General features: G+C 38.7%; 2 protein-coding genes across 3 annotated transcripts; both read left to right on the forward strand.

The window, feature by feature from the left end:
- The first annotated feature begins 30,084 nt into the window (after positions 1 to 30,084).
- LOC124123187 lies at positions 30,085 to 53,142 on the forward strand. The gene is made up of 9 exons (XM_048395716.1): positions 30,085 to 30,482; positions 30,874 to 32,074; positions 36,796 to 36,873; positions 37,173 to 37,250; positions 41,013 to 41,733; positions 42,795 to 42,913; positions 48,551 to 48,814; positions 49,139 to 49,196; positions 50,464 to 53,142. Exons 2-9 carry the CDS (start codon positions 31,963 to 31,965, stop codon positions 50,804 to 50,806), a joined length of 1,773 nt encoding a protein of 590 aa, XP_048251673.1. The 5' UTR covers positions 30,085 to 30,482; positions 30,874 to 31,962; the 3' UTR covers positions 50,807 to 53,142.
- A 15,394-nt stretch (positions 53,143 to 68,536) lies between these two features.
- On the forward strand, positions 68,537 to 117,835 carry LOC124123188. Of its 2 annotated transcripts, none has more exons than XM_048395717.1 (9): positions 68,537 to 68,641; positions 74,647 to 74,717; positions 75,077 to 76,280; positions 97,838 to 97,915; positions 99,066 to 99,786; positions 103,882 to 104,000; positions 105,242 to 105,505; positions 106,439 to 106,496; positions 116,635 to 117,835. In XM_048395717.1, the coding sequence occupies exons 3-9, from the start codon at positions 76,169 to 76,171 to the stop codon at positions 117,593 to 117,595; spliced, it is 2,313 nt and encodes a 770-aa protein (XP_048251674.1). In that variant the 5' UTR covers positions 68,537 to 68,641; positions 74,647 to 74,717; positions 75,077 to 76,168; the 3' UTR covers positions 117,596 to 117,835. The 2 variants fall into 2 exon arrangements, with proteins under 2 accessions (XP_048251674.1, XP_046342432.2); XM_046486476.2 differs by having other exon boundaries at positions 68,547 to 68,641; positions 74,654 to 74,717.
- The last annotated feature ends 10,444 nt before the right edge of the window (positions 117,836 to 128,279 follow it).

Consider the following 128,279-nt stretch of genomic DNA (forward strand, 5'->3'; position numbering starts at 1 on the left):
TGAGCACGTTACTACGAGAACAATCTATGAGTACATACTACGAGTACAATCTATGAGGACATACTACAAGTACAATCTATGAGCACGTTACTACGAGAACAATCTATAAGTACATACTACAAGTACAATCTGTGAGTACATACTACAAGTACAATCTATGAGTACATACTACGAGTACAATCTATGAGTACATACTACAAGTACAATCTATGAGTACATACTACAAGTACAATCTATGAGTACATACTACGAGTACAATCTATGAGGACATACTACAAGTACAATCTATGAGCACGTTACTACGAGAACAATCTATGAGTACATACTACAAGTACAATCTATGAGTACATACTACAAGTACAATCTACGAGTACATACTACAAGTACAATTTATGAGTACATACTACGAGTACAATCTATGAGTACATACTACAAGTACAATCTATGAGTACATACTACAAGTACAATCTACGAGTACATACTACAAGTACAATCTATGAGTACATACTACAAGTACAATCTATGAGTACATACTACAAGAACAATCTATGAGTACATACTACGAGTACAATCTATGAGTACATACTACGAGTACAATCTATGAGTACATACTACAAGGACAATCTATGAGTACAGTACATACTACAAGTATAATCTATGAGTACATACTACGAGTACAATCTATGAGCACGTTTCTACGAGAACAATCTATGAGTACATACTACGAGTACAATCTATGAGTACATACTACAAGTACAATCTATGAGTACATACTACGAGTACAATCTATGAGCACGTTACTACGAGAACAATCTATGAGTACATACTACGAGTACAATCTATGAGGACATACTACAAGTACAATCTATGAGCACGTTACTACGAGAACAATCTATGAGTACATACTACAAGTACAATCTATGAGTACATACTACAAGTACAATCTATGAGTACATACTACAAGTACAATCTATGAGTACATACTACAAGTACAATATATGAGTACATACTACAAGTACAATCTATGAGTACATACTACGAGTACAATCTATGAGTACATACTACAAGTACAATCTATGAGCACGTTACTACGAGAACAATCTATGAGTACATACTACAATTACAATCTATGAGTACATACTACGAGTACAATCTATGAGTACATACTACAAGAACAATCTATGAGTACATACTACGAGTACAATCTATGAGTACATACTACAAGAACAATCTATGAGTACAGTACATACTACAAGTACAATCTATGAGTACATACTACGAGTACAATCTATGAGCACGGATCTACGAGAACAATCTATGAGTACATACTACGAGTACAATCTATGAGTACATACTACAAGTAGAATCTATGAGTACATACTACGAGTACAATCTATGAGCACGTTACTACGAGAACAATCTATGAGTACATACTACGAGTACAATCTATGAGGACATACTACAAGTACAATCTATGAGCACGTTACTACGAGAACAATCTATGAGTACATACTACAAGTACAATCTATGAGTACATACTACGAGTACAATCTATGAGTACATACTACAAGTACAATCTATGAGTACATACTACAAGTACAATATATGAGTACATACTACAAGTACAATCTATGAGTACATACTACGAGTACAATCTATGAGGACATACTACAAGTACAATCTATGAGCACGTTACTACGAGAACAATCTATGAGTACATACTACAAGTACAATCTATGAGTACATACTACGAGTACAATGTATGAGTACATACTACAAGTACAATCTATGAGTACATACTACAAGTACAATCTATGAGTACATACTACGAGTACAATCTATGAGTACATACTACAAGTACAATCTATGAGTACATACTACAAGTACAATCTATGAGTACATACTACGAGTACAATCTATGAGTACATACTACAATTACAATATATGAGTACATACTACAAGTACAATCTATGAGTACATACTACGAGTACAATCTATGAGTACATACTACAATTACAATCTATGAGTACATACTACAAGTACAATCTATGAGCACGTTACTACGAGAACAATCTATGAGTACATACTACAAGTACAATCTATGAGTACATACTACGAGTACAATGTATGAGTACATACTACGAGTACAATCTATAAGTACATACTACGAGTACAATCTATGAGTACATACTACAAGTACAATCTATGAGTACATACTACAAGTACAATCTATGAGTACATACTACGAGTACAATCTATGAGTACATACTACAAGTACAATCTATGAGGACGTTACTACGAGACCAATCTATGAGTACATACTACAAGTACAATCTATGAGTACATACTACGAGTACAATCTATGAGCACGTTACTACGAGAACAATCTATGAGTACATACTACAAGTACAATCTAGTAATACATAATACGAGTACAATCTATGAGTACATACTACAACTTCAATCTATGAGTACATACTACAAGTACAATCTATGAGTACATACTACAAGTACAATCTATGAGTACATACTACAAGTACATTCTATGAGTACATACTACAAGTACAATCTATGAGTCCATACTACGAGTACAATCTATGAGCACGTTACTACGAGAACAATATATTAGTACATACTACGAGTACAATCTATTTGTACATACTACGAGTACAATCTATGAGCACGTTACTACGAGAACAATCTATGAGTACATACTACAAGTACAATCTATTAGTACATACTACGAGTACAATCTATGAGTACATACTACAAGTACAATCTATGAGTACATACTACAAGTACAATCTATGAGTACATACTACAAGTACAATCTATGAGTACATACTACAAGTACAATCTATGAGTACATACTACGAGTACAATCTACGAGTACATACTACGAGTACAATCTATGAGTACATACTACAAGAACAATCTATGAGCACGTTACTACGAGAACAATCTATGAGTACATACTACAAGTATAATCTATTAATACATACTACGAGTACAATCTATGATTACATACTACAAGTACAATCTATGAGTACATACTACAAGTACAATCTATGAGTACATACTACAAGTACAATCTACGAGTACATACTACAAGTACAATCTATGAGTACATACTACTAGTACAATCTATGAGTACATACTACGAGTACAATCTATGAACACGTTACTACGAGAACAATCTATTAGTACATACTACGAGTACAATCTATTAGTACATACTACGAGTACAATCTATGAGCACGTTACTACGAGAACAATCTATGAGTACATACTACATGTACAATCTATTAGTACATACTACAAGTACAATCTATGAGTACATACTACGAGTACAATCTATGAGCACGTTTCTACGAGAACAATCTATGAGTACATACTACGAGTACAATCTATGAGTACATACTACAAGTACAATCTATGAGTACATACTACGAGTACAATCTATGAGCACGTTACTACGAGAACAATCTATGAGTACATACTACGAGTACAATCTATGAGGACATACTACAAGTACAATCTATGAGCACGTTACTACGAGAACAATCTATGAGTACATACTACAAGTACAATCTATGAGTACATACTACAAGTACAATCTATGAGTACATACTACGAGTACAATCTATGAGTACATACTACAAGTACAATCTATGAGTACATACTACAAGTACAATCTATGAGTACATACTACAAGTACAATCTATGAGTTCATACTACGAGTACAATCTATGAGGACATACTAGAAGTACAATCTATGAGTACGTTACTACGAGAACAATCTATGAGTACATACTACAAGTACAATCTATGAGTACATACTACGAGTACAAACTATGAGTACATACTACGAGTACAATCTATGAGTACATACTACAAGTACAATCTATGAGTACATACTACAAGTACAATCTACGAGTACATACTACAAGTACAATCTATGAGTACATACTACAAGTACAATCTATGAGTACATACTACGAGTACAATCTATGAGCACATACTACGAGAACAATCTATGAGTACATACTACAAGTACAATCTATTAATACAATTTACGAGTACAATCTACGAGTACATACTACAAGTACAATCTATGAGTACATACTACAAGTACAATCTATGAGTACATACTACGAGTACAATATACGAGTACATACTACGAGTACAATCTATGAGTACATACTACAAGAACAATCTATGAGTAAAGTACATACTACAAATACAATCTATGAGTACATACTACGAGTACAATCTATGAGTACATACTACGAGTACAATCTATGAGCACGTTACTACGAGAACAATCTATGAGTACATACTACGAGTACAATCTATTAGTACATACTACGAGTACAATCTATGAGCACGTTACTACGAGAACAATCTATGAGTACATACTACAAGTACAATCTATTAGTACATACTACGAGTACAATCTATGAGTACATACTACAAGTACAATCTATGAGTACATACTACAAGTACAATCTACGAGTACATACTACAAGTACAATCTATGAGTACATACTACGAGTACAATATACGAGTACATACTACGAGTAAAATCTATGAGTACATACTACAAGAACAATCTATGAGTAAAGTACATACTACAAATACAATCTATGAGTACATACTACGAGTACAATCTATGAGTACATACTACGAGTACAATCTATGAGCACGTTACTACGAGAACAATCTATGAGTACATACTACGAGTACAATCTATTAGTACATACTACGAGTACAATCTATGAGCACGTTACTACGAGAACAATCTATGAGTACATACTACAAGTACAATCTATTAGTACATACTACGAGTACAATCTATGAGTACATACTACAAGTACAATCTATGAGTACATACTACAAGTACAATCTACGAGTACATACTACAAGTACAATCTATGAGTACATACTACAAGTACAATCTATGAGTACATACTACGAGCACAATCTACGAGTACATACTACGAGTACAATCTATGAGTACATACTACAAGAACAATCTATGAGTACATACTACGAGTACAATCTATGAGGACATACTACAAGTACAATCTATGAGCTCGTTACTACGAGAACAATCTATGAGTACATACTACAAGTACAATCTATGAGTACATACTACAAGTACAATCTATGAGTACATACTACGAGTACAATCTATGAGCACGTTTCTACGAGAACAATCTATGAGTACATACTACGAGTACAATCTATGAGTACATACTACAAGTACAATATATGAGTACATACTACGAGTACAATCTATGAGCACGTTACTACGAGAACAATCTATGAGTACATACTACGAGTACAATCGATGAGGACATACTACAAGTACAATCTATGAGCACGTTACTACGAGAACAATCTATGAGTACATACTACAAGTACAATCTATGAGTACACACTACAAGTACAATCTATGAGTACATACTACGAGTACAATCTATGAGTACATACTACAAGTACAATCTATGAGTACATACTACAAGTACAATCTATGAGTACATACTACAAGTACAATCTATGAGTACATACTACGAGTACAATCTATGAGGACATACTAGAAGTACAATCTATGAGCACGTTAGTACGAGAACAATCTATGAGTACATACTACAAGTACAATCTATGAGTACATACTACAAGTACAAACTATGAGTACATACTACGAGTAGAATCTATGAGTACATACTACAAGTACAATCTATGAGTACATACTACAAGTACAATCTACGAGTAGATACTACAAGTACAATCTATAAGTACATACTACGAGTACAATCTATGAGTACATACTACAAGTACAATGTATGAGTACATACTACAAGTACAATATATGAGCACGTTACTACGAGACCAATCTATGAGTACATACTACAAGTACAATCTATGAGTACATACTACGAGTACAATCTATGAGCACATACTACGAGAACAATCTATGAGTACATACTACAAGTACAATCTATTAATACATACTACGAGTACAATCTATGAGTACATACTACACGTACAATCTATGAGTACATACTACAAGTACAATCTATGAGTACATACTACAAGTACAATCTACGAGCACATACTACAAGTACAATCTATGAGTACATACTACAAGTCCAATCTATGAGTACATACTACGAGTACAATCTACGAGTACATACTACGAGTACAATCTATGAGTACATACTACAAGAACAATCTATGAGTAAAGTACATACTACAAGTACAATCTATGAGTACATACTACGAGTACAATCTATGAGTACATACTACAAGAACAATCTATGAGTACATACTACAAGAACAATCTATGAGTACATACTACGAGTACAATCTACGAGTACATACTACGAGTACAATCTATGAGTACATACTACAAGTACAATCTTTGAGTACATACTACAAGTACAATCTATGAGTACATACTACGAGTACAATCTATGAGCACGTTACTACGAGAACAATCTATGAGTACATACTACGAGTACAATCTACGAGTACATACTACAAGTACAATCTATGAGTACATACTACAAGTACAATCTATGAGTTCATACTACAAGCACAATCTATAAGTACATACTACGAGTACAATCTATGAGTGAGTGAGTGAGTGAGTTATGGTTTATAGTCACATCGGCAATATTTCAGCCATATCGTGACTAAATCAAGTTATATAGTCATGAAACACAAAACTGAACTATAAAACCTGTCGACAAAGGACAGTACAATTACTAGAGTATCACAGATTGTAGTTAAAACTAGTTTGAGGGGATATAAAAGAACAATGGTATAATTCAACAACACAATATAAAAACGGGTTATAGATCGCCAGCAACCAAAGTTAGGCCACCACACTAGGGACCGAGGGGACTTACGATGCTTTTGCTACCTGCACGGCTCCCCAGCAGGATTTACACCATCCCTTCAGTCGCTGGCGATTGTAGGCAATATTAACCACCAATTAAAATGAACAAATATACTACGATTAAAATGTGATAGCTATAAATTTACTGTGAAAGAAACGGAACTTATGTATCCTCTCCGGGGGACAATAATTTTACTGTACTTTAACCCCCTTCAAGGATACCGCCACAAACAATCTCAGTTGCTAATTTAAACTACCAATTTTAAAACATTCATATGTTATGACACGTATCAATCAAAATTTTTCAATCAACTCAATTTCCTTTAAAAAACCAATAATTAAACGAGAATCAATACTATTAAAAAGATCCTTTATGGATGATGATTTGAAATATTTATCCCTTGTGATGGAAAAATCAATACAATCAAGCAGGACATGCTTGACTGTGATTCTCTCATCACAAGGGATACAAAATGGAGGATCTTCACCTTTTAACAAAAATTCGTGTGTGTATCTTGTATGGCCAATACGACATCGTCGTAAAATGACCTCTTCAAATCTGGACTGACAGCCCAAGTAGGTGTAACCGATATTTGGTTTAATTTCATGTAATTTATTGATACCTACTTGAGTGTCCCACTTCTGCTGCATTTGATCTCTGATGTAACATCTAATAACAGGTTTGATATCGCTGTATGGGATCAGAAGTGGTGTCACAGATTTGTTGAGTGCTGCTTTTGCAGCAGCATCGGCCATTGTGTTCCCAGTGATTCCTACATGGCTGGGTAACCAACAAAAGACGATGTCATAGTGGCCAGTAGCAAGTTCATTATACAATTCAATAATTTGGATTAAAAGTGGATGCTTACATGATATATTTTTAATAGCCTGAAGACACGAGAGAGAGTCTGAAAATAATACAAATTGCGTATGCTTAGATTGTTTACCAATATATTTTAGAGCTGTTAAAATGGCATGGGATTCGGCTGTGAAAATGGAACTATGATCCAGAAGTCGTGAAGACATAGTCCTGGATCCAATGACAGTGGCGCTGGCAACCGCGTCACCATCCTTGGATCCATCAGTGAATATAGTTTTGTAAGATTCATATTTGGCCCGCAACTGATTAAATTCTTGTTGGTAGATTAGCTGGTTTGTTTCGGATTTCTTAAGTTGAGTCAATGACAGGTCAACCTCTGGCTGTACCAACTGCCATGGTGGAGAAGACAAAAGCTGAGTGGGAGCTATATTTTTAAGATCGATATTAGCAGCAGAAATAGCAGTTGTGATGCGCAGACCGAGTGGAGGAATAAGGGATGGCTTTTTAAGGTATATATCCTCATAGAGAGGATGAAAAACGCAATCAAATGCAGGATTTGTGTGATTTGAAGAAAGCTTTGTAAGATATTGTAATGAGAGTTTTATCCGACGTTGATGAAGTGAAGGCTCATCAGCCTCCACATACAGACTTTCGATAGGGGAGGTTCTGAAAGCTCCAAGGCAAAGCCTCAGGCCTTGATGATGAATACTGTCTAATATTTTTAAATTACTTTTACAGGCTCCACCATAGATGATGGAGCCATAGTCCAGTTTAGAGCGGATAAGTGCTCTGTACAGTTGGAGGAGGGTTTTCTGATCCCCTCCCCACTTTGAATTTGAAACGACTTTCAGAAGGTCAAGGGCCTTCAGGCATTTATTTTTCAAATATTTTATGTGTGGTAAAAAGGTCAGATGTTGGTCAAAAATAATGCCCAAGAACTTGGCTTCTTTGACAACTTTAATAGGAGTGCTATCCAAAACTAGTTCTGGGTCATTATGTGATTTGTATTTTCTACAAAAGTGTATACAATTCGTTTTTGATTTTGAAAATTTAAAACCATTTTCTAATGACCATTTATGGATTTTGTTTAGACATAACTGTAATTGTCTTTCAATAGTACGCATATTTTGACCACGACATGAAATGTTAAAATCATCCACGAATAGAGATCCATCGATGGAATCAGTTAAAACCTTAGATAGGCTGTTTATTTTAATACTGAACAATGTGACAGACAGAATACTGCCTTGTGGGACACCCTGATCCTGACTGTAATGATCAGACAGGGTGGAACCCACACGAACTTGAAATTGCCTGTCTGATAAAAATTTGGAGATAAATTGAGGCAAACGGCCTCGCAACCCAAAATCATGTAAATCTTTTAAAATTCCTTGTTTCCATGTAGTGTCGTATGCTTTTTCTAAATCGAAAAAGATAGACACTGCATGCTGCTTGTTTATAATAGCATTCTTAACGAATGACTCCAATCTAACCAAATGGTCAACAGTACTTCGATTTTTCCGAAATCCACACTGAATATTAGTAATTAAATTATGAGATTCCAAGTACCATGTTAATCTATTGTTGACCATGCGTTCCATGGTTTTGCAAACGCAGCTGGTCAATGAAATAGGTCTATAATTTGAGGGATCAGTATGATCCCGTCCTGGTTTTGGTATGGGAACCACTATGGCATCACGCCACGAAGACGGAAAGTTGCCAGATGTCCATATTTCATCAAATAATAATAGAAGGGTTACTAAGCATGATTCTGGTAAGTGTTTTAAGAGTTGATAATGTATGTTATCAGCTCCTGTGGCAGTATCATGAGCTTGCCCAAGGGCAGTATGAAGCTCATGAAGAGAAAAGATTTCATTATAATCTTCCCCATTATCTGATTTAAAATTAATAGTTTTCTTCTCTTGCTGTTTTTTATATTTTTGAAATTGAGGTACATAGTTAGAAGAGGAAGAATGTTTAGCCAAGGTTTCACCAAGTTTATTCGCAATATCGGAAGTATTTGTCAATAATTCATTCCCAATTTTAAGATGGCGAATGTTAGATTTAGAACCCTTACCTTTGATTCGTTGGATCATGTTCCATACTTTTGACATTGGCGTACGTGAGTTTATATTTGAAACGTAACTCTGCCAAGACTGGCGTTTATTTTGTTTAAACGTTCGCCGAGCTTTAGCATTTAAAATTTTAAATTGATTTAAATTATGAACCATAGGATGGCGACGGAAAAAATTCTCTGCCTTTTTCCGAGCCTTCCGAGCTTGTTTGCAGGTGGAATTAAACCATGGTTTACGTATGTGTGGAATTGTAGAGGACTTAGGGATACATGTATCAGCTATTTTGTTTAGTTCATCAGAGAACAGTTGTACAGGATCAGGGACATCGGTAAACAGGTCAGGTTTTAACTTGTTGGACGAAAGTATTTCAAACAAAGTCCAGTTGGCTTTGGTGAAGTTCCATCTTGACGATGGAGGAACATCAGATGGAAGAACAGGTTTGAGAATTGTTGGAAAATGGTCACTTCCACACAGGTCGTCATGGACTGACCATTCAAACTCATTCAATAGATCAGAATCCACAATTGACAAATCCAGGGAAGAGTATGTACCTGTACCAGGATGTAAATAAGTGTCAGAATTATCATTAAAAAGACATAAATTGTTGTTGGAAATAAAATCTTCCAGGACTTTACCTTTATTGTTAGAATGTGAACTCCCCCATAGAGGGTTGTGTCCATTCAAATCACCCATAATGATGCAAGGCTTAGGTAGCTGGTCATAGAGGGCCTGGAGATCAACAAGCTTAAGAGATGAATTCGGAGGGACATAGATAGAGCACAAAGTAAACACAATGTGCAAGGTCACACGGACAGCAATAGCTTGTAGTGGAGTAATCAGTGAAACAGGGCTGTGGATCACTCCCTGCTTCACTAAGATTGAAGACCCACCAGTGGCTTTTGGCCCTGGAGGAGAAAATAAATGATATGAAGCATATTGTCTGATGTCAAGTTGATCTGTATCCTTAAAATAGGTCTCCTGTAAACAAAATGCTGACGGTTGAAAATCCTGTATCAATAACTGTAAGTCATTAAAATTATTCTTTAGTCCTCTACAATTCCACTGAAGAAGAGTATTTGAGCTGTTCATGGTGGCTCAATGGGAGATCGTGAGCCGGACAGGGGTCCACTCCCCTGGACTGGGAGTGAAGGACTGACCTCCATCTGCAAAGGTTCAAACTGATTATGAACCTCCACAGGTAGAGTAGAAGGCACCTCCAAATGCTGGAGGGCCCTGGCCTTTTTTTTCAATTGCTTCTTTTTTTTTTCAGACATGTGGGCTTCGCCCTGTACTGATTCACTGACAATTTCCGGATCAGACGACTGATCTACTGAAGGCTCTGGTGAAATAACGTCTGTCTGTGAGGCTGACGTGGAGATATTGGGCAGAGGAGGAACAAACTGGGTATGGTCATCCAGGATACGCTGTTCATCTACCCAAGATATCGAAGTTTGACATGATGTCGATGACATGGTAGGTCTGGCAACAAGTGCTGGGGAGGAAACTGCAGCTGAGTACGTAACAGTTGAAATATTTGGAGCAGGAACCAACTTTTTTGCTTCAAAGTAAGATATGTTGTTTGTGTGTTTTATTTTCTGAATTTTAGTTTCACGTTCATATCTAGGACAGGACTTGGATGAGGCCAAGTGTTCTCCGTTGCAGTTAGCACACTTGATGGTATTGGTGCACTCAGAGCCCTCGTGAGCTCCACCACAACGGGAACACGCCGTGTTGTTACGGCAAAACTTGGCCCCATGACCAAACTGTTGACATTTGAAGCATCGGAGTGGATTTGGTACGTATACCTCCACTCCGATGTTGAAGTATCCAGCTTTTAAACTCTGAGGAATAGAAGAAAGAGCAAATGTAAATAGGTACGTATTCAGTTTGATAATAGTACCATCATCTTTCTTTTTGGTGAATCGCTTCACAGCAGTAACACCCTGAGTTTGCAGCTCAGCTGCAATTTCCTCCTCACTCATGTCATGAAGGCAGCGAGCCCTGTCTCTGACAATGCCTCTGCAGGAGTTCAGTGTCTTGTGCACTGAGACAACAACTGGTGTATTCACAAACTGTGTTAATGTCAAGAGATTGTCAGATTGTTGTCTCCGTGCACATTCCACTAACAGTGAACCGCTTCGGAGACGTGTTACGTATTTTACCTCTCCACAGACACCTTTAATGCCTAAGGAGATAGCAAATGGGTTTAGTTTCAAAGGAGTGTCATCAGAAGATTAAATCACAACGAACCGTGGCCACGAGTCAACAATTTCAGACGAGCCGTCATCGGATGATAAAGACTCAACATGTCTACGCTTATTCTTTGATGAACCAGAGAGAAGGGAAAGAGCCATGGTAAAAGTAAAGGTTTCGACATCTCTGCTACCCACCCGCCATGGAGTGTCAACAAGGACGATGGTGCAGTGGAAGCCCGCCTGCACCACCAGGGCTACAGGGATGTTATACTCCAGCAAAAAGAAACTTGAATAGCTATGGAATCTGAAAGAAGAAATGCCAGGCTGGTTCGCCCATGACACCTTTCTGGAGAAACACAGAATTCAGAGGTTTATAATGCCAGATTGGCCCATGAGCCACCGCCTTCTGGCATAGGACTCTAGGCAAAATTGAAATTCACATAATCATGGTTATAAAATATTCTGATCAAACATAGTTGAATATATGTCAAAATGTGGAAGTATTCCATGCTCAGGGCATGGCGTGACCAGCCGATTGATAGAATCGGGCCCATTCTACCACCCGTCTAGGTGAAGTAAGGGTCAAAGTGGTGTGTTGGGCAAAGGAACACTGTTCCTGGCTCCATTGCCCTCAACCACCAGAATCCCGTCCTCCACCGACACAGGGGCGCAACCCACGGCAAACAGGTTGCCCAATACGGTCGCCTTTTACGACCAGCAATGGGGTGCTGTGGACAAATTCTACCCCGAGTCCACACGGGGGGAAGAGCTATTAGCGTTACCCAGCACTCACCACGAGGAGGTTGCTCTTCACGAGTGCCTACAATCTATGAGTACATACTACAAGTACAATCTATGAGTACATACTACAAGTACAATCTACGAGTACATACTACAAGTACAATCTATGAGTACATACTACAAGTACAATCTATGAGTACATACTACAAGAACAATCTATGAGTACATACTACGAGTACAATCTACGAGTACATACTACGAGTACAATCTATGAGTACATACTACAAGAACAATCTATGAGTAAAGTACATACTACAAGTACAATCTATGAGTACATACTACGAGTACAATCTACGAGTACATACTACGAGTACAATCTATGAGTACATACTACAAGAACAATCTATGAGTACATACTACGAGTACAATCTATGAGTACATACTACAAGTACAATCTATGAGTACATACTACGAGAACAATCTATTAATACATACTACGAGTACAATCTATGAGTACATACTACAAGTACAAACTATGAGTACATACTCCGAGTACAATCTATGAGTACATACTACAAGTACAATCTATGAGTACATACTACGAGTACAATCTACGAGTACATACTACAAGTACAATCTATGAGTACATACTACGAGTACAATCTATGAGTACATACTACAAGTACAATCTATGAGTACATACTACAAGTACAATCTACGAGTACATACTACGAGTACAATCTATGAGTACATACTACGAGTACAATCTATGAGTACATACTACAAGTACAATCTATGAGTACATACTACGAGTACAATCTATGAGTACATACTACAAGTACAATCTATGAGCACGTTACTACGAGACAAATCTATGAGTACATACTACAAGTACAATCTATGAGTACATACTACGAGTACAATCTATGAGCACGTTACTACGAGTACAATCTATGAGTACATACTACAAGTACAATCTATGAGTACATACTACAAGTACAATCTACGAGTACATACTACAAGTACAATCTATGAGTACATACTACGAGTACAATCTATGAGTACATACTACAAGTACAATCTATGAGTACATACTACGAGTACAATCTATGAGTACATACTACAAGTACAATCTATGAGCACGTTACTGCGAGACCAATCTATGAGTACATACTACAAGTACAATCTATGAGTACATACTACGAGTACAATCTATGAGCACATACTACGAGAACAATCTATGAGTACATACTACAAGTACAATCTATTAATACATACTACGAGTACAATCTATGAGTACATACTACAAGTACAATCTATGAGTACATACTACAAGTACAATCTATGAGTACATACTACAAGTACAATCTACGAGTACATACTACAAGTACAATCTATGAGTACATACTACGAGTACAATCTATGAGTACATACTACGAGTACAATCTACGAGTACATACTACGAGTACAATCTATGAGTACATACTACAAGAACAATCTATGAGTAAAGTACATACTACAAGTACAATCTATGAGTACATACTACGAGTACAATCTATGAGTACATACTACAAGAACAATCTATGAGTACATACTACAAGAACAATCTATGAGTACATACTACGAGTACAATCTACGAGTACATACTACGAGTACAATCTACGAGTACATACTACGAGTACAATCAATGAGTACATACTACAAGTACAATCTTTGAGTACATACTACAAGTACAATCTATGAGTACATACTACGAGTACAATCTATGAGCACGTTACTACGAGAACAATCTATGAGTACATACTACGAGTACAATCTACGAGTACATACTACAAGTACAATCTATGAGTACATACTACAAGTACAATCTATGAGTTCATACTACAAGTACAATCTATAAGTACATACTACGAGTACAATCTATGAGTACATACTACAAGTACAATCTATGAGTACATACTACAAGTACAATCTACGAGTACATACTACAAGTACAATCTATGAGTACATACTACAAGTACAATCTATGAGTACATACTACAAGTACAATCTATGAGTACATACTACGAGTACAATCTACGAGTACATACTACGAGTACAATCTATGAGTACATACTACAAGAACAATCTATGAGTAAAGTACATACTACAAGTACAATCTATGAGTACATACTACGAGTACAATCTACGAGTACATACTACGAGTACAATCTATGAGTACATACTACAAGAACAATCTATGAGTACATACTACGAGTACAATCTATGAGTACATACTACAAGTACAATCTATGAGTACATACTACGAGAACAATCTATTAGTACATACTACGAGTACAATCTATGAGTACATACTACAAGTACAATCTATGAGTACATACTACGAGTACAATCTATGAGTACATACTACAAGTACAATCTATGAGTACATATTACAAGTACAATCTATGAGTACATACTACGAGTACAATCTACGAGTACATACTACAAGTACAATCTATGAGTACATACTACGAGTACAATCTATGAGTACATACTACAAGTACAATCTATGAGTACATACTACAAGTACAATCTACGAGTACATACTACGAGTACAATCTATGAGTACATACTACAAGTACAATCTATGAGTACATACTACAAGTACAATCTATGAGTACATACTACGAGTACAATCTATGAGTACATACTACAAGTACAATCTATGAGCACGTTACTACGAGACAAATCTATGAGTACATACTACAAGTACAATCTATGAGTACATACTACGAGTACAATCTATGAGCACGTTACTACGAGAACAATCTATGAGTACATACTACAAGTACAATCTATTAATACATACTACGAGTACAATCTATGAGTACATACTATAAGTACAATCTATGAGTACATACTACGAGTACAATCTATGAGTACATACTACAAGTACAATCTATGAGCACCTTACTACGAGACCAATCTATGAGTACATACTACAAGTACAATCTATGAGCACGTTACTACGAGACCAATCTATGAGTACATACTACAAGTACAATCTATGAGTACATACTACAAGTACAATCTATGAGCACATACTACGAGAACAATCTATGAGTACATACTACAAGTACAATCTATTAATACATACTACAAGTACAATCTATGAGTACATACTACAAGTACAATCTATGAGTACATACTACAAGTACAATCTATGAGTACATACTACAAGTACAATCTATGAGTACATACTACGAGTACAATCTACGAGTACATACTACGAGTACAATCTATGAGTACATACTACAAGAACAATCTATGAGTAAAGTACATACTACAAGTACAATCTATGAGTACATACTACGAGTACAATCTATGAGTACATACTACAAGAACAATCTATGAGTACATACTACAATAACAATCTATGAGTACATACTACGAGTACAATCTACGAGTACATACTACGAGTACAATCTATGAGTACATACTACAAGTGCAATCTTTGAGTACATACTACAAGTACAATCTATGAGTACATACTACGAGTACAATCTATGAGCACGTTACTACGAGAACAATCTATGAGTACATACTACGAGTACAATCTACGAGTACATACTACAAGTACAATCTATGAGTACATACTACAAGTACAATCTATGAGTTCATACTACAAGTACAATCTATAAGTACATACTACGAGTACAATCTATGAGTACATACTACAAGTACAATCTATGAGTACATACTACAAGTACAATCTACGAGTACATACTACAAGTACAATCTATGAGTACATACTACAAGTACAATCTATGAGTACATACTACAAGAACAATCTATGAGTACATACTACGAGTACAATCTACGAGTACATACTACGAGTACAATCTATGAGTACATACTACAAGAACAATCTATGAGTAAAGTACATACTACAAGTACAATCTATGAGTACATACTACGAGTACAATCTACGAGTACATACTACGAGTACAATCTATGAGTACATACTACAAGAACAATCTATGAGTACATACTACGAGTACAATCTATGAGTACATACTACAAGTACAATCTATGAGTACATACTACGAGAACAATCTATTAGTACATACTACGAGTACAATCTACGAGTACATACTACAAGTACAATCTATGAGTACATACTACGAGTACAATCTATGAGTACATACTACAAGTACAATCTATGAGTACATACTACGAGTACAATCTACGAGTACATACTACAAGTACAATCTATGAGTACATACTACGAGTACAATCTATGAGTACATACTACAAGTACAATCTACGAGTACATACTACAAGTACAATCTATGAGTACATACTACGAGTACAATCTATGAGTACATACTACAAGTACAATCTATGAGTACATACTACGAGTACAATCTATGAGTACATACTACAAGTACAATCTATGAGCACGTTACTACGAGACAAATCTATGAGTACATACTACAAGTACAATCTATGAGTACATACTACGAGTACAATCTATGAGCACGTTACTACGAGAACAATCTATGAGTACATACTACAAGTACAATCTATGAGTACATACTACAAGTACAATCTATGAGTACATACTACGAGTAAGATCTACGAGTACATACTACAAGTACAATCTATGAGTACATACTACAAGTACAATCTACGAGTACATACTACAAGTACAATCTATGAGTACATACTACAAGTACAATCTATGAGTACATACTACGAATACAATGTATGAGCACGTTACTACGAGAACAATCTATGAGTACATACTAGAAGTACAATCTATGAGTACATACTACGAGTACAATCTATGAGTTCATACTACGAGTACAATCTATGAGTACATACTACGAGTACAATCTATGAGTACATACTACGAGTACAATCTATGAGTACATACTACGAGAACAATCTATTAGTACATACTACGAGTACAATCTACGAGTACATACTACAAGTACAATCTATGAGTACATACTACGAGTACAATCTATGAGTACATACTACAAGTACAATCTATGAGTACATACTACGAGTACAATCTACGAGTACATACTACAAGTACAATCTATGAGTACATACTACGAGTACAATCTATGAGTACATACTACAAGTACAATCTACGAGTACATACTACAAGTACAATCTATGAGTACATACTACGAGTACAATCTATGAGTACATACTACAAGTACAATCTATGAGTACATACTACGAGTACAATCTATGAGTACATACTACAAGTACAATCTATGAGCACGTTACTACGAGACAAATCTATGAGTACATACTACAAGTACAATCTATGAGTACATACTACGAGTACAATCTATGAGCACGTTACTACGAGAACAATCTATGAGTACATACTACAAGTACAATCTATGAGTACATACTACAAGTACAATCTATGAGTACATACTACGAGTAAGATCTACGAGTACATACTACAAGTACAATCTATGAGTACATACTACAAGTACAATCTACGAGTACATACTACAAGTACAATCTATGAGTACATACTACAAGTACAATCTATGAGTACATACTACGAATACAATGTATGAGCACGTTACTACGAGAACAATCTATGAGTACATACTACAAGTACAATCTATGAGTACATACTACGAATACAATGTATGAGCACGTTACTACGAGAACAATCTATTAGTACATACTACGAGTACAATCTATGAGTACATACTACAAGTACAATCTATGAGTACATACTACAAGAACAATCTATGAGTACATACTACGAGTACAATCTATGAGTACATACTACGAGTACAATCTATGAGTACATACTACAAGAACAATCTATGAGTACATACTACGAGTACAATCTATGAGTACATACTACAAGTACAATCTATGAGTACATACTACAAGTACAATCTATGAGTACATACTACGAGTACAATCTATGAGTACATACTACAAGTACAATCTATGAGTACATACTACGAGTACAATGTATGAGCACGTTACTACGAGAATAATCTATAAGTACATACTACGAGTACAATCTACGAGTACATACTACAAGTACAATCTATGAGTACATACTACAAGTACAACCTATGAGTTCATACTACAAGTACGATCTATAAGTACATACTACGAGTACAATCTATGAGTACATACTACAAGTACAATCTATGAGTACATACTACGAGTACAATCTACGAGTACATACTACAAGTACAATCTATGAGTACATACTACACGTACAATCTATGAGTACATACTACAAGAACAATCTATGAGTACATACTACGAGTACAATCTACGAGTACATACTACGAGTAAAATCTATGAGTACATACTACAAGAACAATCTATGAGTAAAGTACATACTACAAGTACAATCTATGAGTACATACTACGAGTACAATCTACGAGTACATACTACAAGTACAATCTATGAGTACATACTACAAGTACAATCTATGAGTTCATACTACAAGTACAATCTATAAGTACATACTACGAGTACAATCTATGAGTACATACTAGAAGTACAATCTATGAGTACATACTACGAGTACAATCTATGAGTTCATACTACGAGTACAATCTATGAGTACATACTACGAGTACAATCTATGAGTACATACTACGAGTACAATCTATGAGTACATCGTACAAGTACAATCTACGAGTACACACTACGAGTACAATCTACGAGTATATACTACGAGTACAATCTATGAGTACATACTACAAGTACAATATATGAGTACATACTACAAGTACAATCTATGAGTACATACTACGAGTACAATCTATGAGTACGTACTACGAGAACAATCTACGAGTACATACTGCGAGTACAATCTATCAGTACATACGAGTACATTCTATGAACACATAACTACGAGAACATACTACGAGTACAATCTATGATAACATACTACAAGTACAATATATGAGTACATACTACCAGTACAATCTATAAGTACATACTACGAGTACAATCTATGAGTACATACTACAAGTACAATCTATGAGTACATACTACGAGTACAATCTATGAGTACATACTACGAGTACAATCTATGAGACATACTACAAGTACAATATATGAGTACATGCTACAAGAACAATCTATGAGTACATACCACGAGTACAATCTATGAGTAAATACTACAATTACAATCTATGAGCACGTTACTACGAGAACAATCTATGAGCACGTTACTACGAGAACAATCTATGAGAACATACTACGAGTACAATCTATGAGTACATACTACAAGTACAATCTATGAGTACATACCACGAGAACAATCTATGAGAACATACTACGAGTAAATCTGCGAGTACATACTACGAGTACAATCTATGAGTAGATACTACGAGTTCATTCTATGAGCATATACTACGAGTAAATCTGCGAGTACATACTGCTAGTACAATCTATCAGTACATACGAGTACATTCTATGAACACATAACTACGAGAACATACTACGAGTACAATCTATGACTACATACTACGAGTACAATCTATGATTTAAGTGGTTGTTTGTTTTTTTGTTTAACGCCGCACTCAGCAATATTCCAGCTGTATGACGGCGGTCTGTAAATAATCGAGTCTGAACCAGACAATCCAGTGATTAATATCATGAGCATCGATCCACGCAATTGGGATCGATGACATGCATCAACCAAGTCAGCGAGCCTTTTACGACAAGCATAGTTGGCTTTTACGGCAAGCATGGGTTGCTGAAGACCTATTCTACCCCGGATCTTCACGGGTCTGTTCGTGAGCGCAATTTGTGTGATGTCTAACGAGTCAGTGACGCCTCGCCCAATATGTGTCTGCTCACCTAATATGACCCCATACACGGCAACTTAAGACACCATAACTAATATCCCTCACCACGAAGTTGGGCGTAGGATATGGGAACGGAGTTTGTCCGTCTATCCGTCTTTTCTCAGAGTGATTGCTCCATGCTTTTCAACTTACTGCATAGTATCTGTAGTTGGGACAACTTTTCTCAGAAACTACTGACGTTACATGCATGAAAGTTTGCTTGATTATCTAAGAGATAGTTATCAAGACTGTATCGGGAATTGGTCCCATAATTTATTTTTTCTACAGTTACATCCCTGGCTACATGTGTTTTAGATTTTGTGCATTCACAGTTTGCAATGGGGACAAGCTTTCTCAGAACCTACTTAAGCTTATCTAAGAGATACTTATCAAATCTGAGTTCGAGAATTGGTTGGTGCCATAAATTATTTTTGTCCGGATAAGGAGCCTTTTATTGTACTAATTTCACATTTAATCATTTCTTCTGATGACATAAGCGACCCTAGTGCCTTTCTCTTCTTAAGGCTTCACAGGACTCTTTTTTGTAGTTTATATTCACTACTATATGAACAAACACAATTCTAATGTTCCCCATGGCGGGGAATAGTGATAACGCTGTTTTCTTGTTTAATGATGAAACACAACAAGTTAGACTTTTCAATTTTTGCAAAACGTTTAAGGATTACCCATTGCTCAATTCATGTAAGTGTTTATCACCATGATTGCGCTTTACTTTACATTATGCGACACACCCACTGATCTCAATACGACCTGCCCCTTGAGACGTGGTTTAAAGCATTCGCTTGTTACGCCTGAGACCCGCCATCGATTCCGCACATAGGTGCAATATCCCATTTCTTTCTTTTTTCCCCAACATGATATTGCTGGAATGATGCGAAAAATCAAACTCACTTATTCAATTCTGGAGGTAAGATACCCTGAACGCTAGGTTTCGAAATGTGTTCAACCTACATATTATTCTTATCTCACAGCGAAGCAATGTCTCCCAAAAAAACCTCTCTCACACACACCTGCCCACAGCCTTTAATACCCCGTTATAAAATCCCATTTTACTTTCAAGGAGCGGCAATGGAAAAAACTTTACCTTGACTAAGTGATATTACCGTTGCACACGTGACCTAACTCGCCTTACCTAACAACCAGATAACATTACGCAATCAAACCCCCCCCCCCGATCTCAAAATATGTGTCCCTAGCTGCACACCAGACCACGGAGACGGATCTCCAAGGTAAGAAACATATTAGTTAGTTTATAATAACTGTCCTGAGTAGACTATGTCCTGAGACGACTATGTCCTGAGACGACTATGTCCTGAGACGACTTTGTCCTGAGACGACTATGTCCTGAGACGACAATGTCCTGAGACGACTTTGTCCTGAGACGACTATGTCCTGAGACGACTTTGTCCTGAGACGACTATGTCCTGAGACGACTATGTCCTGAGACGACTTTGTCCTGAGACGACTATGTCCTGAGACGACTATGTCCTGAGACGACTTTGTCCTGACACGACTATGTCCTGAGACGACTATGTCCTGAGACGACTTTGTCCTGAGACGACTATGTCCTGAGACGACTATGTCCTGAGACGACTTTGTCCTGAGACGACTATGTCCTGAGACGACTATGTCCTGAGACGACTATGTCCTGAGACGACTTTGTCCTGAGACGACTATGTCCTGAGACGACTTTGTCCTGAGGCGACTATGTCCTGAGACGACTATGTCCTGAGTAGACTTTGTCTTGAGTAGAATATGTCCTGAGTACACTATGTCCTGAGTAGACTATATCCTGAGACGACTATGTCCTGAGTAGACTATGTCCTGAGACGACTATGTCCTGAGTAGACTATGTCCTGAGTAGACTATATCCTGAGACGACTATGTCCTGAGTAGACTATGTCCTGAGTAGACTATGTCCTGAGTAGACTATGTCCTGAGTAGACTATATCCTGAGTAGACTATGTCCTGAGACGACTATGTCCTGAGTAGACTATGTCCTAAGTAGACTATGTCCTGAGTAGACTATTTCCTGGGTATACTATGTCCTGAGGCGACTATGTCCTGAGTAGACTATGTCCTGAGTAGACTATGTCCTGAGTAGACTATGACCTGAGACGACTATATCCTGAGACGACTATGTCCTGAGTAGACTATGTCCTGAGACGAGTATGTCCTGAGTAGACTATGTCCTGAGACGACTATGTCCTGAGTAGACTATGACCTGAGACGACTATGTCCTTAGACGACTATGTCCTGAGTGGACTATGTCCTAAGTAGACTATGTCCTGAGACGAGTATGTCCTGAGTAGACTATGTCCTGAGTACACTATGTCCTAAGTAGACTTTGTCCTGAGTAGACTATATCCTGAGACGACTATGTCCTGAGTAGACTATGTCCTGAGACGAGTATGTCCTGAGTAGACTATGTCCTGAGACGACTATGTCCTTAGTAGACTATGTCCTGAGTAGACTATGTCCTGAGTAGACTATATCCTGAGTAGACTATGTCCTGAGACGACTATGTCCTGAGACGACTATGTCCTAAGTAGACTATGTCCTGAGTAGACTATGACCTGAGACGACTATGTCCTGAGACGACTATGTCCTGAGTAGACTATGTCCTAAGTAGACTATGTCCTGAGTAGACTATGTCCTGAGTAGACTTTGTCTTGAGTAAACTATGTCCTGAGTAGACTTTGTCTTGAGTAGATCATGTCCTGAGTAGACTTTGTCTTGAGTAGAACATGTCCTGAGACGACTATGTCCTGAGTAGACTATGTCCTGAGACGACTATGTCCTGAGTAGACTATGTCCTGAGTAGACTATGTCCTGAGTAGAATATGTCCTGAGTAGACTATATCCTGAGTAGACTATTTCCTGGGTATACTATGTCCTGAGACGACTATGTCCTGAGTAGACTATGTCCTGAGTAGACTTTGACCTGAGACGACTATGTCCTGTGACGACTATGTCCTGAGTAGACTATGTCCTGAGTAGACTATGTCCTAAGTAGACTATGGCCTGAGTAGACAATGTCCTGAGTAGACTATGTCCTAAGTAGACTATGTCCTGAGTAGACTATGTCCTGAGTAGACAATGTCCTAAGTAGACTATGTCCTGAGTAGACTATGTCCTGAGTAGACATGTCCTGAGTAGACTTTGTCCTGAGTAGACTATGCCTTGAGTAGACTATGTCCTGAGACGACTATGTCCTGAGACGACTTTGTCCTGAGACGACTATGTCCTGAGACGACTATGTCCTGAGACGACTATGTCCTGAGACGACTATGTCCTGAGACGACTATGTCCTGAGACGACTTTGTCCTGAGACGACTATGTCCTGAGACGACTATGTCCTGAGACGACTATGTCCTGAGTAGACTTTGTCTTGAGTAAACTATGTCCTGAGTAGACTTTGTCTTGAGTAGATCATGTCCTGAGTAGACTTTGTCTTGAGTAGAACATGTCCTGAGACGACTATGTCCTGAGTAGACTATGTCCTGAGACGACTATGTCCTGAGTAGACTATGTCCTGAGTAGACTATGTCCTGAGTAGAATATGTCCTGAGTAGACTATATCCTGAGTAGACTATGTCCTGAGACGACTATGTCCTGAGACGACTATGTCCTGAGACGACTATGTCCTGAGTAGACTTTGTCTTGAGTAAACTATGTCCTGAGTAGACTTTGTCTTGAGTAGACTATGTCCTGAGTAGACTTTGTCTTGAGTAGACCATGTCCTGAGACGACTATGTCCTGAGTAGACTATGTCCTGAGACGACTATGTCCTGAGTAGACTATGTCCTGAGTAGACTATTTCCTGGGTATACTATGTCCTGAGACGACTATGTCCTGAGTAGACTATGTCCTGAGTAGACTATGACCTGAGATGACTATGTCCTGAGACGACTATGTCCTGAGTAGACTATGTCCTGAGTAGACTATGTCCTGAGACGAGTATGTCCTGAGTAGACTATGTCCTGAGACGTCTATGTCCTGAGTAGACTATGTCCTGAGTAGACTATGTCCTGAGTAGACTATGTCCTGAGTAGACTATATCCTGAGTAGACTATGTCCTGAGACGACTATGTCCTGAGTGGACTATGTCCTAAGTAGACTATGTCCTGAGTAGACTATGACCTGAGACGACTATGTCCTTAGACGACTATGTCCTGAGTGGACTATGTCCTAAGTAGACTTTGTCCTGAGTAGACTATTTCCTGAGTAGACTATGTCCTGAGTACACTATGTCCTAAGTAGACTTTGTCCTGAGTAGACTATATCCTGAGACGACTATGTCCTGAGTAGACTATGTCCTGAGACGAGTATGTCCTGAGTAGACTATGTCCTGAGACGACTATGTCCTGAGTAGACTATGTCCTGAGTAGACTATGTCCTGAGTAGACTATATCCTGAGTAGACTATGTCCTGAGACGACTATGTCCTGAGTAGACTATGTCCTAAGTAGACTATGTCCTGAGTAGACTATTTCCTGGGTATACTATGTCCTGAGGCGACTATGTCCTGAGTAGACTATGTCCTGAGTAGACTATGTCCTGAGTAGACTATGACCTGAGACGACTATGTCCTGAGAGGACTATGTCCTGAGTAGACTATGTCCTGAGTAGACTATGTCCTGAGTAGACTATGTCCTGAGTAGACTATATCCTGAGTAGACTATGTCCGGAGACGACTATGTCCTGAGTAGACTATGTCCTAAGTAGACTATGTCCTGAGTAGACTATCTCCTGGGTATACTATGTCCTGAGACGACTATGTCCTGAGTAGACTATGTCCTGAGTAGACTTTGACCTGAGACGACTATGTCCTGAGACGACTATGTCCTGAGTAGACTATGTCCTGAGTAGACTATGTCCTGAGTAGACTATGTCCTGAGTAGACTATGGCCTAAGTAGACTATGGCCTGAGTAGACAATGTCCTGAGTAGACTATGTCCTAAGTAGACTATGTCCTGAGTAGACTATGTCCTGAGTAGACAATGTCCTAAGTAGACTATGTCCTGAGTAGACTATGTCCTGAGTAGACATGTCCTGAGTAGACTTTGTCCTAAGTAGACTATGCCTTGAGTAGACTATGTCCTGAGACGACTATGTCCTGAGACGACTTTGTCCTGAGACGACTATGTCCTGAGACGACTATGTCCTGAGACGACTATGTCCTGAGACGACTTTGTCCTGAGACGACTATGTCCTGAGACGACTATGTCCTGAGACGACTATGTCCTGAGACGACTATGTCCTGAGTAGACTTTGTCTTGAGTAAACTATGTCCTGAGTAGACTATGTCCTGAGACGACTATGTCCTGAGTAGACTATGTCCTAAGTAGACTATGTCCTGAGTAGACTTTGTCTTGAGTAGAACATGTCCTGAGACGACTATGTCCTAAGTAGACAATGTCCTGAGACGACTATGTCCTGAGTAGACTATGTCCTGAGTAGGCTATGTCCTGAGTAGACTATGTCCAAAGTAGATTATATCCTTAGACGACTATGTCCTGAGAAGACAATGTCCTGAGTAGACTATATCCTGAGTAGACTATGTCCTGAGACGACTATGTCCTGAGTAGAATATGTCCTAGGTAGACTATGTCCTGAGTAGACTATGTCCTGAGTAGACTATGACCTGAGTAGACTATGTCCTGAGTAGACTATATCCTGAGTAGACTATGTCCTGAGACGACTATGTCCTGAGACGACTATGTCCTGAGACGACTATGTCCTGAGTAGACTTTGTCTTGAGTAAACTATGTCCTGAGTAGACTTTGTCTTGAGTAGACTATGTCCTTAGTAGACTTTGTCTTGAGTAGAACATGTCCTGAGACGACTATGTCCTGAGTAGACTATGTCCTGAGACGACTATGTCCTGAGTAGACTATGTCCTGAGTAGGCTATATCCTGAGTAGACTATGTCCTGAGACGACTATGTCCTGAGTAGACTATGTCCTAAGTAGACTATGTCCTGAGTAGACGATGTCCTGAGTAGACTATTTCCTGGGTATACTATGTCCTGAGTAGACTATGTCCTGAGAAGACTATGACCTGAGACGACTATGTCCTGAGACGACTATGTCCTGAGTAGACTATGTCCTGAGTAGACTATGTCCTGAGTAGACTATGTCCTGAGTGTACTATATCCTGAGTAGACTATGTCCTGAGACGACTATGTCCTGAGTGGACTATGTCCTAAGTAGACTATGTCCTGAGTAGACTATGTCCTGAGTAGACTATTTCCTGGGTATACTATGTCCTGAGGCGACTATGTCCTGAGTAGACTATGTCCTGAGTAGACTATGTCCTGAGTAGACTATGACCTGAGACGACTATGTCCTGAGACGACTATGTCCTGAGTAGACTATGTCCTGAGACGACTATGTCCTGAGTAGAGTATGTCCTAAGTAGACTATTTCCTTGTTATACTATGTCCTTGGTATACTATGTCCTGAGACGACTATGTCCTGAGTAGACTATGACCTGAGACGACTATGTCCTGAGACGACTATGTCCTGAGTAGACAATGTCCTGAGTAGACTATGTCCTAAGTAGACTATGGCCTGAGTAGACAATGTCCTGAGTAGACTATGTCCTAAGTAGACTATGTCCTGAGTAGACTATGTCCTGAGTAGACAATGTCCTAAGTAGACTATGTCCTGAGTAGACTATGTCCTGAGTAGACATGTCCTGAGTAGACTTTGTCCTGAGTAGACTATTCCTTGAGTAGACTATGTCCTGAGTAGACTATGTCCTGAGTAGACTTTGTCCTGAGTAGACTATGCCCTGAGTAGACTATGTCCTTAGTAGACTATGTCCTGAGTAGACTTTGTCCTGAGACGACAAGTCCTGAGTAAATTTTGTCCTGAGTAGACTATGTCCTGAGACGACAAGTCCTGAGACGACTATGTCCTGAATAGACTATGTCCTGAGTAGACTATGTCCTGAGTAGGCTATGTCGACAATGGAAGTTTTTTTCATTTTAGATCGAACAGAAAGAGCTTTAAATAGATTTGGCTGGGTCAAACATGAAATATTCGGACTACAAACTTTATTCAGTTATAAAAGCTACACAAAATGTGAATACGAAAATATATATACACTTTGAAGAAAGGGTAGCACCCCCAGACATTTTTCATCTTTCAACAACTATTTAAACAAGTGCTGGAATGAAACAACTGACAAAATGGGCTCGGATCAACGTATGTGATCTGTACATTTATAACGTCAACGCTAGAGAAAACCCAGTCCTTACTAGTTGTCAAGCCACCGAAAAAGATTCGAACAACACTCTGACAAAAGGAAACTGGCACCAGCTGAGATTGAATTTCAATCACGATATTTTAGCACAATCACCGGTGATGTTTTGACCCTAAAACTATATCCCTATAATGTATGAAGCTGCTGCGGTCACAACACGATTTCAGGGGGCTATTTTGGGATACAATTTCATTTTGAGTCCCTACATGGCACCTCCAGTCCAAAGTTCTTTAGCGAGGAAACCCTTCCGTGCCAAGATGATGGCAACCATCCTGCATCTCAGTCCTCCAGTCAGACGTCGGATCTGCTGAAGGGGCAACTACAACCCGTTTTGGGGGACAGTTTGTTTTCCCAATTCACGCAGATTCTATACAGTGAGTGAGTTAGGTTTAACGCCGCTTTTAACATTATTCCAGTTATATCACGGCGTGTCAGCTTAATGTGGGAGGAAAGCCTGAAGTGATGCAGGTCTCAGACGTTTACCACTTCGGTGAAACCCACGAGCTGACAGACATAAGCTGAGAAACATCATCGGGTCGAACCGGGATTTGAACCCACAATCATAGGTTTTTGGCGTGCCCAAGGGACGCAACTCTGCGCAGCGAATCGCGGCACCTTAGACGACTGGGCCACCCGTGCCGCTACAGCCCCCCCCCCCCCCCCCCCCCCCCCACCCACACACACACACACACACACCCCCCCCACACACACACACCCCCACCCCCACCCCCACACCCCCAAAACAAGTGTCTGCATGAACTTTGTCCTTACACTGCAGATCAAGTTTTATAGCTATTTTTACCCATGGGATACACGCTTGACTGAAAATCAATGGTAAAGTAAACATGACCTAGATAAAGAGAAACGTTATCTCTGTACGAGTAAATAGCTATGCACTGCTCAATACATTTTTTCCTATAACATTCTTGATTGTGATATATGATCATGTTCGGTTTTTCAAGCTAGGAACAAGTTTGTTTGTTTTTTAACGTGGTTGTAAATCAATCCTAAATTAGGTTATCGTGCCAGTGAAAGGATGGGTGCAGTGAGATACATTCTTGTGTGAGCAGAATATCAGAACAGTATAGTGAGTGTGTGAGTACTGCCTTGTGCCGCCTTTAGCAAAAACTCCAGCAATATCACGGCGGGGGACACCAAGTGTGGGCTTCAAACATTGTACCCATTCTGGGAATCGAACTCAGGTCTTCGTCGTGACGATCGACGCTTTAACCACTAGACTACCCCACCTCCCCTCTGAGCATTATAGGACAACAGGGAAGAAGTTTGTTCGTTTGTTGTTTAACGCCGCACTCAGCAATATTCCAACCATATGACGGCGGTCTACAAATAAACGAATCTGGACCAGACAATCCAGTTATTGACATTACAAGCATCGATTGGAATACGATGACATGTATAAACCAAGTCAGCGAGCCTTACCAGCGGATGTAATTCAACACAGACGTCAAGTAGAAAATACATTAATAGACCGATGGCATTAAGGCGAAACCAAGCTAAATTGAACTCACATAGCATGTGTATGTCTTAACGGGCGAATATTTTTAACAATCAATGAGTCAATTTGTAAAACTTTATTATTTCATCATTTTATTATATGACTGAAAATGTCATTTATTTCACAAACTTACTGAAATATTTGACACATTTGTGATTTTGTGCACAAATTTGTATAGAAATATTGAACTTTCTTTGAGTTTTGCTCCAGCAAAAACATATACCCCTGCAGATAACGTTAACGACTAGATTGTAGGTGGCCTCTAGCGTAGATGGTAAAACAGTGAATGGGAGCCTGGATACTCGCATATTATATCAGTATCTTTACACGGCATCTGCATGTGTGTTTTATATAACAAACATACAAATCAATAATGGCCGCTAAACGGATTTAATCTTGACATACATTAAGAAACTTACAATGTTGCTACATAATGCCAACTTTCAATAGTTTCTTTACAGAACCTTTTAAGAAATGATTTATAAGTAAACGTAATGAGAACAAAATGATCAAACGGAGACTCCGATATGGTACGCTATGTAAGTAAAATGCTACCTTGAATACAACATGGCCGCGACGCCAAGTTATATGCAACCAGAAAACAATGAAGTTTATGCCATCAAAACTTCATTTAACTTTTACCATTACTATTGAGAACCTTACAAGATATGATCTTAAAAGTAAAATATTTTCGAGAAAAGTCTACCAGAGGTAAGAATGAATATTGTCTCATCCAGAATAAAGTACAAAGATGCGAAACAGCAGATACATGTGAACTTTGGCAGCAATAGGACGAGCATTGATGTTCGAATTATCTTCCCATCACCACTGGACCCATACTCGTGTTCATGGGTTTCATCACTTCAGGCTTTCCTACCACATCAAACTGACACGACGTGGTATAACAGGAATGCCGTTCAAAGCTGCGTTAAACCCATTGTAACTATTCAGTAATGACGGATATAACTCTGTAGGATTCAACTACGTTGTGTCACACTAAATCAGTCATACCTTATCTTTTCAGGGTGTAATACCATGACGACTGAATACAACGAAAATATGGCAGAGTATGGCACAAGGGATTGATAGTAAGTATTATCATATATAACTTTACTTCATTAAATATCAAAGATATCTAGGGTACATTAACAGTATAAGTGACAGTTTTCAAGTAAAATCACAGTTGTCACATTGTAAATAAAATACACCACTATACCCTTGTTACATGAACACATAACCATAACAGTGAATATAATAAATTTCTGTGGAATCTAATTGGAACCAGTTCTGTCGTGGTCTTGTAAATTTCCCTGTTTCTGCTAATGTAAGTCAGTGTAAAGATTGACATTGCATGCTTAGATGTTGAAAATAAAATAAAAAATGCACATTACGTGAGACATACATGTTGCTTCTGTAAAAGATAACCTTGTGAGGGTAAAATGCAAATCATTTGTTGATCCCATCTTTATTTCAAAACAGGTTGCTGTGACTGTGAAGAGGTAGCAACAGCCTTCTCCCCTTGTCGTAATGGAGCCTATTTGTTCTTGATACACCTGGATGTTTATCTTTTTTCTTCTAAGGTGAAACATAACAAGGAAAAACAGAGAAAGTTGAAAGAAATTGAGAAGAAGGTATCAGCATTACGAAATACGTCAGGTGGAGAGATCCTTGTTCATCTGTGTGGTCAAGACACAGGAGACAGGTACCTTGGGCACTTTGACAACTTCACAGATTCCTGCCTAAAGAATTTAATCCCTGACGGAAAACTGTTTACTGATGTTTATAAACGTCAATGGTTGTGTGATGTTATTTCCAGTTTTGAAGATCACCCTGTACTTCTCCTCAGTGTAGAAAAATCAAAGTTTGTAACTACAGTACATTTCTACACAAAAGTCCCATCGGATTGTATGATTGAAAATGCTTCGACCAATGTGATTGTCTCACTCCTGTCTAGAAAGGTGAACCCAGCAGAGACAGAACCAACACTAAGAGGAATTGACAACTGTACACAGCAACTACATGAAAACAGAAACATTGAACTTAAAAGTGTGTTTTTGAAGAAGGATCGAACATTTCGTGATATTTCCTCATTTGTTGATTACATCTGGACAGATCTGAGATTCAGAGAAAATTTATGTTCCATGTCAAAACTTGAGAGTGGGGGTTCTTTCTTCGTGGGAATAAATGAAAGCAATGGAGGGCGGACATACGAATCCAGGCAAATATATCCCAATGGTTTTCCCTGCCCCTGGAGTGTTGAGGAGTTCCAAACGTCTTTGGAAGTGAAATTACAGTGTGACGCATCCTATCAAAGTCCAGACGGAACTCTGACTCCAGTCCCTGCTAGCATCATAGAGGTCGCACTGTACAACTCTCCTGTGCAGGAAAATGCTAAAGTTTTAGAAATTGCAGTCGGGTACTCTGCGGGTATTATATTCTATAATAAAAAGGGGCCTGAAACTTACACTATTGACAATAAGGGACAAATACGTAGATTGGAGCATTGTGAATGGTTGGAGAGAATAAAGGCCTTTACTGTTGGTGCTACACAGTAGCAGTGATTTGAACATGTCTAGCCACAGAAGTGATGAATCTTTAGTTTCATACCCTTCGTCTTTCTCTGACCAAGAATTCCATGCTTTTGGAAGGGTTTCATTGGATTATACTTGTCCTGCTGGAGGTAAGACTGATTGGCTTTGTTGTAGCGATATTTACCATATATAAGTGTATAATTAGAATAGGTCTTCAACCCATGATTGCCGTAAAAGGTCACCATTCTTGTCGCCAAAGGCGCCAACGGGACCGGGTGGTCAGGCTCGCTGACTTGGTTGATGGATGTCATCGATCCCAATTACGTAGATTGATGCTCATGATATCATTTACTGGATTGTCTGGTCCAGACTCGATTATTTACAGACCGCCACCATATACGAGGGGTATATTTCCCCTGACCCACTTCCGATGGACCTAGTGGAATGAAACTTGACATAGTCTCCACACAGGAACCACCAAGAGTTACACACTTCTCCCATCGTTTTATGCAACTATGGAGACCTCGCTTGTAAAAGCCCTCATTTTGCGTCTCAAACCAGGACTTCGCTTCAGAAATCAGTGTTTCATCATCTGTGAACCGTTTTCCCTTCAAAAATGACTTCATAGTTGGAAAGAGGTGGAAGTCAGATGGTGCAGTGAGCAACCTGGGAATCCATCGTGCAGACACATTATGCATGTTCAAATTGTCATGGATGATTTTTTTCACAGACCCTACACTGATCTTGACATCTTGTGCTAAATGGCGAACAGTTATATGTCGGTCTGCCAAAATGGCGGTCTCCACTTGATGTATAGTGTCCTAATCAATGGCTGAATGGGGGCGACCAGGAATGGCAGCTGTTTCCACAGATGTCCGACCACACTTGAACTGGCGATGCCAGTGTTCAACAACGTCATATGATGAGGCATCTTCCCCATAAGTTGCTGTCATTTCATCAAAAGTTTCTTTTGGTGTGCGACCTTTCAAATATAAAAACCTAATCACTGCTCGGTATTCTTCTGGCTCCATTGTCACACCCAACTCGACCATAACACCTGTAAAAGTGGTAAGATTAATAGTTCGGTGCTGCAAATTCAGACATAACCCATAGATACATGTATCATTACACATGTGAACTTTCAACCAAATATGATAACATTAAGTGGTTCAGGGGAAATCTTTAATGAACACCCCTCGTAGGTTGAATATAGCTGAGTGGGGCGTTAAACAACAATCAAACGAAAACGAAGCAAACGATTAATAATAGCTTGGGAGATTTATTTGTATATAGATCGATCTATTGACGTAAAGGGGCCACCAGCCCGTTATACATGTAGAGGACAGTACCAATTATGAAAGAGCACAGAATATTAATTAGTATAGCATGTAACACACATTATTCTGTTGATATTGATTAAATTATACATGACTGACAGTATTGGCATTTCCTTCAAATACATCAGATTTTCTCCTAAAAAACATTTGAAGCTCTGCATGGCTGGGAGATGTGCAATAGTACACTACTCAACGTTTTCTAAAGATCAAGTTTTGATAATCCAAAAATAGATTGAGATATCCTGGTACACAATGATTGGGTAAACCCAATGCCACCTCAATTTCATGATGAACGGACAGAGGTATACTTCAATCGGCATATTTCATAAGTGTAGGCCATCGGCCCATGGTTACATTTGTATTACAATGGACGTGATGTACACAGATCTTATTGTTCTGACAAAAGGAAGTGGCATAGTTCGATAGATAATAATAACTAGACGTTTAGTTAATTTTCAATCATGTGTAGACATAATTATATATTATTTTTTTGTTTCATTGTTTTTGGTAAGTGATCCACCCATAACTTGTTATAACCGGGGCAAACTAACAAAAAATGATACTCGTCCTCCAAATACCCAGCATTACAAACACAACATTGTCTTCTGCAACATGGGATATTAGCGTATCTCCCAGTTTCAGCACATAGCTAATGCGAAAAACATCTAAACCTAGCAAGCCCTACTCTCAATTTATTGACGGTCACACATCTAAGATGACATATACACTGGTGTTGCCAAACCCCAAGCTGAACAATAAAGATTTACATTTTGTCACCCACTCGATATTACCATAGCTTTCTGCCTGAAGCATCATATAATGATAACATTTCTTTGGAATGCGACAATCGAACAATAACTTTATCAAATAACCAATAACTCTTCTGTATGCATTAAGATATAATGGATAACGCACAAATTCGACTCGAACCATGTTGTTGGGTGTTGACACCTAGAAAGCGCGTGCATGCCAATGTATATATAGTTTTTATTTCATCATTCTTTTGGGACTTTTTACATATTAAATATTTTAAAATACAAGTCATGTCGAAGAGGATGTAATTTTGTCAATGACTTTAAAATTCCAAACATTGCTTTTTCCCCCTTAAAACCATCATTAGAAAAATGAGAGAGTGAGTGAGTTAATGCTTTACGTCACATCGGCAATATTTCAGCCATATCGTGACGACATTAGAAAAATGACTAGACCAGGACATGCTTCTAGTACAAGATAAGCACTCAAACTTCAGACCTTTCTAGTACCAAATCTCTTTTCTTGACAGGGGCGGTCGGGTAGCCTAGTGGTTAAAGCGTTCGCTCGTCACGCAGAAGACCCGGGTTCGATTCCCGACATGGGTACAATGTGTGAAGCCCTTTTCTGGTGTCCCCCGCCGTCATATTGCTGGAATATTGCTAAAAGCGGCGTAAAACCATACTCACTCACTCACTTTTCTTGACAACACTTAATCTTTCTTAAAAACAGAAGTATACAGTCATTGACGATGTGCTCGAAGTGCACCCAGTTGTAAAAGGTGACCGAATTAGGCAAAGTGTTTGCCATGGGTTGCACCCCTATGTCGTAAGAGGGATTCTGGTAGTTGAGGGCACTGGTTCCAGGTACATGGTTTCTTTGCCCAACACGCTACTTTAACCCTACCTTCACCTTCACGGGTTGTACAATGGGCCCGGTTCTTTAAATCTGCTGGTCACCCCATGCCCTGTGTATGAAACCCGTTCTTATCGAAAATGGGGGGCACGGGTGGCCCAGTCGTCTGAGGCACCTCAATTCGCTGTGCAGAGTTGCGTCCCTTGGGCACACCAGAAACCTATGATTGTGGGTTCGAATCCCGGTTCGCCCCGATTATGTTTCTTGGTTTGTCAGCACCATACCCGTGCTCGTGGATTTCACCGAAGTGGTAAACGTCTGAGACCTGCACGAAATTAAACCAAGTATCGGTTATACCTTTTGGGTTGTCAGTCCAGATTTGAAGAAGTCATTATGCGACGATGTCGTATTGACCCAATAGATATACGTATGAATATTTATTGAAAGGTGAGGATCATGTCCTGCTTAACTGTGTTGATTCTGTTGAGTGTAAAAACACTCAAGGGCCTTTTTAGTAATGTTAATTCTCATTTAAAAGAAATAGAACTTATTAAGAAATTGTTGACTAAGTGTATTATTTTATAAGTTGGTTGTTTTAATTTATAACTAAGATTGTTAGTGGTTGTTCCCTCATGGGAGGTTAAAGTAGCGTAACATTATTGTCCCACCTTAAGAAGGTATGTAACTTCCACATCATGCGAAACATTTTTATGCATGCTAAACGAAATATATTCGTCATTTTAATCTTTGGCTTAACTGTTAAACTATCGCCAGGGACTAAAGGGATGACATAAATCCTTCCGGGGTCCATGCAGGAGTCCCCATGGTTCCTAGTATAGTTATCTCCCGCTATTTACTGATGGTCTCTGGCCCATTCTTATATTTTGTTAACTAATACTTTCTGCTTTTACATGTATTCAACTAGTCTTAAATGGAATCTGTGATAGTCTAGTTATTGTACTGTTCATCGGCGACAGGTTTTCTACTTCGTCCAAATATATATATTATTGATGTATAACTTTTCATCACGATATTACTGAAATATTGCAGATGAGACGTTAGAAATAATTCACTCCCTCGATCTTGGAATAATGTACATTCTTCCTACTTTTTTATCTAATAAAAGTATTTCTGTAAATTGTAATGTTAATATGTCTGGAAAGAAAGTTATAGTCAAGCTTATTATTATTCAATGAAGCTCTGGTTTAGAATAATTATGTATCTCACCAATCCACGCTTGGTAATCAATATGTAAATATCTCTGTTTAAAGAGAGATATACATTCTTATTTCCAACATTTTGTTGCTTTATCAAACTCATACCTAGAAAGTTGTGGTTTCATATTTGCAGCACAACAGACTTTCTTTCATTCTGCTCTGTGATGCTGGAAATTACATGAATGCATCAAGATAGGTATTACTTCCTGAGACATCAGTCTTATGCCCAAACTTGACTATCCGAACTAGACTGTAATTTCTGGGTTCCATCTTAGCGCCACCAGTGGCTATTACGAATTATGACCCTTTGGTGTCCCCCGACCCCACCCCTACTGACCAATCAGATTCTATCTCTCATATTGTTAGTTTGTTTGTTTGTTGTTTAACCCCACATAATATTCAGCTATTGGACGACGATCAGTAAATAATCGAGGCTGCACAAGCCAATCATGTGATTGACAACATGAGCATCGATCCACGCAATTGGGATCGATGAAATGCTTTGACCACGTCCTACTCCTGGACTGTTCCACTACTAAATTGTTGTTTTAACCAAGTGGAATGATTTTGGCATGTAGTTGTTTAGGACAACCCTACCTACATGAAAAAAATCAGCTGTGTGTGAAAACAGTAATACAGTCAACCCTTTTGTTAGTTCTAGGTCAAAATATTACATTTAGATCTATATTTGACAAGTTAACCTTATTTCAGATTCCGACAACAATGTGGAAGTGCGTAGACCAACTTCATTTAACCGAATCGGGACAATACAAGAAGAGGCATCTACAGGTATGCAATGCATTTCATCAACGTGTTAAATGCGACTTTTGACCAATTTCTTCTGCATGTCACCTTTGATCTTTTATGAAGAATATTAGAAATCTAAATTATTCTATATAAATTCATTATCTATCCCACATATTATCATATTGACCCTACTAATGTTTATAAATGTGACTGTAATTGGTATGTTTTAGTTCAATTATTCACTGGCCAGAACTCTTCTCGTATATTTTGTTAGCAGCCTACCGGAAAAGGTGATGACTAGTTTGTAAATATGTTTGATATATATTGTGTTCTTATTTCAGATACTGAAACGGCAACTGATGCGCATCTGTCTACCACATTCACCAGTAGCTTATTTCAGAAGGACACATATGACACAGGTATGTTGACGTAAGGAATGATAGCATGAAACCTCAACGCCAGTTAATAACCAGTCTCGACCAAATGATGGAACAGATTCCACGTAAAAGGCAAAACAGAAGATCGCAAACTCTTATTTTGGAAAAATATGTTTACCATATAGGTTTCAAAATTGAAGACAACCATGTATTTTACCTCTAATGCTGGTTCATCATTCATAATTTCATAAGTCTGGTTTGCATTTCAAAAGGATTATTTCGTGTCGCCTGTGTATCAACTAAAAATATGATCAGAACTAAAATGTTTCAATATAGTTCTGTTCCCATGGCCACCATGGCAGCTGTATCGAAAATGATCTTTGTTGCCTATGTGATAAGTAATTGGAATACGTTACGTATCGATTCCCAAATTGAAACAGTATGTTAATCCAGAAATCTGTACTTACAGAAAACTAAGTCTGAAACCAACAAACAACCAACAAAATGATATATAAATCAACAAATGTATTACTAAATTACCTAGGTATACAAATAAATACAAATTACTGCATAGCACTTACAATGGCAGTAAAAAATGTTGTGGTAGTACAATTTTCAATGGTAATATACTGAGTCAAATAAAAAACCTCACATTTTTAAAAGTAATCCCATATATGATATACAACGGACAAATGTATCAGCGAAGGTAATTTTTAATCAATAATGTCCAAAGAAGGATTTTAATTAACGGTGGTAACCAAAATTTGTTCCAAGCACCTACGGTATTCGGTAATACGAGCGTAACATCAACAGTTTAGATCATAAGTCCCAAGCATGAGAATCTGATGACACACAAGTTCAGTATCGTGTATGGCCACCATGTGCGTTGACAACTGCCACGCAACGCCTCCGCATGGACCTTGTGGTGCTTGTGAACACATGATTGGGAAGACGACGCCATTGTTGCTGCAAAATGGTGCCAAGATCTTGCAAATTCTGTGGTTGGTTCTGGAGAGTGCGCAGACTTCTGCCAAGAGCATCCCAGACGTGTTCGATGGGATTGAGGTCGGGAGACCTTGACGGCCAGTCCATGACGTTGACTCCCGCATTCTGAAGGAAATTTCTTGTCAGAATTGCTGTGTGTGGGGTCAGGCATTGTCGTGTTGGAAGATCAAACCGGGCCCATGTGCTGCCATAAAAGGCAGAAGTTCTGGTGCCAGTACCTGGTCGCGGTAAGCAGCAGCGTTGAGGCTGCAACGGATGACAAGAAGCCTGGAACGTGCATAGAAAGTACCCCACACCATGACACTTCCGCCTCGAAATCTGTCAACTTCCTGTACACAACATTGGGCGTAACGTTCATGACGGCGCCTCCACACCCTCGCCCTACCATCAGCAAATCGAAGATTAAATCGGGATTCATCACTGAAGACGACTAGATTCCAATTCCTCTGAGTCCATAGTAAGTGTGGCTGTGCCCTTGACGTTGATGTCTGTGTAATTGAGTCAGAACCGGCCCGCAGTATGGCCGTCGTGCTTGAAGGTGAGCAGTTCTCAGACGGTTTCGAACAGTTTGCGCACTCAGTCTACCCCTAAACATTTAACTTCTGGTTGATGTCGCCGTCAAAAATCGGTTACGGATGTGGCGTCACACGTGGTCGACCTGGCCGAGGACGATCAGCGGTGGTACCCGTTTGCTGTAGACGCGTCTGTAACTCATAAACGGTCCGTCGACTACAACACATCGTCCTTGCGACTTCAGCTACGGACGTTTCCGTCTGCAACATGCCGATGGCACGTTCACGTTGCACATTTGGAAGTCGTGGCATGACAAAGACTTTTGTTTTCTTGTGTGTTTCTTTTTTGTTAATGACTGCTAACAAGTATGTCTGAAAACACGTGCGGCATTATGGCCACGTGACCAGATGCACGTGAAAAAACACTTTTGCCACTATAGTGCTGTGCACATGATTTTGATCGATTCACCTGCACAAAAACGGTGTTATCTGAAGACAATACGTGGCCATTACTGTTTAAATACACAATAAGGGCCCACAATGATAACTGGTCAAAATGTTAAAATTTTAGGATTGTGAAGTTTTTAATCTGGTTCAGTATATATAACACGATGGCAGAGGTCAGTATTCAACACACAAATACAGTGGTGATAGCAAAAGTCAGTGAAAATAATATATATTCACCCAGCGGCGACAGTAGTCAATCTTCTGAGATGGACTAGGGAGGGAATCAGGGTTGATGAGCGATCCTCACATGAAATGCGTGAGAGATACGTAAACACGCTATTACGCCTTATATACAACCTACCCAGTCACTGGAAAGTTCAAAACATTGCTTTCACCAGTCTATTGGCACTAGAACATTAAAGCGAAAGAATTAAAATTTAATGTTGCATCGGCATTATTTCAGCCATATAGCGACGAGACCAAGTTATATATTCACAATTGAGTTATTTATTCAAAGTTATATTTAAAAGCAATTTATGAAACATATTTGAGCATAACAATATCATGTACAACTTTAAACACGGGCCATAGGCCACCAGTAACCAAAGCTAGGCCACCTCGCTGGGGATCACGGGGACTTACAGTACCTCCGCTTCCTGCATGATACCCCAGCAGGATTTACGTCATCACTTTAGCTACTGGTGGTTGTTGAACATTAATTAGATACTATCACCGTCCGCGGTATGCCGGGCCGCAATTTTACAAACCACACTAGCATCTAAATATAGTAACTTTCTGACGCGATTGATCACTGTTCAAGCACAATGCAATGAGCTTCTACCGAATCACTACAAAAAGAATGCAACACAGCTTCAATTACGGTTAAGCAATAAAATACACTGCCATATAACAAACAACGTACATGTTTAAGGACTTGATGATTTTGTCCCTGCTGCCAAATTTGGTTTTTAACCTACACGGTGCATGGGCGATATCAGATGATATATATCGCCTTCATGAGAAACCTTTTGGCACATCATCCATGTTGGTTGGTTTGTTGTTTAACGCCGCACTCAGCAATATTCCAGCTATATGACGACGGTCTGCAAATAATCGAGTCTGGACCAGACAATCCAGTGATTTACATCATGAGCATCGATCCACGCAATTGGGATACGATGGCATGCATCAACCTGACTTCACGGGTCATGAAAGGTCGTGAGAGACCTACTTGAAAGGTGAGGGATAAGTGAAGGTAATTCGTAGAATACGTATTCACAACGTATTCTCATTTCTGTTGAAACTGAAACTGAAAGGCAATCACAACTATAATGTAGTGATACCAATCTTATAACATCAGTGGTAGGTCACTGTGACCTACTTTCGAAGAGGAGCCTATGCTCTATTGATTTTGTTACAAAGATTATGACCTAGTGACATCATATTTTGTTTGACATGCCAGAAAAATGCAGAAATGTAATTTCGCAAAATTAACAGGTAGTTGTATTGACTCAACCCAAAAAGTACGAGAATCTGTAATTTACTAAAAAAGTGCTACATTTGACCACTTTCCAAATGGCATTGTGTATTCATAGCTTTTGGCCATTGGAGCCGTGCCAATTTACACTTGTCAGAGGGGTACTCAAAGTACCTGATCTAGACTACCAGTTGTCGGACTTTCATTCTTTCGGAAGCCTCGGTGGTTGAGTGGGTTAGATCGCTGACTTTGTGTGCTGGCGATTAGGTGCCTGATTCTGGCAAGTGTGCCACATGCCGCTCCTGTTTTGCAAGTGTATTACACAAGTCGTTCCTTGGTATAAAGACTTTTTTCATGTTTCAGGTGCATTTGTCATCTACCCTAAATGTATGCAGAGGATGTTGTCAAGCGAGTACCCAAAGATTGTGTCAGAACTTGAAGAAATATATCGACTGGGAGCATTTATCTACATCGGATCGTCTTTCCAATGTCTGTCTCCTGTTACCCAAAAGTACTTTCACAAAATCAACACGACATTGATATGTGACATGTGCATTTTTCCAACGAACAAGCCAGTAACATTGATCACTTTTGGAAAAGACAACAAAGTGAAGTATCACCTTGACAACTACAATTTAGAAATGAAAAGTAACTTGGAACAATGGATAGGCAACACAATCGCTGAATTCAAAGCCTTGCCTGTGGTTGTAACTGCTGAAGACATTCAAATCAGAGGAAACGTCGAGCGCCTTATTGCAAAACAGGAATCAGTGACAAAAGTTCTTCCACTACCGGAGGCTCAACTGATTTCGGCTGTTGAAGCCTTTCTGCAGAAACTGGCAACCTGCAAGTTCGTTCAACGTTTTCATGCCCCTCCTGGTGGAACTGTATATCTTGTTAAGGACTTATTTGAAGAGTTCACTGAACTCATGGAAGAGACCAAACAAACAGTAATTGTGTATCCTAAACATGCATCAGGATATACAATACTTCTGATTTGTGAACTAGCCTACAGGTTAGCTTTGATTGGACACACATCTCTTCATTCGAAAACAGACGTGAAAAAAGAATTTGAAAAACTAAGGTATGGTTTTTAATTAATATATGATTTATTATATATTTTCCTTGGCAAATGAAGTAAAGGGATCAAATAAATAAAAAAACCAACATCTTATTTGTTCGTATATATGTTTTCTAAATATTTTGCATATACCTATAATAAATAAATCCCTGTACATACATCCAATATGGTCTTTAAATTGCTTGACTTCTTGAGTAGTGTTGACAAAGATGTTTGCATTACATGCAAAAACGGAGGCAGCCCAACCCAATCTTTCCTGGATCCCCAAAACATTTCTGAATAAACGGGATCGGATGGTCAGGCTCCCTGACTTGTTTGATGCATGTCATCGATCGCACTTGAGTGGATCGATGCTCGTGATATCAGTCACTGGTCTGACTAATCCAGACTCTATTATTTACAGACCGCCGTCATATAGCTGGTATATTGATGAGTGCGTCATTAAACAAAAAACCCAACCAAAAACAGAATAGAATATGTCCATAGCAACCTAAGCTGGTAGCAAGAGGCGACGTAATGTATTAGGCGTTCAAGCTTGATGAAAGCACGACGTGGAAATTGCGCAAAATATCAGTCACTAGATTGTCTGGCCCAAACTTGGAATTGTATTGCCGCCGTATAATAGCTGATATATTGCTGCGTGGGGCTTTTAACAACAAACAAACAAATCAGTCCCACCAGAAACATGTGTCCTGTGCCCTTTGGGCAATATCTTTCAACAAGACTTGGCAGATACATTAAACATATCCTAGAGTGGTACCGGTGCCTTTTGCTATTTCCTGATTTTTGGCATTTTTATGTTTCTCAAATTCCATGGAAACAGTTTGGACGTCTCAAAAGTTGGAACCGGCGAGCTTTGTCATCTTCCCATTATCTAGTTTATTCGGTACAACAGAAATTATTATGTCTCTATGCCAATGTTTTAAGCCCATAAGTTATATTATATGACTGTCGGCTTAGGGAAAAACCTAAGTAGTACAAGCCACACGCAGTACAAATTTGAAACAGAATCTCCCATGCCTCTAGCTACAATTATCTACAAAGTAATATATCTATATTTTCAGCGAAGCACAGAACATTTCAATATCGATCACTTACGGCAAACATGTTGCTGATGAGAACTTGCAAGAAGGCGACGTGCTCTTGTCATCGTGGGCTGGGCGTACGATTCTATTTCGAACGGGTAAGTGTCATTCATTTTTTAATGGTTAGATACTGCTCACAAAAAGAGGGGGGATACTGAAACATGTTGTTTGTAATAACCGGAAGGAATATAGATATGCAAAAGGTGATTGGTACGTTCACTGGCTCCAGGACAAAACGGACCTGGGGATCAGGGACCTGACTCGGTTTAACAGAAGCATATAATAAGATTCCATCAGGCAATAGACATCCGATTCAGAATACAAACGGTTCTGCAGTGGTTGAGAAGTCAGACCCCGAAAATAGCAAAATTGTGTTGCAGATCTGGCGACAAAATGGGATGTGATTTTTTATAATCAGGAATGATTAAGCTTTGATTTAAGACCGGTTGTCATCACCTTGCGTTACTACATCGCAGAGGCCCTTTTTAAATAAGGTGCAACATTTCATTTTAATTAAGATAATATCTTAACCGTTTACTGGAAAGTTTTACTTAATAACTTTGGTTTGGATTGGCCGATTTTAATCAAATACGTATCTATGGGTATATTTATTTCGGCCACGTTTTTAATAGTAGTATAAATGTTCGTTTAATGTTCGTTTAACTTTGGCTTAATTTGTCATAATCGCCAACAGCTGAAGGGATGATGTAAATCCTGCTGGGGTCCATGCAGGTAGCAAAAGTACTGTAAGTCCCCATGGACCCTAGCATGGTGATCTACCTTCGGTTGCTGGCGATCTATAGCCCTTTTTTATCCCCCGCCGGGCCAGAATGGCCGAAGGGGGGTTATGTCGTGGCGCAGTCCGTCCGTCCCACAGAGGGTACTAAGCTTGTGAAATCAACTCCTCCTACAGTTTCCAGAGAATATCCCTGACCCTCTACACACAAGATGTCGACATGTTGATGATACTCATATCGCAGTCCCATTACGTTTCGACTAATTTTGACAGTTACTGCCCCTGTTTTACGGAGCTTCATTTGCCTTTTTGTGAGAGAGGGTACTTAGCTTGTGAAATCAACTCCTCCTACAGTTTCTAGTGAATATCCCTGACACTCTACACACAAGATGTCGACATGTTGATGATACGCATATCGCAGTCCCATTTCATTTCGACTAATTTTGACAGAGTTGCTGCCCCTGTTTGACAGAGCTTTTTTTGCTTATTGTGAGAGAGGGTCACGTCAGAACGACCTTTCATCCGACCAATCAGAGTGTTGCTTACCAAATCATGAAAGTGACAGTCAGAATCTGATTTTTAATCATGCAGCCTCGAAAACGTTAAAACGGGGTATTCCGAACGATAGTTACGGGCTCAACGACTGAATCTATACAATCAACACCATATATTAGACATTCTAGAACGTTCTTTTGTTCAGGTTTCAAATTTTTAAGCAAGAATTTGTCAAAATATGTTTCGAAGAGTAGTCACCAATTTAAAATTAGTGCCATAAAGCATGAGAAATCTTCCTTCTGATTGGCTAATGTCGACTTCTTGTCAGTAATTGCATTGGTCGGTCAGAGTTTGTGAAAGGTCGGTCTGACGTGACCCGTAATGGGATGTCCTCAGATCTTTGTTTAGCGGCAGCGAGAGCTAAGATCTGATTTTAATGAGGTTGGACTGTTGTTCAAGTTCCTTGGCTACATTGTCTTTGGACATGTCGGACAGGCAGCGAGCTCTGTCACGGACAATGCCCTTACACGAGTTCAGTGTCTTGTGCACTGAGACAACAACCTTGATATTGACAAACTCATTTACTTTGAGAAGATTGACAGATTGAGGTCTCCGTGCACATTCTACAAGGAGGAAGCCAGAACGAAGCTTTGTGACATTTGTAACCTCTCCGCAGACATCAATGATACCTTTATAGATTGCCAATGGATTGAGTTTGATTGGTTCTTTGTCTAAAGCTTCTATAACCAAGAAGCGTGGCACAATAATCGGATCGAGTAGGCATAGTATTTTCGTCAGTCTCTATGTGTCTTTTTTTTGAACCAGGGTGTTGGGAAGCCATGTCGAAAGGAAAGTAATTCTGCACCCATTTTCCCCACCCACCATGAAGTGTCTATAAGGACAGTCTTATGCGGATCTCCAAGCTTCAAAGACTGGGGAAAAAGGGGCGGTATACTGCAGCAAATTTGAAAAAGCTATAACTGTCTACCATATTAAGGGTCAGACTGGTTCGGCCTATGACAGTTAATTGGAGACGCACAGAATTCGGAGGTCAGCATCACAAGATTGGCTCATGAGCCACCGCCTTCTGAGCATAGGGCTCTAAGCAAGTTTTATACATTGATAGATATGATATAGACATGTAGAATAGATTTATTTTTAAATACCAAAAGTGTGCGTGAAATATTTTATGCACAGGGCATGACATGACCAGCCGATTGATAGAATCGGGCCCATTCTAGGTAAAGTTAGGGTCGAAGTGGTGTGTTGGACTAAGGAGCACTATTGCCGGCTCCGTCGCCCTCAACCACCAGAATCCCTTCCCCTGCCGACACAGTGTCGCCGCCCTATTCGGTCGCCTTTTATGACCAGCAATGGGGTGCTAAGGACACGTTCTTGTTTATCTTCCCCTGGTCCCCACGGGGAACCTCTCAGAAGAAATCCTCGATGGAAAAAACACAACTCGTTGTACAAACATGATTGTGATCCAACCAGAAGGACTACCACAAAGTAACTTTGGTTATGACGGGTCAAGGACATCTCCGCGTGAAAGAAGTCTGCAGAATATTTCAACACCGCCATTGTAATTTTACTTTAGACGAAAGCATAAGCCTTGTATTCAAATACGGACGACACGTGAAGATTCCGGGGTAGAATAGGTCTTCAGCAACCCATGCTTGCCGTAAAAGGCGGCTATGCTTGTCGTTAAAGACGACTAACGGGATCGCGTGGTCAGGCTCGCTGACTTGGTTGATGCATGTTATCGATCCAAATTGCGTGGATCGATGCTCATGATATCAATCACTGCATTGTCTGGTCCAGACTCGATTATTTACAAACCGCCGTCATATAGCTGTCTTAAATGGCATTGGTAGGAACACAGCCTTGATGGATTTAAAGCAAAATGCACATCTCTTGACGAGTTTTGATGAATCGTTTGAGGTGTCTGATGATGTAACGCAGACCTGTGAAAAATACACTGTATTTTGTAATTCTTCGTCAAGCAGAAGCAGTTGTGCTATTACTTTTCGATACCTACATGTTTTAAAGAATCAGAAGTATAGTATGAATATGTCACTGTGCCAGACGACACTGAAGCTCCATATTTAGAGAGTAAACTACCAAACAGCCATTTGGAAGTGGTCTCTTTCAGAGCCAGCCGATTGTTCCAGATCCTGAAGAGCCTGGGTGGGACAACGTATGCTATCCTGTCCTTACTGATGGGCTCCCAGCAACGAAAGGACCCGTGAAGCTCCGGGGTAGAATAGGTCTTCAGCAACCCATGCTTGCCGTAAAAGGCGCCTATGCTTGTCGTAACGGTATCGGGTGGTCAGGCCCGTTGACGTGGTTGATGCATGTCATCGATCCCAATTGCGTGGATCGATGCTCATGATATCAATCACTGCATTGTCTGGTACAGACTTATTTACAGACCGCCGTCATGTAGCTGGAATATTGCTGAGTCTTCCTAGCTAGTTGCATTCAATCAGTGTCCAAACGAAAAGATATCAATCTCGGAGGGGAAGTTCCCAAAATAAGGATTTTGAATTGAAAAGTGACCGCAGACCGCCGTCATAGCTGGAATATTGCTGAGTGCGGCGTTAAACATTAAAACAACTAACCAACCAAATCCAGCACCGAAAGGCCTTCTTCAACTTCATATCTGTACATGTAAAAGTCAATGTACAGGAGTGAGAGAGTTAGATATAGCGCTGATTTTAACAGTTTTACAGTTACATCGCAGCGTGTCAGCTTAAAGTGGGAGGAAAGCTCGAAGAGATGCAGGTCTCAGGCATTTACCACTTTGGTGAAACCCACGAGCACGGGTATGGTGCTGACACACCTAGAAACATAATTGGGGCGAACCGGAATTCGAACCAACAATCATAGGTTCCTGGCGTGCCCAAATGACGCAACTCTGCACAGCGAATCGGGGCACCTTAGACGACCCCCTCGTTGACATTGACATTTACTAGCATGTCATTTAGGATTGCTCTATCACTTAGCGGTATGGATCATTTTAAATACCGAGTGCACTTGAGACAATAATAAGACTTTTTTATAATCAGTATATGAATTTTGTTCTTGGTGAAACAGATTGAGTTATCTGCATCATCATATCGTGTTTGTTTTGTAAACAAAAAGATGAAAATGTTATGTATGAGATTGATCTTTGTTCAACGCCTTTAGAAGTGTACATTTAAGACTGTTCATTATGTCGTTTATAACAAACAAGCTGATAGCGCACTTCTCTTTGGTCCTGGCCAAATGAAATGAAATTTTGCACCTGACAAGGGCAGCTGTACTGTAGTCATGCAAGGTAGATGATGACAACCGGTCTTAAATCAAATTTAAATCATTCCTGTTGACGGTATCATGTTAGTGTGTCTTTGTTACATGTCCTCATCGATCCTTTAATTGGTTAAGAATAATATCAGACCATGAACTCGTGTTGTGTTAGTGTTGTGATCAGCAAATTACCAGGACTTAATAACCGATTAAAGATGTCTATTGATTAATAAGCAACAGCACCACCGAAGCTACCCCAAAATATCCTGTCACTGTCATTGCCCTATTGATTTCTTGCTTGCTTGCGCCAACACTTCGACATTGTGTCGCCATCGTTTTTAAAGCTATAGGGGCGGTCGGGTAGCATTGTGATTAAAACGTTCGCTCGCCATGTGTGAAACCTATTTCTGGTATCCCCCGCCGTGATATTGGTGGAATATTGCTAAAAGCGGTGTAAAACCATACTCACTCACTCAGGTTAAAGCTATAATCATCAATTTAAAGCTTGACTTTCTAAGGTTTTGGGGGTGCATGTTTACCTTATAACAATAGTGAGACAACTGTAGCACTATATAGCTCGATAATTGAGCTGCTGGTAGCCGTCTGCACCAGGTAGATTGCCTTGTTGACCATGCGGTGCAGAACCACATGAACACTTAAGACTGTTGATCCTGGCGGTCATAGTGGCAGGTAATGGATGCTCCAATTGCCTGGGGAGTAAATACGGCTACCTTAATGCCAAACTGGGCCAAAACGAACCAGCGAATATCACATTTTTAATGAACACCATATTATAATCATGTACGATAGTGCACATAACTCACATCAATACCGGAAGTGACCTATGAGTCAGCAGTGACAATTGCCTAAATAGTCATCACTTAGGGCCATTAAAAAGTCGGTTTCATTGTACAAGTTGTCAGTATAACCAAAGTGACATATTGTGAAATGGACTTCAATGAATGTAAACCAGGATCCGCTACTATATTTCATTGACCCTTGGAGCCCGCATCGTTGCTTGCAACTATATTTATTATTATTATTATCATATTATTTATCATTCCGCCGATTTTTGTACCAGAGCTAGCAAAATAACCACTGGCTCGATTTTGTTAATTTCTTTTGTGTGTAAGACCGTTGACTACTAGATTCCATCACTTGTGTGTATTATTATTAAGATGCATGTGTTAAAAATTACTAATTTAATTTTGTTCAGAGATGAGAGACATTGATGCTGCTCGAAGATCCTTGGCACTAGCTATTGTTGATCGAAAAGCAAAGATACAGCATGAAAAAGGACGCAAGAGATTGCTGGACCTAGTTTGTTTGAATTTGAAGATGATGGAGGAACAATTAGAAAACACTCTGAGTCATGCTGATTCTAAATCGCAAATAGCACAACTGGAATCGTTAACCATAGACATACAAGACAAATTAACAGAGATTGTCAGTGTACACAATAAACAGTATTCGATGCAGAGTAAGTATATCCTTACTGATTTTTATGCTGAGGAAATACAATTCAGTGTGTGCCAAACACTGCCTTATTATCTAATAATGTTTTTTGACATATTTAGGCAGACATTTACTGCTCTTTGCGACGTCAGTGATGCTTTGAAATAGATTGGTATAAGAAGGATTAATGCTGTGGCAATTCATCGATCACTCAGTCGATTTTCATGTTCATTGTCGCATTAAGCATTTTAGTACATTTGAAAAGCTTAGAAAATAGCCAAAGCATTTGATTTACACGGTGAACTTATGTCAGTCCCGGTGCATTCTTTTGCCATTAAAATTTTGACAGGACCACACAGTGCAGCTGATGAGAAACATGGGTTACCGACACTGAAGACCAAGGCAGGGTAAGAATATATTTTGCTTTTGACCTATTACCATTGAAATGGGGGCACGGGTGGCCCAGTCGTCTAAGGCGTCGCAATTCGCTGTGCAGAGTTGCGTCCCTTGGGCACGCCAGAAACCTATGATTGTGGGTTCGAATCCCGGTTCGCCCCGATTATGTTTCTAGGTTTGTCAGCACCATACCCGTGCTCGTGGGTTTCACCGAAGTCGTAAACGTCTGAGACCTGCATCACTTCGGGCTTTCCTCCCACATTAAGCTGACACGCCGTGATATAACTGGAATAATGTTAAAAGCGGCGTTAAACCCAACTCACTCACTCACTCACCATTGAAATATTTCAACTTAAATCAGTCCAGGTAAGCCTGTAAATATACATATATAGAAACGGCAAATTATAGGAAATATCTGCAGCCAGAACCCCTCGGTCCAGAAACTTTCAATACCACGGTAATGAGGAAAAACTGCAAAGTTAACTGTTTTCAATGAATACGAAACGTATCACATGTCACCCTAAGGATGGGGTATTGAAGTGATACTGATATCTGAAGGTTGATACTGTTTAAAGTTCAAGATCGCAGTGATGATAGTTCTATCCCATTAGATTGTCTGGTCCAGACTCGATTATTTACAGACCGCCGTCATACAGCTGGAATATTGCTGAGTGCGGCGTTATACAACAAACCAACCAACCAACCAACCAACCGTGTGTTCAAACATTCGATTAACTGAAATTGAGGGTAAAACACAGGCCTAAGAGTGAACTTTATGAAACTATCTAGAGTAATAATTCTTTCCGATAAAACATTCCCTCAACATCATGTTATGTCATTTAAATGGAAGTGCATATTGAATTAGCTTGTGGTATTGGACTGTTCATCTTAACGTTACTGCATGTTTCTATAACCATTAGGAAACACATCACAGATCAACTTCTGTACTTCATCGGATGGCATTTGAACTGATTGGAATACCGTTGATAATATTTTCCTACCCAAGATAGTGCATTTGATTGGTATTAACAGACAAATAAATTCTATGTATGTTAAATATATAATTTTTACTATATATAATGTGGCGATATACACGATTTTTGTTGTTGCTTAATGATAGGTATATAGCAAAAAATATTCCCATACTTACCTTAAGTTCGGCTTATTTAATAAGATGTATGTGTGTGTTTGCTAACGAAGCAATCATTTCCAATGATATGGCATTAAAAGAGTTGCCGATAATGTGATAATGGGATTTTATTTTGTTCTCTGTTGTAGCTTTGATGAGAGTAAAGTACAACAAGATAACTATATACAATCTACCGAATTTGAGATGCCACAATGCAGTAATCCTGCCAATACTTCACAAATCACTAACCAGGTTACATCCAGGCCACCAAGACAGGACAGCTTCTCCAATGACAGCAGTAATCCTGGTGAGGTGTCACACATGGAACCAAAATACGAAGGAGACCAATCATTCTCTCGACCCAATTTGCATCAAGTGGGTGAATCACGCCTCACAAACGAAGAGACACCAAGATCGCCAGAGCAGAATATGGAGGACCTCTGTGTCGTACCCCAAAATATTGTGAAAAGAATGAGTGAAACTTTCCAGTGATCTCACCAACTGTTGTCTATATTGGTAAACACCATCGACAGTTATGACTGTACCAACCATGGTAACTGAAACACACTCACATCAACCAGTATATAATGCTTGTAAGAGACAGCATTTATCGGACAGACAGACTCTTTTTCTTGGCTGGTTGGATTGTTGAGCATGTTTCCAGTCATTAGTTTGCATGGTCAAGATTGTAACAATTACCTCTGATACGCTGTAGATTATTCTGGCCACGGGGATGACAAACGTTATTCATTTTCAAGTTTCATGGTATTCCAAACAGACAATCACTATATTGACAGAAAGCATAACTGAGAGCACAGCAATTGCATGTCATGTTATATTCCCTGAACCGTTTGTTATACAAATAGGAAACATGATATATAAATTACTCGAGTACAAAGTATTAACCAGTGATATGTATAACTGGTTCTGGACCATATACATGTTGTATGAGAACTCAGTTCAATTTGTAGATGACTTACTTATGAATGTATACGTAGTCAGGGCAGGTTTGATACCCAAGTACATTGTTAAGTATTAAATTTCAATCTGACCGAGACTCGATGATTAACACAATTCCGCAATGTACGTTTCCGACTGTATATGTACAAGATGATACCAAGTGTTTCGCGAATACAACAAACAAGAAAGTCACCCACTCTGGGATACGTGTTGCAGGACTTTGCAAACATATGATTGTCATATTTACTGCTATCCTACTTGGGAACAAGCGACATCATCCTCAAATGTATTGAACAGATAATGTGATTGTGGCTTCTCAACACATGATATAGCACACCACCTGGGGACCTATATTGACGCAGTGTATACTAAACCTTCATCTTCAAACAGAGATTACCCAGTTTTCGCCTTTCAAAGTTTCCCCAATGCATCAATCATATTGCCATGGCACTCTTAAAATAAGATAATTACATATTTAGAATAAAAACCCACCTGCGGAATAATCAACGTCTCCTGCCAGTGCGCACACAAGCAATCTAGATCTGGTGGTAATCAACAATTAGTTAAATACATGATATCATTTTCCCATGGAAACCTGACGAGCATGAACCGCCTAAGTGTATCCCTAGGCCTTGTGATTAAATATATTTTGCTTGACTGTGTAGCAATCGCAAGGTCGTATTATGAACCAGCAAGTTGAGAGATATGTTGCCCTGTTCGTGATTGATTTTGAAATACTTCAAAGAAATTGTTTTGTGCTGTAAATAGTGAAAATGTTATTGTTTTATAGTTCAGGTGATTGTCTGGATATGTTTTACTTTCGACGTATGGTATGTTATGTTTCATCTATATTTACCATTTTCTCTTACTGTATATCCTTTTAATGAATGTATAATTTGCTCTGGTCGATAGATGGCTGAGATATTGCCATTGCGGCGTTAATTTCACTCACTAACATTTCTGTTCATGGCCATGTTTAACAATGTATTGTTATTATGACAACATCTGTGACAAGAAATCCCAAAACAAACCTCACAAAGAAGAGCAGATTCATGTAGGTGAACCCTTAGGGGGTCAATGTACACATATTAACTATATTTTTATTTCCAAGGTACCACACACGTATCTTCTGAAAAAGAAAACCATTTTTGCTAAAAAGGATAAACTGTTTTAAATCCCGTTTATATTAATGTTAAATTTTAGCTCATCTGACCGAAAGTCAAGTGACCTTTTATTGTGGGGGTTGTCTTCTCTGAAATTACAAGGCCTATGTAGCTGAAACTTTGTATGTATGATCCCTTAAACTTCCAATTCGATTTTGAACATGGCTGAAACTGCGACCATATTGAAAAAAATCATTTGAAGGCCATTACCAAGCCATTTCTGCATGCATCATGCGCTGACCTTTTACTTTGCATACATCCTCTTGTTTCTCCTCTGAAACTAGAAGACCGATGGTAATGTAAATTTTTCATGAATGTTCTTACTGCTGTGAAGCGTCAGACAACGAACACATATTTTTTTATGCAAATTTTGTGAATGGCGGGTCAAAGATTTTCAGTGATCCATTCATATATTTTTTATTCACATATTTTGCCTTTTACACCCGATGGAATCTGTTTCGTCTGGCGTTTAGCTATGATGTCTCTTATGTTAAACACTGTGCCTACCAGATAAAGAAACCCTTTAATTGAAAATTTGAATCCTTTTGATATTTAGAAAGGTGTATTTATAAGTGGGGCCTAACACATATGTTCCATTTTTTGCGATAATGACCATGATTCAACCTTTACAGCGTAATAGTTTGTGTCACCAAAGAGAAAATGAGAAAAGAGAATTTTTTTATTGGTAATAAAATTTAAAGTAAATGCAATATTGGAATATCATTGATTAGACGACACCACACACGAGTTTGCCAACCTGTGTCATCAATATTATCTGCATGCAGTGGGGAGCAATTGATGAAAAGAATGCTTTTGCATATAGTTCCCATGGAAACCGAACCTGTTTTTGAAAAGAAATTATTCGAGCATTCAAATCCCGGTTCGCCCCAATTATGCTTCTCGGTTTTATCAGCACCATACCCGCGCTCGTCGGTTTCACCAAATTGGTAGACGTCTGTGACCTGCATCACTTCGGGCTTTCTTCTTACATAACGCTGACATATAACTTGATTACTGTTCTAATCGACGTTAAGCCAACTCACTCACTCACTCACTCACTCACTCACTTACCCACTGATTCGAGCAACTGAGGAGAGCCAGGCAGAGTTTCGTCATTGATATAGAAGAACATAGCGAAACCAGTTCAAGCAGGCCCCAGCAAGATGGTCAAAGCCAAAACAGCCATTGTATACACGTTGAGATAAGGACAAGAGACCTAGTCTCTCTCTTGTGGGGGAACTACTTAAAGGTCCATAGCCCCGTGACATCTAGTTACTTCGACATTGATCTTTGATAAGAGTTGAAAGAGTTGTGTACTATTACCATGCTCTTAAAAATCATCCTAGGTTCATGTTGATCATAATCTGTGATTTGTCAACACCAAATCCGTTCTCTTGGGTTTCTAAAAAAGGTAAAAATCTATTAAATGTTATACTTAAAAGAATATTTTACTATTAATGAATAAAAAAACTAACAAAGTCATGCCATCAGCGGTGGTTTATATCACAAAAGCACAATCTGTTATTTCGTAAAGGCTGTCATAATATAGCTGTTATATCGTTTCCAAAACATACCATAACATTCACTAATATCACTTATCATCCATGCACAAGCACTTGTACACAATACAAGTTCGAGGCCAACTAAATTCCGCTGTCACTTACACTTAAGTCATAAGCGAAACAGTAATAAATTTAACTTCTACTTTGCAGTAGAGTCCTCACAGGACTACTGTCACTTTGTAATATGTAACTGTATCTTTCCTTACAATCTATTTACAGCAGGAATGTATTTCATGCAATGCCATGCACAGCAAACTGTGGGCATCCATTCAGACCCACCAATATAGCATCACGAAGAATTGTCACATTATTTTTGTCGCATAATTTTCAATGCGTATGTTGTTGTTTTTATCTCATTTTAAAATTAGATGTCAAATGGCATCACCCATCTCAAGGTTTCTGTGCGGATTTAAAAAAAAAAATTCAGAATTTTATAAACAATAATTGCATTCGTCACAATGTAAACAATATCATTTTTAGTACCAAGGATAGAGATTCATTTTCAAATGTAAAGCATGACCTATTAGTGTCGTTGATGACATTCTGATTGCTCAATACATTCAATTCATTAGAGATCGAATACAGTAATTTGGATGATAGATGACCCAAAATGTTCAAAAGATGTCACTTAATGCTCTTCTATAATGTTCATACCATAAATCTGAAAAATTGCATTACCTAAGGCTGTTACCACTGTAAACAAGTAGTACATTATAAGGGCCTGATTGGCATCGATGGACAAAAAACACCCCCGCGGTATAGTGGATAAAGCGTCTGCTCGGATCCCATGGCCGCGTCATACCAAATGGCGTTGATAGATGGTACTTGTTATTCTACCTGTCGCTCTGCATTAATTGGATAAAACAAGAACTGTTCGACTCTGAGTCTGTTAACTGTGTCTTAGTGGAGTACTCATGTTGAACTGTGGCATGGTGTAGTGGAGTATCCATGTTAAACTGTGGCATGGGATCTCATTGGGTTATCACTATAACGCCAGCTTCAGTCCTAAGTAGAACTAACACAAGCAGCCACATTTCCATGTACGTCACTACAGAAGTGCACCAATCTTAAAGCCTATTTCACCTTACCACCACATCCATGGACAGTTAGCTTGGATACACTGAAGGGTGATCACACTCCGTATGTTATTCATGATCATTTTTATTCTCCATCCATCAGCTGTATGAAGGTGGTTATTTATCTGAAAACAATTTTAGTGTTTCTATATTTTATGATTGACACAAAAACAAAAACGCAGTAGTCTTTAAAAACATTAAATTGTAGTATACAGACAGATACTCATTAGTTTCCTTAAATATTGAAGGCACATGACATAAATTTATGATAGAACAGAAAATTAATCCATGGAAAGTTTAGTGAGATAATATCACGTTGACATATTTACGCGATTTACAAATATCATGTCTTATATAGCTGTAACTGCTAACAGTTTAAGGCCTTGACATACATACTACTCGCCCAATTTTTCCGACACCCTCGTGCTATAAACTTGCTAGTTTCCTACCAGAACGGTCGTACACTAATATTTGAGAACAGCTTTATATTACAAAATATTATGTAAACGCTATGCCTATGACAGACTATTCTGAAGCAAGACGTCACAACTTTGGAGACCCTAATGCGGGATATAACCGAAAGAGTCAAACGCAACGCTTCTAAAGGTGCTAGAGTTCACGAGAGAGCTACGTGAAATTATGGAATGTTTGGGGCAGTAGATACTGCACTCGAGGTCAAATGAATCTCCTACTATATTGGATACATGATATTGCTGACAAGGAAGATTTGGAGCTCTGTATAAACCTGTCTTCGACTCCATCGATGTTCCGATTCCCAGATTTTGCAGCATATGAACACCACAGGCCCAGTGCTTGTGACAGAGATCGAGTTACATTTATTCGCACCGCAGACAGACAGTCCTTATTGATGAAATATATATCCGCCGACAAAGAAGGAATACTGTTAGAACTGACTAACCTCCCTGCACAAATCAGGCACACGCTGAACTGGCCAAAAACGCTTACCCTCTATGTAAAGATCACATATATTAAACAAGACTCGAAATGGGTCTGGATGTAATCCTTAAATACCGGATAAACCCTATTTCAGCCTGGATACCACTGGTACACTGAGACTAACTCTCATGGAATGAGGTGTCTTTTACCTTTTGTGCATTTGTCTCATAACTCAATTCCTAGCCTAGGTACACTTTGTGTTTTTTATACTTACTTCGAATACATATACCTCTAAGTAGCAGAACCTTTTACTACCTTAATTTAAGTTCAGGTGTAACGGTTATTATCACCCCCTCCGAGATTGCTTTCATAATTTTATGTATGCTTCGTAATGACTGAGTGACGATTGTAGGAGTACCTGAATGCGTACCGGATCAAGGGGAGAGAACTGTTGGTGGCCTATAAGCTACCAGCACCAACATGGCACAACCAACTGCACCGTCTGTGTCAAGGGACCTACGGAGTTGTTGAAGCAGCCACACACGTACGTATATACGCCTCTAGATAAGTGCAACAATACGAGGGCTGACCAAAACGTTCTAAGCCTAACAACAAAAACAACAACCATGAAAGTGTTTTTTGTTTTGTTTTTATTGTTCAAGATAATCTGCTGTTCAATACACTTCTCATATACATAGTGAAGCTTTTCAATCCCTGTGCTTTCCCCGAATGTGTTTCTTTCAGTGGTGGAAATCTCTTGGTGCCAGGTCTGGCCAGTATGGAAGGTGAGAAACATTACGAATCCATATTGTCGCACTGCAGCCTTTGTCGAGAAGTGTGACAAGAGGCATGTCATTGTCATTAAAGAGTAGAACTCCAGCCTTCCTCGCCTTTTTTCTTTGAAAGAATCTCTCAGGCAATGAAGCAACTCAGCCTTGATAACCATCCGCATATTATTCATTAGCTACACACACGCATGCACACACACGAATGCACGCACACGCACGCACGTACGCACGCACTCGCACAAGGACACAGACACAAACATACACAGACATTCATGCGCGTCGCTATGTAAGTGCAATAATCTTGAACGTGACGTCAAAACCAGTTTCTCTCCTGAGAGATTCAAATTATGTTCAATCTGTCAAACATGTGTTATTATTTCAGTTATGAAGCAGTATTCCACTGGTAAAGATAGGGATATGATAGATGTGTCTACAAGTAACTTTGTAGGTGATGATCAGCTGTTGATCATGGAAACACTTCTCATGGAGATTAGGTGTAAAACTACCTCCTATTGTTCCTTTAGGAAAGAAACTTGATTAAAAAGAGAATATATTTTCCTAATGAAATTTATGAAAATGACCCTGGAAGTAACAAAGTTGACAGAAGTAAGTATCAGGGAAAAGGACGGAAGGTACTTTAATCAGGTCCAGAGACAAGTGGATTGACGAGGGGAGAAAGTCATCCGATGTTTTTTTCGTGGCTTGGAAAATAGAAACTTCAAAATGCGTGTGTATAGCTAATGGTAGACGATGTCTCAAGTTGCGTTTGGCTGATGGAACACTGATTGATGAAACAAAGGTTATTGTTTTGGAGGCTATCTTTTTTTATGACACTGTTTATTCCTTTCAAGGACATTCGATAACAAATTGTAATGTTTTCAGATGCGGATTTAAAAAAGTAAAGAAAGGAGGATGCGGATTTATTATATACAAACACAACAAATCTCTGGCTCACATATGAATTCTATAAGTTCTTTAGGAAAGATTTGTTACCGTTTCTGATCAAATCTGTTGATTGTGGATTTTTGAATGGTCATCGTTTCTTTCCCAATACATCGTATAAGCTCCTCTCTGTAGTTATTGCTGAACGTATGAAATCCGTTCTCTCCAAACTGATATGTTTTTGACTAAACTGGATTTCAGTCTGACAGGTACATTGGCAATAACGTAAGACTCTCTCCCCATTTTATCTTGTGCGTTGAGGTTCTTGCTGCCCTCATTAGGAAAATTCGGGGGCACGGTCTAAGGCGCCGCGATTCGCTGTTAGAGCTACGTCCCTTGGGCACACCAGAAACCTATGCCTGGGTTCAATTCCCGGTTCGCCCCGATTATGTTTCTAGGTTTTTCAGCACCATACCCGTGTTCGTGGGTTTCGCTGAAGTGAAAAACGTCTGAGACCTGCATCCCCTCGGGTTTCCCTCCCACATTAAGCTGACACGCCGTGACATAACTGGAATACAGCTGCGTTAAACCAAACTCACTCACTCACTCTCAATAGAGATTTATTCTGTAATACAGTTAAATAAAAAACATTCTGGTTGTAACAATGATTGCATAATGCTTGACAAAGTGTGAAGAGGGAATTTGTTGGTGTCAGTTTTGCTGAAATATATCTAATAATCTTTGTTTAAATGTATTTGAAAATAGTTTTTCATTGCCGGTGTCGTGTGAGATCCACACAATGGAAAATCCAGTGTTAAATAATATGCTTCTTACTCCGGACACCCAATTCGTTTTCCCTTCTAATTGCTCTAGCATGTTGTTACATTTAAATGGGTACCTATGAGCTTCCACTATTAATACTGTAATCCAGTAGTTAACAACACGCAGCAGGCTATGAACACAGATACTACAGCCACCACTTTCACCAAGTACCGCTTATTTGAAGCATATTTACCAATGCCTAATAATCGCTTAAAATACAAAGTGTGAACTTTTTCAATGGATTAAAAATATTTAATGCCCCATAGTTCCATGCCATATAACAAAATGAGTACAACTCTATCATCAAATATCGAATTTGGTGTGGAAAATGAGATAATGAGATAATCCGTTTTGCTTAAATAAATAAGGTCTCACAAGCATTGGACTTGAGGACATTAAAAGTCCTACATACTTATAATTACTAGCGATTGTTAAAAGTTTATCACTATATATCCAGTTTTCATACAGTACCACCATTTCTAAAATCAATAACATTGGTTTTCTCAAGGTTTTTCTCAAACCCCACTTAACACAAATAACTGCAATACATTTAGCTGTTTCTGCAAACCTACCATATAGTAGGACACCAGGGCACATTATCCGCGAACAGCAATAGCATAATATCTTAACATACTGTGTTACAAAGGCACCATGATGCATTATTTGTAAATTTCTAAAAACAAGTTCGTTTATGAAAAATAATTAATTATACGGGGCTTGCAACCTTGACGAACACCACTGGAAGTAGTCAAGCAAGGAGTTATACCCGAGTCAGTTTCAATACATGCTTTGATTGAGGAAAAAATATATTCTTAAGAACTATTGACAGTTTTTCATAACATTGTTTGGTGATCAATAGGTACTGCAGTTGTTTATTTCTATCTAACGTTTTGCGGAAGTAAAAAAAGGCGCAATAAAAACGACATCTAGGTTTACATTAATATTTGGAACAAAGTAACTGAGAACAAAGATATTGTCAACTGCAGAATACTCAGAGCAAAACCTTGCCTAAGCTTCAGATATATCATTTACTTCAGGCCAAAGTCGTTTTTCAAAAATAAATTCAAAATGTTTTCCCATGACATTAATACAGATATGACTCTGTAAACCCATGTACCAAAATACAGACTTCCTCCTGAGCAAGTTACTTACAGTACCTGCCATTCAAACAGATATGCCTTGGTTGACTTGCATTGCTTGATTTGTAAGACATTAGCATTATCATTCTTATATTCCATGCATCGGGGAAAATATCTGTGTGAAGAGTTTTATTGAATAGAAGCAACAAATATGGTATCAGAAAATCTCCTGATGTGTGGTAAATTTCTGATGGGAGTCCATCAACGCTTTACCATTTTTAAGACTTTTTTTAAGCTTCTCTTACTTCATGTTCTGTAATCTCACGAGATCACATTTTTCCGTGAATGGAAGTTCTGTACAGTCATAACACATATAAGTATCTAACAAATCAGCTAGTGATAGATCAAATTCTGATTTTGCCGTCATGCACATCGGATTTAATAAATTCTGAAAAAAATAGGAAAGCCATGCATTAGGAGTTTTTACGTAACGACTTCTTAAGTATTTTCCAAAACGATTTACAATCTCCACAATGCGCAGCTAACTTAATTTCTTCCGTTTTGCTCTTTGACCAAGATCTTACGTTCTTTGATAAAAGAAGTCTTTCATTCAATATTTCACTAATTATATCTTAAAATAATACTGCACGCCAATGGTTACCTTATGCCTGTGGAACCTGGTTTCAAATTAGGTTTTTTATTCCCTGTTCTATGAAACAGGAACACATTCATTTAGAAACGACGAACTAATTATCTTTGCAATATTTCAACACGTGTGTCGTTTCCCAGGGCCTGTGTTGGAATATTGTCCACACCGACAGCTTTGTGTTGTTTGGCCCTAAACAAGGCAGCCTGTACTTCCTTCTTTGCAATCATTAGAGCTCTTTCAATTGAGTCAGCAGAATCAACTTCAATGTTTACTTGTAAGTGTTTAATTGTCTGTAGTTTGTTGTCATCAAATGTCGCCATTTCCTATCAAGTTTCCATTGCTCCTGTAATTCCGAATGCCAGTAAGTTTAGAACGGGAATTGTTTGGTTTGCTGTAGTCACAGGACATAATTTATCGAAGGTATTGGTCATACGAGAAACAAACTCGTTATATGTCTGACCTCATGTTTATGCTATATTCGTCTTATTTCGTGTGGAATACCCTCCAAAACATCGTTGAGAAAATTATTTGTGATATATTTAACATTGTATTGACAGGTAGACTCCACGCTCAAGCTAGGTACAAACCAAAGGCTTTCATCAGTGTCAGTATTTATTACCTCCATCAACAAATCTATCATTGAGTGATCGGGTATTTTATTTATATTTTAGCATTGGCAAGTAATTCAGTCAAACTTCCCACCGCGAAAGCATGATATAAAGGTAGGTGTTAGTGCGACACGAACACATCATCAACCATTGATATTCCAGGAGTCAAAAACTATTTATGCATCTCCCCTTTTCGGTTAAAACCTTAAAATCATGTGAAGTGTCAGGAAGAGGATCGAAAAACGACTCGTGAATAACTTCATTCAAAGTTAAAAGCAGCTTTAATGTTAATCACTGGCGCCATTCAGTCTATCCCTTCATTCGTCACCACTCGCCCCTTTCCGTAGCCCGCAAGTAGACTCGTCCCCCTATCGATGAATGTTATGTGCGAAAATACGACAAACCAATCAGAATGCGCGTATGATTTCAAGTTCTTCGTCAAAGAATCCCTCAGAAATATTTTTTTTTATTTTACATATGTCTTGCATCTAAAAATATACCCAAGACACAGTTAAATGTGTTCAATCATACTGTATAATTCCACATGTCTCGATGTGCTTTAAATTGCATCTGAAATATATATAATATATGGGGAAATAAATGTGAACCATTACGCAACGAGTTGACAATTGTTTTAGGTATGCCCGTCTGCGCTAAGACGGAACCCGGTCGCAAAAATGGCCATGAGAGGGGCACGAGTCGCTATTCGGCTTGTCCCGGAATAATACGAGTCGGGTCACGAATGTCTATCCCTTTTCAAAGCATCCCTTTTCACGAGCAAGGAAGTGTATCTAGGTCAGTTATCGTTGTTATCAAGCATCACGATGGCTTGCTGACATGCTATGGTTCAACCATGGTCATGTGAGTTTTAAAATGAACATGTGAAATAACATCAAGTGTTGCCAACATCCATAAAAAAATAATACCAAATATGAATTGGTCATTTCTGCATGCACTTGGATTTATTCGTGTGGAAACAGCCTCCTCCACAACTACGGCAATACCAGGATTGCATACGATATCAGCCCAGACAGTGAGGAACCGTTTATGCGCTAAAGGTATTCGTGTTAGTCGACCAGTTCGAGGTGTCATTTTGATGGACCTGTATCGTCCGCTACGACGTCAATAGTGTCAAGGTCACAGAGTATGACCATAACTGCGATGGAGTCAAGTTTGGTTTAGCGGCGAGTCACGAATAATGCTTCTCCGTGTATTTAGTAGATGTAGTGTTGACAAGCGTCGCGGGGTGGTGGTAGTGTGATGACGTAGGCAGCCATCAGCAAGTTTTAGCAATTTAACGACACAACGGATGAGATTCTTCGGCCCCATGTCCTTCCCATGATGCAAAACCGAACGTCATTTTCCATCAAGACAACGGCCGACATCACACGGCAGGACTGACAGCAGCCATTGTCAGGAACTACAACATCTAGGTCCTGCCATGGACCTCCAGATCTCCAGATTTAGATCCAGTCGAACATTAATTTTTATGCACTGGATCAACGACTGCGAGCGCGTCAGTGAGTGAGTGGGTGAGTTGGATTTAACGCCGCTTTTAACAGTATTCCAGTTATATCACGGCGTGTCAGCTTAATGTGGGAGGAAAGCCCGAAGTGATGCAGGTCTCAGACGTTTACTACTTCGGTGAAACCCACGAGCACGGATATGGTGCTGACATACCTGGAAAAATAACTGGGGCGAACCGGGATTCGAACCCAAAATCATAGGTTTCTGGCGTGCCAAAGGGACGCAACTCTGCACAGCGAATCGCGGCACCTTAGACGACTGGGCCACCCGTGCCCCCTCGAGCACGTCAGCAACAACCACAGAACCTCCGAAGTTGGCACAGGCACCGCACGCAAAGTGGGTGAACATTCCCCAGGCCACAACTCGGGATCTGACGGCTTTCATGCGACGACGATGACATATAAAACATACTGCTAATATCACTTTTGCGGGTTTTTTATTGCAGAGTATATAACACTGTTTCGTCATTGTAAATATTGTGATTGTAAGTATCTGTGTCACACGTAACCCTTCGAGTGAGTACTGGTTTTCATTTCCTGTGACTGATAAATTCTTTGCAACGTAACCCCAGAGGTGAGGCCTGAATAAATAGTAACACCCCGCACACACTTCCTCCCGCCTTGATAAATAAACTTATGTCCAAAAGAAAGTATACCAAGAGTTGTAAAGAATATGAAAGCAAAACAAAAGCATGTAGAAAGTCAATGTGTATATATTTCATTAGAGTTGTTTTTTAACATGATTGTAAAACTGCCCCTAGACAGAGCAGTTATTCTCAATATTGGTTTCATTATTTGATATTGGAAACATGATCTTATAAAGTTCTAATAGAGCAATGAAAAGAGTATATGTCCAAGCTCAAATTAATGAATTGAAGAAAACACTCGTGGATCTATTACAATCTTATAAGATCATGTTTACCAATACCAAACGATGTAAGTAGAGTGATGTTCTGATATTATCATATAACCATTTATATTATTAATAGTATTATTTTATGTTTTTATTTTATTCTTGGTCTTATTGTAGTAGTAGTAGTAGTAGTAGTAGTAGTAGTAGTAGTAGTAGTAGTAGTAGTAGTAGTATTGGTAGTAATAATAATGAATTCCTTCTCACCACATCTCATACACTAGTTTAAAACAAAAATGAACTTCATAATACATCGTTGCTAATATCATTTTATTATATACAGATAGCCAGTCGTAACAATATTAAGTAACTATTGTCAACGTGACCAACAGCGTGTAGCTCCCATTGGTGACCTGCCATACAAAATTGTTATCAATGACAATGACAAGGCTTATTTATACGGCCATGGTTCAAGTGGAGCAACATGTGGATACGAGATAACATCAACCAGAGGCTAGACTAACATTTAGTCCCAGACATAAAGGTTTCTTATTTAAAAACATATATATATATATATATATGCAATAAATAATACAATCCTAATGGAGCCCAGAACAATGCTTATCTGGATCAAATCATTCTAGCTCGAGTTGGATTCTTTTTTTAGTTTCTTCTCTAGCGTCAAAGAGACTGACTAACCAGAGGCATGCTTCACCACGTATCAGCTGGAGTGACCTGCACAGACTTTGTTGAGTCACAAACTCACGAAATCTGACACTGTGCACGGACAGGGAGGTCGTTGAGTGTTGCCGTAGGACGAGCTGGGAATGAAATGATTTCATTTTGTTATAAAATTTAGTTTTAAAAATGGTTGTTACACAGTGTACATGATGATCAAACTTTAGATCGCAATGTCCATTTAAAGGTGAGGTGAGGTGAAATGGGGTTTAACGTCGCGTCCAAGATTATTGCACTTACATAGCGACGTGCATGCACGTGTGTGTGGGTGCTTGTACTAGTCCGGACTGATGCCGTTGTTACAGCGCTAACCCACTGAGATACCATACCGCAGTTTAACATGAATACCCCACTCAGACACAATACACTGACTCCGAGCCGACCAGTCCTTGTTTTAGCCCCTTAATGCCGAGCGCAGGGTAACAACCACCGTGGTGGCCATACTGGAAATCAGATTCAAACCTCTTGAACAACTTGGGGTGTCATCAGTGGTGATCGCCTCAATTGTCTGGGGGATAGAGTGTCTGTCTGAAGAGCAGAAGGTCGGTGGATGAATCCCCAGACGCGTCATACCACAAGACGTGGATTGATGGCGCTCAGGATTCAGGGGCTTAAACACGGAGTGTGGGCTCTGAGTCAGTATACTGTGTTTCAATGATGTGTCCGTGCTAAACTGGGGCATGGTATCTCAGTGGACTTGAACCATCAAACAGGCATAAGGCCGGACTAGTACAAGCAGCCACAGACATACACTCATGCACGTCGCTATAGTGCAACAATCATCAGTGCGACGTTAACAAACATACTTACTTAAATAGCACAGTTACCAGTGAGTGAGATAAAAATTATCGTCGCATCGGCATTATTTGTAGCCATATAGCGACTAGTTAACAAGATATAGTGACTGAAATCTAGTACACATATCTGATATATTAGAGTGAGTGAGTTAGAATTTAACGTCGCATCGGCATTATCGCAGCCTTATAGCGACGAGACCAAGTTAATATATTTACAATTTAGTCATTTATGCAAAGTTTTGTTTAAAAACAAGTTGTAAAATATATTTGAGCATACTATATTTAGAAACAATTCATGAAACATATTTGAGCATGGCAATTTTATATATAGAGTTTTAAAACACGGGCTATAGGCCACCAGTAACCAAAGCTAGGCAACCTCGCTGGGGATCATGGGGACTTACAGTACCTCCGCTTCCTGCTGATATATTAGAAGCTAGTAAAGATACACTCACACATATACTTTAATAATCTGAATTGGACACAGATAAGGAATGAATACAAACATATCGGTTGATGAATAAGACTATTCATATTTAGGAACCACACATACGTTAAATAGCTCCTATATATTTCAAAAAATAAGGCGACTTAACCCTGTCCATATCCAATAGAAATCTCTGCATAAAGCAGAGTCGATTTTACGATTCCGACTATATCATGAGCATGTGTTTATGAATCACTATCAAATAGTAATGATACGAGGTGTTCACGAACATGTGAGCGTACCCTGCCATACGAACACGCAAAGGCAGGTCAATTCTTCATAACATGGTACAAGTCAATATAGAGATTGCATCGGACATGATTTTTGTCACTGATGCGTCAAATTTGGAAATGTCCTCCACATGTCTACCATAAAACCTTTTAAAGCTTTACTGAGGGCACGAGTGTTGTAACCTTGGTCAAACAACTTCTGAGCAAGAGTCGTATGAAATCTTTGCAGAAAGAGCACACTCGATTGTATCTCAAAAATTGTGAAATGTAAATACCAAAGACTGGAGCTGTTGGAATATTGCTTGACATGAAGGGAAAGTTGACCTTGTAATACAGTCTTGTGGAGAGTGCTTTGTCACTCTGAATCTTTATGCATAGATCTAAATATGAATCAGATGAGGCGGTCTCACTGGTCTCCGTTCGCTCGTCACGCCGAAGACCCGGGTTCGATTCCCGACATGGGTACAATGTGTGAAGCCCATTTCTGGTGTCCCCCGCCGTGATATTGCTGGAATATTGCTAAAAGCGGCGTAAAACCATACTCACTCACTCACTCACTGGTCTCCTTTATTTCTAACGGGATCAGGTGGTCAGGCTTGGTTGATGCATGTCATCGATCCCAATTGCGTGGATCGATGCTCATGATATTTATCACTGGATTGTCTGGTCCAGACTCGATTATTTACATACCGCCGTCATATAGCTGGAATATTGCTGAGTGCGGCGTTAAGGAACAAACCAACCAACCAACCTTCATTGCTAGTTCAGGTGGATAAATCAGTAGAAGGTGAACCAGCTTTGCGAATGTCAACTGACAGTGTTTTTTAACACAACACAATACCTTAACACTACAACATGACCTAATATAAAATACCAAAGAGAACTGTTTAGTTCCACTTTTTTTTGTAAAAGTCAAAAATACTAAACTGTCAGTTTAACAAGCACACCAATGTCAAGCGGTTCTATACAGCCACACAAGCAGCTTGCATCAAACATCGTTATTCAGCTACAAGTTCAGGAACGCAAGTTTAACTGAAACGCACATCCATGCTTGACCTTTAAGAATTTGGTGAAGCCAAAGGTTTTCCGACCTTAACGTGTCTGATCTGATCTGTGTTTGTCTGTCCCTGTACAGGTGACTGACGATACACGCGTTATTTTCTCTTACCGCCATCTGTAAATATAGATTTGTAGGTACCATATCCACTTCTTAGCTGTTATATTTTTGTTGTTAGTCGATGTGTTTCAGACTTCTTTAATATTAAATTCTGTATATTGTACTTATTCTTGTTTATCATGTAATGGGTAGGTTTCTCGGCAGGATAAAGCCAACGGATAAAAACGATATCCGTTGGGGTCTTCTGCGGATAGAAATGCAAATATGAAAGGTCAAGTAGGGACTACTTTCACTGAGCATGGCGTCGCCCTTGTCATTCGGCGATCTAGTCAGAATTAACCATCATGAATCTGGATAAAGTACAGGGATAATTGCTATCATTATCAAAAGAATAGTCTAATATACTGAAAATCAGTGTCTAACTGTGACGTAGCTGAGGCATTTTATAAGTTTTGGCAACTTTGGAGATATAAATTTCGAAACAATTTTGCGAGGGCACGAGGCCTAGCCAAGCGGCATCAGTAGCCATATCTGTGCTTGTAGACCTCTGCAGCTTGAAACCTTCTCCACAAATTAAAAAAGTATGACTTGGCCGAAATATGTTTGAATTGTTACCTTGTTTTGTTTTGTTGGTGTGTGTAAATCTGACTACACTTCTTAACGTTATGACAGGACAGACCGACTTTCAACAACGTCTGACCGCGGCCGTGACGTCTCATAGACTAGGGTTAGAGTAGCTTCCCTAAAGGGCAGTTACTCTGGTGGACAGACCGATGGATTGCCACGAAAGGCAATTAAAGACAATTGTTGTTTTGCGTATATGTTGCTTCGCCACTGTATAAGAAAGAGATTTCAGTTGGAACTGTATTGGCATCACTTACCCTGTGACGTAATAAATATTAATGCGCGCATTCCAGGAAAACTCGCAATGTTTCGGTAATGTTTGTGAGAGAGGGAAAGCGATTTTGAAGCACAGAATTAAAGAATAACATGATATGATAAAGAGGTTATCACGCTTGTGTGTTTGGGGATGGTTAATATCCTGTATTAGGAATAAACGCTATGTATTTAGCTCGCCAAGGCTCCCTAAATACAATGTTTATTCCTAATGCAGGATATTTACCATCCCAAAACACACTCGCGTGATAACCTCTTTATATCGGGTATATAAAGCGGGTAGTGAAAACTACATCAATATGTTTCTTTAGGCATTGATCTAACCATAATAACTAATTGTAAATTATATGTTGAAATGGCATTTGTAAAGCTATCTGCTTATATTATGTCGGCGTATTCACTGACGTGTTCCTTCTAATCATGAGACGCCTAGTAAATCAGCTATACATAATTTTATTATCTGTTACTTTCAATGACATAGCCCTTCGAGTAACATGTACACGTAGATTGTTACAATCTTATTCAACATATCTGTATGTATGTCAATCATGTTCATATCTGGACAATAGTTAAACGCTACACATATATTCATATCTGGACGCAACCTCTATTGTCCAGGATATATACATTCTGTAGTGATAAATATCCTAGACCCATTCCCTACCACAGCTTCGTTTCGAACCACTTTTAAAATACACAACATGAACAGTAACCGTCCAATCAGCGTATACTGATGAGAGAGAATTCCTGTGCTTAGTGACAATCGCTTCTATGAAGAATGGGTCTATAATAGCCTGGATATACGACATATTGAAAAATGCAGTGAAAGACCATATCCATATAACGATATGTTTAGGTGTTTTTTTTAAATGATAGTGTTACTGTCATAAATGATAATGTGCAATTACATTTATTTGACAGTTTTGCTTCGAATCATATGCGTCTCATGTGCAGTTATACTATTTAATAAATACCTCAGTTACTCTGATCGCAAGTTTGTCGAAATGCGCATGTTTGTTATCTCAGACCTTCAAGGAGGTGCACAGTTACAATGTTCACCTGAGCGAGATTGTATTCAGTGTGTCGCTCGTGACCTAACTCGCCTATCTAACAACTACATCACACGACGCAATACGCCTCCCTGATCGCAACATATATGTAACTAACTGCGCACCAGTCCACGGAGACGGATCTTCAAGGTGAGAAACATAACTTGAAAAAGCTAGTTTAAGCTCTATTCATGTATTTTCTTATACAGTGATTGGTATAGTGCATAAATGAAACGTTCTGCACCCCTGAGGTGGCTATGTTAATAATGGACGGTACTTTTCATAAAGTAAGAGGTTTAAATACACTTAGCCAGGCCACACATAAAAGATTTGTACTTTGTTGTATTTCCTAAAAACGTTATTATGTTATAGCAATGAGTGAGTATACATCGTACCGGCAATATTTCCGCCATATAGCGATTGGAACAAGTTATTAAATATTAAATACCTGCCGACAAAGGAAGTAAAACAATTCTGAATATAAAACAAACTCAGTTTATTCATTCAGTTAAAACATTTGAAAACTCGGATTTTAGCGGGAAAACATTCGTTCAACAAATTACTTATGCTTAAGACTGTTAATAAAAAGAGATTCTGTCTGCCACAAAAAATATAGTGTGGCAAATTGCTTTATATTATTTTTTATTTAGGGTAATAGTATTTATTAAAAATATATACGGTTTTGCAGATGTAACTGCCATCAGGATCTTTATTATCACTCCAGTCACCAGTGGATGTGTGCAACATCGTATAACGCAAGAAAAACTCAAAACAGTTTAACATTAGTTGATAATAAATACCATCATTTCTGTCAAAATGAATTTTAGACTCTAATTTTAAAACTCAATTGACACCGTGGCAAGAAACATCGGTGTGCAAAATTTCATTTCTCTTACCTAAAAAGTTTTAGAGTAAGTTTTTCCCCATTAAGAAGCGGCTGGAAGGTCGAAGGTGTATATCCCCCGTTCAATTTCATGGAGGGGGCGAATAACATGTTCGCTGCCACGGTTAAAAAAATAATCCCCGTTGAGTGCAAAGTCCACACAGTCAAACAAGTATGTTTGACGGTCAACTTAAAATCAAAAAGGGATACATTTGGCAGATTCATCCTCATCATAAACACAACTCATGAATAAAACGTATATGACAATTCGACACAGTGTTAAAAGGACCTAATAAAAGGACCTCATAGCCTATTGTTGATTTAAAATCATAAAGTTTATTAATACGTACTTGGGTGTCCTACCTCGTCTGCATTAGATACATGATGTAGGTTTTAGCCAATGGTTTAAAATCAATGTAGTTGCAAGCGTATGAGTGCCACAGTCTTAAACAGAAACATCATCTACGTAGATGATACTTACATTTACGTAGATGATTCTTACATTTACGTAGGTGATACTTACATTTACGTAGGTGATACTTACATTTACGTAGATGATACTTACATTTACGTAGGTGATACTGACATTTACGTAGTTGATACTTACATTTACGTAGGTGATACTTACATTTACGTAGATGATACTTACATTTACGTAGATGATACGTAGATGATACTTACATTTACGTAGATGATACTTACATTTACGTAGGTGATACTTACATTTACGTAGATGATACTTACATTTACGTAGATGATACTTACATTTACGTAGATGATACTTACATTTACGTAGGTGATACTTACATTTACGTAGATGATACTTACATTTACGTAGGTGATACTTACATTTACGTAGATGATACTTACATTTACGAAGGTGACACCTTATTCTACGTAGATGATACTAAGGAAAAGGACAGAAGAAAATAAACAACCAGCATGCTCCAAATAAAATTAGCACTAAATGAAAAAATCACCTTTATTTAAAATATTAATGTTTGTATCGAACTTGGGTCACAACTGCACAAGCTAACATGACTGTCTGCGTAACGATACTTACGACTATAAATCACATACAGAGTTGAAAGTATCTTGTGCGTAGATGATCCCATGAAAGTATCATCTACGTATATGAAAGTATTATCTACGTAAATGATAACAATAATTAGACTGTGGCACTTATACCCTTCCATCAATGTTTCGGATAACATGTAGAGATATCGACAGGTCAAGTGCTCCTTCAGCTGCAGCATGAGCCATTGTGTTACCCACTATGACAATATGACCAGGCTACAACTCTTATAACAGCTATGCAGAATGTGTATGAGAGGGTCTTGACAATACAGTTGTCTATTTAGAACTTTATTTGCTGCACAATTTATCATAATAATAATATGACCACTTGTAATGCACTGAACTCCATGCAATTAAGCATGTTGATTCCGGATAAGAATATCGGTCCCCAGCAACCTATGCTAGTCGTATTTATGAGAATGATACACAGTGATATGTACTTAGATCATGGGGATGTTGTGTCGAGAGCTTCGTGTTTAGACCCTTAACGCGGTTACATACATTACACCAAATATGTATTCCATTTACGAGGATTTTAACACATTCCTCAACATGTCTTGTATTTGTTTACATTCCAAATACATTTGTTTACAGCGCAGCGTGGCTATTGTAAAGATAGGGTGATAAAGCTCGAAATAAGCAGAAATAATGACCCCCACTTGTATTTTGTATGGGGTAATTTCATTAACCCTCTGGATGCCACAGGAACATATATGTCCCACCCCCTTAACTCACACTTTGTGAAGTTGAAGAAAACTCAAATGGGGGGGGGGGGGGGGGGGGGGGGGGGTGCACGGTGGACCTATGTAGCCCATGGCCTAGTGGTGGTGCAGTCAAGTGTGGTGATTGGTAGAACAATGGGATTAGGTGGGGTTTGTATCAAACATTGTGCATGCTACATCAAACACTTGAAAAAGATGTTATTTTTATTTGGACATAAGTGGTGACATATGTACATTATGTAACATTTTTAAAAACAACAACACTGACACTTCAAGAAATAACTAGAAATTACCTTTTTACTTGGACGTAATTTGTGACATTTGTACATTTGCTACATTTGTTACATTATGTAAAAATAACAGTATGGAGTTGCCTGAAACAATCGATCATGTAGAGTCCCGTCACAAACACATGCAAAGGCAAGTCACTTGTCTTCCAAAAACGCGGTCAAAATCCATCGGTCTACCTATCAAACTAATATTAAAAAGCGAGTGAATGAGAGTTTAACGCCGTTTTGAACAGTATTCCAGTTATATCAACGCCTGTCAGCTTGACGTGATGCATGTCTTAGACGTTTACCATTTTGGTGAAAACCCCGAGCATGGGTATGATGTTGACGGGCGAACCGGGATTCGAACACATAGGTTTCTGATGTGTCCAAGGAACGCAACTCTGCATAGCGAATTGCGGTACCTCAGACTGAGCCACCCATGCCCCAGATTTAAATCGAGTAAGGGAACATTCCTATGTATAAATCATGAAGGAAAACATTCCAAATATCTCCAGCAAATGTGGTTATTTAAAAAAAAAGAAGTTGTGTCTCAAGTTACTAAACATTTAATTTAAAACGTGAAACATAAACTGTAAACCTTTCTTGAAAACTTTCTGCAAAATTAGTATGAAGGGCAGTGTTTCACCTTGCACGTAAAGCAACTGTTCAGTTTGATAATGTTAAACAACCAAACAAGTGAGAAGAGTCTTATTGTAACAGAGGTTATATCACAAGTGAACACGATGAGGTCTTCTTTAAGTGAATATTTGATCACAGTTTATATTTGATCACTTTTATTTCATGCTGCAATACATTCAATGTTTAAGTTGTAATGAGGTTCCACTGAAGTAATAATTAAAACTATAAATGTAAATATGTTATCCTGATGAATTGAATGGTGTTTCTGATAATCTGCAAATGTTCACTGGCTTATGAAGATCAACAGTACAGTGACAGTCGGTCATATTTGAACACTTTATCATCATTAAGTAGTATATCCAAACGTGCACTGTTTTTAAGAAAAGTACAAGTACTTCCAGTTTTGTATCACGTCAATCCGGTTTACTTCATGTTACATTTAAACTGATTACAGTAAGTCCCATGGTTCTAGCTCTTTGTGCAACAAAGTGATTTGTATATCCAGTTCGGATTAACTAACTTCTGGTTTCAGAAAAAAATTCTTCCTGCATTCAAAAGGAAGTGCCATGGTTCTAGTTCAACTTGAAGGGAAGTGATTGGTACTTATAGGTGGATTTTGTCTCTAAATGAGGAAACATTATATGAATGGATAATTGGAAATAAATGTTGACACCAAGTGTTCATAAAAAAGATAACAGGCTCTATCATATTCAAATATATCGTACCACTGTCACGTTTATTATGCGGTCGCGTCATCCCAAAAGTCGTTAAGAGATTGTACTCTAAGGGACTAAAACAAAGACTGGTCGGTTCAGAGTCAGTTCATGGTGTGTGAGTGGGTTTCAATGTTAAAACTGTGGCATGGTATCTCAGGAGACTAGCACAAAAAACGGCATAAGTCCGGACTAGTACAAGCAGTGTGCATGCACGTCGCTATATACGTGCAGAATTTTTTAAGGGAGTGAGTGAGTTGGGTTTAACGCCGCTTTTAACAGTATTCCAGTTATATCGTGACGTGTCAGCTTAATGTGGGAGGAAAGCCCGAAGTGATGCAGGTCTCAGACGTTTACCACTTCGGTGAAACCAACGAGCACGGGTATGGTGCTGACAAACCTAGAAACATAATCGGGGCGAACCGGGATTCGAACCAACAATCATAAGTTTCTGGCGTGCCCAAGGGACGCAACTCTGCACAGCGAATCGCAGCGCCTTAGACGACTGGGCCACCCGTGCCCCCGCAGAATTTTTTAACTTTCCTTTACTCCAACCTACTTTACAAGTACTTTACTTTATATCTTGCCGTCTTTGGGTTCTCCCTCAGAAACAAACCCTACCCTCATTTGAATCAGAGCCCAACTTGGGACATTTACTTTGACAAATGTCTAAATAACACAGGCACTAGTCAATGGCTTGTCTGTTATACACGTGCAAAGTTTGGTCCAGAAATACAGCACGGGTTACGCTCTGCAAGCAATAAGTATACCATTCATTTGTATCTAAGCCCAATTTGTTGTCATGGAACCCGGAATTCATTTTTCAAAAATATCTCAATAGAAAAAAGGCACTATTTTATGACCAGACTGATATCTGTGCAGAGTTTGCTCAAGAAGAATTGAACGGTCTTTGAGTGACGGAAGCCATAAGTAACTGACGGGTCAAAGTGACGGGACTTTGGCATGGGATAATCAGTGTTTTTATCTGCCCTTGGCATTTGGTTTTTGAGGGGTATCTGTTACTTAACAATCTACATAAACACTTTTTTTTTACATAACAATACTACGTTTTCAGTGTAGGGCCAGGTTACCTGTATATTTACCAGCGCTAATTGAACGTGCAGAGTGACGTTAATTTAGCGCGGTTAAATCTACAGGTATTCTAGCTCGATATTCAAAACACAGTATGTTTATCTTCTTTCTACCGTGACTAATTAAAACGGGAACTCTTTGGAGTTAACAAATATATGGAGCGAAGTGGCATGGCTTGAGTCAATAGTTTTGAGTAGGGGTTCGATCTGTGTGTCGGACTAAAGCCTTTTAACAAAAAACAATGCGCTTTATATGCTCAAGCTGTTTGTTTACACCATAATACTTCACTCGAATATACTTTGTAACTTTGTAAGCTGACATGAGGTGGGCGCCGAAAGTCCTACGATAGGAATTCTTCAATAACTATATGTACAATTAAAGGTTACAAAATGCAAAGGTGCGGTTATAATAATATTCAAAAGTTGGTTTGTTGTTTCCTATTCAAAGGTTAAGAAACAACAAACCAACCTTTTTGTAACCTTTAATTGTACATATAGTTATTTAAGTATGCCTACCGAAGGACTATTTTATGAATATTAGCTGACGCAGTGATGCGGCCCTCAAATCAGCTGTTTCAATCAGAAGGGGTTTATTTTGTTCATGATAGTATGTGATGTTTGTAAAATGCCAATTTGTCGTAGTGACTATTAGAATCTGTTTCATTGACATGCTGTTTCATTTCGTTTGTCACTATAATATTACTCAGTTATAAAGAATCGACTACTTTGGGTCAACCCTTAATGAGTCAATCCTTAAGTTTCCAGGATGTCATACCACGGCGGATATATACAAGGAAATAATGGCAGAGCATGGCAGAATGGATAGAAAGTAAGTATTATCTGATCAAACATAATTTAACTGCACTTGTATCTTAGGAGTATGTAGTGTAAGCTTCCAATCAGATGTCATGGTCAGTAATTAACACAACTGTATCCTTCAGGCCACGACCATATATGACCACCACATGTGAATGTGAATTGTAGTTCTATGGCATCTAATTGGAACCAGTTCTTAGGTTGTGATGTGATTTTCCCAGTTACTGTTGATGGCACTTTTTAAGTGACATTTAAGTGACATTGCACATCATAAAGATGCTCAGATAAATAACCATTCAAAATACACATTACTTCACATGTGTGGAGGTGATATGTAAATCGCTTTGTTTATTCCATCTTATTTCCGAACAGGTTGCTGTGACTGTGACGAGGTAGCAACAGCCTTCTCCCTTTGTCGTAATGGAGCCTATATGTTCTTGATACACCTGGATGTTAATCTATTTTCTTCTAAGTTGAAACATAACGAGATAAAAAAGAGAAAGTTGAAAGAAATTGAGAAGAAGGTATCAGCATTACGAAATACCTCAGGGGGAGAGATCCTTGTTCATCTGTTTGGTCAAGACCCAAGAGACAGGTACCTTGGACACTTTGACAGCTTCACAGACTCCTGCCTAAAGATTTTAATCCCTGACGGAAAACTGTTTACTGACGTTTATAAACGTGAGTGGTTGTGTGATGTTATTTCCGGTGCTGAAAGTATTCCCGTACTTCTCCTTACTGTAGAAAAATCAAAGTTTGTGACTACAGTACATTTTTACACAAAAGTCTCATCGGACTGTATGATTGAAAATGTGTCCACCATTGTGTTTGTCTCACTCCTGTCTAGAAAGGTGAACACAGCAGTGACAGAACCAAAACTAAGAGGAATTCGCAACTTCAAGGAACGACTGCATGAAAACAGAAACATTGAACTTAAAAGTGTGTTTTTGAAGAAAGATCGATCATTTCGTGACATTTCCTCAGTTGTTGATTACATCTGGAAAGATCTGAGATTCAGAGAATATCTATGTTCCATGTCAAAACTTGAGAGTGGAGGTTCTTACTTCGTCGGAATAAATGAAAAAAACGGAGGGGGGACTTACGAATCCAGGGATATAAATCCCAATGGTTTTCCCTGCACCTGGAGTGTTGACGAGTTCAAAAAGTCTTTGGAAGTAAAATTACAGTGTGACGCTGCCTATCAAGATCCGAAAGGCACTCTGACTCCAGTCCCTGCCAGCATCATCAAGGTCGCACTGTACAACTCTCCTGTGCAGCCAAGTGCTAAAGTCCTAGAAATTGCAGTCGGGTATGCTGAGGGTATTGTATTTTATAATAAAAAGGGCCCTGAAACCTACACCATTGACAAGGACGGAAACATTCGTAGAATGGAACATTGTGAATGGTTGGAGAAAATAAAGGCCTTTACCATAGTTAATATACAGTAGCAGTGTTTTGAACAACATGTCTTTCGAAGGCAGTGATGCGTCATCATTTTCGCGTACTTCGTCTTTCTCTGACCAAGAATTCAAAGCTTTTGATTGCGTTGCATTGGATTCCACCTGTGCTTCTTTGGGTAAGAATGATTGGCTTTTTAATTGCTTTTTAAATTAGGTTGAAAGTCCAACTTCGTGTTTTATATGTTTACGATTGATAAAAAACATTTCAAATTCCACAAAATCGCATTCGCAGGAATCACAAGGGTGACCGTTATAATGCAAAACAGAGTGAGTGATAGGAAGGAACATTTTGAATTCTTGACATCTTAAATTCAGCAGCACTTAGTTTGTATGTTGTCATTGCTTTATATCAATCTTGTGAGACAGAAAGTGAGCGAGCGAGTTAAAGTTTAACGTCACATCGGCAATATTTCAACCATATCGTGACAAGACAAAATTTGACATTTATAATACATATTTAATTAATATGATAAATATATAAATTATATTAGCATTCAACACAATGATAAAAGAGGCTATAGATCGCCACACTGGGGACCATGGGAACTTACACTTCTTTGACTACCTGCATGGACTCCAGCAGGATTTATATCATCCCTTCAGCTGTTGGTGACAAATTTAGCCAAACATTAAAACAACACATATCTTCCATTTCATAAACGTGGCAGAAATAAATATACACTGACGTGGTCTTACATACCCCCTCAGGGGGACATTAATGTTACTCTACTTCAACCCCTTTCGAGGATACAGCCACTAACGATCTCAGGTATTAATTTCATTCAACCAATTATAAAAAAAACTGGTTATATACAAAACATATCAATCAATTTATGTAATTACTCAATTTCCTTTAAAAACGAAGATTAAATGAGAACTAAGATTTAAAAGATATCCTTGAAGAATGACACTTATGAAATAGTTATCTTGTTTGATTGAAAAATAAATACAGTCAAAGAGGAAGGGATGTAAACGGAGGATCCTCACCTTTCATCAAAAATATTCGTGTGTATATCTGCTGTGACTAATATGACATCATCGCATAATGACCTCTTCAAATCTGGAATGACAGCCCAAGTAGGTGTAAACGATATTTGGTTTAATTTATGGATACCTTCCTGGGTGTCCCACTTCTTTTGCCTCAGATCTCGGATGTAACACCTAATAGCAGGCTTATAATCACTCTATGGGATGGGAAGTGGTGTCACAGATTTGTTGAGTGCTGCTTTTGCAGCAGCATCAGCCATTGTGTTACCAATCATGCTAACATGGCTGGGTCACAAACAAAAGACGATGTCTTATTGACCAGTAACAAGATCTTTAAATATTTCAAGAATTTATATATTCAAAGTGGATGTTTGAATGACATATTTTTAATTGCCTGAAGGCATGAAAGAGAATCTGAAAAAATAATGAACTGTTTATATTTAGATGGGTTGTTGATATATTTTAGTGCGGTAAAAATGGCGTTCGCTTCTGCTGTAAAGATGGAACTGTTATCTAGTAATCGTGAAGATATTGTTCTGTATCCAATGACAGTAGCACTAGTAACAGCACAACCATCCTTGGATCCATCAGTAAATATAAATTAATAAGTGTCATAAGTGTTTCTTAATTGATTGTATTCTTGTTTGGTAGATTAGTTGATTCTTTGATCTGATTCTTTGTTTTGGTTAATGTGAGGTCTACCTCTGGCCTTACCATTTGCCAATGAGTTGATAAAAACAGTTTAATATTAGCAGCAGGTATGGCAGACTGGATTCTGATTCCAAGTGGTGGAATAAGAGATGATCTTTTATTGTAAATATCTTCGTAAAGAGCGTTAAAGACGCAATTAAAAGCTGGATTTGGCTGATTCGAGTATAATTTAGTGACTATTGTAAAGATAATTTCAGACGGCGTTGTTTAAGAGAAGATTCATCCGCTTCTACATGCAGACTTTGAATGTGAGAAGTTCTAAAGGCTCGAAGGCAAATCCTCAGGCCCTGATGATGGATATTATCTAGGTTGTTTAGATTACTTTTGCAGGCTCCACCATAGACGAAGGAGCCGTTATCGAGTTTTGAAAGGATGAGTGACCTGTACATGTATAAGAGGGTTGTTTAATCCCCTCCCCACTTTGAATTAGAAACTACTTTCAATAATCGAGTGCCTTCAGACATTTAGCTTTAAGGTAATTCATATGTTGAAGGAAAGTTAAATGGCTATCGAAAATAAGGCCCAAGAACTTGGCCTCCTTTACAACTTTGATAGTGGTGCCATTTAAAAATAGTTCAGGGTCCTTATGGACAGAAATGTAGACAGTTAGGTTTTTTTTTGAAATTGTGGACCCGTTTTCAAGGGACCATTAATGAATTTTATTGAGACAGATTTGTAACTGCCTCTCTATGGTATGCATATTTTTTACACGACAAGATAGATCATCCACAAAAAGTGATCTATCTACTGAATCACTTAAAACCTTTGAAAGACTATATATTTTTATAGTGAAAGTGACAGACAAAATACTGCCTTGGGGACACCCTGTTCCTGGTAATAATGATTAGACAGGGTAGAACCCACGCGGACCTGAAATTATCTGTCAGTTAAAAACTTGGCTTAAAATTGAGGCAAACGACCGCGCAATCCAAAATCATGTAATTCATTAAAAATCCTATGTTTCCACATTGTGGCATACGTCTGTTATAAATCCAAAAAGATAGACACTGCATGCATCTTTTAACAAATGACTCTAACCAAACTAAATGGTCAACAGCAGTTCGATTCTTTCGAAAGTCACACTGAATATTTGTAATTAAATTATTTGATTCCGAGTACCTTGTTAATCTATTGTTGGCCAAGTGTTCCATGATTTTGAAAACGCAACTGGTCAATGAAACGGGTCCATTATTTAAGGGATCACTGTGATCCTGTCAAGGTTTCGGTATGGGTACAACTGTGGCATCCCATCAAGAAGAAGAAAATTTACCTGATGTCCATATACCCAAATTAACAAAAGGGTTTCTAAACACGGTTCTGGTCAGAGCTTCAGGAGTTGATAGTGTATTACCAGCTCCTGTAGCAGTATCATGAGCTTGACAAAGAGCAGTATGAAGTTCATGGATCGAAAATATTTCATCATAATCTTCACCACTATCTGATTTAAAATTAATAGTTTTCTTTTCTTGCTGTTTTCGGAATTGAGGGACATAATCTAAGGAAGAAGAATGTTTTGCAAACGTTTCACAGAGTTTATTTGCAATATCCGTTTTATTAGTTATTAGTTCATCCCCAGATGGTGGATGCTAGGTTTATAACCCTTACCTTTAATTTTCTGTTTTGTTTTAAACATATTTTATTGACATATATGGTAAACGGGATTGGGCAAAAGTTATCCAACTTAGGTGGCCCTTTCCCTACTCTATATGTACAGACATTGATTATACATATATATACACATATACGTACACACATACATATACATACGTATACAGAAATACAAACATATACACATAATCATATATACACACAATCATACATACTCATACATACATACACATACTGAAATACATATGCACATATTACATTTATAGTAACAAAGAGAAATATATTTACACAAGAACATAAACATAATGTTTGCAAGAATAACATAGACATGCATAAGAATTGCCTATAGACACAGTTTACTTGTATATACACATTAATCCAAAATACATGCAAGACTACATATATAATTACACAATCACTTAGGTACATGTACACATATGCTTACATACACACACTACATGTACATACATACACATATACCCTTGAATACGCATGCATACATATATATACATACACATATTTACACACATACACCAGAATATATATACCCGTAAACATTATGTTTACAGAAGGAGGTAGATATACACATGTATTCATATACATGCATGCAGTTTATTCACTGATGGCGTAATTAATAATAAATGGTCGCAGAGCGATTTTCTGTATTAATGATAAAGGGTTACTCGAATCTATTAGTCGACAGTATATATTTTTGAACGCTGTTGAAGACGAGGTTATTGTGACTTTCAGATAGGGATACATCACCGTAGAGAATATTTTGTATTGTACATGTAGTTCCAGCTTTTATTATGTTAGCAAACATGATATTTCTCGGAATAGTGTAATTGAGACATTCAAGAAAAAAGTGTATGTTGTTTTCACATGGGTTTCCACAAGAGCAGGACAAAGTATCAGATACATTTACTTTAAAGAGGTCTGCATTTAGGGAACTGCAAGAATGCCTTAGGCGTGTATGTAAAATATTAGCTCTACGGTTGCCGATTGAGAAGTATGGAGGTGGAGCTGTAATGGTTGTTTTAATCATATGTTTAAAATTTGATAATGATATTGCACTTCTGTCTTCAGGGGGTAACTCATTCCATAATTTGATTGAAGAAGGTATAAATGATTGTTGGTATGTAACTGTTCGTGCTTGCGGCAAATTCAGATTATTCTGATTTCGTAACTCATATCTACTAAAAGTTGATACTTTGGGTGGTAACATGTCATGTAAATACGATGGGCATAGGTTATTAACAATACTGTAGATTGTACAAAGTTTTTTATTTGACCTTCTATAAGATAGTGATTCCCATCCTGTCTCAAAATATAAACTCGATCTTGAGGAGAATTTAGGGAGACCTGTTACTATGTGAGTGGCTTCGAGTTGAATCATTTCAAGTTTTTCGGAATTTTCATGACTGCAGTTGTCCCATACCTCTGAAGCATATTCTAATATAGGCCTTATGAAAACAAGATAGACTTTGGACAGGGTTTGTCTATCAAGTTAATATTTCACGGTTCTTAACGAACAAATCATTTTGGAAGCTGAGCGGCAAATGTTATCAACGTGAGTTGTCCACTTCATATCATGGGAGAGAGTAACGCCCAGATGTTTGTGCGAGATAGATGCGCTAAGTGCGGTATTGTTATAAATAATATCTGCAGTGCGGTTTTTACAATGAGTGAACAGAATAAATGTTGTCTTGTCCGGGTTAAACTTAACTAGCCATCTATTGGCCCAGGTATTGAGAAGCTCTAGATCACTGTTTAATCTATGTTCTATCATTTGTAAGTATCGTCTGCAAAAAGGCGAGTGGAATTCATTAGATTATCAGCGAGATCGTTAATGTAGACCAGAAACAAAAAGGGACCTAATACCGAGCCCTGGGGTACACCGGCTCTGGTGAATTTCAAAGATTAAAAGCTGCCATTTACAAAAACCTTTTTTCTCCTCTGACTAATATAGTCTTCTAACCATAGTAATAGCTTGCCCGTTACACCGCATTTTTGTAATTTATGAAGTAATCCTTTATGCCAAACTCTGTCAAATGCTTTCGATATATCACAGAATACCATACAATAGTAATCGTGCTTGTCAACAGATGAGACAATATCATTATAAATTTCTATTAATTGTGAGGTAGTAGAATGTCCTGGTACAAAGCCGGATTGATATTTGTACAGAAGACTTTTCATATTGAAATAGTTGTATAGGCGTTTAAAAACTAATCTCTCCTGTAGTTTTCCAAGAATAGATAATAAGTTAATTGGTCTGTAGTTTAAGGGTAATGCTTTGTCACCTTTCTTGTATAATGGCATGACGTGAGCAAGTTTCCAGTTTTCTGGAAAGATTGCTTCTTTTAAAGATCGATTGAAATTTATACATAATGGGATGGCAATACTGTCAGCCAAGGGTTTTAAGAGTCTAGGATTTATATTATCTGGTCCGCTTGATTTATTGCATGGTAGTGACTTTATGAGATCGCTTATTTCTAATTCAGTAACTGTGATATCCGAGAGAGAGTTTTCACAACGTTGACTGAAACCCGGAAGAGGTTGATTTCCGTCATCAACATCACAAATAGAAACAAAATAATTATTGAGTACATCAGCCTTTTCGACATCGGTAAATGCTATGGGTTTATCAAGGTCGGTACACAGAGGGGGGATACATGCTGGTGAATTAGCATTTTTGATGATGAATCTCAATAATTTTCCAGTAGTTGGTACTGTTTGAGTTCAGATGTGTTTCCAACAAGCCGTTAATGTTGCTATAGTATTTTTCTTTGGCTATCTTTTTCATATTATTAAATTTGTTTCTTTGCTTTTTGTAGTTGACAAGATCGCTTAGTTTACCAGTTCCTAATGCCTTTTTTCGATAGCGGTCTCTGGAGCGACGCTCCCTTCTGAGGTCCTTTCGAACCATGGTTTGTCCGTTGGGCGAATAGTTACACACTTAGAGGGTATATAGTCGTGCATGTAATTTTTTAGTTGGGAGTGGAATTTGTCACACATTTCATTAACGTCCAGACATTCTTTAAAAAACTCGTTCCAATTTTTATTCTTAATTTGTAAGTTAGCTTGTTCGTAGAGCCATACGTTTCTTCTATATGACTTTTTTTTATATTAAGATATACATTAATAGACACGAAAACTCCCCTGTGATCCGATACATCGGAACTAAAATCTAGTACACCGGATAAGGAACGATTACAATCATTACTTACTAAAATAGGGTCAATAAGTTTAGCCGAATGTGTTGTAATTCGGTTTGCTTCATTTATAATACTGCATAAGTTCTTGCGTGTTATTATGTCATGTAAATGGTGGATTTTCTGTATCATGTTTCATACCTTGAGTGTAGGTGAATTTATTTTGGAAATATAATTTTGCCAAGATTAGCGTTTATTTTGATTGAACTAAAAATTAAAATTAATTTACGTCAACATCATTACTACTCAGAACATATATACAACACTTAAAACATTATACTAACACTTAGATTTGTTCTTTATTCCTACGTATGCTCTGAGACGTGAAGTACAATGGCTGACGTGCAAGTAGCTTTTAGTATTTTCATACAAGCCAATCAACACAGGGGGTAGCACAAGACAAAGAACGTAAGACAGGCAATGACACAACACAATCAACACAACCTGTCACCCCTTATACCCGTAATAGACGTGACAAAGATCTACAAGTAACTATAGGCTGACGCTTAAAAATGATACAAAAGAGGAAATATAATCACAATTCTTACAACCTAAAATGACAACAACCAATATGCTGAGTAATTCATACCTGCTACAAATATATAAAAGAAAGAGATATATTTGTTGGAAGACATTGAATAATAGGGAATATTAATAAGGAGTAACAGATTTCTTTATAAGTGCATATTAGTATTTAGACAATATATAGGTACATGCCAGTTGCAAGAATTGGTTTTCAACTGCATGCGGTGCAATGCTGTACGCGACTAACCTATATTTCAACACATGTACTGCAAATTAATCGTGTCATCATCACTTACATGAATTTTACTCTTTTGTACACAAGATACACTGTGTTGCAAAACAAATATTAATACTCTTCAAAAGAAGGAACGAAATACGGATATATCAAAGTAAAATTAGCAGGTTTAAGAGGTGTAATGTGTTATCTTAACGGCTTTGACCCATATTCAACAACAAAACCAATCTAAACATTTCATCATCTTCTCCGATTCAGTGTCATGCCTTCAGGCAATTAGAAGTGTCTCCTCAAATCATGCTATAATCCTAGATATTTCAGAACTTTTCAATGATCTTTCTACTGGCCAATTGACATCGTCTTTTGGTGGTTACCAAGTCATGTAAAGTTTGGTTTTCAATATTGTAGTACATGTGTAGAATCAAGTCACAAAAAACGTAACTACTACAGAAAAGCATGCATTCCATGCAAAAGTTGATTTTTATGCAAGCCCCATGCATTTCACTACCCAAGAATGGGCATATAAACATGTGCTTTCACGGGATTCCATATGCATTGTTTAGCATCGTGCTGACAACAAACAATTAGAAAAACAACAAATTACTCAATTATTCAACATTACGAAATTACACGCCTGTCCGAAAATGAGCGTCTGGAAGCCATTGGTATGCTTGAAGCAGGATCGAGACAACATGATGTTGCAAGACAATTTAACGTCCACAGACACACCATTTAGTGTTTATGGCAACGTTGGCAACAGACGCATGCAGTCAGAGACCATCCTCGGAGTGGCAGGCTACGCGTAACCAATAATCGACAAGACAACTGGATTCGAACAACACACCTACGAAATCGATTCTAGCCAGCAACAGTGACTACAAGAAGCATCCCTGGCCTTCGACGAATATCTTCACAAACCGTACGTCGTCGCCTCAGAAGTGCAGGGATTGTCGCCAGAAGACCCGCCAGACGTCCCATTTTGACAGGAAACCACCCTCAAGCACATCTACGCTGGACAGCCATACAGTGGAGACAACTTCTATTCACTGACGAGTCTCGTTTTCACCTCATTTACAGCGATGGACAGATTCGAGTGTACCGACGTCGAGGTGAACGTTACGTCAATCATTGTGTCATGGAAGAAGATCGGTTCGGGGGCGGCAGCATTATGGTATGGGGTGGGATTACAGCAAGACAGAAGACCCTTTTGATAGTGGTAGAGGTAAATCTCAATGGACAGCGCTACCGCGACGAGATGATCGGCCCTGTTCTACTGTTTTTGCGTCGTCATGGCCCAGGCATTACCTTTCAACATGACGCCCGGCCTCATATTGCGCGACTTGCTCAGGACTCTTTTCAACAAAAAAACGTGAATGTCATCACCTGGCCGGCTCGCTGCCCTGATATCTCACGTATAGAGCACATGTGGGATGAGATGGATTGGCGCCTTCGACGTCAACCACGTGTTCCACAGACATTCCAGGAACTTCGAAACATGCTCCAGCAGATATTGACAGATATCCCACAGGACTTTGTGCGACGCCTGGTCCATTCCATGAGAGGAAGATGTGTTGCTTGCATCGCAACCAGAGGTGGACACACACGCTATTGGTTTGTAAATTGACATTTGGGCATGTTCATGTTTTTGTGTTTTTTTTATGAAATCACTCATTTTCTGTAGTCAGTATGGCAAATTAAACCATTTGAACACTTACAGGAATCTTTTATCTGTTGCAAACCGAAACTGTTTCAGATTGGGTGAAAAACATAACTTTGCATTAAATGTTATTCAATGTCACAGGAACTTAAAAAATAACTTTGTATTCATGTATTCACGTATATATATCAACTTAGCCTCGTCGCTATATGGCTGAAATGATGCCGATGCAACATTAAATTTTATCTCACTCACTATGCTTCAGAAACTAATGCTACACGTATTTGAGTCAAAGTCAAGTTTGTTGCCATGGAAACACCTAAAATATGTTTTCTTAGGAAAACCATAACATCAAAAGGCACCAGTTTAGCATGTATTTGGTAAAGATATGCAAAGTATCAAAATTAAATATTAAGTGGTTTCCGAATAAAGCTCCGGGAACGAAACTACACGGACGACATGGAAGAAGATCGGTTGGAGGGCGGCAGCATTATGGTATGGGATGGGATTACAGCAAGACAGAGGACCCGTTTGATAGTGGTAGAGGGAAATCTCAATGGACAGCGCTACCGCGACGAGATGTTCGGCCCTGTTGTTCTACTGTTTTTGCGTCATCATGGCCAAGGCATTACCTTTCAACATGACAATGCCCGGCCTCATATTGCTCGACTTGTTCAGGACTCCCTTTAACAAAACAACGTGAATGTCATCCCCTGGCCAGCTCGCCAATCGAGCACATGTGGGATGAGATGGATCGGCGCCTTCGACGTCAACCACGTGTTCCACAGACACTCCAGGAACATTGAAACATGCTCCAGCAGATATGGACAGATGGACTTTGTGCGAAGCCTGGTCCATTCCATGAGCCGAAGATGTGTTGCTTGCATCACAACCAGAGATGGACACAGGTTATTGATTTGTAAATTGACATTTTGGTATGTTCATTTTTTGTTTTTGAAATCACGCATTTTCTGAAGTCAGTATGGCAAATTAAACCATTTTGAACACTTACAGGGGTCTTTTAACTGTTGCAAACCGAAATTGTTTCAGATTTGGTAAAAAAGAAAACTTTGCATTAAATCTTATTCAATGTCACAGGAACTTTTGTTGTTCAGTATATTAAAAGTTATAATCGGGATCTCATGTAAAAGCAAAAAACTTCACGAATTAGGAAACAACAACCCTCGGCAGATTGACAGATTGTTGTCTCCATGCACATTCATAAGGATGGAACAAGAACGAAGACGAGGGACATTGTTTACCTCTCCACAGGTACTTTGCATGCACTTAGAGATGGCAAAATGATTTTGTTTAAGTGGGTTGCCATCGACTGATGCGACGACAATAAATCTTGGCTAAGAATCGGCAATCTCATGTGTTAGTTCTTCATCAGATGAAAAGACGTTTGTCTTTTTTGATAAAATGGGTCGTTTTGAAACATGATGTAAGTATATTATTCAGCATCTCTTTCGGCATAGGACTCAATGCAAAACTAGCTGAGAGCACTAATTGTATCAATGTTTAGTACGAGAACACTTTTGTTATAATATATAACAAGCTCTTACAAGCGCCACCATAGATGATGGAGCCATGATCAAGTTTAGAGCAGATAAGTGTTCGATATAGTTGCAGGATGATTTGTTTAGTTATTATCCCCTCCCCACTTTGAACTGGAGACAACTTTTAATAAATCTGGGGCCTTCAGGGATTTATTCTGTACTCTTCAAAAAGAGAAACGCAAAACGGATATTTTCGGCCATATACGAAACATTAGCGGACCAAGAGATGCAGAATGAAGAGGTTTTATGTGTTTGTTTTAATGACAAATTTCCCGGATCAAAATGATCACAACAAGGACATGCAAACCATTAATCGGGAAACACGCAATATACGAAAATACGCACCCAGTGCATTAACAATAGGGGGGTGGAACTGCACGCACTGCGTATGCAGCAACACTATTAACGGTATTAAAGTGCAGAGTGTTTGATTTTCTGGAATCTGCGTCAATCGAACAGTGACAGTTCAACAGCATGCCAAGATTAACAGAAATGTAAAGACACAGCGTCATAGGCCGCTTCTTGGCAGATGAATCCCGATCAACTGTAGCCAGGGTTATCAATGTAGCGCCCAGCACCATCACAAGGCTATGGGTTCGGTTTGAACAGCAAGGGTCAACACGTGATCAGTCAAGGTCCGGACGACCAAGAGTAACCATCCCTACCCAGGATCGCTTTATCCGACTGTGCCACCTACGTGAAAGGACGATCACAGCCACCTAAACCGCTTCCCAAATACCCGGAATTCGCGGAATCTCCAACCAAACAGGACGAAACTGTTTAAGAGCAGCAGGTCTACGTGCAAGACGTCCTGTTCGACGCATCATATTGAGTCGACTACATCATCCACAACGACTGCATTGGTTTCGTCAACACAGGGTATGGGCTGGTTCAGCGGCGAATCAAGATTACTCCTCCGTCGACGGGATGGAAGAACACGGGTCAACAGACGTCGGGGACAACGTTACGCATGACACTGCTTTCAATAAGTGGATAGGTTTGGTCAGGGTAGCGTCATGATGTGGACGGTATCTCTCATCAGGGCAGGACAGGTTTGGTCCATATCCAGGGCAATCTTACAGCTCAACGATTCATCAACGAAATTCTCCTACCACACGTCCTCCCAATTGCAGCCAACGGCAACGGTGTATTCCAGCAGGACAACGCTCGACCGCTTAGAGCCTGTCTGCGCGACAACAACGTTGATGTTCTCCTCTGGCCCTCCAGATCCCTGGATTTGAACCCGATAGAGCACCTGTGGGATGAATTGGATAGATGGCTACACCGACGTCAACCACAACCCTAGACGTTGCAGCAGTTGTTTTTTGCGTTGCAGGCCAAGTGGGCTACCATTCCCCAGGATAACTGAGATAACTACAATCACCAAGTGTTCTCTCAACAACATTATGGCTCAATACCTTGTACCGTTCCGGCATAAAGATATTTTCCTACCTCACACAAATCTGGCTTTGTGTTCCTTTTTTAAGAGTATATTCTTTTTTCTATTGTCTTTACTTACATATTTTTATTCATATTTACAAAAAGCGTCCCACGACTGTTGCTCAGAAATTGTTCGATCAAGGTCACAACAATCAAGGCTACAGTAAAGCTTACGAAAGGTTTTGCTGGCATTAGTGACAATGACCATGTCCCATTCAATTCCCTATTTTAACTAGTACCATGGGTTCCCGTGTGTTATTTGTCAGGTGAACAGTTGACTTCCTATCACATGTGTTTGTGACCAGTGCCATCGGTGGGCCAGGATACGTTCCCCTTTTTGTGAACTCCTGGTATCATAACTGTTTGATAGTGTAACTTCTTTGATTGGCATTTAGAAGTTGGAGTACTAAGTAAGGATAAGAATTTATGGATTAACAACTTCTTTATTACAATTAAGAGCGACGTTTCGGTGTAGGTTCTAACACCGTTATCAAGCAAGTGATTTACAGAGTGTAGTAAGCAAGTATATATACAAGTAGGAGGCAATGTTTATACAGTAGAGTAGATATTGTTATACTGGAGTAGAGAAGCCTGTTGTGTACACACAAGGGTAGTGATGACAATCATCGGTAAAGTCAGTGCCATAAACAAAGGATGAAGCCAGTAATGTAAACAACGGGATTATGGCTGATTGGGGTCTTTGATGAGTTTGATGGTACGCAAGGGGTATGTAATAGCCTTGGTCACGGTTGATTGAGGGCTGAAGTCTTTTGATGTTGATGGCTTCTTGTAGCTTCCTGATCTTGAAATCTTTGAGGTTGGTAGCGAGGGTTGTGACTCTCTCCCACTGGATGCTGTGGCTTGGGTTGTCACGGATGTGGTCTGATAGAGCTGATTTAGAGTCATCTTTGGAGACTGAGCTTTGATGTTCTTTAATTCGGGTTTTGAGGGGCCTAGATGTTTCTCCTATGTAAGCTTGTCAACAATTGCATGGAATGTGGTACACTGCTTCTAATGGTTCTAGCTTGTGGCTGGATGGTGGTTTCCCTGTGGCTTTAATTGTGTTCTGAATAGTATGACTTCTTTTGAAAACTACATCAATGTTGGCCTGTTTCTTTAAGAGTCTCTGGATTTTGTGGCTAAATATTCTAAAGTAGGGGAGGCTGATCACAAAGGGTGCAGATTGTTGACGTGGGGATTTCTGAGATTTGTTGGTGATGTTCTTTATCGACTTTTGTACTAGTTGCTCAGGATAGAGGTTATGCTGTGTAAATACTTGTTTGAGGTGGCTTATTTCAGTAGTTAGAAATTGCTTCGTGGAACAGATGTTGTGAGCTCGTCTTGCTAGGGTTGACACAATTCTTTCTTGACTTGAGGTGGATGGTTGGAAGCATAGTGTAAGTATTGATCTGTGTGGGTAGGTTTCCGATAAACAGTGGTCTGGAGTTTGTCGTTTTTATCTTTCAGTACGAGTACATCAAGGAAGGGGAGCTGTCGATTGGTTTCTTCCTCCATGGTGAACTGCATACGTGGGTTTTGGGAATTAAGGTGGTCCAATAGAGTTCTGGGGTCATTGTTGGGATGTAGGATGACAAAGGTGTCATCAACTTTGCGGTACCAGCAGAGGGGAGTTATTGGGAATGTTGCCAGGGCTTTTTCTTCCAGGTGGGTCATAAATATCTCGGTGAGCAAGGGTGATAGTGGGGATCCCATTGGGAGGCCGTGGGTTTGTTGATAGAATGTGTCTCTCCAGGTAAAGTATGTAGAGCTGATACAGGAGTGTATGAGTCGGATGATGCTGTGAGTTGTTAGGCGGGTGTCTAGGGATGGGAGGATTTCCTCAACGCGGGTTCTGATAATTTCAATGGCCTCGTCCTGGGGTACATTCGTGAACAGGTCGACACCGTCGTAGCTTAATAAGGTTCCTGGTTAGGGGACGTTGAGAATCTTCTTACAGAATTCTGACGAATCTGCCACAAAGGACTTGGCAGTCTTGCCAAGAGGTGCGAGGAGGCGGGCTAGGTGCTGGGCCGTATTGTAGTGGACGGTATCTCTGGAGCAGACTAGGAGACGAGCTTTGGCGGGGTTTTTGTGAATTTTTATTGTTGCCCGGGCATAAGGTGGCTGAGGGCGAGGGGTGATGAGTTTTTTGTCGAGGGTGGGGCCGATTTCATTGCTGTCCCGAAGTTGGTTGAGTAAGGTAATGTGCTCATTCTGTAGGCTGTTGGTGGGGTCTTTCTTTAGCTGCTTATAGGTTGATTGATCGTTGAGGATGTTGTCGGTTAAGGTGTTGAAGTGGGTAGTGTCCATGATGACAGTTGCCTTGCCTTTGTCTGCTGGGGCGATGGTGATGGTGTTGTCAGATTTTAGGTTGTTTAGACTTTTCCTTTCATAAAGAGTTTTGTTTGGTTTCTGGGGCTGATCTTTTGTTGAAAGTTGTTGGTGGTGTTAGACTTTGGTAGCTACCTTGATGATGGTATGGTCTTGGTTCTTGAGGATGTGTTCGGAAATAGCAGATTTCTGGTCTAGTTTTTGACAGAGGTCTAATATTCTTTGAGTCTGGTGTTTCTGAGCTGATATTATGAATCGAGTGTTCTGGGACCCCACCAATTCGTTCAGAAATGATCCTCTGATAAACAATGACAGAGGACAACTAACATGCTATTTTTGTGTACTGCCTATCCCAAACTTAGCAAAACCAGAGATCTCCTTGACGCTGATATCATAGCAACGACAATCGTTGTCGCCGTTCGTGCTGCTATATAGAGACACTTAACACAATCTTTGCTTATTCAGACATGTACATGTACGTTACGTAACACATGCTAACATTAAAAGAGTGAGACTGTAAAGACTGCTTGAAGTGAAGCAACGCTACTGGCAGGCAGTCTGTCAATTTAAATGAATGTGCAATTCTTTTTGTTCAGTTTCAGACAACTGAACTCACGTGAAAATGCGTCAGTGTTTAACACTGACAGCATTGCAAATGTGATCTTGGCACCAAATTGAACCTACTGCTATCATTTACTTCAAAATACTGAAGGCATATCAAGTACAAGTGCAATTAATGCGTCTCCAAAGAATGCGACCGCTGGCACCTAGCCAAAAATGCGACTCAATATGAACGCGACACCCCCATGCCAAGTATTGTTGGCTAGCTTTCACTGGACAAAATATCATCCATTCCAAAAAATCCAAAACTTGGAAATACCACCATTCCAATTGGAAATATGACCATTCCAATATTTGGAAAGGTCATATTTCCAAGCTTGGATTTGTTTGGAAATGTTTGGAAATGTTTGGATACAACATGTCATAATCATATCTGTTAAAAGTTGTACAACTTTTGACCTTATGTGAGATTAGTAATGACATGAAAGTAAATAATTAAGAGTATTTTGGCACTATGTACCACGAAAAGACCAAATCATGAGCAAATTTAACTAAAAGAAATTCTGTCATTTAAAGTGGCTACTCTTTATATTTAATTTCTTATCTTCCTTGTCTATAATCATATGACATTGACTTTGAACTTTGAACAATTAAACAAATATTTTGTTTTCCCATACCGACTTACGGTTGTCGAAGAACAAAGACCGTTTCGAGAATATAGAGGGCCTCATTATTATAATTTGAACTAATATACATATGTACATAATAGTACTAGGTATAAATGAATTTTGATAAGTGTTCGTACAAGAGAATATGAGCTTCGAATTAGCTCGGAATTATGCGCAACACATAGGGCTGAAAATTTTATAATTGTTCTGGAACTATCTGACGGTAATTCAAAACAGGGAACAAGATTTCGTCAAATGAATCATTGAGCCAGGAATGCAACGATTTAAATGCTGACAAAATGAATAAACATATCTGGAACAGAGAAGACTGTTCATGTGGACAATTATATGCTACGTCTATTGCCAATGAAGTTGATCACCCCATGTTATAGCATTTGTTTCATATAAAAGATAGAAGCCAAATAAATGGGACAATTAGTTGTTATGAATAAGCTTTACCTCTGTGACATATCACACAACTAAATGTGAATATGTTTATCAAATAATCAATTACAGTAATTAACCTAGTGTCCTTATTTATAAACAATTTAATTACGTATTGGGGTACAATATATAATACACATATACACGGAATGATTTCTTATTTTGTCAATTTAATCATAACCCAAATCATACAAATCTAAGTGTGAAAGTAGTGACTAACTTTATGATGAAGGGTATAAATACTCAATTGTATCTATTTATCCTAATAGTATAACAATAAACCCTGTGTATATACTGAGCATATTTAGATACATCCGGATCTACGATCGCAGCCATATAATCAATCAAGGAATGAATATTAGATTGAATTACAAATGTGCTTTCACTTAAACAAAATTTCCCGTTATCCACGTAAGCCTAAACCTGGGAGAAATAAAGTTCTGTTCTGTTCTGAAGACGCCGTCATGATTAGTTGGCGCCAGTCTAGACTGTCCAATCAACGTGAATATACAAACCGTAATGTTACTTGACCAGTTGATGACACCTGTCAAACTCAAAGTGCCCCTGGTCCTCCACCCACCATGTGTAATACTTTAGCGTACTTGATTGTTTAATTTGCAGTTATATCACTGTTAGGCTGAGTGATGAGAGAATACATTTTGTTGTTTTTGTTAACGATCGTTTCCATTTTCAACGTGGTAACCTTATAAGTGACTAACTTTTTTATCATGATGAAATGAAACATATTAAAATAATCAGAGGGACTGACGATCGCATTTTTCGCATAAATGTCATGCTCGCATTAATTTCACGATTTACTGAAGATAGATTTGAACATTTCTGAGCAACGATTTCAGCCGTAATATTACTTTAGTCACTCCACAGATTACACATCTTATATGCTGCAAACGCAGCGAATGTAATGCTACTACGTCACAGCTGCCTCGGTAATTAAGGGCTGGAATGTTTTTGTGAAGGCAGTTAGAGCAGACGAATTCCCCCCCCCCCCCCCCCCCCCTCAATTGTGAAAGCAAACCCTTTTGCCCTGAACGTTAAAAGACAGCTGACTTTGTTTTTGTCTGAAATATCAACGTTTGGAGTTGTTTATATATTCGGAAATCCATATTATGGTTAATATTTATAATATAATATGGACAATGGTAAAATTCATTATCACAGTTTAAGTGCTATTCACAAATGTATGTAAACCTACTTCGTGATGAATGAAGCATGGCAATAAATGTATGCATCTGATTCTTCATTTGTTCTGTATTCTTTGACGAGAATGAGTTTCGTTAATGATGATCACTCTCACAGATTTTTTGATAAGAGGATAGGACTTTAACTGGAGAAAAGTTATGAAAAATATATATATAAGTATAGGCGGTCTGTGCACATGTGGTGAAACTGATACCTCATTGACTTGCTAAATGGGACTTGGAAATCATAGTCTGTCATTAAATTGATTTTAAAATATATGGTTTTGACTGTAGTACGTCCTGACATCATAATATTATGTTGTAAACAACTTATCTTATCTTATGTTAAGTAAAACAATTATTGATAACTTCCTGAATTCCAATTGTTCAATGAACAGAATTATTCACAGCTCTGGCGTGAGACAACAATAAATTAGATGTTACCAAAGATTGTCCATTTTATGATCTTAGGCACATGTCGGCGCACTTACATGTGAGCCATCTAGACGACTGTCTGTTTTGTAATTAAATGGCAGCTACCATCCAGCCGAATACTTAATCTTGAGACCTATTAGTTGTCTCATAATTAACCAAAATATTAGCCCAAGAAACCAAACTCTAGCTCGCAAACACCCCTTACTCACCCCAATATCCCAAAGAATAACTAACTACCTCAATGAACACCAAACTCAAAATCTTAAACAAAACTGCAAAAAATCAAATATCTTCACCCCTAAACTCAAAATACCCAAAATAGACACAACGCTAGCTAACCAAATAAATAAACAAACCGACCCAAACATAGCCAAAACCACCACACTTGCATACATACACGAAAATTGGCCAAATGGGTGTCACATATACACTGACAGTTCTTCAGACCCGATCTCCAACCACACAGGCTTCGGAGTCCATACCATACAACCAGTTATATCCACACAATCTTACCGACTCCCTAACAACCAATCTATATTCACGGCCGAACTTATTGGCATGGCCTCAGCCCAGCATAACCAATAATCTAAAAACAACAATAAAATCCTAATTCTCACCGACTCCCTTAGTGGACTACAAGCCCTCCAAAACAAAAATACCAAAAAACGACCTAAATTAATAAACCAAATACTTAAAAGCTCCAACGACCTAACAAAAGCAGGCAAACAAATAACCTCCTTGTGGATCCCCGCCCACGTAGGAATTTACGGCAACGAAAGCGCCGATAAAGCAGCTAAATTATCTCTTAAAATACCAGAAATAAGCCTAAACCTACCCATCTCAAAATCAGAAATTAAAAGTGTAAACAAACAAAAAATAACCAAAAAATGGCATAATCAATATCAAAACTCAAATAGCCAAATCAAAAAAGTGCTCAGAAAACCACTAGCCAAACCTAAAATCCTACACCCCTCTAAAAAAATTGACAGATTAATTACAAAACTCCAAACAGGACACACGAACCTAAATAACCACCTAAAAAAACTTAAAAGACACACCACAGGCAACTGCCCCCACTGCAAACAACCCGAAACCACAGAACACACACTCATCCACTGCACCCACTACCAAACACACTACAAACCACCCTCAACCTAAATAAGGTTCCTACTCTAGATGAAATACTAAACCCTCAAAATAAACTAGAAAACTTCAAGGCCCTAGGGGTATTAATAATCAAAACAGACCTAATTAAGCGCCTCTAAAACTAATTAATCTACCAATCCAAAATCCAATAAACATACAAACACCCACCTCACCCGGCTACCTTAGTTCCCTCCTCCACCCACCTTGGCATTTATTCCAAATTTAAAAATCTTAAAAATTCAATATAAGCAACTCCTAAAAGCCCCCTCTTGGGTTGCACACACCACTTTCACCCTTTTCGGAATACACTAAATGGTCCGGCCAGGCCCGTGTGCGAAATACGCTGCAGTCGGAAAGCGCACGTTAAATCTTCTATATCGGTCAGTAGTTGTCTCAGCACTACACAATCAGCAATCTAAAAAACAACAAAAAATCCTCATCCTAACCGACTCCCTTAGTGGACTACAAGCCCTCAAAAATAAAAAACACTAAAAACCACCCCAAACTAATAAATCAAATACTCAATAGCTCAAACAACTTAACTAGGGCAGGTAAACAAATAGGAACACGTAGGAATCTTTGGAAATGAAAAGGCAGATAAAGCAGCAAAATTATCCCTTTAACTCCCAGAAATAAGCTTAAACTTACCCAGCTCAAAATCAGAAATAAAAAGTCTCACTAAACAAAAAATCAACAAAAAATGGCAAAATATATACCAAAACTTAAATAGCCAAATCAGGAAAGTACTAAAAATACAACTAAATAAACCAAAAATACTACACCAATCCCAAAAAATCGACAGAATAATTACTAAACTACAAACAGGCTACACCAAACTAAATAATGACCGAAAAATAGCTAATCTACACACAACAGCAAACTGCCCACATTGCAAACAACAAGAAACACAAGAACACGTACTCATTCACTGCACACACTACCAAACACACCGAACAACACTACAGACCACCCTAAATCTTAAAACCGGACTTACACTAGAATCAATCCTAAATCCACAAAATAAATTAGAAAAATTCAAAGCCTTAGGTTTATACCTAATTAAAACAGGACTAATAAGTCGCTTTTAAACCCCAAATAGAGTAAATTAAACCAAAACTACCTTATCTAAAAACCACCCAACACACACAGCTCCCTTAGTTCGTCCCCCACCCACTCTTGGCATTCTTTCCAAATCTCAAAATTACTATATAAGCAACCCCTAAAGCCCCTAATTCATAGCCTTTTTATTGTTCAAACTACTGATAAAACATATTTTAACTTGTTCCTTCTAACCATATTTCCAAACAATTCCAAACCATTCCAAGTCATTCCAAACATTTCCAGTGTTGGAAATATGTTTGGAAATGTTGCCTTTGCAATTTTGGATTTTCTGGAAAGATCGATCTTTCCAAGCTTTTGAAAGTTTGGAATGAGCGATCTTTCCAAAGCATTCCAACGTTCATTCCAAATTGGAATGGACGCTATTTGGTCTTGTGTTTGGACTTATTTTTGTAAATTCAAAATGACTGGACAGGGTAGGTGTCAAGTAACCGATGTTTGTTTGTATGAACAGACAAAGAGTGAGATCATTGTGTAACCTGTAGCTGTCTGAATGTATGCCATCGCACCACCATAGTCGCTCATGCTATCAACCACTGTTTTGTTCGGACTCAGATAGTGGACACAGAAAGTATAACAAACAATTGTGTAAAGAGATTAATTAATTAATATAAGTATTGATATCAGAAGAGAGAGAGAGGGGGGGGGGGGGGGGGGGGGGGGGGGGGAGGGGTAGACAGAGATATAGCTGGAGAAGGTTTTCTGTTAAGTTCTTGATATAAATTATTTCTTCAGTTACAGTGTTTGTTATAACAGTAAACATTATATGAATCGTCTCAACATGACTGTACAGTTTGTCAATATGAAAGTAAGTTTTGCTCTTGATTGTTTTCATTGTTCTTCCCTGTGTAAAGTGTTTGTTGAGGTATTGTTGCAGCACTTTCCGATTCACAATATTCTACACAAAGCGTTGTTCTATTCTTAAAAAGCATTGAACTGATTTGAATGTAGTTGTGACGCGAGAGAGTTATTAACTTGTAGCTCTATCTATCAGGATTGACTATCACTGTGTATATATGATCATAGTCACGAAACTCACCACAAATCTAGAGAGATATTAAATTGCCACAAATCTGTCGATTCATAGCAACGTTGGTCGCTCGTCATGCAGCTGAAATCTTGACCCGTCGCTTAGCCAAACAAGAGTCAACAGGAGATGACATAACCCAACACACACACACACACACACACACACACACTGGATTGTCTGGTCCATACTCTATTAATTGTAGACCCCCGTTATAAAGCTGTGGCAAATTAAACAAACACTGGATCACAGGGCCGGCCAGACGTTAGTAACATTTGTTGGAATCAATCCCGAAGTCTAGAGAAGTGCCCTAGGACATACTGACATGCTGGCTTCAGTCCGTGAGATTTATAGGAAGTTTCATGAAACCTGTACCTTTGCAAATCATGAGATCGGAATCGTTCAATACTTGTAAGTGAGTGAGTTGGGTCTAACGCCGTTTTTAACAGTTATATCACGGCGTCTCAGACGTTTACGGTTTCCGTGAAACCCACGGGCACGTGTATGGTGCTGACATATCTAGAAACATATTCGGGGCGAACGCAACTCTGCAAAGCGATTTGCTGTTTCTTAGACAGATGGGCCTCCCGTGTCTCCAAGAGTAGATAGAGGAATAGGGCTAAGTTGTACTGCATAACATTTGGGATCCAAATCTATGATGATAACTACTGGTCACCTGATCCTGTCAAATGCAGCATGAGTCACATTTCTGGTAAACATGTCTGGGTCCTCCAGGTAAAAGTGGGGATGGGGCTGCAATCTCATGTATATTTTTTTTTTTTTATATATTACTGTTCTTTTTTCAGATACCAGAACACCAACGGAGGTGCATCTCTCCCACATATCCATTAGCAGCTTCTTTCCGAAGAAAAAATATGATGCAGGTGCGTTGACCCAAGGAAGTCAAATAACACATTCGGGTTAATTTTCAATATATGCCCCCATATATTGTTCAAACTCAATCCTGTATCTTATCTGACCAGTATTGTTGGGCCTGTTGTGCATCCTTCACCTCTAAGGCGTGTTTGTCTTTTTAATAACCTGGTTTGCATTGTCGCTCAACTAAACCTTTAGGTCATTTGAACCTATATCGAGACGTGTGAGCTTTTCTAGTTTAAATATGATGACTGAAACTAGTCCTGCAACTTTGCAATGATGATCCCAGTATAGGTGTCTCTAAAATATCCAAACCAAAGTCTGATCATACGGCCACCCATCTGAAAAAGTTTCGTGTTGCCCATCGTATTTTTGGCATCATCATCGTAAACCTGGTTTGGGCGTATAGGATTTTCCATGCCTCGGGCTTCACATACGCCTATATTTTACTTCAATTTTGAATATGCTAGGACATCGTGTCAATAGAATTTAGAACCGATATTGAACAACAGTTGATGGAGATTCACCACCACTTCCGCACATTGTCTTTGAAACCATGCAGTTCTTCGACATCTCAAGGATAGCATATTATGTATATCTCCTTCATATCCCTGTGAAATCATTAGGCACATTGATCAATCATGTCAAGGATTTAGGTTATCAATTAGCAATGTCAATCTTATATCAGTGGCAGGTCACAATGAGCTACTTTTGAAGAGTAGCATAGGCTAATTTGGTTTGATTTGTTGACGTTGATTTGTTTGAAGTTCATTTGTTCTTAAAAAATACTTGTGACTGATATAACTTTCTCACGACTTTCGTGTTAATACCATACTGCATTGTGCTTGTATTTACCTCACTAGGAATGCCATAGAATGTAAATAATAAGGCTGAAATGCATTTTGATGTTAACTGGAGGCGAGGTACTTAATCTTGTATATATCAATGTGAAAATCCCTGGTGCCACCTGGAAGGAACCACTACTTTTCATCAAGTGCAAAACAAAATATTTACTTGGAGTGAGTGAGTTAAAATTTAACATCGCATCGGCATTATTTCAGCCATATAGCGACGAGATCAAGTTAATATTTTTTTACAATTTTGTAAAGTTTGAATTTTGTATAACCACAGTATAAGCAGATGGTATTGATGTTTCAGGTGAATTTGTCATCTATCCTAAATGTATGCATACGATGTTGTCAAGTGAGTACCCAAAGATGTTGTCAGTACTTGAGGAAACATATCGACTTGGAGCATTTATCTATGTTGGATCGTCTTTTCAATGTCTTTTTCTTGGAAATCAACAACAATTTCACACTATAAAGACGAAGTTGATTTGCGACATGTGCATTTTTCCAAAAGACAAGTCAGTCATTATGTTGACTGTGGCAAAAGACAAAACATTGAAGACTCATCTATCCAATTACAATTTGCAAATGAAAAAAAACTTGGAAGAATGGATCAGCGAAACAGAAGCTGAATTCAAAGCCTTGTCTGGAGTTGTAGTCCCTCAAGACTTTCAAATCAGAGGCAAATTCGAATGCCAAATTGCCGATGCTGAGCAACTGGCAAAGAGAAAAGGTCCTCCTCCGCTACTTGCAAAACATAGATTGTATATTGAAGCCTTTCTTCAGAAGCTTGCAACCTGCAAGTTCGTTCATCGTTTTTATGCAGTTCCTGGAGAAACCGTTTATCTTATTGAGGACACATTTGAAGACTTTATAGAACTCATGGAGGAGACTGGGGCCAAAACTGTGTATCTCAAATGTTCAGAATGTACAATGCTTCTCGTTTGTGAACTAGCCTACAGGTTAGCTTTGCTTGGACACACAGCTCTACAGTCAAACACAGAAGTGAAGAAAGAATTGGAAGAACTAAGGTAAGCGTTCGACTTCATTAACTACATACATTGTGGTTTCAGGTTGCTTTTATTTTTGACATGATTCATGAGGATTGAAACCAACTTCTCAATTCGTTAAATTCGTTGAATATGAAATATTAAATACATTCCAGAAATTTGCTTGACTTATTTAATATCATTTAGATTTAGAAATTGTAAATAGTTATGTCTATCTTGGTATTTTATTCAATCGAAACTGTCGTTTTGAATGTGCAATTAAAAAACTCGCTGATAGAACTACACTTCTCAAAGTCTTTGATGTTCTAATCATGCCTATTCTAACCTATGGTTGTGAAACTTGGGGATACGAAATTCATCATTCAGTATTGGAAAGAGTACATTTGAAACTCAATAAACTTGCCTTCAATCTTACTAACTCAACACCAGATTATATGCTGTATGGTGATTTGGGGAGATTTCCAATAAGTATAATCATATATAAGAGAATGATTTCGTTTTGGCATAAACATATATGTAATAATTGACCTGTTATATAACATTTTCAACGCTAATATTGAAATACATTAATTCTATATATATAATACCAATAACAATAGAAACAACTTGATAGACTTCATTAAGAGCTTATTAAACAGGTGTAGTCTTTGAGTAGTTTTTAATTAACCGGATTATGTAATTTACGGCTGGTTAGTCTAAAAAAATTAAAACAATTTAAAAGATCAATTTATTCAAAAAAACTACAAAGCTTGCAACTATAGAATTTACAAAACTTACTTCATATTTGAACAAAATCTTCTCTTATCACCAGACCACTTCTTATCCCATACATTGATTATAAACCTATAAGTAGATCTTACATCCGTGATCTGATGCAAAAGACGTGGAACACCCAAGTAGGTATCAATAAGTTACATTACAATTAAACCAAATATTGGATACACCTACTTGGGTTGTCAGTCCAGATTTGAAGAGGTCATTATGCGACGATGTCGTATTGGCCATTCGAGATATACACATGAGTATTGTTAAAAGGTGAGGATACTCCGTTTTCTATCCCTTGTGATGAAAGAATCACTGTCAAGCATGTCGTGCTTGACTGTATTGATTTTTGCATCACAAGGGATAAATATTGCAGCGTAAAAACGGTCAAGGGCTTATTCAAAAATTGTGATGTATTTTCTGTATGGTTTTAAAAATCGGTAGCGCTTAGATTGTTAGTGGCTGTACCCTCGAGGGGGGTTGAAGTAGCGTAAAATTATTGTCCCCCTAAAAGTCCCGTATCATTCGAAGTATTTTTATGCATGCCAGGCTTTTAAACGTAGAATATTCGTCATTTTAATCTTTGGCTTAATTGGTACACTGTCGCCAGTGAGTGAAGGGATTATATAAATCCTGCCGGTTTCCATGCAGGAAGCAAAGGCACTGTAATTCCCCATGGTCTCTAGTATGGTGATCTCCCTTCAGTTACTGACGATCTCTAGTCCATTCGTACATTGTGTTGTTCACTAATACTTATGACTTTTATATATTCTCAACTAGTTTTTAATAAAGAAGTTGAAATTGAAATTGAAATTGATTAACATCAGCAAGGCCGTAGTAAACTTTTGCTTGAATATTGCTGAGCTGACTCAACCTCAGTTTTTTTATCCATGATTCGCAGGTTTTGTCTTAACTGGTATACCGTTATTCCCTTTGTCTCCAACTGTCTTAAGGACAAAGGTTTAGGCTCTTCGGATTTAATGATGTGATCTCCTCCTATTTAGGAAAAGGCATGCCCCATACAGCTAACATAATTACAATGTCTTATATATTTCCAGTCTAACGACCTGACCTTTTATCTCAATAGTAGGTTGACAGGAATGTCACATTTTTTTGTGCTGTTGTACTGTTTTTCAAAGTATAAATGAACAAAGCACACATGGTTACTTTCGAAGAAAGCGTTCATTTATTGTTAATCATTGAAATATTGTAACATCGAATTGGCATTATTTCAGCCACATAGCTAGGAGAAAAGTTTATATAAAAAAACGCAAGTGCATCATGAATACAAAGTTATTTAAAATACCAAGTTTGTTAAGCATCATGTAACATAATAATATTATTTATGACACGGTCTCATAGCCACCAGCAACCAAAGCTAGGCCCAGTTGCTGGGGATCATGGAGACTTGTTGCCTCAGCTTCCTGCACTATACCCCTGCAGGATTTAAATTATCATTTTAGGGACTGGTTGCTGTGCACAATACTAACCAATAATAAAACAACCGCTCAGCAATAAGTGGCTCAAAACACACTGGCTGAAGATAGTTAAATCGATTATGATAAGAATTACGTGTCACATAGAGGGACGGACAAACATTTTACGGTACATTAACCTCCGGGGCAGAGCCTTCTGTAATTGTTGATAAACGCATCCCACCAAGTGGCAAAGTCAAATATGTTTCATAAATTGTTTTTAAATATAGTATGCATCCTCAAGTGTATGTTTCATGAATTGATTTTAGATATTACTTTCCATAAGTGACTCAATTGTTAACATAATTAACTTGGTCTCGTCGCTATATGGCTGAAATAATGACGATGCGACGTTAAATTTTAACTCACTCACTCATAAATTCTCTTCCTTCCAAACTACTTTATTTCAATAGGGCCACTAACCAAAGCTGATTTTGAAATGCATCTCAGAAAAAAACATGTCCATCATATAATGTTGCTACAAACAGCGAAGTTGCAAAACTATAAAATCAAAACGACAGTAACCAGTCAACATATCTTAAAGCGAAACTCTTTCAGAAGTTGTCTACCCGAAAAAAACGTCAAATGAGCTCTGAACATGTTGAATCCGATATGTCCGCCACATAGCGTAACTTTGATCAAGAACAGCCGTTTTGAAGCAGGCAAAAGCAATATACGAAAGAGCTTCTGCAGTTGCATTACAAGATCACTTTCCATTCCAAACACATTGTGAAGAAAAGTTTTACATGACAACTTTGACCCAGAAGTAGGACTGTAAATGACGGCAATCAAAGATATTACTCAACATGTTTCTGATAGCATCACAGAATGGTGCATGGACACGAAGTATGTAGAGTTAGGAAGTGTTTAGTTTGATAGTTTGATAGTACATTGTAGCAGACAGTTACTGTGAAAAATAGCGAAATACATAAGCTTTAATCCAATATGACTGCCAAACAATGCGAATTAGCGCCACGGGACGCCGAGTTGAAATTGATGCCGTTCCCGTTTGCCTAATTTGGAAGCCATCAGACTATACGTTTCTGAGATAGTTGATGGTAAAAGTCACTTTCTGGGATTAACTTTGAATTATCTGCACTTTGTCCAGAGGCCTATGTGTCTGGATTTTTAATATGTACTAGTTCCAGTTCTCATTGGTCCATGTTCTCTTCATCCTTTTGCAGACATTCTGTCAACTTGTTGTTGAGTTAAAGGTGGTCCAAAAATCGGCGGGAAACTACAAGTGATATTAATAATCATAAAAATAAAAAGACGAAGAACAAGAACAATTACAAATGGATTGTTTGATAGGCATTACTTAGAAGTTGACGAATGACAAGATAGACACAATTTTTATGGATAACAACTTTGTTCATAAGCAACGGTTGCTTGACAACGGTATAAGGATCTATACCGAAACGTCGCTTTTCACAGTATTAAAAAAGTTGTTATCCATAAAAATTGTGTCTATCTAATTCTAAATGGGTTCTTAGCCTTTTAGGCATCGGGCTCTATTTGAATTGATTAATCCAGGTATTTCTCATGCATCATACATACATGTGCGATGAAATGGGATGTTGATTTTCTTAGGGAAAGCTAAAAAAACTGAAACCTCCTTTTTAAATTACATCCACTGTATGTCTGTTTGTTATTTAACGCCGCACTCAGCAATATTCCAGCTTTTTGACGGCAGTCTGTAAATAATCGAGTCTGGACCAGACAATCCAGTGATTGACATCAGCCAAGTTAGCGAGCCTGTCTACCAAATCCCGTTAGTCATCCCTTACGACAAGCATAGTCACCTTTTACGACAAGCACGGGTTGCTGAAGACCTATTCTACCCCGGATCATCACGGGTCAATTACATCTATGTTTTCAGGTGCGCACAAAACATTTCCATATCGATCACTTATGGCACAAATGTTGCTGATGAGAATGTACAAGAAGGCGACGTACTCTTGTCATCGTGGAAAGGGGGTACGATACTTTTTCGAACAGGTAAGTGTATCATATTTTGTATTTATTATATACTGCTCAGCACAAAGGGGGTATTATACTATGTTTGACTAAAACGAAGGTAGAGAATAAGCTCGGCGTGATGAGTACAAATGATTCAGGTTTACAAACATGCTGAAATGCACCACTTGGATTCATTGGCTCCAGGACAAAACGGACCTGGGGATGGTTTCTTTGTTCAGGAACAGAGATTTATTTCTGTCAGTACAAAATGGTTCTACTCTGGCTCTCGGGACCTTTTCACTGTGTTGCTGGTGATGTTTGCCTCTCTCGGTCGGCCGTCTGTCGACCGTCTCTGCAAAACACCTCCATATTTAAGGTGTGTCTGGGTTGACGTGGTGGCGGGTCTGGGTTTGTTGGAGTCGAAAACGTTATTCCAGTTGGAAAAGAATTGTGTTTTAAATAATTGAAAGTATCGAGTTCTTTGATTGATTTTTTTTTATCTCAACTGGACTAAATACCTTCGCATACATCATGTTGAATGGTTTCCTTATTTGTACAGATATTGATTTACAGAGTTTGAAGGTGAATCGGGAAAAACAAATTGCATGCTTGTAATTTGATCTAGAGGAATAGAGTGAAACAACAATTGCGGTATGTTGAGGTACTATGTTTCTGATGAGTATATATCCTACTGTTAAAAATACATGTTGTTCCCATATATATATATACACACGTTTGGGTTGCAGGTTTGTACATTTTCTCAGAAAGTTAAAATCTGTGAGTAGAAACTCGAGGAAAGTCATGGAATGAAAACTACAGGCTATGAATATGACTGATGTTTTACGTTTATATTAATCCTGAACACCATCAAACCTGAGCATCGATCCGCGCAATTGGGATACGATGACATGCATCAACCAAGTCAGCGAGCCTGACCACCCGATCCCGTTAGTCGCCTTTTACGACAAGCATTCTAGGGGTGGCGGGTGTTGAGGCAAAGACTCAAATAAATCCTTTCCTTAAAACAAACATGTTTGATGCTACTACATAGTCATGAGATTACATAAAAATGGTTTAAAATATAACCCCCATGCATATTAACGTCTGGGGATGTGTATTTATTGACCTGCGTAATTGATACGTCAATTTCAAACGTTGTCCTCGGATGACACTTCCCTGGACATACTGTGGTGCAGTGCTACTTGTTTGATTTGTTAAGATTTTTAAGAGCTGTATAATTTCTGTCTCTCTGTTTGCGTTAATAGTGTTGATTTTTGCAGAATTGACAGAGGTTGTAGCTGCTAGAAGAGCCTTGGCATCAGCTGTTGTGAGGCACAGTTTATACATGAAGGATGAAGAAAGATGCGAGAGACTGGTAGACCTAGTTTGCTTGAACATAGAAATAACTGAAGAACGATTAAAAACCTTTCTGCAACCTTTTGATTTTGAATCGCAGATAGTAGCACTGGAATCGTTAAATACATCTCTACAAGTCAAAAAGAAGAATGTCAGAGTGAACAATCAACTTGCACATCCTATGTGTCGTAAGTATATTTAATGGATTTAAATGGTTTTACGATTTAGCTAACCTGACTGTCAGTCAAGTGAGCTTATGTCATGGTGTGTCAATATGTCTTTAGGACATCACCTCCAAGGCCAATGAAGCTTCATCTTTGCAATCTATAATCCCAGCTTTTGTTTCTAAAAGCAAGCTCGCAGATGTTTGTGATGGGATTTTCAAGATGGCCGCCAAGACAGCAATATTAAACATATCATATGTACCCATTTTATATGTAACATTATCAAAAATTTGATATGCAGCCAGAATGTGGTAGGCAGAAATACATACACGTTGTTTTTTTTGCATATAAAGATTTTTTGCCATAATACGATATTTGACCTTTGTGTAATGTGGTAATTGGTATCCCCTGACAAAACGAAGTATGAACATCCAGACAGACCAAGTAGCAGTATTATAGAAACATATCAATACGATTTCATACACAAATAATTAGGAGCACAACACGTCTCAGCGAGAACATGTATTTCGCCGGCAATGATCAATAACACTAATGACAAATAGTGGACAGGGTACATGCATCTTACTTGTTAGGCATAGCAGCAATCATTATTTAGTATGTCTGTTTGACAAAAAAACAAGAAGCCACTTTCGTCTCAATGGTGTTATTTCACAGATTGGGTGTTGTGGTTAGTTTTGATTCACTCACTCACTCATTAGCACGTTTTGATGTAACCAGAAATTGCGGCCAAGTTTTTACTCATGTCTACTCTTTGTGCATTAGAATTGGATTTAAAAATAAGTAGATAATTGATTGAACAATTGGTTAAAATTGCAGTGTACTTTTAGAGTGATGTTGATGAGTGAGGCAAGGCACTTGTGCTTCACAGCGGAGACTATTCACGGGGACATTCTGTTAACGACATTACAATTGTTTTACACATCTATTATTTGACAGCACCACGTGTTGTAGTTGATGAGGAGCATAGGTCACTGGCACTAAAGATGAAGACCAGGTACGCATCAGTTTTATTTTTTATTATTTTGCAATGCTTAAATGTTTGATGTCAATGAGTAAATCCATTAGCATAAATCCCCTATGTTTATGTGGAAAAGGTTTTGCCTCTTAGATTTATATCAACGGCAAGTCAACATTTATTATAGGAAAATGTATGCAGCAGAAAACCTCCTACATGCCAATATTTATGTGACTTGATTTTAGTACAGTCAGTTGGCATACCATAGGAGTGAATCTAAATTCATTCGGGAAAATAGGGAAAAACATGTTTGTATGGCGAACCTCCAAAAGAATATATAAAGGTCAAACAAATTTAACTCTCAAATCCTCATTTAGATTCCAAGACTTAGGTCAAAGTCTGCCAGGCAAAAGAAGTATACACACGTGTTTTGGTTGCCAAACTGAAACAAACAAGACATGGTTTTTCGATGGTCCAGTTTTTGGAATTTGATGTTTGTTGTGTTTCGGCCACTGTTTTCAACGGAGTAATGTTTTGACAATGTTTGAACTGTTTTGATCCAATCCAGTTTTTTATACTTTTTTTTGTCCATCAGTTTGTTTACTTTGAGGTAACACATTATTGAGGGATAAAGAACATTGGTGTTTTATCCCAAGCCATGAAGTGGGAGGGGTACACAGGAAAAAATGCGTCCGTGTAGTTTCGTTCCCGGAGCATAAACCGCTTAATATTTAATTTTTATACTTTGCATATCTTTATCAAACACAAGCTAAACTGGTGCCTTTTGATGTTATGGTTTTTCTAAGAAAACATTTTGGGTGTTTTCATGGCAACAAAGTTGACTTTGACTCAAATACGTGTAGCATTAGTTTCAGAAGCATAGTGAGTGAGTGAGATAATATTTAATGTTGCATCGGCATCATTTCAGCCATATAGCGATGAGGCCAAGTTGATACATTCATAGTTTGTTCATGAATACAAAGTTATACTTTTAGTTCCTGTGACATTGAATAAGATTTAATGCAAAGCTATGTTTTTCACCAAATCTGAAACAGTTTCGTTTTGCAACTAATAAAAGATTCCTGTAAGTGTTCAAATGGTTTAATTTGCCATACTGACTACAGAAAATGCGTGATGTCATATAAAAACATGAACATGCCCAAATGTCAATTTACAAATCAATAGCGTGTGTGTCCACCTCTGGTTGCGACGCAAGCAACACATCTTCCTCTCATGGAATGGACCAGGCGTCGCACAAAGTCCTGTGGGATATCTATCAAAATCTGCTGGAGCATGTTTCGAAGTTCCTGGAATGTCTGTGGAACACGTGGTTGACGTCGAAGGCGCCAATCCATCTCATCCCACATGTGCTCTATTGGTGAGAGATCAGGGCAGCGAGCCGGCCAGGGGATGAAATTCACGGTTTTTGTTGTTGAAAAGAGTCCTAAGCAAGTCGAGCAATATGAGGCCGGGCGTCATTTTGAAGGGTAATGCCTGGGCCATGACGACGCAAAAACAGTAGAACAATAGGGCCGATCATCTGGTCGCGGTAGCGCTGTCCATTGAGATTTACCTCTACCACTATCAAAAGGGTCTTCTGTCTTACTGTTATCCCACTGCATGGCCATCAAGCGTTAGATGCTGTCTGTACCACTGTAGACTTGCCTGACGGTGGATTCCTGTCGTCAATCCCTGCACATCGAAGGCCAGGGATGCTTCTTGCAGTCACTGTTGCTGGCTGGAATCGATTTAGTAGGTTTGTTGTTCGAATCCAGTTGTCTTGTCAATTATTGGTTACGCGTGGCCTGCCACTATGAGGATGGTCTCTGACTGCATTCGTCTGTTGCCATCGTTACCATAAACACCAAATGGTGTTTCTATGGACGTTAAATTGTCTTGCAACATCACGTTGACTCGATCCTGCTTCAAGCATACCAATGGCTCGCAGACGCTCATTTTCGGACATCCGTGGCAATTCGTAATGTTGAATAATTGCGTAATTTTGTTGTTTTTCTCAGTTGTTGTTGTCAGCACGATGCTAAACAATGCATATTGAATCCCGTTAACGCACATGTTTTTATACACATTCTTGGGTGGTGAAATGCATGGGGCTTACATAAAAGTCAACTTTTGCATGGAATGCATGCTTTTCTGTAGCAGTTGCGTTTTTGTGACTTGATTCCTTACATGTAGTACAATATTGAAAATTAAATTTTACTTGTTTGAAAAATACACTAAAATATTGGTGTCACAGGAACTTTTGTTGTTGAGTATACAATTTATCAAACATATTTGGGCATAATAATATAGTTTATTCAGTTTTAAAACACCAGTAATCAAAGCTAGGCCACCTCGCTGGGAATATAGTTTATTCAGTTTTAAAACACCAGTAATCAAAGCTAGGCCACCTCGCTGGGAATCACTTGGGACCTACAGTACCTCTGCTTCCTGCATGGTACCCCAGCAGGATTTACGTCATCATTTTAGCTACTGGTGGTTGTGCACAATAGTAGCAAGGAATGAAAAATACTCATCAATGAGTTGGCTTAAAAACACTGGTTGATGATAGTTACATCTATTATGATAGGGTTACGTGTCACACAGGAGGACAATAATTTTACGATACTTTAACCCCCTGGACAAAGCCTTCAATAAAGTCAGTAAATAATTGAATCATACCAAATTTAAAAACAAGCATTTAATTATTCACATACATATTTAAAATTTATTATGCAGACCAATTTCTTTCAAGTTACAAGTTGAGATTCCCGCTGACACTGGAAAAGAGATCTTTCAGGTTTATGCTTTGATAATGTGAATCTCTTGTGATTGCAAAGTCCACAGAGTCAAGCAATATATGCTTGATGGTGAACCTTTCATCACAAGGTATACACTTAGGATGTTCGTCCTCATCTGTCTTTAGCAACCGACCGTGGTCAAAACGACATCGTCGTAATACGACCTCGTCATGTCTTGACTTACAATCCAAATAGGTAGGACCGATTGATGGCTTAAATTCGTGAAGTTTACTGCTTCCTACCTGGGCGTCTCACCTCTTTTGCATGATATCCCGAGTATAACCCTTGATGGTTGGTTTGAAATCACTGTACGGGATCAGTCAGTTTGTCAAGCGCAGCTTTAGCTGCAGCATTAGCTTTTATCAGACCGGAGGTGGACTTTACTCTTACACAATTTAAAAAATCAGACACCAATCAATTAATATATCAGCAAAATATATACAAGTGAGAACAAAATATGAATCCCCCCGTTCCAATTTTACAGATGGATCCAAGGACGGTAGCACTGTCTCCAGTGCCGTTGTCATTTGGTCAAAAACCGTATCATCCCACTTATCAGACCATAGCTCAATTTGCACGGTTGAAGCAAAAGCAATATTAACTAATATATCCAAAAACAGTCCAGTTGTAAACGGTTCATCTTTTCAGATTCATTGTCGTGTCTACGGGCAATAAAATCTAGCTCTTCACATCATCCATTTATTTACGATATTTTAGAATTATATAATGACCTTGCTACTGGCCAATTCGACATCGTCTTTTGCTGGTTGCCCAGTCATGTTGGAATCACAGGTAACACTATGGCTGATGCTGCAGCAATGGCAGCTCTCAACAAATCTGTGATGCCACTTCTTCTACCATACAGTGACTAAAAACCTGTTATTAGATGCTATATAAAAGACCTAATGCAGAAGAAGTGGGACACTCAAGTGGGTATAAATAAATTACATGCAATTAAAGCAAATATAGGCTATACCTACTTGGGTTGTCAGTCAAGATTTGAAGAAATTGTATTAAGACGTTGTCGTATTGGCCATTCTCGTTATACTCATGAATATTTGTTAAAAGGTGAGGATCCTCCATTCTGTATCCCTTGTGAAGAAAAAAACACAGTCAAGCATGTCCTGCTTGACTATTGTTTTTTCCATTACAAGGGATAATTATTTCTTTTAAAATACCTTGCTTCGGTGTAGTGTCATATGCTTTTTCTAGATCGAAAAAGATAGACACTACATGCTGTTTGTTAAAAATGGCATTCTCGAGGAATGACTCCAATCTAACTAAATGGTCAATGGTACTGCAATTTTTATGGAATTCACATTGAATATTTGTTATTAAATTATTAGATTCCATGTACCATGATAATCTATTCTTGACCATACGTTCCAAGGTTTTGCAAACGCAACGAGTCAATGAAATTGGTCTATAATTTGATGGATGGGTATGATCCCGTCCAGGTTTTGGTATGGGAACAACAATGGCATCACGCCATGAAGAAGGAAATTTACCTGATGTCCAAATATCATCAATTATTAACAGTAGGGTTTCTAAACATTTTTCTGGTAAATGTTTCAGGAGTTGATAATGTATGTTATCAGCTCCTGAAGCAGTATCATGAGCTTGCCCCAGGGCAGTATGGAGCTCATGACTGGAAATTTTCTTTTCCTGCTGCGTTTGGTATCTTTGAAATTTAGATACATAGTTTATTTGCAGTTTTTGATTTATCAGTTAACAACTGATCGCCATTTTTAAGATGATGTATGCTTGATTTATTACCCTTACCTTTAATTTTTTTAATCATGTTCCACACCTTGGACATCGGCGTACGTGAATAAATTTTGGCACATAATTTTGCCAACATTTGCGTTTGTTTTGTTTAAAGGTTCGCCTGGTTTTAGCTAACATTTACAATTTTGAATTTATTTAGATTATTGCGTCGGAAATACTTTTCAGCCTTTTTCCTGGTCTTCCTAGCTTGTTTGCAGTCGTTGTTAAACCATGGTTTACGAATGTCAGGATTTGCGGAGGACTCGGGAATACATTCATCAGTTCATCAGAGAAAAGTTGTATCGGGTTGGGAACATTTAGAAAAGTATCAGGTTTTAGTATGTTAGTAAAAAGGATTTCATATGAAGCCCTGTTGGCCTTAGTAAAATTCCATCTGGATGACGGAGGTACATCAGATGGTGTCACAGATGTTAAAACAGTAGGAAAATGGTCACTTCCACAAAGGTCATCGTGGACTGACCATTCCAATTCACTCAGTAAACAGAATCTACACATGACAAGTCCAGACAAGAGTACGTTCCAATTGCAGGATGTATATATTTTCAGAACCATCATTGAAAAAACATAAGTCGTTATTAACGAAAAATTCCTCCAATAATTTACCTTTTGAATTGCTGTCATTACTACCCCAAAAATTACAATTGGTATTAAACCATCGTTTACGTATATGTGGATTTGTAGAGGACTTTGGCATACATTCATCAGCAATTTCACTTAAAACGTCAGAAAACACTTGAATAGGATCGATAAGATCACTGAAAAACTCATTTTAGTTTATGTGAACATAACGTCTGACATAAAGGTCAGTTAGCCTTTGTAAAATTCTATTTCGTTGAAGGTGGAATATCAGTTGGAACTGTTGGTGAAAGGATAGTTGGGAAATGGTCACTTCCACAAAGATCGTTGTGTACTGACCATTCAAATTCGAGTGAAGAGGAATCGGTTAGAGACAAATCTAAAGAAGAGTACAGTTGCATGATGCAGATACGTGTGGGAATCATCATTAAAGATACATAGGTCATTATTAGATACGAAATCCTCAAGAATCTTACCTTTTGTGTTAGTGTTTGTAGTGAAAAGGTGAAGAGACAGGTGTTGGTCTTGATGATGTTTTCTCGTGAATCGTTTGACAGCTGTAACTCCTTGTTATCCCCCGCTCAACAAAGTTGGCGGCGGATATAGAAACGGGCTCCGTCAGTCAGTCCCGAAATCGTTTCCGGAGCATAACTCATAAACCGTTCAATATTTTTTCATCAAACTTTGCAGGTCTGTCAGGTACATGCTGAACTGGTGCCTTTTGCCATTTAGAAATTTTATAATTTTTTCTTTTTTACCTTTCCATGGCAACAAGATTGACTTAGGTTCTGTGAGGGTAGGGTTCGTTTCTGGAGCATAACTCATAAACTGTTCCATATTTTTTCATCAAACTTTGCAGGTCTGTCAGGTACATGCTGAACAGGTGCCTTTTGCTATTTGTTCAATATTTTTTCATCAAACTTTGCAGGTGTTTCAGGTACATGCTGAACAGGTGCCTTTTGCTATTTGGAAATTTTAGAAATTTTTCTTTTTTACCTTTCCATGGCAACAAGATTGACTTAATGTTATGCGAGGGTAGGTTTCGTTTCCGGAGCATAAGTAATAAACAGTTAAATATTTTTTCATCAAACTTGTCAGGTTTGTCAGGTACATGCTGAACTGGTGCCTTTTGCTATTTAGAAATTTTAGAATTTTTTATTTTTTTTACGTTTCCATGGCAGCAAGATGGACTTAGGTTCCAAACTCTTCTTTTTTTTACAATTTCCATGACAAGTTCCACCTCGGTTAAAAAAGGTCAGGGTTTGTTTAGATTTAATTATGTCAGGGGATATAGCCACGTTAGTGACAAACTCTTGTTTCGTCAGTTCTGCAACAATTTCATCTTCACTCATATCAGACAGACATCGCGCTCTTGTCTCTGACGATGCCTCGACATGAGTTCAGCGTCCTATGTGCTGAAACAACAACCTCTACATTTGCAAATTCGCTGATTGATAACAAGTTTAGAGATTGCTGATTCCGTACACACTCCACAAGTATGGACCCATTACGGAGGCGGATAACATTTTTAACCTCTCCCAAACAGCTATTGATGGCCTTTGGCAAATTGTTTCAAGTTCATGGGTTGATTATTTGATGCCTCAATCACAATGAATTGAGCCCAGAAATCCAGTTGGGGATCAATTTCATGATTAGATGAGCTAGTGTCTTAATGTTTTCACTCGTCACGATATGGCTGACATATTGCCGATGTGACGTTAAGCATAAACTCACTCACTCACTTAATGTTTTCTTGTCTAAATGAGTGTTTTTGAGACATAATTAGGTAAAGTGGTTCTGCATCCTGCTCGCCATCCACCCACCATCGAGCGTCAATAAGGATGGTGTCTTATTGTATTGGATATCCAAAATTAAAAACGCCAGGGCTACAGGGCTGTTATACTCTAGCAAATATGACATGAATAGCGAAATTTGTCTTCTAAATTTACTGCCAAGCTGGTTCTGCCAATAACAATAATTTAGAGACATACAGATTTCAGCGGTCAACATTACCAAATTGGCCCATGAGCCACCGCCTTCTGGCATAGGACTCTAGGCAATAAAACTATTTCAATAAATATGGTTTAAAAAGACCAAGCAATACATTTGTGACAAATATAATACATGTATGTGCAAAAATAAGCATTTGAAGTAATACGCACAGGGCTTGGCGTGACCAGCCCATTGATAAAACCAGCCCTTTCTACCAACCGTCCATGTGCAGTTTGGGTCAAAGTAGTGTGTTGGGCAAAGGAAAACAGTTCCAGGAACCAGTGCCCTCAACAACCAGAATCCCATCCTCCACCGAAACGGGCGCAACCAGCGGCAAACGGGTAGCCCAATTCGGTCGCTTTTTATCCCCCCGGCATATAATGCGGGGGGATATAGCGATCAGCTTTGAACTTAGGTTCTATAGGGTAGAGTTCGTTTCCGGAGCATAAGTCAAAACCCATTCAATACTTTCTTACAAAACTTTGCATGTCTACCAGGCACATACTGAACTGGTGCCTTTTGTTATTTAGGAATTTAAAAAAAAATAATTTACGTTTCCATGGCAACAAGTTGGATTTAAGTTTTCATATAGGGTGGGTTCACTTATGGAGTATAACAAATAAACTGTTTAATATTTCCTTTACAAACATTGCACGTCCGTATATAAAGTACATACTGAACAGGTGCCATTTGATATTAAGGAGTTTTAGAAATGTTTATTTTAGAATTTCCATTGCAGCTATTATGACATGGGCTAAGAGAAATGTTGGGTCAGTTACCTGGTTTAGGGCCATAACGTGTTAAAATGAGTGGGGGATATAGATGACTTCGTTGACTATACGCTTGTTTCTTGTAATTTGTTTGCATTAAAAAAACAACACAGAAACACGTTTTACTTTTCATTTCATATGGATGCGACCATGGTTGATCTTTTGTTGGTAAACAATGTATGCTTCTTAAAGAACATTCAACTCTTGACTCATTACATACAGAATTGCACATTTACTTGTGGTTACTTTACAGACAGCTGCCGGGGGGATATGTCATGTTTCTGATGACTCTTGTTATGACCAGCTATTGGGTGCTGAGGACACATTCTTGTCTACCCCGTGTCTCCAAGGGGGTCCATCACAAGGGACCAATACTGTATTTCAAATCATCATCTGTTAAGGATCTTAATTTCTTAAAGGATATAGAATTGTTTGCAAAACTTTGATTAATAATGTTTTGTACAAAAACTATGTTTTAAAATCGGTAGATTTAATTAAAAACTACGATTATTAGTTGCTGTTTCCTCGAATGAGGTTAAAGTACAGTAAAATTATTGTCCCCCTGATTGGACACATTAGTTCTACTTCTTTCAAAGTCAATTTAGAACTATGCCATTTTTAATCGTAGTATTTGGGTTAGTTATAACTGCTGGTTAACATTGGCTACTGAAGGGTTGGTTGGTTTGTTGTGGCTCAACTTTGGTTGATTATCCCCCGCCCCAACGAAGTTGGCGGGGGATACAGAATTGGTTTCCGTCCGTGTGTGCATGTGCGTCCCGAAATCGTTTCCGGAGCATAACTCAGAAACCGTTATATATTTCTCTACGAAACTTTGCATGTCTATCAGACTCATGCTAACTGGTCCCTTTTGCTATTTGGAATTTTATAATTTTTTATTCTTTACGTTTCCATGGCAACAAGTTGGACTTAGGTTATATAAGGGTGCTGTTCGTTTCCGGAGCGTAACTCAAAAACCGTTAAATAATTTCTTACAAAACTTTGCATGTTTACCAAACACATACTGAACTGGTGCCTTTTGCTATTTAGGAGTTTTATAATTTTTTATATTTTACGTTTCCATGGCAACAAGTTGGACTTAGGTTCTACAGGGGTGGTATTCGTTTCCGGAGCGTAGCTCAAAATCCGTTAAATACTTTCTTACAAAACTTTGCATGTTTACCAAACACATACTGAACTGGTGCCTTTTGCTATTTAGGAGTTTTATAATTTTTTATATTTTACGTTTCCATGGCAACAAGTTGGACTTAGGTTCTACAGGGGTGGTATTCGTTTCCGGAGCGTAGCTCAAAATCCGTTAAATACTTTCTTACAAAACTTTGCATGTCTACCATGCACATACTGAACTGGTGCCTTTTGATATATAGCACTTTCAGACATTTTTATTGTTTATGTTTCCATGACAACAAGTTGGATTTAAGTTTTAATAAAGGATTGGTTTACTTAAGAAGTATAACAAATAAACTGTTAAATAGTTCCTTGCCAAACATTGCATGTCTTTATATAAAGCGCATACTGAACTAGTGCCATTTGATATTAAGAAGTTTTAGAAATGTTTATTTTAGAATTTCCATTGCAGCTATTTTGACATGGGCTGAGAGAAATGTTGGGTCAGTTACCTGGTTTGGGACCATAACGTGTTAAATTGGGCGGGGGATATAGATGACTTTGTGAATTATACGCTTGTTGCGATCTATAACCCGTTTTTCTATTGTGTTGTTAAATTGTAGTGAATTCTCTTTTATGATATCAAACTCGTTTTCACTAATATTTGTGATCTTCTAGTTATTGTACTGTCCTTTGGCGACAGGTATTTTACTCGTATGCATTTCTTTGATATCAAATGTCTGATATCTCGTCACCATATGGCTGTAATATTGCCGATGTGACGTTAAATTTCAACTCTCTCACTCACTCCTTGTTACAATTTACTAAAGTTTTGGGGATGCATTTTGAACGTTTAACAGTTTTCAGTCGAGCAATAGAATGGTGTAAGTGATTTAATATATATCAATGCTTCTAATTCTACAAGATGTATATAGATATTGTGGAAATTTATATCTATGTGGCCATATACATGTTTTTAATTGCACTGCCTTTTCCATCAACGACAGGAAGATAGTGAATATTATGCCTACAATTATTCTTATACTTATGCACTTACTTAATATTCCAGCTACATGATGACCCAAAATAAGAACTGTCTGAAATTCTTTTTTCCTATTAACGTTGCAGCTTTGATGACAGAAATGTACAACAAAATCGTGACACACAATCTACTTGCACATCGGAAGGCAGAAATGGAGGGAAATTTGGAAAAAGAAAAGAAGGACACATTCAGCAATATCCTGCCGAAAATCTTAATCATATGGGAACTTCACACTACACAGACCAAGACAACAGAGATGTCCCCCACGCTCAACAAAGTAGGCAAATGTATGATTCAGACACATTTTGCCATACTATTATTGACAAAGACTCCGAGAATAATTCACAGATAACATATGAAGATTCACAAATGCCAATTAGAGATCCAACCTTCTCGAAAGCGACCAGACTTACAGCATCTGAATCATACACTACACGTCAAAGAGACCAATACAGAAATGTTGTGACATGCCAAGATGAACAAATACCTAGCTGTGCCAATAATTCACACAGTGATAACCAGGATGCTTCGAGGGTCATCACAGACGAACACATCTCTCAACACGAAAGAAAGGCAAGCTACCAAGACCAACAATGGCACCCAAGGCAACCAGTCTTCCCTCTACAAAGCAGGGATAGTGCGAATTATTCAGAAACTACGAAACAATATTCGAGACCTTCAAAAGGCCGATCCTCTCCTCAATTCACAACAAGTGCCAAGGCAGATTCACACTTAAAAAAACATGATGGACATCTGCCCAAGAATGAACGTCCCTTTCTACAAACGAAAATTCCTATTCTTTATCCACACGCATTTCAACATGGTAGATATAATTCTATCCAATCACGCCCCAGAAGCGCACCAGAACAAGACTTATCTCTGCACAGAGGAAATCCTTTGGACTATTCCCACAATATACCACAAGATAGAACAAGGCATATAACTGAACAAAACAGTACAAATGCAAAGTCTGATTCACAAATCAAACACACAGACAGGCATCTGTCAAGGAAAGTAATAACGACAAGGCCAAACAGCTACGCATAGTTCCAATTCATCCCTGACCAAATGAAAAGAACAGGGCAGACATCCTACTAACGTTTGGCACCAACATCCAGCGGAGACCAATAATCTTCTGTACAATATGCACAATACCTAAGAAACCAAGAATTACAAGCGACATCAAGAGTAATATTTACAGGCTTACCAATATACCAAAGTCAACTTAATACTTACAAGGCCTGTTTATAAACAATACACATTGTCAGAGATACCCAAAACATTTTGAAAAAATGAGTATAGCTTTTAGGTTAACATCCGGGGTAGAATAGGTCTTCATCAACCCATGCTTGCCGTAAAAGGCGACGATGCTTGTCGTAAGAGGCGATTAACGGGATCGTATGGTCAGGCTCGTTGAATAGGTTGATGCATGTCATCATATTCCAATGGCGTGGGTAAAAGGCGGCTATGCTTGTCGTAAAAGGCGACAAACGGGACCGGATGGTCAGGCTCGCTGACTTGGTTGATACATGTCATCGATCCCAATTGGGTGGATTGATGCTCATGATATTAATCACTGGATTGTCTGGTCTTGACTTGATTATTTACAGACCGCCGTCATATAGCTGGAATATTGCTGAGTGCGGCGTTAAACAACAAACAACTATTGTCTGTATTTCCCCCATGTGGAATATGTGTCCAATGCTACCAAATGGACCAGGTGGTCATGCTTGGTGACATGGTTGATGGCGTGTCATCGCACCCAGATGGCCAACACACCTACCATTATCAGATTTTGGTCCCTAACAACTTTAGCTGTTAGGACGAGGCGACGTGATGGATCGGATGACAGACTCCATGAATGTGTGTCGTTGTTCACAATATCACTCACTGATAACAACAAAAAATGGGATCGACAATCGTGTGGCTTGGATGGATGGATATTATAAGCAGGTTCCCAGACTCTGGTTTTGTTAACATTATTCAAGTAGCAACACAAGTGGGGATCAGGTAGACAGACTTGGCTGATTCAGTTCTGTTCCCATCCAGGATTGTTGCGCGGTGTTTTTCAGTCAAATGTTTCCAAGACTCTAGTATTAGCAGGATGCTGTAGCATAGCCCTCCTGGCCGCAAACACAACAATGGCCATCATGCTAGGTCGTGAGATACACGTGTAGACGAACGCTCCATGGTATTCGAGGCAGTCACCATATCGTCACAACACATAATGTGTGCCACAGAATATAACAATGGCATATTGTATTCACTGAACTGTTAGTAATGCAAATAGTAAAAAAGAAAAAGGTCAAAATCAATAACCAGTTATATTTGAGAAGGTATATTGCATGTGAACCAAATTAATTTGTGAGACGACATATTTATGAATGTTGTCAGAATAGATCGGAGATATGATACAAAAACACATTTTTTAGTATTGTTATAGTGCGCAAATTTGCTCAATAATTGATATCAGAATATAAAAATAATATTCAAAATTTATAAAATAAACAAACGTATCTTTACAGTCAAACCTCGGACATCTCACATAAATGGAAGTAACTCACTTAGGTGGTAAACACATGTCGCGAGACATAATTTAGACAACAGATGTCTGTTCGCATTACAGTCACCGGCTGCGTGTCAATTCCAGATTGACACGCTGACCAATAACGGTAATCCCCTTGACAAGTCGGCGGTCAGTGTATAATGCCGACGGCTCAACTAAACGCCAGCCTTTGTTTTTTTATTACCTTATCCACTATAGGTAGACATTAGTTAGGTAATCTATGAGAATACTGTATCAACCGGGAACAACACATGAAATAACAAAGGAAGTAATGGTGACAATAAATTAAAATAATGTTTTCAAAACTAAACCAATCAGAGTTCGCTATGCGTCCCTCCACTATGTAAGTAGGTGCAGGTTGACTACCAAGTGCCGACCTAAATTAATTAATAAACCAAATACTTAAAAGCTCCAACGACCTAACTAAGGTAGGCAAACAAATAACCTTCTTGTGGATACCCCCCCCCCCCCCCCCCCCCCCCCCCACATAGGAATATACGGTAATGAAAACGCCGATAAGGCAGCCAAACTATCCCTCAAAATTCCAGAAATAAGCTTAAACTTACCCATCTCAAAATAAGAAATTAAAAGCCTAAACAAGCAAAAAATCACCAAAAAATGGCATAACCTATTTCGAAACTCAAATAGCCAAATCAAAAAAGTACTCAGCAAACCACTAAACAAACCAAAAATTCTCCATCCATCAAAAAAAATCGACAGAGTAATCACTAAACTCCAAACAGGACACACCAACATAAATAACCACCTAAAATTTTAAAAAAAACACACTACAGGTAACCCCAGAACACGCACTCATCCACTGCACACACTACCTAACATTACAAACCACCCTCAATCTAAACAAGGCTCTCACTCTAGAAGCAATACTAAACCCACAAAATAAACTAGCAAACTTCAAGGCCTTAGGCGTATTCTTAATCAAACCGGAACTAATAAAACGCATCCAAAAACTATAATCTACCAAATCAAAATCACATAAACAAACAAACATCCACCATACCCAGCTCCCTTAGTTCTCCTCCCCAACCCCATCGGCATCTATTCCAAATCTCAAAATTCCCAAATTCTATATAAGCAACCCCTAAAGCCCCCTCTTGGATTGCACAGACCACTTTCGCCCCTTTCGGAAACACATTAAATGGCCTGGCCGGACCCGTGTGCGAAATACGCATCAGTCGGAAAGCGCACAATAATTCTCCAAAATAAGTAAGACTACCAAGTCACACTGCACCTGAATAAATCTTGGAACGCTAGCAACTCTGATGTCATCATTTATTCTCAATTCTTCCATTCTATTTTAAGGTAAGACATTTACATGCGTTGTTTCAATGGTTGTTTTCATTCATGTTGAAAGTGTATTATGATTATTGTCTCAGATTGTTTTAATTGTTGTTTTCAAATATGTTGAATGTATTTCATGATTATTGTCTTAGATTTCTTGAACGTTGTATATTTTCAACCACATGCGTTGGTTCATAGTTAAGTTATTGTTTAATGTATTTTGAATCTTCAATAACGATTAGGGATGTTTTCAATGCGCACTATGCCACTATAGGTATCACTTATGTAGGTTGTTATCACTTATGTTGGTTGTAGTAATATCGATCACCAAAATATGAAATTAATTATTCCTGATCAACATCTTGATAACCGTTTGATAAATAAGAAATCTAGTACAAGTATCAACAACATCGTAAAGTAAAATATGTCATGTCGTCAATATGTGTAGATTCATTGCTAGCAGTAATGCTGGACTTAGTTAATAGTCAGTCAGCTTTGTTCTTGATAGGAAACGAAATACCTGTAACTTGATGTTAATAGTTGAATGCACAATGCACGTATGCGAGCTCTGCATAAAGTAGCTAAATAACACTTGTATTAGAAGAACTACGGTAATGCGCGAAACTGCATTACCGTAATACATGTACAAATACGTCTACCATTAATGTTGCATTATTTCAGCTGTCATTGGCATAGTGAATCATACGTGTTGTCTTTGTTATTGTGCCGTTATTTAAAGTTCCATCCTGATCTATTTGTGTATAATGTAATGATGATTATTTTTATGTTATAAGATTGAAGCGAAATGCTTATTGATTTATATTCTGAGTAGTAATGTCATAAGAAACCAGACGTTATGACAATTATTTGTAATGATATAATTTATGATTATAAGATATGAATATGTGACTAATTGAATTGAAATGTTTATTAAACACACTGCACCTGAATAAATCTTGGAACGCTAGCAACTCTGATGTCATCATTTATTCTTAATTCTTCCATTTTATTATCCCCCGCCGCGCGAAAGCGCGAAGCGGGGGATATAGTATTCACGACCGTCCGTACGTCCGTCCGTACGTCCGTCCGTACGTCCCACCTGTTTGTTGCCGCGATATCTCAAGAACTAAACACTGGATTGTCTTCATATTTGGAACTAGGGTGTATATACAGACACCGCAGACACCAGTCGGTTTTGGTGACCTTGACCCCATTTTCAAGGTCACAGCAGGCAAATCTGCTTTTTGAGTTTGAAAACGGTGTTGCCGCGATATCTCAAGAACTAAACACTGGATTGTTTTCATATTTGGAACTATGGTGTATATACAGACTCCGCAGACACCAGTCGGTTTTGGTGACCTTGACCCCATTTTCAAGGTCACAGCAGGTAAATCTGCTTTTGGAGTTGGAAAACGGTGTTGCCGCGATATCTCAAGAAGTAATCGCTGGATTGTCTTCATATTTGGAACTATGGTGTATATACAGACACCGCAGACACCAGTCGGTTTTGGTGACCTTGACCCCATTTTCAAGGTCACAGCAGGCAAATCTGCTTTTTGAGTTTGAAAACGGTGTTGCCGCGATATCTCAAGAACTAAACACTGGATTGTTTTCATATTTGGAACTATGGTGTATATACAGACTCCGCAGACACCAGTCGGTTTTGGTGACCTTGACCCCATTTTCAAGGTCACAGCAGGTAAATCTGCTTTTGGAGTTGGAAAACGGTGTTGCCGCGATATCTCAAGAAGTAATCGCTGGATTGTCTTCATATTTGGTACTATGGTGTATATACAGGCGGGGGACATTTCGTCACTTCTGTGACAAATACTTGTTTTAAGGAAAAATTACCATGAGACAGCACGTTCTCAGCTTGGCTATAATAGTAGCAGCATTTCGACATAGTGAAGCACACCTGCCTGTAAAGCGTCCTTGGGTCGTCATTGCCGACAGGGATGGCGACTTGTTGGAGATTTTAGGAGTGCTTCAAATGTGAGATCAGCTCCACCGGAAGCGTTTGTTAAATTCCCATGCACCTCACGGCAACAGTCTCAATGCACAAAGATTATTACGGAGACAATGCTTGAGTCTATGTTTTCATGTACATTACTACAAACAATTGCTTATTTTTTAATGCCTCAAAGTATGTATCAAGAAAGAAAAAAACAGAAAAAAGGATGAATCCCTTCCATGTATTTGTATTTCTCAAGTAAACCATAGATCAGATGTCCCTTGGGCACGCCAGAAACCTATGATTGTGGGTTCGAATCCCGGTTCGCCAAGATTATGTTTCTAGGTTTGTCAGCACCATACATTTGCTCGTGGGTTTCACCGAAGTGGTAAACGTCTGAGACCTGCATCACTTCCGGCTTTCCTCCCACATTAAGCTGACACGCGGTGATATAGCGGGAATACTGTTAAAAGTGGCGTTAAACCCAACTCACTCACTCACTCATAGATCAGATACTTTAGTGGGCGACAGAAGTCACCACCTGTAGTCAGTCCCACCCTGTACAGGGAGTTAATATTCAAAATTTATAAAATTTTGAATATTATTTTTATATTTTGATATCAATTATTAAGCAAGTTTGTGCTCTATAACAGTATTAAGGCAGTCACTAGTTATGTGAGGCTTCTATTTTGTTTTTGTTTTCATTTACGAATTATTGATTGTGTACTCGTTGACTTTTATCAACTCATAACAAGAAAATGACCCAGGCCATAAAATAGATAGAGCATCACTGAGTATAAATAACTGTAAAAGAAAATAGTAATATATTCGCGATTGGACGAGGGGCCCGGAGTAAGAACCTTTTCCCAACAGTAGTAAGTCTGATCCAGACTCGATAATTTTCACGCCGCAGTGTTAATAAGCATGTGTTCATGAATAACTGCCGACCCGTGACGATCTGGAATAGGTCTTCAGCAACCCATGCTTGCCCTAAAAGGCGACTATGCTTGTCGTAAAAGGGACTAACGGGATCGGGTGGTCAGGCTCGCTGACTTGGTTGATGCATGTCATCGATTCTAATAGCATGGATCGATGCTCACTGGATTGTCTGGTCCAGACTCGATTATTTACAGACAGCCGTCATGTAGCTGAAATATTCGGCGTTAAACAACAAATAAAATAAAAAAGCCCAAAAATATTAATAACTGTCAGATATTGATGATGCCACATGCTTTCCGAAAACAAACAAAAGTCATCCACTCTTAGATTGATATTACAGGATAGTACTCAGTAAACTGAACAGATGTGGGGCGTCATGAAAAAAAATGTTTATTTATTACCCACGTGGTGAAGATACAGGTGGTAAGATACTAAATCCGTACGTCACACGTGTTTCGTACAAGGTTGACCTCGTTTGATTCGTTTTGATTGGACACTCGTGACCTCGGTCACACCGGAACTACTTTTTTCAATTATAAACAATCACGGGAATGCAATCGCTTTCACTCTTTACTAATACGAAGCATAACTGTATGAATCTCCTGAAAACGACATTTACAACAAGAGAGACATTTACAACAATCACAAGCAATTATAATACATGCCATAACAATAAATGGTGTTTTGTTTGGCTAACTTGAAAAGTATTGGTAACAAACATACTACACCCAAACCAACATCTCCCGCTAAAATATTAGTGCAGATCGAAAGAAGAAGGCTACTACTATACGATTGTGTCAAAATTGACGGAGAAGTTAGAGGACAGGAGCTTTCTATTTTATTTTTAGTTTGGTTTAACGCCGCTTTTTACAGTTTTCCAGTTATATCGCGGCGTGTCAGCTTAATGTGGGAGGAAAGCCCGAAGTGATGCAGGTTTACCATTTCGGTGAAACCTACGAGCACGGGTATGTTGCTGACAAACCTAGAAACATAATCGGGGCGAACCGGGATTCGAACCCACAATCATAGGTTTCTGTCATGCAAAGTTCGAGCCAGTTTGCGTTTGGCGTATAAATTAACGACAACGCTATTTTCGTCCATATAAACGTCGGTAATGAATAAAATAAAATACTACACTCGCTTTCGCTCGGTCAGATACCATAGAAAGTTCACTCGTTTCGTGAAAATAGTATCTTACGAGAACGAGAGCAGTATTCTCTATAGATTTGTTTGGACCAGGCCCGTATACACAGCCTAAAATGTACTCGAATCTAGGCCAATAATCCTGACCTTGTCATTTTTGGTAAATCCAATTAAATCATGTAAATATCATTGAACTATCTGTTCCCTTTTGACACTTATGTGATCAAGATTCAGGAAAAACCAAGGCATATATGAAAAACATGGTAGACCTGGCTTTCGAGCTTGCATCACAAGTACAAGTTTGTCTGACTACCCATTATTCTCGGTTGCTAAGGTCTCCCAATCCGTTGACTGGCATTGGGCCGCCCTCATATGGCCGAAAATATTGCTGAGTGCGGCGTTAAACAAAAAACAACAAACTGACGTTGGAAGAGTACCCGGGTTTAAAGGCAGGGTAATGCAGAAGGATGTAGTGTTGGGGAATTATCACATTCTATGAAAAGTTATTTGTGGGTCGACACGGCAGCGCTACCTAGGAGAAGTCTCATTCACTGTCTTGACTGCGTGTAGAGGGGACAAGGGCCTGAGCTGATGACGTGCCAAACATGCCTCACTGTGTCAGGATCACTCAAACCCTCATTGATGCATTGACATATTTTTATCGGTTTAATAATAATAAACCGTCAATATGTTATTTTGCATTAAAATGTAAATATGAAATGTAGAAAATGCAATGAATTTAATTAGATTGTCCAACACATTGTCAGTGGATGCCCCGCGTAAACACAAACACAGTATCTTCAGCGACATGATGGTGTAGCTCGATCAGTTTATTACCGTCTTCGCCATGCTTGTGGTTTTGACACAGAGGTCCATCCATGGTAGGTAGATGTCGTGATGGAAAATGATAAAAACAAAATTCTTTGGAAAATGCACGTTTACATCCTCAGACATAACCAGGCCAACAAACCTGATCTTGTCCCTTTGGATAAATCAAATGAAATCAGTTATTTCATTGAATTTTCTGTCACTTTTGAGTGAGTGAGTGAGTGAGTGAGTGAGTGAGTGAGTGAGTTGGGTTTAACGCCGCTTTTAACAGTATTCCAGTTATATCACGGCGTGTCAGCTTTATGTGGGAGGAAACCCCCTAAGTGATGCAGGTCTCAGACATTTACCACTTCAGTGAAACCCACGAACACGGGTATGGTGCTGACAAACCTAGAAACATAATCAAGGTGAACCGCAAGGGACGCAAATCTGCACAGCGAATCGCGGCGCCTTAGACAGTCTAGACTGGGCCACCCGTGCCCCCCTGTCCATTTTGTCACTAATTTGATTTGACAAGATTCAGGAACAACATGGCAAATATGCGGACCTCGCTTTCGAAATGTCCCGCTTGCATCCCAAGTACCAAGTTGTCCAAATCCCCATTGCTCTCGGTGCCTTAGGTTTGGTACCTCCCGATCTGTTGACTGACATTGGGAAAGTACCTGTTTGCTACCAGGAATACAGCCCTTCTGACAATCTGGGTAATGCAGAAGGCTGCATTGTTGGGGAGCCTTCACATTCTCCGAAAAGTTCTGGGTGGGTTTGACTAGGCAGCGCTTCCTGGGAGAAATCCCATTTGCTGTAGCAGGATGAAACAAACCCTCTTTGCTACATTTTTTATTTTACTCTGTAAATAATAATAATAATAATAATAATAATAATAATAAATACATTTAATTTGTTCATATTGTAGTGAATATAAACTCTAAAAAAGAGTCCCATAAAGATATGAGAAAAGATCGGCACTAGATGTATAGGCATGAAATCATAATTTTATTTAGATCATTAGTATGAGGTTGTATGTAATTAACAGGGAATAAATTACGAATTATAATAAGGAGTGGTAATATAAGTAGGACTGATAACTGGGACTCAGGCCAACAGGAATATCACATATCATGATGAGAGTTTGGAAATAGCATCAAAACTGTCAGAAATAGGGCACTTCTAGCCAGGTATCTCGGAATCCACCAAACAGAGGGTCAAACAGAGGGGTGGAATAGTCTATTTCAAGGACGTAGGAACCCGGGTTTTGATAAAGATGCGGGACAAGATCTCCCCTTTGAATTATGTTTGACAGCGGTAAATTAACATCCTAAAGTACCTTGGACACGTGGTGGTCGATGCGGGACAAGATCTCCCCTTTGAATTATGTTTGACAGCGGTAAATTAACATCCTGAAGTACCTTGGACACGTGGTGGTCGATGCGGGACAAGATCTCCCCTTTGAATTATGTTTGACAGCGGTAAATTAACATCCTGAAGTAACTTGGACACGTGGTGGTCGATGCGGGACAAGATCTCCCCTTTGAACTACGATTGACAGACGTGGTGATTGCACAAATAATGGGGGCCGTGTTGGCTGCCAACATGCATTGTGAGGTGACTGTGACGTTGTTCCACAATTGATTGCACAAATAACAGAGGGAAAGCAAGTTTGTGGCACATCGGCAATATTTCAGCCATATCGTGACTTAATTAAATTATACAATACATAAGTTTAGAATAAGAGACCTGTCGACAAAGGACAGGGAAAGGACAAGATTGTCATAGATATAGGTTTAAAACTAGAAATTAACCATAAAATTTGACTATTTATTAGGGCTACATATTACCAGCAAGCAATGAGTGAGTGAGTTTGGATGTGAGTGAGTACAGTCACATCGGCAAAATTTCAGCCATATCGTGACTAAATCAAGTCGTACAGTAATAATGCATAATTATGGACTATAAAACCTGTCGACGAAGGACAGTAAAAGCACTAGACTATCACAGGTATAGATATAAAACTAGTATGTTACCATGAAAATGTGATTTTTTTTTAACAATACATAATACAAATTCGCAAGTGATCACCAGCAACCAAAGGGACCATGGGGACTTACGGTACATCTGCTTCCTTCATGGTACCCATGCAGGATTTACACCATCCCTCTGGCTGCTGGTGATTGTTAGACAATTTAAGCCAAAGCATTTTCAAAGAACAAGTATTCTACGATTAAAAACCAGGAAAATGAAACATACTTTGAATGAAGTGGGACTGACGCACCCTCTCAGGAGGACAATTATTTTACGATACTTCAAACCCCTTTGAAGGGACAGCCACTAACAATCACTGTTATATACTCTTCAAAAATATCCAGACAGACAATCTCCGCACTGTGGACCCGATACAACAACACCAACAGAGTTGACGACAGACCAAGGTCAGGAAGACCAAGGGTGAAAACCCAAGCACAAGATCGATACATCCGGCTGCTACACCTCAGAGACCACACTACCACAGCCACGTCTACAACCACACAGATCCCTGGGGTACGCAGAATATCAGATCAAACGGTACGCAGCAGACTGAGGGAGGCTGGACTTTTTGCACGAAGACCTGTTCCACGTCATGTTTTGACCCCACGTCATCTGGCGGACCGTCTGCTTTGATGCCAACAGAGGGTTAGATGGGCACGTGCAAGGTGGAGAAATGTACTGTTTACTGACGAGTCCCGTTTCCTACTCACACGTGCTGATGGGCGCGCACGTGTCTACAGACGTCGGGGTGAGCGTTACGCCCCCAACTGTGTGCAGCAGGTTGTCCCATTTGGCGGCGGGAGTGTCATGGTATAGGCCGGACTTCATCACGGTGGTAGGACGCCTCTCGTGCATGTGACAGGTGCATTGACAGATGTGCGTTACAGAGACTTGATCCTACAGCCTTACGTTCTTCCTCACGTCAACGTTCATGGCGGACAGTTCCAGCAGGACAACGCTCGACCGCATATTGCACGTGT

This window comes from Haliotis rufescens, unplaced genomic scaffold (genome assembly GCF_023055435.1).
Source record: "Haliotis rufescens isolate VD_foot unplaced genomic scaffold, xgHalRufe1.0.p SCAF_14, whole genome shotgun sequence".
Taxonomy (NCBI): Eukaryota; Metazoa; Mollusca; class Gastropoda; order Lepetellida; family Haliotidae; genus Haliotis; species Haliotis rufescens.

Excerpts from the sequence above, each read along its gene's own strand:
- LOC124123188 (XM_048395717.1), top strand. The coding sequence starts at position 76,169 with ATGTCTTTCGAAGGCAGTGATGCGTCATCATTTTCGCGTACTTCGTCT. Across the intron at positions 99,787-103,881 it reads AAAGAATTGGAAGAACTAAG|GTGCGCACAAAACATTTCCA; the intron begins GTAAGCGTTCGA and ends CTATGTTTTCAG. Across the intron at positions 106,497-116,634 it reads GCACTAAAGATGAAGACCAG|CTTTGATGACAGAAATGTAC; the intron begins GTACGCATCAGT and ends TTAACGTTGCAG.
- LOC124123187 (XM_048395716.1), top strand. The coding sequence starts at position 31,963 with ATGTCTAGCCACAGAAGTGATGAATCTTTAGTTTCATACCCTTCGTCT. Across the intron at positions 36,874-37,172 it reads ACAAGAAGAGGCATCTACAG|ATACTGAAACGGCAACTGAT; the intron begins GTATGCAATGCA and ends TTCTTATTTCAG. Across the intron at positions 42,914-48,550 it reads TACGATTCTATTTCGAACGG|AGATGAGAGACATTGATGCT; the intron begins GTAAGTGTCATT and ends AATTTTGTTCAG.